This window comes from Musca vetustissima, unplaced genomic scaffold (genome assembly GCF_032173495.1).
Source record: "Musca vetustissima isolate MV318-11 ecotype Yass unplaced genomic scaffold, APGP_CSIRO_Mvet_v1 utg10190, whole genome shotgun sequence".
In the NCBI taxonomy this organism is placed as follows: domain Eukaryota; kingdom Metazoa; phylum Arthropoda; class Insecta; order Diptera; family Muscidae; genus Musca; species Musca vetustissima.
Window position 1 is genome coordinate 68969 of NW_026875858.1, and position 113617 is coordinate 182585.

The 113617-nt window shown below is 34.2% G+C and overlaps 12 protein-coding genes across 12 annotated transcripts; 10 read left to right on the plus strand and 2 right to left on the minus strand.

Moving 5' to 3' along the window:
* Window positions 1-16367: 16367 nt before the first annotated feature.
* Window positions 16368-19904, minus strand: LOC133338384 (ribonucleases P/MRP protein subunit POP1). The gene is made up of 3 exons (XM_061546558.1): window positions 18172-19904; window positions 16787-17316; window positions 16368-16709 (listed from the first exon to the last, which is right to left on the minus strand). The coding sequence occupies exons 1-3, from the start codon at window positions 19889-19891 to the stop codon at window positions 16368-16370; spliced, it is 2592 nt and encodes an 863-aa protein (XP_061402542.1). The 5' UTR covers window positions 19892-19904.
* A 5569-nt stretch (window positions 19905-25473) lies between these two features.
* Window positions 25474-31591, plus strand: LOC133338371 (zinc finger protein 892-like). Its single transcript, XM_061546545.1, has 4 exons — window positions 25474-25602; window positions 25688-27369; window positions 30778-31168; window positions 31229-31591. The coding sequence occupies exons 1-4, from the start codon at window positions 25477-25479 to the stop codon at window positions 31589-31591; spliced, it is 2562 nt and encodes an 853-aa protein (XP_061402529.1). The 5' UTR covers window positions 25474-25476.
* A 5865-nt stretch (window positions 31592-37456) lies between these two features.
* Window positions 37457-38329, plus strand: LOC133338372 (zinc finger protein 354C-like). The gene is made up of 2 exons (XM_061546546.1): window positions 37457-37804; window positions 37880-38329. The coding sequence occupies exons 1-2, from the start codon at window positions 37457-37459 to the stop codon at window positions 38327-38329; spliced, it is 798 nt and encodes a 265-aa protein (XP_061402530.1).
* Window positions 38330-45375: 7046 nt separating this feature from the next.
* LOC133338373 (zinc finger protein 624-like) lies at window positions 45376-51679 on the plus strand. Its single transcript, XM_061546547.1, has 6 exons — window positions 45376-45651; window positions 45734-46254; window positions 48087-48468; window positions 48540-48871; window positions 51048-51435; window positions 51514-51679. The coding sequence occupies exons 1-6, from the start codon at window positions 45376-45378 to the stop codon at window positions 51673-51675; spliced, it is 2061 nt and encodes a 686-aa protein (XP_061402531.1). The 3' UTR covers window positions 51676-51679.
* A 1696-nt stretch (window positions 51680-53375) lies between these two features.
* On the plus strand, window positions 53376-66365 carry LOC133338374 (zinc finger protein 850-like). Its single transcript, XM_061546548.1, has 12 exons — window positions 53376-53786; window positions 53879-54201; window positions 56413-56803; window positions 56872-56984; window positions 57280-57661; window positions 57735-57910; window positions 60465-60834; window positions 60902-61185; window positions 62724-63102; window positions 63162-63454; window positions 65716-66085; window positions 66153-66365. Exons 1-12 carry the CDS (start codon window positions 53376-53378, stop codon window positions 66363-66365), a joined length of 3705 nt encoding a protein of 1234 aa, XP_061402532.1.
* A 1303-nt stretch (window positions 66366-67668) lies between these two features.
* On the plus strand, window positions 67669-68370 carry LOC133338375 (zinc finger protein 724-like). The gene is made up of 2 exons (XM_061546549.1): window positions 67669-68055; window positions 68128-68370. The coding sequence occupies exons 1-2, from the start codon at window positions 67669-67671 to the stop codon at window positions 68368-68370; spliced, it is 630 nt and encodes a 209-aa protein (XP_061402533.1).
* A 1615-nt stretch (window positions 68371-69985) lies between these two features.
* On the plus strand, window positions 69986-71866 carry LOC133338376 (zinc finger protein OZF-like). Its single transcript, XM_061546550.1, has 4 exons — window positions 69986-70345; window positions 70420-70712; window positions 71160-71538; window positions 71600-71866. The coding sequence occupies exons 1-4, from the start codon at window positions 69986-69988 to the stop codon at window positions 71864-71866; spliced, it is 1299 nt and encodes a 432-aa protein (XP_061402534.1).
* A 371-nt stretch (window positions 71867-72237) lies between these two features.
* Window positions 72238-78194, plus strand: LOC133338378 (zinc finger protein 43-like). Its single transcript, XM_061546551.1, has 5 exons — window positions 72238-72245; window positions 72352-72733; window positions 72809-72921; window positions 73971-74352; window positions 77994-78194. Exons 1-5 carry the CDS (start codon window positions 72238-72240, stop codon window positions 78192-78194), a joined length of 1086 nt encoding a protein of 361 aa, XP_061402535.1.
* A 101-nt stretch (window positions 78195-78295) lies between these two features.
* Window positions 78296-84274, plus strand: LOC133338379 (zinc finger protein 737-like). Its single transcript, XM_061546552.1, has 5 exons — window positions 78296-78306; window positions 78485-78857; window positions 78920-79086; window positions 80074-80455; window positions 83987-84274. The coding sequence occupies exons 1-5, from the start codon at window positions 78296-78298 to the stop codon at window positions 84272-84274; spliced, it is 1221 nt and encodes a 406-aa protein (XP_061402536.1).
* A 2751-nt stretch (window positions 84275-87025) lies between these two features.
* On the minus strand, window positions 87026-87943 carry LOC133338380 (S-adenosylmethionine sensor upstream of mTORC1). The gene has a single exon (XM_061546553.1). The coding sequence runs from the start codon at window positions 87941-87943 to the stop codon at window positions 87026-87028; it is 918 nt and encodes a 305-aa protein (XP_061402537.1).
* A 2991-nt stretch (window positions 87944-90934) lies between these two features.
* Window positions 90935-95468, plus strand: LOC133338381 (2-acylglycerol O-acyltransferase 2-like). Its single transcript, XM_061546555.1, has 5 exons — window positions 90935-91123; window positions 91183-91280; window positions 92264-92395; window positions 94712-95053; window positions 95111-95468. The coding sequence occupies exons 1-5, from the start codon at window positions 90935-90937 to the stop codon at window positions 95466-95468; spliced, it is 1119 nt and encodes a 372-aa protein (XP_061402539.1).
* Window positions 95469-105389: 9921 nt separating this feature from the next.
* Window positions 105390-113613, plus strand: LOC133338382 (2-acylglycerol O-acyltransferase 2-A-like; the record flags this gene model as incomplete). The annotated part of the gene is made up of 5 exons (XM_061546556.1): window positions 105390-105585; window positions 109074-109171; window positions 109651-109782; window positions 113047-113388; window positions 113454-113613. Coding segments are annotated over exons 1-5 (861 nt in total), but the record flags the coding sequence as incomplete, so codon positions are not given.
* Window positions 113614-113617: the final 4 nt, after the last annotated feature.

The window sequence follows — 113617 nt, forward strand, 5'->3', positions numbered from 1 at the left end:
AGCTCTGTCTGCGTTCGGCATTCCTGTAAAATTAATATGGCTATATACAATAATTTTAGCAGAAGTTAAAATCGGAAAGGCCTCTCCGAGTCCTTCAATACCGAACGAGGATTCAGACAAGGTGACAGTTTGTTGTTGTTGTAGCAGCCCTATTGCTTTTACACAATGGGCTGAGGAGACAGGCGTTGGCCGAGTAAGACTCGGGTCGAATGTCGAATATATCGTAAACCCCTCTGTCGTGGAAACGCGACATTTGTAACCTTTTTAACATCCTTTTTAAAATACGAGAGGCAAAGGTGTACAGAAATTGCACTCTGCACACCAAACAACACAAGTTTCTCGCCCACGCCGATTACATCAATCTTTGAACAAATTGCGAAGAAGTCTGCCAAAATGAAGGGGGAAACACATAAGAGGACTTCAGGATTGGTATGTTAAGTTGGCTTCTTTTATTGTAAAAGAATAAAGGAGATCGAAGTTCAAATTCAACTTTGACTCTGATATTCCTTTATAAATTGACATTTTATACAAGGCCGACTTAACAGGCCAGGCCTGAATCCTCATATGTGTTTATTCCTTGAGTCTGACAATAAATGTCGAGAAAGCGAAGCTGATGGTATCAACGCGCAAGACGTCCAGTAGACTTGGACCAACTGTGGAACTTGAAAACTACAGCTTCGAAGTAGTGAACGGTTTTATATACCTCCGTACCGCCATAAACAAAACTAAAAACATAGGTTTTGAAATCCGGAAAAGAATAGTACTGGCCAACAGATGCTATTATGATTTGAGTAAGACATTTAAGAACAAGGCAACCTCTCACCCGACCAAACTCACACTTTTCAAGACGCTGATACTACCCGACTATTTTGTTGTATCGATCTGAAGCATGAAATACATGCGCAAGCAGATAAGGCAGCTTTTGGAGAAGAGAAAAATTCTTCGGAAGATATATGGACCGATCTGCTTCGACGGTGAATATCGCCGTAGATTGAGCCATGAGCTGGAACACCTATTCTTGGACATTGATATAGTTAGACGTATCGAGGTCATGTTGTTAGAATGGATGAAGATGCCCAAGCTCAAAAAGCGTGCCAGCTGATGGTTCACGCACAAGGGGAAGGTCATGAATTCAATGGAAAGATCAAGTGGAAGACAAAATTTCGGAACATGCAAGGGTCTGAACATGGAAGAGCTTTCGAAGATGGGACCCTTTGGTTCACTTCGGACTTCAATTCACTGTGAATTTGTTCAGTCTTCCCTTTAAAGTTATTCTGAAGTAGAACTCTCAGCGATTTTTTCGCTTTTTAACTTTCCCCTTATTCTGAATCAAGTTCGAAAGCGAAAAATTCGAAATTCCATAAAGTTTTATGTATGTCGATTGGCATATTATCAATAAATTAAACAAAATACATTTTCTAAAAGTGAACATTGCTCCCAAGATTTAACCATGGTTGTTACATCATATTTTTATAAGTTTTAGAGGCAGGGAATTTCAAAATATTTATAAACATAAATTATTTAGCAACTGTTGCCACTGAATACATGATATGCGTACATTACGAAGGAAGATATTTACATTTAAATTTTGAAAGCTGAATACTGTCAAGGGCAAATTTATAAAAAAAAACCAGTAAGTAGTAAAGTCGGACGTGGCCGACTATATGATACCCTTCACCACTATGGGTTTATTAAACAGGACTATTAACATGAAATTGGATGAAATAAAATATGTGATATTTATCTAAATAACTTTAGATTTAAGTTAATTTAGATGAATTCCGTTCATTTAAGAATTTGAATTGTAACGTAAATTTCTACTACGCAGTTTATTCGAATAACTGTATAGATTTTTCTACATCCTTCCATTTCCTCTTTCATTTTCCTTTTTTTATTGACGTACAATTCTTGTTAAAAGTCATCATTAATGATCGCTTAATTACTCTTTCTTTGTTATGGTGTTTTTACACGATATGTATTTTACATATGTGCTGTCACTTTTTTGCATATGGAAATCGAACTCGTCATGTGAAACATACGGAAATTTCAATGTGTCAAAACGATATGCAATTACATATGTATTTTTTTCCGAATAGGACGCGCTCTATTTTCGTATGTGAAACATAAGGAAATCAGCTGTTTGAATGAAACACATTGTTGGAAGAATATATTTCAATTGCAAGTCAAAGAAAAGGATGAAAAGGCAACAATTACAAATTGTTATTTCGTTTGTAGGTGTTTAATAAAAAAAATGATGTTGATTTAAGAAAAAATAAAATTGTTTTTTTTGTTTATAGGTTATGTCATATGTAAAATACATATGCCGATTTGAACACAAAAATAAATGTTTTGTGTACGCCGCTAATTTTGACACACATAAGGAATTACATATGGATGATAAAAGTGACAGCACATATGTAAAATACATATCGTGTAAAACACCATTACTCCCTCGCCTGTATATGTGTGTTGTTGTTATTGTTCACTCAATGTAAGTTTGTATGTGTGTGTTGCATTGGTAGATTGTTCGTAATCTATGTGTTACCAGATCGTCTAGAAACTTCTGTAGCGACAGGCAAGGCTCATATAAATAGGGGAAATGGAAAGGCAGTTAGTCAGTTGTGAATTAGATCGCGAATTGTATTGGGAAATAAAACAACGCCTACACGGGATTAAGTAAAATCCAAGAACGTAACAATATAATAAAAGGAAGCTATATCTAAATCGGGACCGATTTACACGAAACAAGCCAGACGTCACTCTAGGCTCAATTCAGTACGTTATGCCAAATTTCGTGCAAATCGAATGATATTTAGGGACTTTGGTGCACCATTTACATAAAATCGGACGAAACTATATATGGGAGCTATATAGAAAATTGGACCGATTTTCTCGAAACTTGGCAGACATCACTCTAGGCTCAATTCAGTACGTTATGCCAAATTTCGTGGAAATCGAAAGATATATAGGGACTTTGGGGCTCCATTTACATGAAATCGGACGAAACTATATATGGGAGCTATATCTAAATCTGGACCGATTTTCACGAAACTTGGCGGACATCATTCTAGGCTCAATTCAGTACGTTATGCCAAATTTGGTGCAAATCGAAAGATATATAGGGTGGGCATTCATGAAATCGGACGAAACTATATATGGGAGCTATATCTAAATCTGGACCGATTTTCACGAAACTTGGCGGACATCATTCTAGGCTCAATTCAGTACGTTATGCCAAATTTGGTGCAAATCGAAAGATATATAGGGACTTTGGGGCACCATTTGCATGAAATCGGACGAAACTATATATGGGAGCTATATCTAAATCTGGACCGATTTTCACGAAACTTGGCGGACATCATTCTAGACCTAAATGATTAGGCTGTACCAAATTTCGTGCAAATCGAAAGATATATAGGGACCGTTTACGTTAAATCGGTTAAATATATATATGGGAGTTATATATAGATCTGAACCGATTTTTCCCAATTTCAATAGGGTTCGTCCTTGGGCCGAATAAGTGACCTATGCCAAATTTCATCCAATTCGGATCATAAATGCGACCTCTACTTTGTTTACAATTTAACATGGACAGACGGACGGACGGACATGCATAAATCGACTTAGAAAGTGATTCTATGCATATTCTCAAAAGGAACCATGTGTCTATCTCGTTTCCTTTTGCCTGTTACAAACATATGCACAAAGACATAATACCCTGTACCACAGTGTGGTGAAGGGTATAAAAATTAGAAACATATGACTGCATGAGACTACCTTGTATAATTACGTCATGATACCTTATATAAAGCAAATAACACAACCAGTGTATAGTAATTCCGTAGACTGCCGCATACCATAGGCTGGGGGTATACATATGTCTGCAGCACGGTCTGACACCTTTTTACTTCTTAATCTATTACAATTCTATAAAATATCACTGTACACACACAAACAACCGCTTACCAACACTATTTTTATTTTGTTCCTGAACCGTTAAACAACATGTCTGTGCTATTTTAAACATCTGTTTATTTCAAAAAAAAAACTGCAGCAGAGCAATTTCTTTCTCTTCCCAATGCTCTCGTTAACACATGTGTGTACCACTCTCTTCCACCTCCCACAGCGTGACGACGACGACGTCGAACATAGAGAACATATTTATTTTTACATTCCATACGAAAAGTCGTCGGTTTCGTTGCTCGCGGATGAAACAAAAATTTCGAATGAGAATATTTTCTAAATTCTTTGCTTTGCGGTGAAAAAAACAAATATTTCGAATTGAAAATTGTTGCAAAAAAAGCGATTTAAAACTATCCACCATGGATATGTGTTTATTGTGTTTGGAATTGCGACACGAGTCCGTCGAATGCATTTATGTTGCATCGCCACAATGGCAGGATAATAATATTGCGGAATTAATTGAACAACATTTTTGGCCACTTGTAAGTTTTGAAAACAAAAAAATACAAAACAAAACATACTTAGGAAAATTTCGGAAAATTTTTGTGTGTGATTCACGTTACGGATTGTGTGGTGCATAATAAAAAAAACATACATAAATTGTATATCTGTTTGAGTGTTTATGTGTTTTGCCTCATATATTTCTTTTTCATATAAATACTAAGATGTTCAAATCGAATCGTATTGAAAATAAAAACGAGACAAACGATCAAAGATCAATGTGATTGTCGGGGTACCCAAAAATAAAATAAAAAAACTATTTCGAATTGTAAAAGAAAAACATTCAGATTCGAGAGATAACAGATGCCAGTGTAAAGTGTTTATGTTTCAAATATACAATTTGAAAAAAAATGTATTTAATGTAATAGAGTCGGCTATTTGATACCGTACATTGAAATAGAAATAGTCATAAAAGAGTAATGGAACTGATGAGGGGTAATATGATGAGTGATAAACTTCGTGATGATAACAGAGAGAGGACAACGCAATTTTGAATATAAATTACTATTGGAATGGATGTTATTGAATTTTCTGTGTTTTCCCAAACAAAACCAGTAAGGAAAGTAGTAAAGTCGGAGTGGGCCGACTATATGATACCGTTCACCACATTGGGTATATTCTACATATATATCCTAACAGACATCGCCTTTTTGAAGGAACATTGACAAAAAATTGAACTTAAAAATGTGATCTTTATTTATATGCAAACCGACTAACTTCAATCCCTACACTTGGCATTCTGCAATCTATGCTACATTTTGCTAAGATGAATAGATAGAAATTATATATGGAATCTATGCTATATCTAAATCTGAACCGATTTCAAGAAAACTTGCCTGAGATTAATTTATATTTATTTCAGTACGTTGTGTCAATCGACCTAGCTATGGGTCTTTAGTGCACGAAAATATATATAGGATCTATATGTTAATCTGAATCGATTTCAAGAAAACTTGACAGACGTAAGGTCATACTAACTTAAGTACGTTGAACAAAATTGTGTGTCAATCGGCCAAACTTTGGGTCTTTAGTGCACAATTTACCTAAAATCGGAAGAAAAGATATATATGGAAGCTATATCTAAATCTGAACCGATTGTCACGAAACTTTGCACACATCATTCTAGTATCAATTCAGTACTCTATGTCAAATTTCGTGCAAATCGAAGGATATATAGAGACTTTAGTTCACCATTTACATTAAATAGGACCAAAATATATATATATATATATATATATATATATGAGAGCTATATCTAAATCTGAACCGATTGTCACGAAACTTTACGTACGTCATTCTAGGCCTAATTTAGTACGGTATGCCAAATTTCGTGCAAATCGAAAGATGTATAGGGACATTGGTGCACCATATACCTTAAATCGGACAAAAATATATATGGGAGCTATATCTAAATCTGAGCTGATTTTCACAAAACTTGACACACATCAATGTAGACTTATTTCAGTACGCTATGCCAATTTTCATGCAAATCGAAATATATAAAGGGACTTTGGCGCACCATTTACTTAAAATCGGAAGAAAAGATATATGGGAGCTATATCTAAATCTGAACCGATTTTCACGAAACTTCATCATTCTAGACTTAATTCAGTAGTCTATACCAAATTTCGAAAGATATATAGGGACTTTGGTGCACCATCGATTATTGATCCTCGATTGTATACACTGTAAATTGTCTTTGGTGTCGCTGAAAACATTTCCGACAATTCGATCACACTTTTCCCCAACTAGCAATTTGAATATGTCAACTGAAGTACATCATAGGATAACCTTTTGCCTGGGATATGAATACCCTCCACCAAAAGGTGGAGCCTCTATTAAATTTGTCATTCCATTTGCAACACATCGAAATATTCATCGGAGACCCCATAAAGATATAAACTCTTGACCAGAATAAAATTCTATGTCGATCTATGCCTGATCATCTGTCTGTCTCTTGAAATCACAATAGAGATCGCAAATTGGCCCCCCTTTTAGCAAAGCCCCCATATGACGCTGCATCCCAAAGATTGGAATTTTGGGGAGCTTCAGTACGCGTTTCAACCGATTTGGTAGCAATTTGATATTTTGGATTCTCATTGGGTAGAAAATGTCTCTACCAAAAATCAACATTGGCACATGTCTCCGGACAGCCCCCATATAATCGTAACCCTCATTATTCGGTATATAGATCACGTTTTAACCGAATTGGCTTTGATTTGATTTTTCAGGTGTTCATGCGGTGTCAGCATAAATAGCTAAAATCATTCTTAAATATAAGTGCCTTAGGCATAATCCTTGAAACTATGCCCCGAAAATAGATTTATTAAAAAAGGGCAATGAAAGACTAAACCTATTTTAGAGATAACTTAAAACTATCATAAGACTATAAATATGTACAATTGTGTGGGTATGTTGGCTTAAACTAAAGCAACGTGGATAACAGGTGCAGGACCAATTTGGGCTGTTGAGGAGGTCTTCTGCGAAGAGCGTCCTCTAACGGCATCAACGTACGAAAGGCCTTATGGACTCCTCCTCCGATGGCCTTACGGATGGCCTTATTGGCGATTATTGTCATACTTTTTGAACAGGATAGCGAGCTGACAAAGTGGCCTTTAGTGCCACAGTTCACGCACTTCATAAAAGCGCGTTGCTTATCCGCAACCGGGGTTTCTTGGTAATTACGCGGGATGGCGCACATGTTGCTGACATATATCAATCCTCAGCGATCACAACGATGTGATCGCATGAACCGCAGCGTTCGAATAACCGCTACGCGTTATTTACTAACAGCCCTCTGTATTATTTTCATAGAAAATAATACCACCAATAAACCAAGACATTTATAAATATTATTAAACTAATACTTTCTTGTGTTTTATTTCCTCAGGACTTTCTTTTCCATTCCATACGCCATAAACTGATTGGGAGTCTCACGTTATCGCTTGCACCGCTCCTTTGAAATAATTACATGATTATACCCGCACACTCATCCCGCCATCAACTTCTTCATCCATGACGAGGAGTTGAGCAAGCCCTTCGCCTAAGCATATATTATTATTATTATTATTTCGAGCTTCTACATTTGAAAATGTTTAAAAATTATCCATGTTTAAAATCATCCTTGACATACTGTGGGTGGCAAATCCTTACAATTTCCTTATACTAAAAAGTATCAATATTGGTCCATGGTGAATGATTTGCATGTACATCTCACCGCGGATAGTTTAAAGGTTTATAAGTTCAGCCGAGTAAAACTAAAAAATGTTTTTCTTCTTAACATTACATATCATCAAACATTTTTCTTTAATCTCTTTCTTTCTATTCAGGACTCCATTAAGCCCAACTCTTGGATCTGTGCAGCCTGCTTTTATATTCTAAATGAATTTCATAAATTCTATATTCGAGTTGAAGAGGCTCATGTCGACTTTGCAATGAGTATGAAAACAATTACAACAAAAACAACACCATCACCACCACCTCAGCCTATGCCACCGGAGCAAAATGATTTTGAAGAACTTATAGATAAAAATATGCGTAGTGTTGATATAGTTATTAAATTGAATGAACAAAATATGGAACCACTGGTGATTCAATCAGCAGGGAATATAAGAATTGGAAAATGTTATCCTCTAATGCAGGACAATGGAAATGGAGGTGATTCAGTACCTGATTTAGGATGTCCTCAAACCTATGCGACCGATTATGAGCTGGCTACAAATCGTGACACTTCGGATATGCATGCGGAAGAAGTTCAATCGAATGACCTATTAGTCCAGGAGGAATTAAATCGTTTACTGGAAGAAAGTTTCCGAGAAGAAACCAGTAATCTAATGACTCACTTACGGTCCGAAGAATCGGAACAACAGCAAATGATTGAGTTTTTGGATAGCTTATCTAAGGGTTTTATAGAAAGCAATGGACACAATGAAACTCAGGAAGCAGCCAAAGAGGGGCCAAACCATACGGAACGTGATGAAAACATATCAAATGAAAATGATGAAACACCAAATAAAAATATGGAGGTGAACACTCAGTATGTAGCAAATTCTCGCCAAGAAGGGCAAATATTCAAAGATATGCCAAATATTTCAAATGACACGAAAGAGATATCCCAAATTGGTTCCAATGAAAATGAAAATAATTGCGATATTCCCATTGGAAAAATCCCCAATAATATAAAATCTTCTCCTCAGGCAGGTGATGAAAACAAAGAGCACGAAAATCCAATTTTAAATGATAATCCAGCCAATTCAAATGCAGAAAAAGAGAATGATGAAGAACCCCTTATTGATAAAGAATTACTGTTGGCTGAAAACGATGAAATATCAAGTGAGGAAGAAAATAATTGCAACGATGATACAATTGATGAAGAACCCATAACAGATGATGAATCTACGAAGCTCAGAAAACGAAAGGATCCATTGGAGAAAAATATATTTACAAAAATTCCTAAAATTGTTATAAAAGATGATCCAGTAATTTCGGAGCCAGAGCTAAAAAAGACTCGGCTAATATAACACTTAATAAAGTAGACTCAAATAGTGATGATCAAGATCATGAGAAAAAAGAATCTGAGGCAAGCTATAAACCGAACAATTCCCGGCAACTAAGACGTTCTCTACGTAAATCATCCAATAACTCGATTAGTAGCAACGACTTTAGCTATAACACCAACACCACATCCTACTCCCAAATCAGTGCCAGTGAAAATGAAAATAGCTGTGACCTACCCATGGATGATATAACCTCCAAAGATACTACAAATTCCGATTCACAAAATAATGACACAGAAGCATCCCAACTTTCAGGCGACAACCAAGCGAAATTAACACGAAGTGAATACGACAGTTTTTTGGCGAAAAATTTCCGCATGTATTGTGATATTTGTAAAGAAGAATCGAAAACTTTTTTGGAATTGCGACGCCACTTTAAGACCGTTCACAACGAACGGGCCTATGTTTGGTGTTGTGATAAGAAATTTGTACGACGTTATCCCCTCGTCGAACATATACGCAGTCATTCGGATACCTATAGTTATAAATGTAAATATTGCGAGAGGGTAATGTCGACACGACGCTGCCTGCAATTGCACGAAAAGCATGTCCACGAAAAGGAATACAAACGACATGTATGTGATATTTGTGGAAAAGCTTTTGTATCGGCATGCGTCCTCAAGAAACACAAGTTCATCCACTTATCGGATGAGGAGAAGAAATTTTGCTGCAACGAATGTGGAAAAAGGTGAGTACAGAAAAAATAGGAGTTTAAAGTGTTAATAGTTAATTTATATTAACACTCAAATTAACATTGTAATTAACTGTGAGGACACTTAATGTTTATGTAACAACACTGTACTATGCAAATGTCTACAACTTTGAAATTTATGTCATGTATGACACGCCATTATATGTACATACACATTTTTCTTTTCCTCATTACTTCTAATAAACTGATCTCAACAACAGGTTATGGGCCTACATTCGCGTAATTAAAATCGTTTTTTTTTTATTGGAAGTAAATTGATAAAATCATGGCTGCATCGTACACATTATTTCCCAAATTGTCAAATACTAATTACCATGTCTGGAAATTTAACATGGAGTTGCTGCTGCTGGAGAGGGAATTGTGGGATGTTGTTGTTGGTAATCTGCCTGAGGAGCCGGATGAAAAGTGGTTGATTCGTGATGGGAAGGCAAGGGCTGCTATTGGGTTGGCTGTGGAGGAATCACAGAAAATACTCATAAAGCAACTGAAGACGGCGAAAGCTTTCTGGGACGCCTTGAAGAAGCATCACGAGAAGTCAAACATAACCAACAAAGTTAGTCTACTTCGTCAAATGTCGTCGAAGAGGCTGGTTAGTGGTCAAAGTATGGAAGACCACATTCATGAATTTTTATCAATTGTGGACCGATTGCGTGATTTGGGTGAGAAGATGGAAGAACACAAAGCTGTTGCATTTTTGCTGGGCACATTGCCGGATGATTACAACCACCTAATTTCATCATTAGAAATGCGTTCGGAGGAAGATCTGACGCTCGATTTGGTGAAAGAAAAGTTGCTACAGGAGTTCAAGAGAAAGATGTCAGGTGAACATGAAACTGAGGCTGCTTTTAAAGTGCAGAAGAAAAAGTTTGTGCCAAAATGTTTTTCATGTGGAAAGCCGGGCCATATGAAAAAGGATTGTACAAACAAAAATATGCGAAAACAACAAAAGCCAAACGACAATCGGGCCAATATTGTTAAAGATGACGATAAAAATGTTTGTTTTGGTATCACAAATGTAAAAGCAAATGGCGATTGGTTTATTGATTCTGCTGCAACTTGTCATATGTGTAGTGAGGAGACATATTTTGACAAAATTAATAAGCAAGTGGATGAAATGGTGTATTTGGCAGATGGTACAATGTTGAAGGTGACTGGTTGTGGTGACTGCAAGATATTTTGTGAAGGCAAGGAAATTCGTGTTCGAAATGTACTATTCATACCAGAGCTGGACGGGAGTTTACTGTCAGTTCGGAAACTAACTGCTGAAGGTTTCAAGGTGTTTTTTGACAGAAATGGTTGTTCAATTTCTCTGGGCGGACATGTTCATGCGAAAGCTACTTTAAGGAACAATTTGTTTGTGCTGAATCAGTCTTACAAAGCAAATATGATATCGAAATGTAAGAGTGACTGTATTCATATTTGGCATCGTCGTTTTGGCCACAGAAGTCATCAAGCAATTAGCTCAACCGTTAATAAGGAGCTTATTCGAGGTGTGAGCATAAAGAAATGTGCTTGTTTGTTTGATTGTGAGGTTTGCTTGAGAGCAAAGCTTACACGAGCACCATTTCCAAAGGCATCGGAAACTAGATCGAATGAAATTTTAGATTTGGTACATTGCGACTTATGCGGCCCCATGCAAAATACAACCCCTGGTGGAAATCGTTATTTTTTAACTCTGATTGATGATCACAGCCGTTATTGTACAATATTTTTCATTGCATCAAAGGATTTGGCCTACGACAAAATTAAAGAATTTATTGAACAAAATGAGAACCAATTAGGAAAACGTCTAAAAATTCTTAGAACTGATCGTGGTGGAGAGTTTTTAAATAAAAAGATGCAGAAGTTTTTCAAAAATAAGGGTATAATTCACCAGCTCACTGCCCCCTATACTCCTGAGCAGAATGGAGTTGCAGAGAGGAAGAACCGGAGCTTAATGGAGATGGCCAGGTGCATGCTATACGACGCGAATATTCATATCAAATTCTGGGCTGAGGCTGTCAACAATGCGAACTATATTCAAAATCGACTTTCATCAGTTTCTGTAAATAAAACGCCTTTCGAGTTATGGTTTGGCAGGCCTCCAAATTTGAGCCATATTCGTATTTTTGGTGCCGCTGCTTACGTCCATGTTGAAAAACAAAAACGCAAAAAGTTGGACGATGTGGCTGTCAAGTGTATTCTGGTTGGATATTCTGAGGAGAGCAAAGCATTTCGTTTGTTAAATACTGATACCAATAACATCATAATAAGCCGTAACGTGAAGTTTTTGGAATCAAACGATTTTCTTGATGTTCCGAAGAAAGATAACAATTCTGACGAAAATATGGTAATATCTGTCTCTACAATCAATTCTACTAATGTTTCGCCTCTTGCTCATGAAGAAGAAGATAATAATTCGATAAGCACAGAAGAATTTTGTGGCTTTGAATCAGTTGGGGAATTTTCATCGTCTTCTGACGAGGAAATTTTAAATAATGACGTAACAATTAATCCTGATGATACTCCTCGAACTTCTTCAAGATCAAACAAGGGTATACCGCCTAAAAAGTATGGGTACAAAATTTGCGTTGAAGAAGATCCAACAAATTTTGGAGAGGCTATATCCAGATCGGACGGCAAGAGATGGTTGATGGCTATGGAAGAGGAGATGAGGGCATTGCATGAAAACAAAACGTGGGACTTGGTGGAGTTGCCACGTGATGGCAAATTAGTCGGCTGTAAATGGGTCTTCAAAGTTAAACATAAATTTAATGGTGAGAAGGAGTACAGAGCTAGACTGGTCGCAAAGGGATTTTCCCAAAAATACGGCGAAAACTACGACGAAGTTTTTGCTCCAGTTGTAAAGCAAGCAACATTTAGAAGCTTATTGGCCATCGCAAGCTATAGAAATATGAAAGTTCGTCACGTTGACGTGAAAACGGCGTTTCTTTATGGTGATTTGGACACCGATATATATTTGAAACAACCTGAAGGTTTTATTATACCTGGAAAAGAAAATTATGTTTGTAAATTAAACCGAAGCCTCTATGGACTGAAACAGTCGGCAAGATGTTGGAATCTTCGTATCAACAAAATCCTAATTGATTCTGGATTCAGAAGGGGAAAGGCTGAACCCTGTTTATATGTTAAAAGTGATACGAACTCAATCACATACGTTCTGATTTACGTCGATGACATTATTGTTGCATCTAAGACTGATGAGCAAATTGAAGATGTTTTACGTACTCTGAAATCCCACTTTGCAATAACGGAATTGGGTGATTTAAGACTCTATTTGGGGATAGAAGTGAGCTACAATAATGGTTTATATTATTTGTCACAAGAACGTTACATTGAAAAAAATTAAATTAGTTTGATCTTCAAGATGTTAAGACTTCTTCAATACCCATGGATCCTGGATATTTGAAGGAAACTACGAATAATTTGCTTGAAAACAATATCTTATACCGGAAGGCTATCGGATCGCTGCTGTATATCTCTAACAATACACGTCCAGATATTGCAGTTGCCGTTTCAATATTATCTCGGAAAATTACTTGCCCGAATGAAAGAGATTGGACTGAAGTCAAAAGGGTTCTAAAATATCTAAAAGGGACTAAAGACTTGAAATTGCTCGTTGGATCTAAGAGTGAATTGGAATTGAAAGGCTTTGCTGATGCTGATTGGGCAGGCGACATCAATGACCGAAAATCTACAAGTGGGTTCATTTTTAAGCTTGGTGATGCTGTCATCAGTTATGCTAGTCGAAAGCAAGCAAATGTAACTTTATCATCTACCGAGGCAGAATATGTGGCTCTTGCTGAAGCATCTCAGGAACTCTTATGGATTATGCAATTAATAAAGGAATTTGAAATCAACATATCCAGTCCGGTCATTTTTGAAGACAACCAGAGTTGCCTCAAGATACTTCAAGATGAGAAAATAAGCCCTAGAAGCAAGCATATAGATGTTAAGTTTTACTTTGTTCGCGACTTGTATAGATCGAATAGCGTATTATTTAATTATTGTCCAACAAAGTCTATGTTAGCAGACATTCTAACCAAGCCTTTACAGAAGGTTAACATATGTAAATTTCGAATACTGATTGGATTATGTAATTTAGATTAATTCGTTATTTTTATATACATACATATCTTTTGAGTTTATATAAATTAATTTTAAATAATATTTGTAATATTAAGAAGGGGTGTTAATAGTTAATTTATATTAACACTCAAATTAACATTGTAATTAACTGTGAGGACACTTAATGTTTATGTAACAACACTGTACTATGCAAATGTCTACAACTTTGAAATTTATGTCATGTATGACACGCCATTATATGTACATACACATTTTTCTTTTCCTCATTACTTCTAATAAACTGATCTCAACAACATAAAGTCCTGAAGGATAAAAACAAGGGATGTTTTTTAAATACATTGAAGGATTACCTGAAACATGAATTATTATTTTTAGATTAGATTAAAAAAATATTTGTTGGGACAAATGTGGGGTCTTTGAAATTTTTTTGTGAGTCTTCTTCCTATCTAAATAACTCTCATTAATTTTCAAAATTTTATTTTCACGTTCTACAGATTCGGATCCCAAACATTACTCGACGATCACGTACGCACCATACACCTGGAAAAATACGTTAAAATTTGTGATATTTGTGGCATGGTTTTACGTAGAAGCGACGCTTTCGAAAGGCATATGGTCAAGCATTCCGATAAACCGATCAATTATTTACGTTGTGATATATGTGGAACACGTTTCGTAAATGAACGTATCCTAAAAAGTCACATGGCACTGAAACATCCGGAGGGTGGTATTGTTGAGTACACTTGTGATATATGTGGAAAAGTATCGCTAAATCGTCGCAACCATCGTCGGCATGTCCAGTATAATCACGAGATGACAAGTAAATACGAGTGTACACTATGCCCGAAACGCTTTAAGCAGAGGACGGCATTGAAGGTAAGCTATCTCCCTCTCTATATACATATATTAAATCTATTTATTAATGTTTGTAAATGGTTTATTCTAGGAACATTTGGCCTATCACAGTCAAACGCCACTCTATACCTGCACCTATTGTCCCATGCAATTCATTTCCAGTGGTAACATGCATTCTCATCGTAAAAATGCCCATCCTTTGGAATGGTTGGAAGATCGTCGAGCAAAATATTCGGGAAAATTACCACCGAATCATATACCACCATCCACACTGCCAAGAGATGAAAGTGATTCGACTTGTGACAGCTGACATTCTGCTATTGTTAATTGATGTTATTCGATTAGATTTATTACTTAATTGTTTATAATAAATAATTGTATATACTAGATATAAAAAAAGTGTTTACTATTGCTTACAATGAAAGGTCAATAGCTTATATTAGGTTCGTTCGTTTACTTTCCCAGTAACATTTACTCAGTAAGAATTTGCAGAGAGTAAGTTGGAATTTTTCGTTCTCAAGAGAGAAAATTTCAAAAAGTAAACGAACAACATCCAGTAAAAAAATTGTATCGACACAGCAGATTAAAACAACAAACAATTTAGATCGAAAAAAACAGCAGATTCGGAAAATTGGTGTTGTTTATCAATACTTGATTTTTTCATCAACTTTAATGTTTAATGATACAAAATCAAAATAAAATAATCAATTTGCTTGAAAAAATGTTGTTGTTTGTTTACAAAATATAACGAAACAGCTGATGGTACAAGAATATTTTTTTTTTTGATACTGCAAGTTTGCACTTGCAACGAAAAACTTTCCAAAGAAGATGCAGGAATTTAAACATGGTCTTTAATGGTAAGTCTAATACCATATACTTGACTCTAAATATAGAATGTTAAAATTCCTGGGAAGAATCATTACAAATTCTCTAACAGCAAGGGATCATTATGGACACTTCAGTGAAGAGCTAAAGGGTAGAACGAATATACTCAAATGTTTGACGACGGTGAGAGGAGGCCTTCACCCATGAACACGTATAAATGTTTTATAAGAGCGAAGGTTGAGTCAAGAAAAAGATCGAGCGTTTGCAGAATGAAATGATCAGAAGATCGTTGAGTGTAACGACCACTACAACGATTCATGTAAGGTATGCTCCAGCTGGCCTAGCTACCCCCCAAATATCGAGCAAAGGTCCTAACAGCCAAGGAAATTAAAAGAAACATATTAAAAACCTTTTGAAACTTTGAATGTAGGGGGTCCCAGGTGGGTCCCTTTAAATGTACAAACATCTTAGAACCCAGAAGGGTGGTTTTTTAGAAGATTTGTAATAATCGTCGATTTTTTAAATATAATTTTAATTTTTTTCTATCATCTGTAGACCCATATGCTTGGACTTTTTTAAGAAAACATTTCCAAGCATGCATTCTCTTTATTTTTCAAAAAAATACGACCACTTATTTTGTCACAATAAATGATAGAAACAATCAAGAATTGAATTGATTGACGCCCAATTACTTTAATATAAAATGCAAATTACAAAATGTTATATTGAAAAGTGACAAAAAGCCAATATTATGCAAACACCTTAATAGGACATGTGGCCTATATACCACTTGTAAACCAGAAATGTGCCAAAATCCAATAAAATTTCTCGTTTTTTTCTTATAATTTATTCAACAACAAGAGGAGCTACACATTCACATTAACTTGTATTGCAGCAAAACGATAATTACGACTATTTGTTGAACGTATCAGACATTGTGGTTGTTTTATGTGACATTGTTGACATAATTTCAATAGTTCACGTAGTCCTTCTACCGTAACATAACCAATACCACCAACATTGCCTTCAGTTAAACAGAAATGGGCCGTTGTCATATAACCAAAACAATCACGCGTACCTTGTTTACGAACACTGTACAATGTCTCGGTGTTTTCGGGTAGCCATAATTTACACATTCGTTTCATGTGCTCCAAACACATGGCTGCTGTATTGGCTGGTCGTATAATAACCCTAGTTGTGCTGGTTTCCTAAAACAAGAAATTGAAAACATACATATGTTTGTTTATTATTAAACTAACAAATTTTATGGAGGACGCCTACAAACCTGCTTTTTGCGTTTCTCGCGAACACGTTGACCCCTCAAACGTTTCAATAGTTTCTTGTGTTGCATACGCAGCCTTTTTCTCTCCTTTTCATCGGTATCAGCCAGTAGAGGCTCAACATATATCGGCTCATTATTACGATGTTTTATTTGTTTACATTTCTTTTTGAAATCTTTACGATTCGGCAAACATATTAATGAAAAATCACCAGGATTTCCTCTTGATGTCAGGCTAATTTTGAGTTGTATTAAACACTGTGCCGTGGGCAAATCTTTGGGGAATTTATAAAGATTACATTTACGCACACACTCGGAAATTTCTTGAAGTTTACTACGATCACGAAGTATAAAGAAACCTGATTTCTTGTCATCACTGTCGGAGCCGCTTGTATTCCAATCTCTTAATAGCTGTGGGAATGGGGCTCGAAATGGTGATACAACGGCAAATTTACGATAATTGCAACGTTTTGCCGGTGGTAAACGGAAATATTTACTATACATTTCATTGTAACGATGACCAGATGTTTGTTGTCCTGTAAATGATAAAATTGAAATGAAAATGAATTCTGTGACTATTGAAGGTAGATATAATAATCAATTATTCTTAAGTAGTCAACTTTCTAAGAGGGTGTTTCGATTGGGAAATGAGATGATAGTGGTGACTAATGGCATTCCCCAAGGTAATGCTTGTCTCCTGTGCTCTTCAATATATATACTGCGGAATTTCATAAGTTAGAGGATGGAAGAACATTGATCTTCCAGTATGCGTACGATTTTTTGATAATGGTGTATGACAAGGATTTTTATACTGCACGTTTGCATTTGCAACGAAAAGCTCTGACTTTCCAAAGAAGATGCAGGGATTTAAACTTGGTCTTCAATCCGGAAAAGTCTAATACCATATAATTTGCCAAAAAATAGTATCAAACGCGTTACCCTAAATATAGAGGGTATAAAGATACAGCAGGTGAAAAAGTAAAAATTACAAATTCTTTAACAGCAAGGGATCATTATGAACATATCAGTGAAGAGTAAAACGGTAGAACGAATTTACTCAAATGTTTGACGACGGTAAGGGGAGGCTTTCACCCGAGACTGGCCATGAACACGTATAACAGTTTTTTAAGAGCGAAGGCTGAGTATGGCAGAACGACAACGGCCAATGCGCCGGCGTATATCAATAAAAAGATCGAGCGTTTGCAGAATTAAATGATCAGAAGATCGATGGGTGTAACGACCTCTACACCGATTCATGTAAGGTATGGTAAGAAGTACCAAGTTCGAAAGTGTCATAAAATTAAAATAAGATGCGCCACATCATCATATTTCTTTCATGCTGTACAGTGATTTTCAAGATTACATCCTATATATATATATATAATACTTACCCCCTATAGTATCTGGTAAATGCTCTTCGGTACCCATTTCTCGTGCTATCGATTCGAATTCTCTTAAACCACCTGGTCGTGCACCCCACATAATTAACGATAGCCACAGGGACATACCATAGCCAGCTGGAGCTATAATATCCCAACCACATGCATACGAGAGACGTTTATATTGTCCCTCCTGGCAACCGGGTCTTTGTATCAAGAGCAAGGGTATTGGTTGCATAGAATCTTCAAATTGACATGGTTTACCGGGAACTATGGCATGTTTCGCCCTCATCGAACAATAATCATGTGTAGACAACATTTCATCTGATACACGATTTCTAGTCTTTTCACACCATAAAGGCGAGGAGCTAAGTTCGGGTACAATGTCACAAAGAAGTTGTTGGCTCGACTCATGAAATGCCTGTACATCATAGCTGATTAAAGCTTTTGTACGTTTTTGTGGTCGATTTAAACGTGGATCTGCCACATTGAGGGCCAATATCATATTGGATAGTAGCTCTGCTGGAGAAGTGATCAGTTTATGGCATTTATTCCAGAAATCTTTTTGTCTTTGATGGAATGTGGCGAAATGTTTTCTCTGTACTTGTTCACATATCCAGGTACTTTGTTTGCTATCATCGACCTGATCAATATCAACAACTTTCAAAGCTTTTTGTAAAACACTTTGACTTAGGGGGCCGGTTAATCGAAACCGATTCATTGTGTCCCTAAGCTCTTTTAGTTGTATCTCTGAATCTTCACTTTTGTAAATAGGAACTTGGCGGCGAGTTTGAGTTTTGGTTAGAAATTGTAAACGTCTTTCGGTTTTGGCTGATTTGGGCTTTTCAGTGGATTTTTTGTCTTCTTCAGTCGCTTTTTCGGTAATATCTTCCTGGGATAAAGGCACTTTAACGGATTTTTGACGTTTCAAATCGAATACTTTAATGAGCTCCTCTAAAATCTGAGTATAACTGGCAGGATGTACCCAAAGCCAAAGGGTTCTTGGTGAACTCGGATCAACATCTTCATCATCTTGACAACGCCACAAAAAGTTGACTTTACCCAATGCTTTTTGTGGATATTGATTATCTCTGAAGAGATCCACAAAACCTTCTCTGCGACCAGTCACAAATGTTTTGGCAGTTATGGACAGACCACAGTCCCTACTTGTCAACCTATCAAATCCATCTTTTAACCGACTAATTGTTCCCCTCATTTCGATGCAGGCATGAAACGAAATATCCTGCAAGAGACAATGTTCAGCCGTGGCCCGATAACATGCACGATAAGTCTTGTCACAGCTGGCATATGGCAATTTATAGCCCCATTTTTCGATCATATGAAAGCGCTTGGCATGCCATATATGAGTCTCCAGCCACTGATGCCTCCTCTGACGCCGCAAATAATCCTTTAACAGGTTTTGAGGACGACGCCGATGTTTTCTAGATGGTCTCTTTGTTTGTTGGGGTTTTCCCGACTTCGACATCTGATGAATGTGACCAGCTCTATATTTTCGTGGCAGTCTCTTGGGATGATGAGACATTGCCCTGCGGCGCATGTGTTTGGGCAACGACTGGAATATCAATTTTGTTGATGTTGTCTGTTTTGTGGCATTCACCAACTCCTTTAGCTCCTGGAGGGCAGAAGCAGCATATTTATATGTTGGCATATGTGTACCCAGTACCACTGGACCACCCAATGTGGAATCATACTCCAGTTTACGTTCATCCATTCTTTTTTCTTTGAATAAACGAAAAAAAATCTAATTTGAAATCAAAACAAAAATATAACCACACGAAACACGTTAGATCAAGTTCAAAAATGAACGATTCCATGAAATGAACGTTGGGAACCAATTTTAAGTACGACGAATGGAGGGGCAGTAGGAGAAATAAAGAACGTGCAAAAGACAAAATAGTTGCTGGCTGATTTGTTTACGAATTTGTGTGAGGCATAAAGACTATAAACAAATGTATAGAAAGAGACATGACAAATGTGAAAATCAGCTGTCGATTTTGGGGGGTACGTAGTTCGACTTGATTTGTAGGCATGGTAATACTAGTGTCAATATGCATTTGACAAATTATGTTTTTAAAAATCACCCATCAGGAAAAATTGGGAACCTATTCAATTCGAAATTATTCTTTATTAATGTGCTCCCGTATTCAATTTACTCAATCTGCCTGCTGGGAAAGTTTGAGGAAGCAAATCTTTCTTCAAGGAATAGCTCGCTATTCCCAGCATTTTTATATGTGATGCACATATATATGGCAATGGCTCAATTATAGGAAATATGTGGAAGCGATAGAAATATAAATTTGATAGATTTTCATTCATGTTTTTCAATTTTTATTTTGAGGATTCGAAAATATTCCATTTTCAAAATAAAAATAATTTGATGATAATTTGTTTGTTTGTTTACATTTTTCTGTCAAATGAGTTGACACTAGTAGAACTTACAACAACAAATTTCCATCTGGTTGTTGTATCGTTTTTGTACAACAACACTTGCTGTTACCTTTTATTATTATACCATGATTTGTAGGATATAAAAATTAGGAGATTGCCTATGCTCATATATCATTTCCCAAATTGAACCATGAAAAACGACTGTACTCTTTACAGTGAGAAGTTCAAATTCGGTGCTCATGGACTTGACCTCAAGATTATTGTCCATTTTATCAGAATTAACAAAGCATAATTCCGATATAAATAATCAATTATATTACGGATGAGCCCTACAATATCATGAGCATAATGCACAGACTTTATTGCAAGCTTATCTAATTTCACACGGATTTCATATATCACCAGACGTTTCCATGGCGTAACTCCGTTGACTGTTCCCGATGGAAGTTCTCTCTGTGTGATGCGGCTGCTCTTGGTGTGGATGCCGTGGCACCTGTAGCTGTACAAGCGCACCGAACCGGCAATTTAATTGGTAAACGAGCATGTCAAGACTGATTGCAAATCATCCCACGATGGATAATGTATCGAGACCCCAGCAACGGACAGCGGCTCAAAGGTCGGAAATGCCCAAGAATTATCTGATGTGAAGTACTATAAACGTGCCCTTTCGTATCTTCGCAAATTCGAGGGACGAGACGCGAATTTGCTTTCGGAAAGGGAGGTTCAGCTCATTAAGGGCAAGATGAGATTCGTAAGGAAGTTCGAAAGAATTTACCCGCACGCTCTCCACCGTGAGCTCCAGATGGAGAGGATCTCTCTCCCGAATCTAACTGCTCGATCAAAAATCTCCAAGGAGTCCTCTGAATCGAGTAAAGTAGTGGAATCGGCGAAACCTACCTAAAGGTGCGAAGCCGACTTCTGATCCGAAGCCTAGCCCGAAGCCTTACCCAATTCAAAAGGAAAAGGCTACTGAAAACATTCCGACACAAACTGTCATCCATAAGGGTGATCAACGTGTGGAGGGCTCTGTCTCAAAGCCGGATACTACGCCTAGCGACAAAGATGAAGCGGTCGGTGCTAAAGCATTGAGTAAACCCACCAGTTGTCGGTATAGGAAAAAGGTAAGTCTGGCAAGGAACCATCGTCTCCTGGGAGAGCAAATCTGAACATTGTCTCCTCCACACATTCGTTCATCAGAAGGTCCATATCCTTTACCCAAGAAGACGATGACTTCGCGTCTGACTGACCCATCTACCTCATATGCGGCTGTCGCTGGGCAACAAAAACGCATCAACCTCCTCTGGAAAAGCTAACTCCAAGGTTCGTAGTCAGAGACAGAGGAAGCCATATGACAGACCGAACACGGTAGCTGCTGACGAAGACCTTCTAGTGGCAATCATTGACACATCTGATCTTTTCCCATAGAGTTTTAGCCGCACTGTCTCATTAAATTTACAGCAATTTGGGCATTCCGAGTTCTTGTAGGATGAAACAAATTTATGCAGTACATTTTCTACCTTTTTTTTAAAGCACAGCCAACATATCAAGGTTTCATCCATTTTGAGTACTTTTAGACTTTTAAAAGCATTTTCCCACCGAATGAGCTATATCTTTGACAAATATTTTCGAAATATGTCCAATTTTAACATAATCCCTCTATAAAAAGATACATGACCCATTTTCGGTACTCAGAAGTGGCTGTAATTTTCTATTCTAGGATTCCTGCTAAATAATAAAAAATATACATTCCAAGAAAGTTCTCAATATTGCTTGATTCGGTACTTTGAGGTTCCTAGTCCAGTTTTCCAACATAAGGGTCTGTAATTTGGTTTTTCAACGTCTTAAATCAACAACCTGCTAGCAGACAATATACAATGCGACACAGTCACCATATGATGATCATGGAGGGCCTGGAACCCAGTCATTGCCTGGACACATAATAATAAGCAACATTAAACGGCATATACATTAGAACTTTTTACCGGGTTAACCTACTTTATGAGGATTTATTTGACATATATGCAAAGGAATTGACAATTGAAACCCACTGGGTTAACGAAAACCCGTTAAATGTAAACGTACTGTTAATATGCTCCTTTTAAGGCTGAGACAATAAAGCTTGTTGTGTTTCCTCCTTAAAGGGCTAAGCAGACTGATCGCGTTGAGCCGTCCGTTGCGTTATGTTTTATCGAAAATACAACAACCACAAGGAAACGATAACACAAACGCTCAAAGTTGATGTGCGCTGCGATGCGAGCATTCTGTTTAGCCCTTTAAAAGTTATAAAATATTGTCTGACTATGCGGGGTTTTACATTTATCGGGATTGGTGTTGAGAGTTTCTCTATCATGGCACAATAAATTGGTAGTCCATTTAGCTCAACTGATGTCTCGATTAACTGTCAAAGTGCGTAATTTCTACTTGAATTCGATGTGTAGAGTTGCCAACCACGTGAAATATTATAATTAGAGTTGCGCTATTTTCAATTCTGTAACAAGCGTACTTTTTGTTCACAAAAGGTACGAATTGACATAAACGTACCAAAACAAAAAATAGATTTGTTTATTATTCGTGAATACATTTACTCTTAAATTACAACATATATTATTTATGCAAATAACTGGTATAGATATTGGCCAATCTTTCTTGATAATTATGATTTATTATCATTTGAAGCAGAATTTTAGGTACCTTTTCGTACTTTTTTGTTTTTGTTTTTAATGTTTTCCAACACGATTCATAATTTACCATTGAGAGAGAGAGAAAGAAACTCTCAACACCAATCCCGATAAATGTAAAACCCCGCTATCTTGTCAAAAATAATAAGAACGTTTAGGGGCTGCTTTATTTTGATGGAATGTTCACGCCTTTGAGTTAGGTTCCACTGACGATTCACAATAAATAGAATTTTTATTAAAAAACATGGATTGTCAACATATTCTAAATGCATTGTATGTCGTCATTTTGTTTAATATATTTTCTTAATAACTAATAGTTTCATTAACAATTACCGGTATTCATTCATGTTGCTGCCGCTACACGACGACAACTACATGGTTATTTTTGCAAAGCTAATAACGCCGTCACTTTCATTCACAGCCGACACAGTTTTTCAAGCGTCAGCGTGCATGACTGATATTTTATAAAAATGTTGTGTTTTGGAATGTGATTTTTTGGACAATTTTGCATTTTTAAATTCACGTTTTTTTATAACAAACCAAGTATTTATAAAACGGCATATACATTAGAACTTTTTACAGGGTTAACCTACTTAATGAGGATTTATTTAACCTATATGCAGAGGAATTGACAATTGAAACCCACTGGGTTAACGAAATCCTGTTAAATGTAAACGTACTATAAAGAAAATCCACTTTGAGATTTTCTCAATAATCAAAAGTCGGCTTTGAATTTTTGACTTTTCAATACAAAAAGTCGATTAGTCGAAAGTATAATGTCATGTTCTGACGGGCATTCGAACAACGTAGTTCGCTCTCAGAATTACGTACATGAATTAACCCGTTCATACAACACTATTTTTAATTCATGTCATCAGAGATTTTTATTTCAAACTTTTTGTTTCTTGTTTTACAGCAAAATTCTAACATATTTGCATGAATCACATATGGATCTTAATAGAAAAATTAATTCTCTTTCTTTGTTTTTATTAATTTCTCTTTCGAGATGAGCTACATGATCGGAGTTGCAATGAAAAGGAAAGCCAGAGAGATACTACATTCCCACCACTATGCGACGCGTTTCGCCGTTCATCAGGCAATGTGGCTTAGAAATTTCTTTACATGATAAGTTGTATTTATGTCGACTATTGTTGCGAAATTGCATCTACGAATTAAATTCAACCGTGTCAAGGTTCGGACATTTGGCATCACACCAGAAAATTCCTTTTTAGAGCAGATTCAAATTCATAACAAATTCTAATGAAAAAAATTATATATCATGGTTTAATGAAGGATTGGAATGGTACTGAAATGGTCTCGGGGGTACTACGGTAATTTTTTGGGTAAAAATGTACTGAAAAAAGTACTATTGTACTGAATTTTCCATCCCTGATTTGCAATGACATAGTCACCATAGATGATCATGGATGGCCTGAAACCGAGTTATTGCCTGGACACAATAATAAGCAACAATAAGAAGCTCACCTAAAATCCTCAGTTCTCCTTTTGTTGCCGCCGTTCACCGCCGATGAAAACATTTAATCAACTCTGACATTTAAACGTCAGTCGTTCCCTTGAAAAAAGGTCGTACAGAAAAGTAAATTTGTCAATAAATCTGTTCCGAGAATATGTCAGATACCCTTGGAACTGAAAAACGACGTAGACGAAACCAAATCAGTTTGAATTTACACAGAAAAAGGAAAATACATCTTAACAAAAACAGGGACGAAAAGCCGCACAACGCTTAAAAAGTTGCAAACCGATTTACAGAGCATCAAAAAGGTTGCAAATTGCGACTTTAGTCGCACAACGGTAACCCTGACTACATGGTTATTTTTGCAGAGCTAATAACGCCGTCACTCTCATTCACAGCCGACACAGTTTTCCAACTTGTATCGTCGGCGTGCTAATGTAGCGTCATAGCGTCAAAAAAAAATTTGTGGATCAGTGTGCGGAGAAAGAATAAAAAATTGGAAAAAGAAAATTGATTTTAATCTGTTATTTGTTTAAATAATCGTTTTTGTATTATATTCAACAAAATATACATATGCTATGTATAGAGACAATGTATCTGTTCGCGTTTAAACGTATAACATAAAATTTGTTATTTATTCGACTGACGAAAATCCGTATACATAGAATTTTAGAGTAGTGGTGGTGGTTGAATGAAAGAAAAATCTGTGTTTGCTTAAATCGAAGAAGAACACACAAACGAACGCCGCCGAACAACATGGTTAAGTGTATTCTGTGTCTGGAATACCCAACAATACCGGGCCCCAAATTCTTGGATATATTCTCCGAGGAGGGCACACGCCTGGGCATAAGTGCGATTATTAACAAACACTTTTGGATAAAGGTAAGTTTTCGTTCGCGAAAACGAACATATCGATTTTTCATCCATGAACATCAGCCTTGAATGCAATTATTTTGTGTGTATACAGACATATCGTAATAATGGCGACGAGAAGCAGCAAGTTTGCATGACATGTTGGGAAGTTGTGCGAGACTTTCACATACTGTACGAACGAGTCGAAGAGGCCCACAAGCATTTGGGCACCGTGAACACCATAGACATACTAGATGATCCGCTACCTCACCAAGATGTCGTTATGCTCAAATCTGAAGATACTCCCGTGCCTATGATGCTACAAGATCCCATAATGGGACATTCGTCGATGGGCAATAATTTATTTGATCCTGAAGTGAAGGTGGAGGTAAACGATTTGGATCTGCTGCCACAAATAGAGATTTTGGAAACTGAACATGATATGTCATCTATGGGTGGTGGGGCAGGAGGAGGAGGAGGCGGTGATGTCGATGATATTGATGACAATGAGGATGTTAAAGTTAGACGCACACGTACGGCAGCGGCGAGAGATCAAAGCCCCAAGACAACGACTGGGGCCAAACGCATTAAAAAAGAATCTTCTCCTGCCTTGGACAAGGAAGAGGACGACGACGATGCCGATGTTTTTGGTGATAATGCTCCTTTGACTTATCATGATTCCAGTGATGATGGAGATTCTGATAAACCGCTGTTGCCACCTTCTTTGGATGTTACCCTAGAGGAAGAGGAGGAGCACAATAAAGAAAAAGTTGAAGTTGCCCGTCCCCGAAGAGGTAGACCTCGCAAATCGGAAGCTGAAAAGGCTGCAGCCAAGGCAGCAGCATTAGCAGCGAAAAAGACCCCTGTCGCCCGCAAACGTAACTCCAAAAAATCTTTGGCGGCCACGATTAAAAATGAAGGTGACGAAAGTGAAGAACCTTCGTGTTCAACCTCCGCAGCAGCTTCAACGTCGGCGACCACACACATTAAAACCGAAGGAGAAGCCACAGAGGACCAACAGAATAAAGACAAACCAAGCTCCACTGATCCGAGTGGTTCTGCTGCGCCTTTCGAAATACCCGACTTTACAAATGACAGTGACGACAATGATGATGATCCCGAGTATGGGGACAATGATAACGATTTTGCAGCCAAAGATTCGGACGATTCCTCAAATTCCGACTCCGAAGATGAAAATGAATCGGATGCCTCCGATTGGGTGGCCGACAAGAGCAAATCGGAGAAATTCGCTGTGATTTTGAAAAAGGAACGCAACACGCCGAAAAAATACAAGAAACGTGAAAAAACTGCATCCGAACCAAAACGCATGTCGAAAGAAGATATTGCTGCCCGCCAAGCTCAACAAGCCGAATACGATAACATCATTACCAAGTTCTTTGAGAAGTTGCGTTGTCCCAAGTGTGAACTGCTGGTGCATACGTTCAGTGAAATGCGTGCTCATTTCCGACTCGATCACAACGATGATCACGGCTTCGTCGAGTGTTGTGGTCGCCGATTTGCTACACGTAAATTTCTGGCCGAGCACATTATGGTCCACTATAATCCTGAACACTTTAAGTGTAAAACATGTAATAAAATATGTCGTGATTCGACACAATTGGAGGCGCACGAACAGACACATTTACCCAATCCACCCGAATCGAAATACAAAAAGACCTTCCAGTGTGAGAAATGTTCGAAGACATTCTCATCGAAAGCATCATTTGAACATCATATGGTTGCTAAACATGTGCCACGTGAAGAATTTAAGTTCGAGTGTCCTGAATGTAAGAAAAAGTGAGTACCACGATTTTTTCTTATTCGTTTTTATTTTCTATCTCTTAGTCTTATTTCGCAAAAAAAGAAACAGTAACGAAAGTTGGAGTTGTTTGAGACAACGATGAAAAAAAGAAAACAAATGCTTCCCTACCTTAAGTGGCCTAGAATATTATGTGATATTAGTAATAAAAACAAAGAATATTTTTCTCTTGCTCTCTTTTTTTCTTGTTTCCTATTGGAAATTGGAAATTTTTTAAATGCTAAGAAAAAAACTAATATCCCATTATTTTTTTTTAAATCTAAACTTTAATTTGTTTTTGATATTAGGTAAAATCTAAAAAAATGTAATATAGATATAGATGATTTCATTTTTGCCTAGATCCTTTTTAAATCCTCAATAAGATTGATGTAATTCAATGTAAATATCCCAATTTGTATAGGGAAGTTGAGCTTGACGTTTCCCCCATTATTTTGTTAGCTTTAAATTAAACGTTTTTCTATAACACTTAAAATTCGTAAATGTTGTATATAGGATTTAAAGGCTTACAGAATTGTTATATGTTGTGATCCATAAACACAACGAAATTTGTAAAAAAAATGGACTTCCATGTGAGGGTCACATAATTAAAAACTATAACTATTTGTAGACAGCTTTTCTTAAACACAGATAATTGAGAGTTGTTGTAGCCCTACATTTTGAGTCATTGGTGATGAGGTGAGAGTCGTTGGTCTACTGAGACTCGGCTACGGATCCGATTAATAAAAAATGGATATCATTTAAAGGCTATGAAAATATCTTTACATTTTGAATGTTATCTCCAATCGTTTAGGAGATACATTCCAAAAATTGAGTTTTGGACTCGGATATTCCAATAAAATACTTAATATTTGAATTTAGATAAACGGGTTAGAAACCGGGTTATTTGATCCGAAAGTTCGGATATGGGTACCCGGTTCTACGGATACGATTAATACAAAATGGGTATCATTTTAAAGGCTGAAAATATCTAATAAAACAATATATTTTTTCGAGCTTGAGGTCTTTTTTATTTTTCACGATCAATATTTCGCAATTGTTTTAAATTGCATCTTCAGGATAATCTACAAACAATTTTGAAATTAATGACATTCATTACACAGAATGAAGTGACAAAATCGCTTACAAATAAACTAGTATCAAGTTTACTTAAAACTATGATAGACTTCACTATCGTCGTCGGATGTAAATATTGCACTGAGTTTATTTTAGTTTATTTGTAAGCGATTTTGTCACTTCATTCTGTGTAATTAATGTCATTAATTTCAAAATTGTTTGTAGATTATCCTGAAGATGCAATTTAAAACAATTGCGAAATATTGATCGTGAAAAATAAAAAAGACCTCAAGCTCGAAAAAATATATTGTTTTATTATATAAGAATCAAAAAGGTCGAACAAAACAACACAGAACAAAGCTGAAAATATCTTTTAATTTTGAATGTTGTCTCAAATAGATTAGGATATACATTTCAAGATATAGATTTTGGATCCCGAGTTTTTCTTTTTTTTTTTAACTTCCTAAAAGTCGAACATGGGTCCATTATAGTCCTTCGCCAATCTAAGGATTTTTTGATATTATAATTGGCCCATTCCAGGGGTGCAGGGAGTTAATAACCAAGTACCGGCGGCAATCGTTGGTGAGACCACAAGCCACGTGTCTTCGAGATCAAGCGATTGTGATACGATATGGATGCCTTGGCACCTGCTACAAGCGCATTATGTTTACCCGGCAATTCACACGGAAAACGAGCTAGTCAAGTCTGATGCGAATCAGTTTACGACTGACAGGGTTGTAGTTCGGGTACCCTTACTCTGCTATCCGCGATATTCTAGAGGAACAGAGCAGGGAACTCTTTGACCAAATAGACAGGCTTGTACCGCAAAGAGCAAAGTGTGGATACATTTCCGGAGGAACTGCTGCTAAATCTTGCCCTGACTGATGATGAGAGCTGGACACTACAGTGATTCTGGCCAAGTCTACACAATAGGATTGCTGAGGCATCAACGAAGGAATTGTAGACCCTGTTGACCGACCGAATTAAAAAAAAATCTGATCTGAGTCCGGACTATGGGGTTTCGCGTTTCGCGTTCCCTTCGATATAGGGAGGTCGCCCCCACGGTCGGTTGGGGCGGGTGTGAGTGGCGTGGGACCGAACGAGAAAAAAAAACTAGAGTTAGGCCGAATAAACGTACTTTTACCCCTATATATTTAGGGTATTTAAGGGTACTCCCCAATTCTATTGGCTTATGTGTATGTCCCCCCATTCACTATACCTCTGGTGGAGGGGTTCGGCCCGTCCGAACTTAACGCCTTTTTCACTTGTGTTATGTCCTATATACAGTTTCCTCAAGCAATCTCCTTGCTGACGGAATAACCTATAGGCGTTTGAATATTGATTGATTCCGCCCTCATCAGCTATTGACATATCGATTTGATTTCGTTATATACAGTTTTTCCCTTCAGATTCCATACACAATATATCACCTTCATATTGATTGTGTATTTTTATCTCTGTTTGATGATTTAGAACATTTAGAGGCTATCAAAATTTGTCAGTTGTTCATTAGCAGCAATTAATTATTTAACTTTAACTGGGAAATTATATGTTTTTATGGACCGATATGACTAGAATTCATGGGTTTCTTCAGACTGTCTCATCGTTTATCGTACATTATGGGGCGGCTTCAAATTGATAATTTATTTATTTTTTATATATATATATATATATATATATATATTGTATAATTTTGTTTTTGCCTTGGATTTGTAAGGACTTGAAATCTTTCCTAGAATAAATATTTACAGTTTTTGTTTAGATATATTTATTAATATATCCCTATATACGAAGAAAACAATTCTCGCTAAAAATTTAAAACACAAAAAAAAAAAAGGAAGGAAGGATGGAATTTTGGTTGTCATTCACAATACGCAAAAAATTGGTTATATTGCAATTTGAAATTATTAATTTATGTAATATGCATATGTATACAATTGAATCGAAATAACTCAGTTATAGGAAATTAAAAAAAAACGGTATAATTTCCTTTTGTACACATTAACTGGAAAACTGTGGATTTATATCATAAAAGTAGCCAATATTTATATCTTTACTGTGAAACGATCCTGTTCGAAAGATACGAATATTTTTACTACAACATAAACACCCGATAATCACGTGAATTATCATACCCCTCGTAATATTTTTTACGATTCAAGTCTGGTGAAATTGAAAACAAAACAAAAAAAAGAAAAGTGAATTAAAAAAAAAAAAAAAAAAAAAAAAAACCTTGTGTGGATACTACTCTCTCAATACAAAACTTTGTAAGTTACATTGCTATTTTGTAAAATTTCAATAAATCTCTATCTATCTATTTATCTCCATTACAGATGTCCAACAGATCGTAAACTTAAAGATCACATGAAATCAGTACATGATCCCCAACGATCGGTGATCTGTGATAAATGTGGTAAAACTCTTAAAAGTGGCTATAGCCTTAAGAAGCATCACGAATTAGAACATTCGGATAAACCAAAACCGATACCCATACCACAACAATGTGAAATTTGTGGTGCATGGCTAAGGCATGTGGCGGGTCTAAAACAGCACATGAAAAATATTCACGAATCGGTTGATGCCGAACATCGTTGTCACATTTGTAATAAGGTCTCGTCGACATCGAGGGCCTTGAAACGGCACATCTATCATAATCATGAATGTGCCAAGAAATTCCAGTGCACCATGTGTGAGAAGGCATTCAAAAGGGCTCAGGATTTGAGGGTAAGTGAAGTAGTTGTATTTTTAATTCATGTTTTTAATCTTTTTTATCTCTTTTTTTAGGAACACACTTCTGTACACACCGGCGAGGTATTATATACCTGTCCCAATTGTCCCATGACATTTTGCTCCAATGCCAATATGTATAAACATCGTCAACGTTTACATCGTACCGAATGGGAGGCGGATCGTAGTAAACCCATACCACCCAATATTATGAGACAGGCCAAACAAGGCAGTAAAATAATTAAGGCTCGCAAGGGTGACGATGTGGTGAACTTTGAATGTGATGAAGATAATAAATTATTGGTGCCATTGATGCAGCCAAAATCAAATGTCTCCGTCCCAACACCCGCCACAAGTCAACAGCCACCAACATTTCAAAATCCCTCGTTAAATATATCATATACAATGGCCATGCCTTAAAAGAATTCTTTTCACATTTGCAATATTCGAAATTTCAACTGAATTGCGGAATTGTTGATTGTATATATGTTTACATTATCTTTTCTTCAATTGTTGTTTTTAATATTTATATATTTACGATTATGGTATTTAGAGATTTTTGTCAAAACAACAAAAATCAATGGACTGTTTTTTACTATCTGCTTAAATTCTATTGCAATAAATTTTGAACATAATTTCTCCAAAAAAACACACACAAACATAGATTCTGTGTAAAGTTTTTGCCTCTGTCTGTCCACTTTACCTTTTTTCTGCAATTTTCTCCAAAAAATAAGTAATGATGCAAATTTGAAATTAAAAAATAAACTTAAGGTCACCTAAGGTATGGAGGAAACGTAAGCTAGGTAGTAGTTATTTTTTGTCTATATAAAATGTAGTTTGTAAGCTTAACATTGAATTACAACTCACACATCATAAATATGGCACATATTTATACATAACCGCAAAACAAATGCATAGTTGTTGTTTACATATATCATCATCATCCATATTTAAAAGAAGAGTAAACAAATCTCAATGCCATCAAAACGAAATATATTTAAATGGTTCCAGAGTGGTTTCAAATAAAAGGTAAGTACCAATTCCATATTTTTATATTTATTTGTATTATTAGTATTACTTTATATTTGAAATAATGGACAGTGTGCGCTAGGGGTGACTAGGGGAAATATTTAAACTGCCAAAATATATTTATATGTTATAAAACAACAACGAATTATATATCATGACGTTAGAACAATTTAATTGTTTTATATTGAGAAAACAAAATCGTGATGGATATCGCCAAAAATATTAAAGATATTTAAAAAAAGTATGATTATTTGATGAGAAGAAATATTAGCATTGTTAGAGATTTTATACAAAATCCTACAACCTAAATAATGATATATAAAAGGATACATACCAGTGTGTGTAAAATCCTGCTGAACTCGCGACCAATGGAAATATATATTTTTTTAATATTGGACCTATGTAAATTTCTTCGATAACACGAAAATCAAAGAAAGAAAAATATAGAAATTATGACATCAAAGAAAAAATATTTAAAAATATCATAATCAATATTACAAAGAGTCCATGGGATCCTGAGAAAGTGAAATTGTGATATTTCTTATATATCTTAATGGAAATGTTTTTTTTTTTTTTTAAACTGGGCCTATGTAAATGTTTTCGATGACATCAAAATCAGAGAAATATAGAAATTATGGCATCAAAGTAAATTTTGAAAAATATGGATAATCAATTTTATATTACAAAGAAGACACCAACATCAGAGAAATATAGAATTATGGCATATTTAAAATATAAATAATCAATTTTATATTACCAAGAAGAAGAGTCCATGGGGATACTGAAAAAGTGAAACCGTCATATGTCTACTATATCTTATTTTTTTTTTTTTTCAAATATATATCTTATATGCGCTTACGTTATTAACTGTAAAAATTTGTCTGGAAAACCCATATTTGTGTGGAAATTATATAAGACACATTCGAATTGCTTGCTACACACACCAATCGTATAATCTTCGCCCATAATCGTAAAGAAGTTCCTTTACTAAAACAACAAATTATATATTTTTATTAAAAAAAAAATAAAAAAATAATGATTATATTTATAATAGTGTGGTATAAGAAAATGATATTTGCATACAAAAAAAATTCTCCTAAAATTTTTATTTTATTTTTTTTTGGCCTTGGATTTGTAAGGTCTTAAAATCTTTCGTAGCATAAATAATTGGATTTACAGTTTTTGTTTAGATATATTTTTTAATATACGAAGAAAAAATTGCCCAAAAAAAGAAAGATGGAATTTTGGTTGTCATTCAGAATACGCAAGAAAAATTGGTTATATTGCAATTTGAAATCTTTAATTTATGAATTATGCATATGTATACAATTAAACGGAATATACATTAGAACTTTTTACCGGGTTAACCTACTTCATGAGGATTTATTTGACATATATGTAAAGGAATTGACCATTGAAACCCACTGGGTTAACGAAATCCGGTTAAATTTAAACGTACTATTATATCGAAATAACTCAGTTATAATAAATTATAAAACGGTATAATTTCCTTTTGTACACATTATCTGGAACACTGGATTTATTTCATATAGTAGCCAATATTTATATCTTTACTGTGAAACGAAAGATACGAATATTTTTTACTACAACATTAACACCCAATAATCACGCGATTTATCATCCCCTTCGTACCTTTCTTAAGTTTAAAGTCTGGTGAATGTAAAAAAAAAGAAAAGTGAATTAAAAAAAACTCTTGGTTAAAAAAAAAATACATAAATCGTTGTTATATGAATTGTATCCCAATGGTAGGATATATATGAGTTTATATTGATTGTGAAAATTAAAAAAAAAAAAAAAGAATTCTTGTTAAAAACCTCTGTTTAGTTTTCAAAAGACACATAGGATGAATTCCTCCGACATCCTCGCAGCAATTATACAAACGTAAAGGTAAGTTTCTAAGAAAATATATATAGTCCTATTATATCTAGCTCATTCAATTGAAAATTTTAAACTTTCGATAGTCCACAAAAGAAAATGTTTACCCCCACAAGATGGAGGAACAAACATAGTTTATTATCTAAAGAGATTTGTGAATGAAAAAAATGAAAATCAATGAATTATTAAATACAAATTTTTTTTGCGTACCACTGTGGATACGAAGCACAGTGATACGACCCGGCCAAAAATGATCAAAACCAGGTACCTCGGAGAACATTTTTTTTGATGAGAACTTATAGGAAACACTGCAACTAGAATAAATATAAAATTTTACATCGAAATGTCGAGTAGTTTTGTCTCTACAAAGGTTTAGAACTGATAATTGTTTGCAAACTGTTTTTTACCATATTTTTAAACATCTGTATTTAAAAATATCTGTATTTTCTGATGCTCGAATATTTGAATATTCACATTAACGGTTGCTATAAAAGTGTTTATTGTGGTTGCTGTAGATGTTCGGTGTTGTTTGTATATATGTAGAGATCAAATGTGTGTGAAACAAATTTTGAATTTAGTGGAGTAAAAAAAATTAGTTAGTTGCGGAGGCTTGCGGTTCTAAGAGTTATTTATTTTTTTTTGTGGATAATACTAAATCGTACAATTGAGAAGACCAAAAACAATAGGCTTCTTCATAGGCCAGAACCCATCCTACATGCAAAATATGGCAAAATAAATTACAATATGGCAACAAAAATCTTTTTTCAACCCCCATTTTCGAAAATTTGAATCGGCATCTTGCATTTTTTGCTTCTCGCTATTCATTCCGAATAAGGCGAGAATGTGAAAGCGAACATTTTTTTTCACAAGCGAAATATCTCCATAGCGTATATCCAGAATAAGGCTGAATATATTGGTCACATCGACATTAAATCCGACGACTTCTATGGCCCACCTCAAATCATCAACAAAATCAACTTCAATGGAGTGAAATTTTAACAACCCCTCAACTTTCAAAAAGTTAAAGATTCTTCGACTGATGCTGGTGTGGCTGCCTTGGCACCCTCAGTCTCGAACACTACAAGGTCAGATTTCAATCAACCCTCCCAAAAGTTGACGACCCACGATATCTCTTTGGACCATTCTTTTGCCTCACACCCCGTTACTCTCGACGACGTTAACGAAAGCTTGGAGAGACAGTCGGATCTTCTCCTCAACCTTTTAGAGCAAACCGGCTCCTTCCATCTTCGTCAGGATAGTATCCCTAATCAACCCTAGGACGACTCACCCTTGACTCTAGAACGACTCACCCTTGACATCATAGAAACTACTGTGATTAGCACTACGGTGACGAATACAGCAGCTTTCCTGGTGACACCTCCGAATCAAGGTGAGTCCTCTCAGTTAATGAGTAGGAGTAGAGGATCCTAACAGCTTTCCTGGTGACACCTACGAATCAAGGTGAGTCCTCTCAGTTAATGAGTTCGAGGTAGAGGATCCTAACTCCATCTCCATCAAGTAACGAGCGCGAAGCAGTTGCCTGCGTCAGCTTGGTCAACTTCTGCGGCAGTTTCCACTCCAGGAGCCAAATAGAGAAATGTAGAATAGTTCGACGAAGCCTTAAATTTATAAGGTAAATTAAATAATTGAAAAAAATGAAAAAATTCAGTTTTTTATTGACATAAAGAGGCTAAAGGATAATCAAAAAAAGTTCTTATTTTTGTCTTCATCAAATCTGTATGATTCTGTATACAGTGTGTTTGCTCTATATATTGAATTTTATTTGAGTTCAGTGAAGTGTTGAATTTATTTATTTACATCGAGTGAAAAATATATAGTTTAAATTAAAACAATTGATGACTACAAATTCGGAAAAAGAGTGAAAAGACATCATCCACCATGCTGCCAATAATGGAAATTCTTATGCTAAAAAGGTGGGTATTTTATGAATAGTATAATTTTTATTATTTATAGTTATTTCCATTGTCATTGGAATGATTTCAGTATCATTATTAAAACCATTATTAAGCTTCATATATTGAATAATTAAAAAATACAATTTGAAAATCAAAGGATTCTCATTTTGAATGTCGTAATATTCCATTTGAAATCAGTGACGAGAGGAGTGTTTCTGTGTAGTTTGAAGTCCATCCGGCAGATAGCGCAATATTTAGTTTTTTTTTTATGTTTTTGCACCGTAACTCAAGAACTACCGCACCGATTTAGAACAATTTTTTTTGTACATGTTCTATGGTGTGTGATGAGTGTTTCTGTGTAATTTGTCTGTTTCAAAAATCAGTATTTGATGAATTGAAGTATTAAGTGCACCTTTCGCTCTTCTTCTAAATATAAATCTGCCATGACTTTGAAAACGGAACCAGACTTGCAGTGAAAAATAAATTTGAAGGCAAAGCAATGTTTGCCCGGGTCAGCTAGTTTGCTATAAAATACAATTCTGAAACTCAATAGATAGATATCATAACATATATATTACAACTTAAATTTATAATCTATTTCTCGTTAAATTTACCGATTTTATACAAAAGAAATTTTAATTGCTTAAAAATTGGGGATATATATTAAAAAACATGATAATTTATTTAAAAAACATGATAATAATAAGCCGTTAAATCCTTATTTAGAAGTTGTAGCAGCCCTATTGTTTTTACACAATGAGGCTAAGGTGACAGACCTTGGCAGAGTAAGACTCTGGTCGTTTCGGATCGTATTCAGTTTTTCTATAGAAAAGTTCGTTTGAGATGACTTTCACACCATTGAAAATCCTTCTTTTTCTATGGAAATGAATTTGTTATTCGGAAATGACACTTTTCATTGAAAGTTCATCATCAAAATACGTTATAATGTCTTTTTACAAATTGCTATTCTGGCCAACATTTTTATGACTGCAGCTCTCATTCTTCAGTGTGCTTTTAAAGTGATAAGTGAATGTTAGATAATAATTATATGTGCAGATAAAAAACTGAAGTTAAAAATATACATTTGTTAAATGGTGGAGTCTGCAGAGTTGCATAAAGATTGGCCACAATATTATTTATAAATTTTATACAATTATGACATTTTTGTCAGTTTTCCATTATATTTTGCTGTTTAAAAAATCTGTGATAGATTTAACTGTGATATAAACAACCCAATCCCACAACAAAGCCACTTAGGGTAAGAGAGTATAATTTTGAAAACAACAACAACAAAATTACTATTCTCAACAATAAAATATATTAAATACAATTTCTTTTCTGTTTGCCCCTCTTCCCCCATTTTTTTAATTTTTCAACAAAACGTCATTCATCATCATCGCCCCGCGTCATTAGATGGCCATCAAATGCAAAATTACAAAAACACATGACCAGTCATGATATATCGAAACAAAAGATATGCGATCAATGCGGCAAAACGTTCCGTTGCAATACCAGTATGCGTAAACATGTCGAGGCCGAGCATTCGGAAATCAAGCCAGAACCCCAACAGTGTACCATCTGTAATACATGGTATCGAAATTTATCCGGTTTGAGAACGCATCAGAAATTCATGCACGAACATGTGGGTGGAGAGAATCGTTGTCACATTTGCAATAAAGTTTCGTCGAATTATCGAGCCTTGCGCCGGCACATCTATTTAAATCATGAATGTGAAAGGAAATACAAGTGTCATATGTGTGAGAAGGCCTTCAAACGGGAACAAGATTTGAGAGTGAGTTGCAATTCCAAAAAACAAAAAAATTAAAGAAAAGAAAAAATTTTATTGTAGTATTGATGTTTGTTACAGGAACACATATCGGTACATACCGGCGAAGCTTTATACACCTGTCCAAATTGTCCGATGACATTCTCCTCCAGTGCCAATATGTACAAACATCGCCAGCGTCTGCACAAGGCAGAATATGCCGCCCACAAGCAACAGCCATTGGCGGTTAATATTATAAAGCAAGCTAAATCTATGCCCAATACTATACGCACCAAACGGCGTATGCCGCCAACCACAACAACAACAGTGCCATCATCAGAAATTCAAAATTCCAATAATACAGACATGAGGACAGATTCTGTTAATGCGGCGGCAACTACTGCTTCTGCTGTATCAGCGGCAGCATCACCAATTGTTGTACCACCACCACCACCTACATCACTCAATTCTGCGGCGGCTTTTGTTAACAATCATCTAATAACTCCACATTTTTTGGTGGGAACACATTTTCCCACAAAAATGTCGGAATAATTATGTGGAAGGAAATTCTGTTTTTTTTTTCGATATATATTTCTTTATGAGAATTAATTTAACCGCTCTGTTGATGTCGGTTCCAGAGACTTAAATTTTTCCTTTATGCTATCGAAATAAATAGTAAAAAGTAGTAGGTAGATTCCTACAGTACGGAAACAGATAATTTATGTATGTCATTCATGCTTTTTGCTCTTAAAGAGTTTTTCAATAGTAAAGCGGTTTTCCACAGAAGAGATCGGAATCAGATATAAATTTTTTCATTTTACATTTTTTTCCAGATGATGATATTGATATTTTTAAGTTAGAATACAAATAGTTTTTAAGATGACTTATATTTTTTATTATCTATATATATAAAAGAGCTTAGTGTTAAGTGAGTGAGTGAGTGAGTGAGTGAGTGACTGACAGATCATCGCCCAGACGAAACGGCTAAAGCTAGAAGCTTGAAATTTTGAGTGTGGGTTGGTGTTGGTGTGTAGGCGTGAGATAAGGCTGGGTTTTTGGAAATTCGAACTAGAAGGGTACGAAAAGTACTAAAATGTACCAAAAATGGTACCCTTTGTATTAGGCGAACGGGAAGAGCTAGAATTCTGAAATTTGGCATGTGGGTCACTGATGGAAAGTTAGAAAGATGTACAAAAGGGTTTTTGGAAATTCGTACTAGAACGGTACGAAAAGTACTAAAAAGTACTAAATGTGATACCATTTGTATTTGGCGAACCGGTAGAGCTAGAATTCTGAAATTTGGATTGGTGGTCGCTGAGTGTAGGATAAATGTACCAACGGGTTTTTGGAAATTTGAACTAGAAGGGTACGACAAGTACTAAAATGTACTTAATTCTGTACAATTTCGTAGCATGTGAATTGATAGAGCTAAAAACTTGAAATTTGGAATGCGAATTAGGGATGAGATGTAGAGTCTATTTAGGAGATGGTTTTGAAAGCGTGTACTCATGTGTACGAAAAGTACTATATGTTACTATATTTGGTACAAATTTAATTTGGAGATACAAATCGAGCTGCAATCCTGAAATTTGAAATTAACATTACCGTCGGAGTGTAGGATTGGGAATGTACGTAGTTTTGGAATTTTTTTAACCAGTTTCAGTAATTTATATTCATGGGTACTAAATGGTACTAAATTTGGTACAATTTGAATTTTATGCGAACCAATAGAGCTAGAATCATGAAATTTGGAGTCAGGATAACTGTTGGGGTGTAAGATCGAGCTATGTAGGAAGTTTTAAAAATTTTTACTAATGTGTACTAAATTTGGTACAATTTGAATTGTGGGCGGGGTGGGTACTACTGTGTTCTAAATTTGGTACAATTTGAATTGTGAGTGAAACGATAGAGTTGGAATCCTGAAACTTTGAGTTAGGATCACTGTGGGGGTGTAGGATTGGGGTATGTAGGAAGTTTTGGAAATTGGTACTACTATGTACTAAATTTTGTACAATTTGAATTGAGAGTGAACCGACAGAGTTGGAATCCTGAAACTTGGATATAGGATCACTGTGGGTAGTTTTGGAATTTTTTTAACCAGTTTCAGTAATTTATATTCATGGGTACTAAATGGTACTAAATTTGGTACAATTTGAATTTTATGCGAATCAATAGAGCTAGAATCATGAAATTTGGAGTCAGGATAACTTTTGGGGTGTAAGATCGAGCTATGTAGGAAGTTTTAAAAATGTTTACTAATGTGTACTAAATTTGGTACAATTTGAATTGTGGGCGGGGTGGGTACTACTGTGTACTAAATTTGGTACAATTTGAATTGTGAGTGAACCGATAGAGTTGGAATCCTGAAACTTTGAGTTAGGATCACTGTGGGGGTGTAGGATTGGGGTATGTAGGAAGTTTTGGAAATTGGTACTACTATGTACTAAATTTTGTACAATTTGAATTGAGAGTGAACCGACAGAGTTGGAATCCTGAAACTTGGATTCAGGATTACTGTGAGGGTGATTGGGGTCTGTAGGAAGTTTTAGAAATTCGTACTACAGCGTACTAAATTTGGTACAAATTGAATTGTGAGTAAACCTATAGAGTTGTAATCCTGAAACTTGGATTTAGGGTCACTGTAGCGTTGTAGGGTCAGGGTAAGTTGGAGGTTTTGGAAATTCGTACTACTGTGTACTAAATCTGGTACAATTTGAATTGTGAGTGAACCGATAGAGTTGTAATCCTGAAACTTGGATTTAGGGTCACTGTGGGGTTGTAGGGTTAGGGTAAGTTGAAGGTTTTGGAAATTCATACTACTGTGTACTAAATTTGGTACAATTTGGATTGTGAGTGAACCTATAGCGTTGGAATTCTGAAACTTAGAATTAGGATCACTGTGGAGTGTAGGTTTGCGTTATGTAGGAAGTTTTGGAAATTCGTACTACAGTGTACTAAATTTAGAACAAATTGAATTGTGGATGAACAGATAGAGTTGGAATTCTGAAAGTTGGATTTAGGATAATTGTGGGGGTGTGGGTTTAGTAAGAAGTATTGGAAATTCGTACTACTGTGTACTAAATTTGGTACATTTAAATTTGAATTTGGAATCATTATGGGGGTGTAGGATCGGGGTATGCAGAAAGTTTTGTTGGAAGTAGAAGGGTACGAAAAGTCCAAAAAGGTGCTAAATATGGTACCCTTTTTATTAGCGAAAGAGAAGAGCTAGAATTCTGAAATTTGGAATGTTGGTCACTGATATTGAACATATATAGCTGGAATCTTGACATTTTAAATGAAATACAAGTTGGGAAGTGGTGTTGATGTACGGAAATGGTTTAAGACATTCGTACTTATGTGTATAAAAAGTGTAAAATGGTACTAAATTCCGTACTATTTACCTTCAGTTGAGTGTGTAGAGATGGAATCTTGATAATCGGAATTAGCTTTAAAAAATCGTACTTATTTGTACAAGTACTAAATGGTACTAAATTTGGTGGAAGTTTGATTTAGGTGAACATATAGAGCTGAAGTCTTCTAATTGGGAATTAAAATGACTGAGGTAGATTATGAAATTCGCACTTATTGGTACGAAAGATATATATTATACTAAATTTAGTTGCTTGAAAGGATAGAACTGAAAACCTGAAATTTGGAATTAAGATTTCTGTTGAAGATTGAGCTATAGAGACATCTCTGGAAACTCGTATTTATGTGTACGAAAAGTACTAAACGGCACTAGATGGATTTGGGTGAACGGAGAGAGCTGGAAACCCATAATTTGGACTAATGGTTGATGTTTGAATATAGAATTGAGATATGGAAGCATATTACCTATGTGTACTAAGTAGTACTATATTTGGTACAACTTGATTACGTGTGAACGGATAGAGCTGGACTCCCGAATTTTTTAATTAAAATTACTGTTGGAGTGTAGGATTGACATAGTTAAGGAAAGTTTTAATTATAGAAACAAAAAGTACTAAATGGTACCGAAAAGCTTACAAATATGTGAACGGATAGGGCTGTATTCTGAAATTTTGAATTAATATTACAGTTTGAGTGCAGAATTGAGATATGTCGGTAATTTTTTAAAATTCGTCATTATGTGTACTAAATGGTAAAAAAATTTGGTACAATTTTGATTCGATTTAACGGACAGAGATAGGAAACGTAAATTTGGAATTAAAATTACAAGATTAAGGAAGTATTGGAATTTCGTACTTATGGATACGAGAAGACCTAATTGGTACTAAATATGGTACAATTCGTTTTGTGTGGGCGGGAATCCTAATATTTGGACTTAAAAATAAGGTTGGAGTGTAGGATGAGGTAGTTTTAAAAATACGTAATTATCTGTACTAAATGGTGCTAAGTTTAGTACAATTTAGATTTGAGTGAAAGGATAGAGATGGATGGATTTAAAAATAAAATTACTTTTATAGCAAAGGATTGAGATAGTGTTGGAAATTCGAACTCCTGAGTACGAAAAGTACTAAATATGGTACAATTTGGATCTATGTATTTGGATCTATTGGATGTTGGTTGGACGAATAGAGCTGGAATCTTTAAATGTGGACCTAAGGTTATAATTGGAGTGCATGACTGAGGTATTTTTGGAAATTTGTACTTTGGGTGCGACAACCAAAAAATTTGGTTAATTTGGACTTTAGTGAACGGGTAGAACTCGAATCCTGAATGTTGCAACTTAGGTTACTCTGGGAGTGTAGGAAAAGTACAGAATGGTACCAAATATGGAACAGTTTAGTGAACAGATAGAGCTGAAATTCTTGAATTTGGACTTACGATTGAAAGCAGGTTTGTAATATTGAGATTGGTTTGGTATATGGGTACGAAAAGTGCGGAATGGTTTCACACAGAGCTGGAATTCTTAAATTTGGACTATTTGAAAGAAGGGTTGAGGTACATTTGGAAATTTGTACTTATGAGTACGAAATCAATAAATTTGGAACAGTTTGGACTTTGGTGGAAGTAAGATTACTTTTAGAGTGTAGGATTGATGTTATGTTGATGTGATGTTACTGTTGAAGTGTAATATTGAGCTATGGAGACAACTTTGGAAACTCGAATATACATAAATTCCAATAGTTAATAGAATAGACAATTCACTAAATTTGGAATAATTTGAATTTCGGTAACGGAGAGAGCTGGAAACCTAAAATTAAGAATGTTGGTCATTGACAGAGAGTTAGAAAGAAGGACCAAAGGGTTTTTGGTACTAAATTTAGTGGAGGTGACGGTATAGAGGTAGTCTTGAAAATATATAATTATGTGTTCGAAAAGTTCTAAATGGAATTACATGTGGAACCTGTACATTTTTTCTAAAGTGTGGATTTCGGAAAATAGTACTTATGTGTATGAAGAGTACTTAATGGTAATAAACTAGATATTAAATGTAGGAATAGAGGTGGAATTCAGAACTATAGTACAACTAATTATACGGTATTCACGATTTCCATATGAAATATTTTTTTCATTCCCTTTCCGCATACGAAGTAGCGGGTACTTTGCTAGTTAATTTATATTGACTTTCAAGTAAAATTTTGGTTTGATACCATCACAAATTATTTCCAACAAATCTACTGATTACAAATCTACTTATGTCCAAGGTACTTTAATTATAATAGCAATAAAACAAAATTGAATTAAAATTTAATTTGTTTCTAAAATATAAAAAGAGGTGGGATAGAGAGGGCAGTTCTAGGGAGATTCATTGAATATTATATTTTTCCCTATAGAGAAACATTAGCTGTTAGATGTAGAACAAAACATTATCGATACAATAACGAACATTCATACGAATTATTTCAAATCCTAGCCTTGGGGCTATTCTTTAAACTCAACACCTTTGGCTGGACCCAAAGCATTCTAAGATGCATTTGGCCGGACCTTTAGAACATATTTTTTAAAAATCCTGTCCAGGAGACGATGGTTCCTTGCCGGACTTTCCCTTCATCCTATTTTGACCACTAGTGGATCCACCCAAAACTTTAACTTCACCTTTGTCGCTAGGCGTAGAATCGGGCTTTAAGACAGAGTCCTCCACACGTTGATCACCCTTATGGGTGACATTTTGCTTCGGGATGTTCTTAGTAGCCTTTTCCTGTGTCTTTCCACTAGGGTTCGGCTTCGAGCTGGGCTTCAGACTAGGACTCGGCTTAGCACCTTTCTCAGAGACAGTGGGCTTCGGCGATTCTACCACTTTTGTGCGAGCAGTAGGATTCGGGAGGGAGATCCTGTCCATCGCTAGTTCACGATGGAGAGAGTGCGGATAGATTCTTTCGAACTTCCTTACGCATCTCCTCTTACCCTTGATTAGTTGTACCTCCCTCTCCGAAATCAAATTCGCGTCTCGCCCCACGAATTTGCGGACATACGAAACAGCACGTTTGTAATGTTTCGCATCAGCTACTTCTTGGGCCTTCCCAACCTTTGAGCCGCTGTCCGTTGCTGGGGTCTCGACAGATTCCTCATCGTCGGACATCGCCTCTGTCGCAGATTGCCTCTGAAGTTTATTGTCGGCAAGTGCCGACACAGGACCTGTTGTAGTCAGACTCGTTAATACTACAGCAATTTCCCTGTGTAGACTTGCCTGGGATCACCGTGGTGTCCAGCTCATCATCAGTTAGGGTAAGATTCAGTAGCAGTTCCTCCTATTATAGCGTATCCTCACATTGCAATTCCGCTATCAGTCTGTCTAACAGGTCGAAGAGTTCCTTACTTTGCTCCTGTAGGCTATCGCGGATAGCGTTTTTTTTTTAAATAGCTGGATTTTAAAATATTTACATTTTTTTATCGAAGTTTAAATTAAAAATAAATCAAAGATCCATGACTTTGAAAATTTGTTTATTTTTTAATCAAGTTCTATAAAATGATATTAAAAAATATATTTTTTAAAGAACACATTTACCAGAAATTATCCTTCATCTTGAAAAAAATATTTTTTTTAATAAACGCTTTCCTTGGCTGAATCTTTAATCCACACAAATAATAGGATTTAAAAGAAACCCACGGCTTTGGTTTGGAATTATAACAACTATGCTAAGTTTTTGAAAATATTTTCAAAACTTATATGTTTTTCGTTTGGTACTTAAATCTCTTTAAGAAGAAAATACGTTTTCAATTTTAAAAAAAAGCTACTGGATGAAATATCCATTAAATATTTTTCAATACGCAAAACCTAGTTGTGAACCCCATATATACGTTCTGTGACATTTTTTGATAGTGATTGAGATTGTTGATGTTTCCAAGAAAAAAATTAATCCACTTTATGCATTAAAACTTCATTAATTGGCAATGTCCTTGTGTAATTGTGTTTTCTTAAGAAAATATCCCAAAAGAGAGGAAGAGAAAGATAGAGCCACTTAGGGTAAGGCATTTTGTTTTTTTCTTAAATCCAATACAATATTAGTTAGATCAATTCCATTCATCAATCACCACCACCACCCACCTGTTTCTTCTTTATTTCTTTTAGATTCCCTTCGTTAGCCAAACAAAAAGAGCACATGAACACACATGATCCCGCAAAGTGTCATATCTGCCCTAAATGTGGCAAGTCCTTTAAGAGCATGTACAACATGAGAAAGCATGAAGATTCCGAACATGCTGACGTTAAGCCAGAACCACAACAATGTCTTATCTGCAATACATGGTATCGCAATATTGATGGCCTTAAGACCCATCAAAAGAATATGCACGTTGATGAGGGTGCCGAACATCGATGTCACATCTGTAACAAGACCTCAACAACAAATCGTGCTCTTAAACGTCACATATACTTAAATCACATATGTGAGAAGAAGTTCAAGTGTACCATGTGCGAAAAGGCATTTAAACGGAAACAGGATTTGAAAGTGAGTTGTTGTTGTTAAGCTTAGGAAATATTGTTTAGGAGTAGTTTGTCAATTTTAAAATTCACTATTAATTTTTATATAGGAACACATATCGGTGCACACTGGTGAAGCCCTCTACACTTGCCCCAGTTGTCCAATGACATTTTCGTCCAGTGCCAATATGTATAAACATCGTCAGCGTTTACACAAGGCTGAATATGCCGCTTGCAAGTCTCAGGCAATGCCTCCGAATATTATTAAAGCAGCTAAGTCTCTGCCCAATACATTGCGCACGAAACGGCGATTTATGCCCTCGGAATCGAAGCAACAGTTTCTATTAACACCGCCAGCGGTAGCCCCACCACCACCACTTCCATCAGCATTAAATTCACAATCTCAATCGCTGTCACAGCCAGGGGGCGGCGGCGGCAGCAGCGGTCCCCCGTTACAATTACAAATTCCACCACCCATTATTACATCTTCACATTCACAATCGCAATCACATTCACAACCCCATTCGCCAATGTCATCGGAATCATCAACAATGACCGCAAGAAATACATTTTTAAATCCTCCTTTATTGCCAATAAAATTTGAAGGTGGTTACAACCAGGGTTATCAGCAGTAGTCCTGAAAGGAAAACAAAAAAAAAAAAAGCGTTGCAAATGTATTCAGAGAGAGAGATAGAATTGTATTAAGGCATATACGATAATAAAGTAACAAATAAGCTTATACAAAAAAGGAAAGAAATGAATTTTGGTTTGATTTTGTTTGGCGGTTGGTTTTATGGAGTGGATCAATAAGTCCCATTAAACTGTGCTTAAATATACATATGTATATATATATATATTTATAAATGTACACCGTTGGCGGGTCCTTAAAAATTATTTTTAAAAAATCAACGCCTTTTGCTGGATATTGAACAATTTATTTTAAAAAAGAAAGCAGTTTTAAAAATCCACGCTTTTTTTCGAATCGCGGCAAATATTTCTTGTTTTAAATCTACGTCTTTGGCTGGATCTTGAAAAATATATTTTTTTCAATTCAATATTTTTAAATCCTCGCCTTTGGCTGAATTATGAAAAATATATTTTTTTAATTAAATATTTTTGATTGAAAAAATTGAAAATTGTCATTGAAAAAATATTTTTTGAACGCCACGCCATTGCCAGGGCTTGAAAAAAATTGAAAAAAATTTTTAATCCACGCCATTGCCAGGGCTTTTAAAAAACCACGCCTTAGGCTGGACATAAACAAAATATTTACTGTGCTTTAAAAAATATATATTTTTTAAATTAGCGCCTTCGTCTGGACCCTAAACAATTTCACTGAAGAAAATTTGGTTTGAATCGGATGCTCTGTTCGCATGATATTATAAAATGGATTTTCAGCATCATTTTGACAATTTTGTGTGGCTGGTACCAGAAGGTGTGGATCGATTTTCCCCATCTTCGAACTTGATTTGAGCTTCAATATTCAAATCGGACATATCATTTGCCTAATATTGTATTTATAACTATTGAAAATGTTGACCCTTTGTGTGGGAGGTAGGAGTAAATAGGTCCCATCTTCGGACATGATCTAGGGTTGATGGAGATAATAGGATTTGCAAAGGGTTTGGTTCAACTCAGATAATCCGTTCGCATGATATTCAAAGATTTATTTCAGCAAAATGTTGACCATTTTTAGGGGTTCCAGAAGGAGGGGACCCATAACTTGAACTAAATTTGGAAGAAATATTACGATGTGCAAAGTTCGGATGAAATCGGATACTCCCTCCGAGAGTTATCGTTTCGGTCAGGTAGACAGACGGCGGACGTCTCCACATTGTCTGAAACGGATTTGGTCCAAAAAAACATGGGGTCTCAAAGCAATATTACGATAAGCGAAATTTTTGTCGTATCAATGTGTATAAAAATATATTACAAGGGCAGTTCGGAAAGTTCTTAGCCTAGCACAGAAAGGGCGCTATAAAAAGAAAAAAGTTTGGTGTTTTGGAAACTTCTATCTCTGTTATGAATACACGTTATATTTTGTTTCGATTTGTAATTCCTTCATATAAAAACAGGTGTTCAAATAAGACGCATTCGCAATGGAAAAATTCGAGCTTTCATTGTAAGAAAAAATTGCCGATGCGTCTTTTTTGAACATCCATTTTTATGTAAAGGAGTTGCAAGATCGAAAAAAATTTAACGTGTGTTCATAGTTGATATAGGTGTTTCTAAAACACCTAACTTTTTTCTGTTTATACCGCGCTTTCTGTGCTAGACTAAGACTTTCTGAACAGATAAGACTTCCTTCGTTCGTATATAGACTTCTCGTAAAATTCCCCTCACATAATCTCCAGTGCCACTTAGGGTAAACACCACAGATAGGAGAAGCAAAATATTTGTTCTCCAAACAGATCAGATCCACTCACCATTTGGATTCTTCTCCCTCTTCTTATCTACTTTTAGATTTCCACTAAAGTCCAAATTACGACTTCATATGAAAATTCATGGTGGTGGCGTAACACGACAAGTTTGCGATAAATGTGGCAAAACATTTCAAAGTAAATACAATCTGAGTAAACACATTGAAAACGAACATATACGAGTTGCAGCAGAACCACTGCAATGTTTGATCTGTAATACATGGTATCGTAATCCCGATGGCCTAAAGGCCCATCAGAAAAATATGCATTCGAATACGGACACAGAACATCGTTGTCACATTTGTCATAAAGTTTCAACGACACATCGTGCCCTGCTGAGGCACATTAATTTCAATCATGTACGGGAGCGTAAATTTAAGTGTACGATGTGTGAGAAGGCATTTAAACGTAGTCAGGATTTGAAGGTGAGTTTTTTTCATTGAGAGGAAAGAAAAATTCATTAAAAGGATTTTCATTTTGTTAAATTTTGTATCAGGAACACATTTCGGTGCATACAGGCCAGCCATTATATACCTGTCCCAAATGTCCCATGACCTTTGCCTCCAGTGCCAATATGTATAAACATTTACAACGTTCGCACAAGGATGAATATGAGGCCCAAAGAAAACAAAAGAAACCGCCAAATTTCATAGAACAAGCTAAGGCAGGAACTGGCCTGTTAATGGGTGGTGAAAAATCCACGACAAAGAAGCAGCTGCAGCAGCATAGACGTTTAGATAAAGAAGAAGTGACTGCAACCTCAGCGGTATCATCAACTGTTTCAAATGATTTACCTCCCGCCGCCACTATTATTCAAACCGATGCTATGCAAATTAATTGGACTCAATAGTTTATTGTAATTTCTAAGATTTTTTTGGATTAAAGTTGTAGGATTATTTTTTGGATAAAAAAATAATCCGTGGTTGTTATTTATTTGTAAAAATAACACGGTATACAGTTTGTAATAAACTCTATTGTAAATATTGAAATGACTTTAAAAGTTTTGAATGTTTTGCAATTTATTCTGTAGAATTCACGACTTCATTGCTAAATTTGTAATATTTTATTCAATATTTGGAATAATTTTAGAAATTATGTATAGAGAATATTTTATTAATCAGCCCAATCATGAATACCAAATCCGTAAGGAATTTTTCTCTTTTTAATCCTCAACGAATAAATTAGGTATAATAAACTTTTTCAAACTTCGCCTTCTTACGGAAGTTGGTAAAAACTGTTTTTTTTTTTTCGAAGTGATTTTGATAAAAACTTTTTAAAATCAACTCTTTTTACTAGATTTTGTAGCAAAAATGCTATTAGAAATTGAAAAATAATAAAAATTGCTTAACATTAATTTCTCGTTGCAATTCATGCGCTCAATTTTTTTTTTGTCCGATCAAGGCCAGGATGAATAAAATATATAATATACGTAAACCGGTTTTTATACCCTTCACCACACTGTGGTACAGGGTATTATGTCTTTGTGCATATGTTTGTAACAGGCAAAAGGAAACGAGAAACGAGATTTAAGGTAAATGGTGCGCCAAACTTCCTAAATATCTTTTGAGTTGCACGAAATTTGACATAGCGCACTAAATTAGGTCTAAAATGATGTGTGCTAAGTTTCGTGAAAATCGGTTAAGATTTAAATATAGCTCCTATGTATATTTTCGTCCGATTTAAGGTAAATGGTGCCCCAAAGTCCTTATATAACTTTCGTTCAATTTCATGTCAATGTTCTTTCGAAAAGGCGACGTCTGTTGGGAGACTATATAGAATATACCCGAATAGGCGAAGGCCAGCATATAGTCGGTCCAGTCCGACTTTACTACTTTCTTTACTGGTTTATTTTGTAAAAAACTTTTAGAACATCATATATTTTTAAATAATTATATATTTTTAATTGTTCTCTTTTGTATTTTATTCTAACTCCTTTTGGATATTCATGATTGGACTGTGAATATAATTGGTGTTATTATCCATGTGTAAACTCATTCTTGACATACTGTAGGAATTTTTAATCTCTATACAGACGGATTGGTCCTTCAAAAGTCCAGTGGTCTCTATACAGATCAATTGCCATGTCTAAAGACCAGTGGTCTCTATACAAACCAATTGGTCTTCACTAAAGACTTGTGTTCTCTATAAGAACAATTGTCCTTTCTAAAGGCCTGTGGACTCCGTACACATCAATTGTCCTTTCTAAAGACCTGTGGACTCCGTACAGACCAATTGGCCTTTCTAAAGACTTATGGACTCTATACAGAGAAATGGTCATTCTAACAAACAAATGGTCTCTATACAGACCAATTGTCCTTTCTAAAGGCAAGTGGTCTCTGTAGAGACCAATTGGGTTTGCATTGGAAAAATATTCGTTATTTTCTTAATTGATGCTAAATGTAAGAACCGGTTTATTGGTTCATCGGTAGTAAGACACGTCGGAATCTCAGTGTCCAATGTGAAATCAAGAAAAATATGGTGTTTATTTTTAAAGTGTTGGTCCTTAGAGTTCATTGATTGATTTTTTTAATACTGTTTCCTCTGTTTCTGGTGACCAAAAAGTGGTAACATATATGTTTTGGATAACATTTTTGTATATTATTATTTGGAAAAATTTGTCTTATATATTGGGGAACTTTAGTTATAGAACAACATCTAAGCTATTTTTCTATTTTATTCTGCTAATGAAAGCCTTGCCGTGAATACCACTTGCGCATCAACCCAACTCTTGGCCACAAAGGAATTTGTCGTTAATTTTTTTAAGAAGATTTCCTTGAAATTGTTCACATAATATTAACTCCCACTTGATGGTAGGGAATGCCACATCTAAATGTCCGCAACTTTCAATATTGTACACTCAGTTGCTAATACCATATTTTTTTTATAGACCAACAACACAGGTCCGTTTCGGTCATTACATATGATGAATAATTGATTGCATTTCCAAAAAAAGAAAACTTCACATTTTTTTTTTGCTTTATATCTATATATCTGCATTTTTTAGATTCCCCATTAGCCGAAAACTTGAGTCACACATGCTAACGCACAGTGAAGTCTATAATTCAATATGTGATATTTGTGGCAATAAATTCAAAACAAAATACACTCTCAAAAAACACATACAATACTATCATACGGATGCGGTACGCACCGACAAAGAACCGCAACAGTGTAAAATATGTTTCAAATGGCTGCGCGGCATGAAAGGCGTCAAGGCGCACATGAAAAATATCCACGAAGATCCGGGCGGTGAACATCGTTGTAAAATATGCAATCATTTATCGACAACGGCCAAGGGTTTGCGGGTGCATGAGGTATTCCGGCATGAGCGGGAACGTAAACACAAGTGTTATTTGTGCGATAAGGCATTTAAGCGTCCGCTGGATTTGAGGGTAAGTTGTGGCGGCAGAGCTGCAATGTATCGATATAATTGAAATGGATTTTTCTATATTTTCTATTTATCATTTAAGGAACACATTGCCACCCATACTGGGGAATCTTTGTACAAATGTGCCGAATGTCATGCCACCTTTAAATCAAATTCAAATTATTATCATCACATACGACGTTTCCACAAAGAAAAACCGAAAAAAGATTTAATGATTAAAATCGAAGAAATTCAACAAAAATGAGTTAATCTTTGGGTTAATATTATTATTTTTTTTAATGTAATAATTTATTAACTATTAAGAATACTTGGGGATATGTTTTTTTTGTATAATGTCGTCATGTAGTAGTCCCGTAAATTGTAATGTCCATATAAGAAGTCTGCAACAATTAAAGTCTAAATGAAAAAAATATGCCATTTAAAAAACAAAAACTTTAACTTTGTTTTCTTTGTATTAATTATGAATATATTGTATCCTTGTTTATTTTATTTATTTCCAAAAAATTAAGGTTATATAAAATTTAATTATTCCATTTGTAAAACTTTGGAATATTCGTTTTGAGACCACATCTACATTTCGGGAGGTACGCCTCAGAATTGAGATCGTAATAACATAGTTATTTTGAAAATTGAATTGAATTGAAATTATGGCTATTGAGCCAACAAACGGATAGTTGAACAAAATTGTGAATGATGACAGGATACATTAGTGAGCAGCTTAGATTATTTGTCTTATCTGTGAAGTGTGCTTTCTTTACATACCAATTTGTCTTTCAAAGTGGTCTATATACAAACCAATTGACCTTTCCAAAGACGAGTGGTCTCTATACAGACCAATTGGTCTTTACAAAGATGAGTGGTCTCCATACAAACCAATTGCTTTTTATAAAGACCAGTGGTCTCCATGCAGACCAATTGGTCTCCATAAGGACTTGTGGTCTCCATACGGACCAATTGGTCTTTATAAAGACCTGTTGTCTCCATACAGACCAATTGGTCTTCAAAAAGACCTGTGGTCTCCATACAGAACAATTGGTATTTGTAAAGACCTGTGGCCTCCATACAGACCAATTGGTCTTTATAAAGACCTGTGGACTCCATACAGACCAATTGGTTTTTATAAAAACCTGTGGACTCCATACAGACCAATTGGACTTTATAAAGACCTGTGATCTCTGTACAGACCAATGGTCCTTTCTAAAGACCTGCTGTTCCTATTCAGAGCAATTGTTCTTTCTGAAGACTTGTGGTTTCTGTACATACCAATTGGCCTTTCTAAAGACCTGTGGACAGACCGATTGACCTTTCTAAATACAATTGGTCCTTTTTTAAGGTCCTGCTGTACCTATACAGATCAATTGCCCTTTACTAAAGACCTGATGTATGTTCCCAATTGGTAAGACCAATTGTCTTTATATTGCTTCCTATATAGACAAATTGATCTTTACGAAAAAAAACCAGCGTTCTCTATAAAGACCTTTGTTGATGGTGAAACCCTCTACGTGGTCTTCTCAAAGAAATTATGGGGAGATGACAGCATCCCTCCGTCTGGTGTATATCTCTTTGGGCAACGACCTTCCTGACCAAATTCTCTGGTATTTTTGTGTTTGCATTCTATTTATTTTTCATTTTATGAATATTTTGATTTGTTTGTATATCCAAACGATGCAGTTTCGAACATTGAACAGATTTTGATTCCATCAACAGAATTGATTTGAAGACCAATTCTACCTAGTCTAATTTTTCGTGTAAATATTGTGCAATTTTTTTAAATTTAATCCTTAGTAAATATTCAGGCCATTCCCAATTTGAAGAAAAAAAAATGAAAATATATCAAATTCATTGTTTCTCCTCAAACCCTAAACTTCAACTTTCTTCCTATTTCCAAAAATCTAAAATTGTAAAAAAAAAACTTCAACACAAATCTTCAATATTTGTATATGTATGTATAAACGATTTTCTTTTAGATTTCCAACATCCGAACGTCTTAATCGACATTCAAAATTACACAATCCGGAGAAACTTTTCGTCTGTGATCAATGCGGTAAAACATTCCCCGATTTAAGCCGTTTAAAATTGCACAATCGACACGAACATTTCAATGAGCCGCGTCCCGAGAGAGTACCACAGCAGTGTGTCTACTGTGGCAAATGGTATTCGTCGGCCTCGTCGATATACAAACATTTGCGGAATATTCACAGCAACAATGATGTTGAACATCGCTGTCACATTTGTGGCTTTGTTTCGACCACTGCGACCGCGCTGAAGAAACACATACAGTTCAATCATGAAATGATACGTAAATACAAGTGCAGTGTTTGTGAGAAGGCCTTTAAAAGGCCGCAGGATTTAAAGGTATGGATAGTAAACTTAGAGGAGGTTTTGTTAGTTGCTCACTTTTCATCTTTTTTGTTTTTTCTCTCTCCATATGTTCCAATTTATCATAGGAACATATGGCCACTCATACAGGTGAAGCATTATATTCCTGTGCCACCTGCGGTACCACATTCAAATCCAAGGCAAATATGTTTCATCATCGTAAACGTTTTCATAAATCTGAATGGGCCTTGGATTGTACAAAAACAACCTCTACCGCTAAGATAATAAAAATAAAAATTCCTGATTTAGAGACAGCGTCATCAGAGCCGCCGCCGCCAGTGCCACCACAATCACAATTATCAACAACAACACCAATACAACAATTGTCAACGCCATCATCATCATCAGAGTTATCTACACCATTAACACAAACACAAACCATACAGCAACCGCAATTTTAAAAAGGGAGGAATTAATATTGAACAGGTCGAGGAAATTATTAAGAAACATACAAATAATAAAGAAATAAATAAATAAAATATAAATGATAATTGTTTAATTATTGGGGAAAACTTACCTATAGCCATGGTCAATAAAAAGTAAATGTTAAATAATTTACCGCATATATATCTAAATCTGAACCGATTCCAACAAAGCTTGACATACATCATTCAGGACCTAATTTAGTACTCTGTGCAAAATTTTGTCTCAATCAGATCAATATTGGAAGATGGTGCACTATATCTAAATCTATTTTTATTAATTTCAATAGGGCCAAATAAATGATCTGTGCCAACGTTCATACAATTCGGATCGTAAATGCGACCTGTAATTTGCTCACAAAAATACAAGGACGGACATGCATAAATCGACTCAGAAAGTGATTCTATGTATATTCTTAAGAGGAACCATCCCCAAAGTCATAATTCCCTGAAGGGTATACAAATGTCAGACGGAATTACTATTCGCTTTATAGAATGTCTATGTTTTTTTTTCAAAGAGTTGAATATCTTTGGAGAGATTGCCCTATAGACCCCCATCTTAGAATTTAAAATAGGCTTGGAAACATATTGCGATTTACAAAATTGGATCAAACAGGTTTCATATTCAAGCTTAATCTAAATAAAAATATATATATATTACAAGTTCGAATGAATTTGGATATTTCGTTCGCTTCATAGAGAGATTTACAAGTTTTGAAAATTTTGACCCTTTGTGGGGAAGGTATTAGAGTAAGTGTATCGATATTCCCCATTTTCGAACTTAAACTAAGTTTGGAAGAAATGAGGGTATGCAAAAATATAAAATGATTTTGAGACCATAATTCCTTCCATTCGAATACGAAGCGATTAAAATAATTTGGCCTGTATACTCAAATAGGTACTGTACACATTTTACAATCAAATATAAATCAGTCTTATTCTGGACATCAATTCACCGTGAATTTGTTCAATCTTCCCTTTAAAGTTTTTCTCAACCTGAACTCGTTGCGAATTTTTTGTTTTCGCATTTTCACTTTCCCCGGAATCAAGTTCGAAAGGGGAAAAATCCGCTTTGGGGAAAAATGTGTTATTCTAGATTACAGGGAGAAGTGGGAGAATGTGATGAAATTTTGTGCGAAATTTTTCGCTAATAAATTTAACGAGGAGCTGACTACAAAAATTTAAGTATTAAATAGTTTCATTGAAAAATATCTACACAATTCTTATTCTATGACGATTTTGAATATAATAAATGATTGTATGCATATTTTAAACTCAAAAACAAACAAAATTTCATTAGAAATCCTATTGATATTGTCACGGAATGTATAAAGGCAATAAGGAATATTTATGCCAAGTTTGGTGCAATTTGAAGAAAAAGAATAAGGCGAGAACGTGAAAGCGAAACATTTTTCACAAGCGAGATCTCTCCCTAGCGAATATCCAGAATAAGGCTGCATAAATAGAAAAGCCCATATTCTGAAAAAATAGATTTTTTTTCGATTTTCTTTATTATATACGCCATCAGGTATTAGCATATGTAATTCAAAAAATAAACTAACTGAGTATTAAATATAAGATCTATAACATTTTGTTGCCTGTGGCCAAGGGTTAAAAAATTTATAGCCCTATACATTTTATAGAATATCTATAGAAAATAGTAATAGGCACCTAAGGCATTTATATTTAAATCTGAGTTCTATAGAATTTGCAGTAATTTTCATTATTTTTTCTAATAGATTTTATAGACATTTTTATAGTCCTCTAAGGTATTGATATAGTATAGTTTTTCTTTTATAGGTCTATTAGAATTGTTTCGGTGATCCAAGTACATTTTCATAAAATTGTCGAGACCTCAGAGTAGTTTTATAGACAATTTCTTCACAATTCTATAGGCCTCCATACCGCGACTTTATTCTATAATCCACTACAATGCGCCCTGGGCCAAAAAAAGCATTTCGTTAAGAACATCTCCATACAAAAACTTTCAAAACTTATTCGCCACATTTCCTTCTTCTTTCTTCAGACAAAATTAAAGAAAAATTCTCTATTTTTTTATTTTGTTGTATTTTAATTTTTTTTTCAATCTCTCTCTCCCTCTGACTACCACAATGAAATTATGTCTGTTATATACTTTTACTTTGTGTATTATTTCCAAAAAAAACACCATTTTCTTATAGATATCCCACATCGAAACGTTTGAGTTCCCACATGCATATACACAATCCGGAAAATCACGCCATCTGTGAACAGTGCGGCAAATCGTTTCCAAGCAAAAATCGTTTAAAATATCACATGCGTTTCGAACATTTAAATGAAATGCGACCGAAAAAAATTCCCGAACAATGTGGCTATTGTGACAAATGGTATGCCAGTAAATGTTCGCTGTACGAACATATCAAAAATATGCACACCGATACGGGAGCGGAACATCGTTGTCAGGTGTGTGGTTTTGTTTCGACCACCTCTAAAGCCCTCAAGAAGCACATACTGTTCAATCATGATGCATCGGTACGCAAACACAAATGCAATTTATGTGACAAAGCCTTTAAACGGCCGCTAGATATAAAGGTATGAAAGAATTTTTGTGGTATTTTTTTATATAGATCAGACATAATTTTGATTCAAATGTTTTGCAGGAACACATGGCCACGCATACAGGTGAACCACTGTACACTTGTGTCAATTGTGGCACCACATTTAAGTCCAAGGCAAATATGTTTCATCATCGTAGACGTTTCCACAGGGCTGAGTGGGCAGCCGATCGCACAAAACCACCAAAAGAGAAATATTCACGAAATTAGAGAGCGCTTTTGTGTTTTATTTTATTAACAGAAGAAATTTGTTTTAAGTAAATGAGAATTATTTGTTTAGGTTCAAAATCACACTGAAATAAAGCTCATCGATCGTGGTGGCAAACAATTTCAACTTTGTTTCGTTTTCTTGTTGCTGTGCTCTGTTAGGTTTTCTTTTCATTTTTCGATTTCTTCCTATTACTGGGTTTTGAGAATTTTTGTTTGTTTTGTTTTCTTTTCATAAATTTTCAGATATCCCTCCGAAAAAAGTCTAAATATACATCGGGAATTGCACAATCCCACAGATACAGCCGTTTGTGAGCAATGCGGTAAACTTTTACTTACCCGAAATGCCCTGGCCATGCACATGAAGGCGGTGCATATGCCCAAGGCGCCAAGAACTAAACAACAGTGTAAATACTGCCAAGCTTGGTTAGCCTCCAAGTCGGGACTGCGTACACATATCTTGAATATGCATGTCCATGCCGATGTGGAGCATCGCTGTGATATTTGTGGTTTTGTTTCGTCTTCTCGTGAGGCGAAAAAACGGCACATCCAATTCAAACATAATCCCGAAAAAAGGCACAAGTGTTCGGTGTGTGATAAATCGTTTAAGGTGGCCATACTTTTGAGAGTAAGTCTCACAAAATAAAAGTTTATTTTTTAATTTTTCATTTCTGATTTTCTTTCTTCTTTTTTTCCATAAGGAACACATGGCCACCCATACCGGTGTTGATCTGTACAAATGTTTGTATTGTGATGCCACATTTAAATCGAAGTCGAATCGTTCGACCCATTCGAAACGTGTACATCCCATAGAATATGAAAATGCCATAATAAGGCGTCCCAAACCGTGTAGTATAACTAATTTTGAAACAACATCGTAAAGGGAGAGGTTTTATGGTGTTGTATTCAGTTTTTTTTTGTTTGTTTTAGGATAAATTATTTGTCAAAAGTGTTAGATTTGTATTAAATGAAGACAAATATATTTTAAGTAATATTAATAAATAGAACATTTTTAATTATTTTCTAAAAAAGTAATATCCGCCTACTCCGTATTAATGTTAAATGTATGCCAAATATATATAATAAATATATTCTATTTACACCTGTACTATAGCTATAAAAAATATTGGAAATTCTATAGAACTGAGATTTAAATATAAAAGCCTTAGATGTCTATTATTATTATTTTCTATAGATATTCTATAAAATTTAAAGGGCTATCATTTTTGTTTAACTCTTTGTGGTTCAATGTTGCGCACAGACAACAAAATATTATAGAGCTTATATTTAATACTCAGCTAGTAAATATATATTTTTTTGTATTACATATGTTAATACTTGATGACATATATAAAAAGGAAATAGAAAAAATTCTATTTTTTCAGAATATGGGCTTTTCTGTATATTCAGCCGCTTTATTCTAGATATTCGCTAGGGAGAGATCTCGCTTGTGAAAAATGTTTCGCTTTCACATTCTCGCCCTATTCTTCTTCAAATTGCATGAAACATGGTTTAAATGTTCCTTATTACCTTTATATATTCCGTGGCAATATTTGGTTGAGCATGCATCGATATAAATAGGATTTCTAATGAAATTTTATTTGTTTATTTAGTAAAAAATATGCATACAACCATTTATAATATTCAAAATCGCCATAGAATAAGTATTTTGTAGATATTTTTCAATGAAAATATTTAATACCTATATTTTTGTAGTCAGCTCCCTTTAAATTTATTAGCGAAAAATTTCGCACAAAATTTCATTACGTTCTCTTACTCCCTGTAATCCAAAGCGGATTTTTTCCCTTTCGAACTTGATTAAGGGGAAAGTGAGAATGCGAAGCGAGTTCTGGTTGAGAATAACTTTAAAGGGAAGAGCGAACAAATTTACGGTGAATTGATGTCCAGAACAAGGCTGATGTATATTTGATTGTAAAATGTGTACAGTACCTATTTGAGTATACAGTCCATATTATGTTAATGGCTTTGTATTCGAATGGAATGAATTGTGGTCTCAAAATCATTTAATATTTGTATACCCTCATTTCTTCCAAACAGTTTAGTTTCAATTCGAAGAAAGGGTCAAAATTTTCAAAACTTGAAAACCTCATATGAAGTGAACCAAATATCCAATTTCATCTAAACTTGTAATATATTTGTTTTTATTTAGTTCAAGCTTGAATATGGAACCTGTTTGATTCAACTTTGTAAATCGCAATATTTTCCCAAACCTATATTAAATTCTGAGATGGGCAACCTCATCTGCAACCTCTCCAAAGATAATCAACTCTTTGAAAAAAAAAATAGACATACAGAGTAAAACCAGTGTCTAGTAATTCCGTATACATCTGTCGGCAACACCGACTAACATTTGTATATCCTTCAGGATATTATGTCTTTCTTCATATGTTTGTGACAGACAAAAGGAATCGAGATAGACCCATGGTTCCTTTTAAGAATATACCGACCGTCCATATATTTTTGTGAGCAAAGTACAGGTCACATTTATGATCCGATTTGGATGAAATTTGGCATAGGTCACTTATTTGACCCAAGGACGAACCCTATTGAAATCGCAGAAAATCGGTTCAGATTTAGATATAGCTCCCATATATAATTTCGTCCGATTTAAGGTAAATGGTGCACCAAAGTCCATATATATTTTTCGGTTTGTACAAAATTTGGCATAGCGCACTAAGCTAAGTCTAGAATGATGTGTGTTAAGTTTCGTGGGTATCGGTTCAGATATAGATATAGCTCCCATATATATTTTCATCCGATTTAATGTACATAGTGCGCCAAAGTCCCTAAATATCTTTCGATTTGCACGAAATTTGGTATAGCGTACTGAATTGAGTCTATAATCATGTGTGTTAAGTTTCGTGAAAATTGGTTCATATTTAGATATATCTCTCATACATATTTTCGTCCGATTTAATGTAAATGGTGTACCAAACCCACTATATATCTTACGATTTGCACGAAATTTGGCATAGCGTACAGAATTAAGTCTGGAATGATGTGTGTTAAGTTTTGTGAAAATCGGTTCAGATTTAGATATAGCTCCCGTATATATATTGAAGGGTATCATATAGTCGGCCCAGTTCGAATTTACTACTTTCCTTACAGGTTTTCATTTAAAAAATCTATTGGTTTCAAATAGGCTCTTCTAATCAAGTTCAAATAAAATATAAATATGCAATGCTTTCAATATATTTCTGCTCCACTTCACGGAAGAGATTTTCTCTCAAAAAAGAAGTTATTGAATATCGTTTTCGTCAAACACTCCAAATCAATAAAAACAAAAAAATATATATCAATGTCTTTTTGATTTTTTCTTCATCAACTTTTTCCATCTACTACAATTGTATTCTTGATGAGTTTTCTGAAATTACCATTACACCATATACGTATATATATATATATTTCAGATTCTCATGTGAAAAATTATTAGCTAAACATCAAAAAGATCATCCGGCCAAAGAGTTCATTTGTGAAACATGTGGCAAAGTTACACCCACACTGGCCGTACTCAAACGGCATGTACGGAAGGTACATGATCCGAAAGTACCAGCCCAATGCACCTATTGCGGTAAATGGTATGTAACGCGTTCGCTAATGTTACGGCATGTCCTGAACATGCATACGACAGCCGATAGTGAACATCGCTGTGATATTTGTGGTTTTGTATCATCGACACGTTCGGCCACAAGACAGCACAAACGTTTCAAACACAATCCCGAAAAGAGACATAAATGTACGATGTGTGAGAAGGCATTTAAAACGCCGACGCTACTGAAAGTAAGTCCCTACTTTTTAGATTTTTTTTAAATTTCCTAATAATATTTGAAATTTTGCCTTCTTGCAGGAGCATTTGGCCACACACACCGGCATCGATTTATACAAGTGTGCCTATTGTGAGGCTACATTTAAATCCAAGTCAAATCGTTCAACACATTATAGACGCCACCATCCGGTTGAATATAATGCCAATATGATACGTAGACCAAAGCCAACAGCTATACCAAAACATGACCTGCAAGCTCCAGCAACAAATACGGCAGATATGATGACATCCAGCTCCAATTATGATACAACATCTATGCAACCTCCACCCACAAATATGACCGATCAAACATCGTCTGGACTGGTGTAAAAAAATTTTTGAGTTAGTTTTATTTTGTAAAATGAAAATAGGCTTTCTTGCAGGAAAATTGAGAAAATTGTAAGAAAACACAAATTTTTAAAATTATATGGAAAAAATGTATTTAATAAAATTATGGATTTCAAACAAATACATACGTAAAGAAGTATATATTTTTAAGACAATTTTTTTTAATGAAATCTTTGAAATTTTTATTGCATAAATATATGTAATACATATGTATATGTAAATAAAACTACTATTGAATAGACAAATATAAAAAAATTGAAAAATGTGAATGAAATTTTTCAGATATATTAACATTTTTATAAAAATATATAGATACCGTATATTTGTTAATGACATATTTTTTTAATTATATCCTTAACCACACTGTGGTACAGGGTATTATGTCTTTTTGCATATGTTTGTAACAGTCAAAACGAAACGAGATAGGCCCATGGTTCATTTTGACAGTATGCCTAAAATCGCTTTCTATGTAATAGAGGATAATTGATAGAACAACTGGGATTTTAGACAATTTTTTTTAATGAAATCTGAATCGATTTATGCATGTCCGTGCGTCCGTCTATTGATGTTAAATTGTAAACAAAGTAGAGGTCGATTCGATTTGGATGAAATTTGACACAGCTCATCTATTTGGCCAAAGGACGAACCCTATTGATATTGGGAAAAATCGGTTCAGATTTAGATATAGCTCCCATATATAATTTCGTCCAATTGAAGGGAAATGGTGCATCAAAATCTCTACATATCTTTCGATATGTACGAAATTTGGTATAGGATACTAAATTAAGTCTAGAATGATGTTTCTTGAAAATCGGTTCAGATTTAGATATAGATCCCATATATATTTTCGTCCGATTTAAGGTGAATGGTGCGCCAAAGTCCATAAATATCTTTCGATTTGCACGAAATTTGGCATTGGGTACTGAATTAGGCCTAGAATAACGTACGTAAAGTTTCGTGAAAATCGGTAAATGGTGCGCCAAAGTCCCTAAATATCTTTCGATTTGCACGAAATTTGGCACAGCATATTGAATTGAGTCTAGAATTATGTGTGCCAAGTTTCGTGAAAACCGGTTCATATTAAGATATAGCTCCCATATATATTTTCGCCAGATTTAATATATCTCTCGTTAAATTTCATGTTAATGTTCTTTCGAAAAGGCGACTTCTGTTAGGAGACTATGTAGAATATACCCAAAGTGGTGAAGGGTATCATATCCGGCCCAGTCCGACTTTACAACTTTCCTTACTGGTTCTATTTTGCAAATGGGAATATTGATGCTGATGTCTATCTAAATAAATCGTTTTCTTCAAACACTCCATACTTTCAAATATAGATCCGAACTTCTCGGTAGTGATATTTCCAAGTACAATTGGGAATGCTCACATCTCTTTTTACAACGAATTTTCTATATACGTTATAGAAGTGTTCGTTCAGCAGTTCGTTTCCGCTATCGGTTTATTTTTGCTTTCACCTGCCAGTCTAATTTGCGTTAATTCTCTACGAAAATTTCAGATTCTCATGTGAAAATGAATTCGCTGAACATCAAAAAGAACATTCTGACGTTGCGAAAAAAGAATTCATTTGTGAAATATGCGGTCGTATTTTGCCAAAACGTAAAGCCCTGTCGATGCACCTGTACAAAGTGCACCGTGAGAAAGTACCAGAACAATGCAAATATTGTGGCAAATGGTATGTGACACGTCAGAATTTGTCGACTCACATCTACAATATGCACACAGCGGCAGATGCTGAACATCGTTGTGATATTTGTGGCGCCAGTGCATCATCGCCATCGGCCCTCTATCAGCATAAACGTTTCAAACACGATCCACAAAGAAAACACAAATGTGCTGCATGTGGCAGGGCATATAAAACCAGAAATCAATTGGAAGTAAGTTGTCGATTTGAGTTTGACAGAGAGAGAGATAATAATTATCGTCTTGCTTGCAGGAACATTTATCAACACATACCGGCATCGATTTATACAAGTGTGCATATTGTGAATCGACATTTAAATTTCAAGCGAATCGTAGTATGCATTATAGGCGTATGCATCCCGAAGAATATGCCAAAATGAAACAAAGATCAAAGCCCACACCGATAACAGACTATGAGCGAATTGCAGATATTACCGAAATGCTCGATGAGTCTGCTAATGATTTAGATGGCTCTGCTAGTGATTTGAACAATTTAGAAGTAATAATACTATCCCCGGAAGATTTTCAACAAACAATAGATCTGACGTAGGGGGGATATATTTAACAAAAAAGGAATATTTTAAATCCTGCTTTAAATATACTTAACTGTTTTGAAAAATGTTAAAGAGGATTTGTTTTTTTTTTTCAAAGAATTATAAGGGTTAGGATATTTTTTTCATACGAAATACCATTTTCGCATATTTTAAAGCTTCTAAGGCATTGATGCTTCTAAGGTAGCAGCTATTGCTCGCAATGTTTCAATGTCATTAGCCTGTACTGTTACTTGCCTAGCCATTATCTTTGCATCCCGTATAATGTTAAGCCTCCCTGATAGATTGCCACCTTGTCTGAATCCTTGTTTGATATTGAAGAACCTTTACGACTTAAACTTCCTTATCAATTATTGTCGATGTGCTTTTCGGGTATCTTTTCCAGAACTCGGCGTATTTGGGATATTTGGTCTATGGTGGATTTGCCAATCGGATTTCGCATCTGTATGGTTCAATGATATCATTGGCCATTGGCTTCAGTCATTGGCCCATAATAATTGCGAAATGTCAGCAGGTTACCATATGCCAAATTTCGTGTAAATAGTTAGAAATATAGGCGCTTTAGTGCGCCATTTACATAAAATCGGACGAAAAAATTAATATAAGAGCTATATTCAAATCTGAACCGATTTTCACGAAACATAGCACACATCATTCTAAACTCAATTCAGTATGCAGTGCCAAATTTAGTGCAAGTCGAATGGTATGTAGGGACTTTGGTGCACCATTTACATCAAATAGGACGAAAATACAAATGGGGACTATATCTAAATCTGAACCGATTTTCACGATACTTAACACATAATTCTAGACTTAATTCAGATGCTATGCCAAATTTCGTCTAAATCAAAAGATATATAGGGGCTTTAGTGCACCATTTACATTAAATAGATCTAATTTAATACGATATATCAAATTCAATTCAAATCGAAACATATATGGTGACTTTGGTGCACCATTTACATAAAATCGAACGAAAATATATATGGGAGCTATATCTGAATCTAAGCCGATTTTCACCAATTTCAATAGGGTTCGTCCTTGGGCCAAATAAATGAGCTGTACCAAATTTCTTCCAAATCGGATGATAAATGCGACCTGTACTTTGTTCACAATTTAACATCAACAGACGGACGAGCATGCATAAATCGACTCAGAAAGTGATTCTATGTGGACGGACATGCATAAATCGACTCAGCAAGTGATTCTATGCATATTCTCAAAAGGAACCATGTTTCTATCTCGTTCCCTTTTGCCTCTTACAAACATATGCACAAAGTCATAATACCCTGTACCACAGTGTGGTGAAAGTAATAACAAATGTATCACATTCGTAAATTGTATATCAAAAAGGGCCCACAAGGTGCTAGAAGGCTCATTGGTGATTCCATATTTACATATGAATATATTTTTAATTTTATCATGATCTGAGTATTCATTCCGCGAGAAAATTATTTTTTCCCTGAGTATCCAATTCCTTTCGGATATTCATGATTGGGCTGTGAATATAATTGGTATTATTATCTATTCTTGACAGACTGTAGAAATTGGTGTTCAATGTAAGAACGCGGCTCACTTCGCCGGTAGTAAGACACTTCGGAATCAGTGGCCAATGTGAAATCAATAAAAATATGGACTTATACTTACCGGGCTTTTCAAATGTTCGCAGCTGTTCAACTAATCAGCTGTTCAACTAATCAGCTGTTCAACTAATCAGCTGTTCAACCAATCAGCTGTTCAACTAATCAGCTGTTCAACCAATCAGCTTTCCTTACACGAGAGAGCAAACTAAAAAAATTACTGAGTATTTCATTTGAAACATCTTATAAAATATCAGCTGATATTATTGGATAGTCTTTATTGGATAAAATTTCCAAATAAGAATTTGAAAATACTCAGTAATACAACTGTCAAATTTTCTCTCTCAAATCGCTCTCTTTTGCTAAACTTTTGCAAACAAAAAAATAATATTCCAAATTTTCAAATGTTCGCAGCTTTTAAACTAATCAGCTGTTTACTTGATAATTAAGCATGGATTTTTAGAATTTGCAAATATGTTAGGGATTTTCTTGGGATGCATTATAGAGTCTTTGAATTTTAGAATGGCATGTACCTGTGAAGATATTTAATACTTTTTTCATTGTCAAAAAAACACTCCAAACTTCTATTTCTAATATCACACTGTCATCATTATCGTTCTTCACAAAATTGATTTCCCCCTCTCTTCTCCACATTGTCCTAATTAACACATTTCAGATTCACAAATGAAGAACTACTAATAAAACATCAAAGATCACTACATACCAAGGAGTACATTTGTGAAACATGTGGCAAAGTATTTTCGGCCCAGGCCATACTTCGACGGCATGTACGTAAGGTACATGAACCGAAAATACCGGCCCAGTGTATGTATTGCCAGAAATGGTATGTTTCACGGCCGCACATGCTAATGCATGTCATAAATATGCATACAACAGCGGGTGCTGAACATCGTTGTGATATTTGTGGCCATAAATCCTCAACACGTTCCGCCCTAGATCAGCATAAACGTTTCAAACACGACCCTGAAAAGCGACATGTATGTGCGATGTGTGATAAGGCATTTAAAACACCGACTCAATTGAAAGTAAGTGAGACAAAAAAGTAGTAGCTTCAAATTTCCGCAATAAAAATTAATAATTTCAATATTACAGCAACACACTGCAACCCATACCGGTATTGATTTGTATCAGTGTGCCTTTTGTCCGACTACTTTTAAATACAATTCAAATCGTTTTACACACTATAAGCGAATGCATCCTTTGGAATATTCTAAAATGGAAAAGCGGCCAAAACCTACTGCTATTGAAGAATATCATATAGAAGTGCTTGAAGATTTTGATGAAGATGACATTTCTCAGCTGTGATTTTATGATATTAACTATTCCTAATATACTTATTCTAAAAAAAAGAAAAAAAATTAGGTATGTTCGTTTACATTTTCCGTTTAATCAGTAAGAATTTTTTGAGATTAAAACAAGGGAAAGAGAGAAAGAAAAGAGAAAATGGCAAAAAGTAAACGAACAACATCAGCTGTTCACGTGATCAGCTGTTTACCTGATCAGCTGTTAAACTTATCAGCTTTTTAACATAAGAGAGGAAACTAAAAAAATTACTGATTATTTCATTTGATACAACTTATAAAAATTCAGCTGATGTTATTGGAAAAATGTCCCAGAAAGATTTTGCAAATACTCACTAATACAACTGTCAAATTTTCTCTCTCAATTCGCTTTTTTTACTAAACTTTTGCAAAAAAAGTTTATTCAGAGTTTTAAACTTTTCGCATCTGTTCAAATAATCAGCTGGTCACCTAATCAGCTGTTAAACATATCAGCTGTTCACCTGATAATTAAGCATCTATTTTTTAGAATTTGCAATTTTTCTCTCTCAATTCGCTCTTTTTTACTGGGATTTTGCCAACGAACGAACGAAAAATATTAAGTAATAATATTGTGTAAACGAACATACCTATTGTTAAAGTGATGTGAAATTATAAAATAGAAGATAACTTTTTGAAATATGTACATTCTTGGAGTAATATTAAATTAAAATTAAAGTTGTAAGCTGTTTTGTTTTGTGTTTTAGTAGAAAGTGGAAATTTGCCTTGATTTAAATTACACATTTTTTTTGATTGTGTGTGAGAGAGTTGACGGGCTGTCTCAGCTCTCTCAAAACATTTTTTTTAATATACTCTCTTTTTTCGGGAGTTTTAGGGAAATTAAAAAAAATTGAAACTAATATACCTATTAATAATCCATTTTTATTAAGAATTCGTGAACTCTACGTAACACAACTCTAAAGAAAAAATTTACCTCTTAACACGTTCTTCTCCAATGGACTTTTGTAAATTTAAATTTAGCTAATCAACTGTTCACTTGATCAGCTGTTTACCTGATCGGCTGTTAACCAGATCAGCTGTTCACCTGATCAGCTATTTACCTGATCAGCTGTTCACCTGATAATCGTACATGACAGAGCAAAGTATTTTGGGTTCCAAGGCGAAGCAATTATTTAATTTGTACTCATTCGTAATCGGAACATTTCCAATTTTCGTCTCTAAATATATTTTAAGTTGCACACACTCTTTCTATACCTTCCATTTTTTTACTTAAGCATATTCTGAAATTCGTTCGTTCTATTTGTTGGTATTTTCACAAATTCACACACATGTACAATTTCAGATATGCCTGTGAAGCGTATTTGGCTAGGCATCTTAAATATCATTATCCCGATAAAGAATTTATATGTGAAATATGTGGTGCGGTCAAACCGACATTAGATACCCTGAAGAAGCATGAGAAAAAGGTACACGCCCCCAAGGTGGCGGCACAGTGTAAATATTGTCAAAAATGGTATGCGACCAGGGCCCATATGCTAAGGCATGTCCTCAATATGCACACAACCGCTGATAATGAACATCGTTGTGAAATTTGTGGTTTTGTATCGACAACTCGAACGGCATTGAGGCAGCATAAACGCTTTAAACACAATCCCGAAAAGAAACACAAATGTACGATGTGTGAGAAGGCATTTAAGACGCCGACTCTTTTGAAAGTAAGTCGAAAGGAAGTTTTAAAAGAAATTTTCATAATTGTTTAAACGATTTTTTCCAATGACATCTTTCAGGAGCATTTGGCCACACACACCGGCATCGATTTATATAGCTGTGCCTATTGTGAGGCCTCGTTCAAATCGAAATCGAATCGTTATACCCATTATAGGCGTCACCATCCGGCTGAATATAATCCCACTATTGTAAGACGTGATTTACCAAAAGCCATATCAAGTTATCAAACCACGACTACCGATTTAAATACGCCTCAGCAAATTGTTTCATGCCAGTCGTTGAATCAAGAAGGAAATGTTTGAAAATATGTTTCCAAAGTATATAATAATATAGTATTATGATTATTTTTTAATTTAATAGTAATAAAAAATTAGTTATTTTATTTTAAATAAAATATAAATTAAGAAGTTTTTTTAAAAAACAACTTATGTACCATTCAGAAAATTTTATTTAAAATACATCTTATTTTGTTTATGAAAATATAACTTCTATTCCCCAAACCTTACAATTGTTTTGGACGATCATATGATATTTGATTACTAAGTAATTTTTGATTATTTGTACAATTTGTCAACTCAGAATGTAAAATATATAATAATGAATATATAAAAAAATGTATTATCTTAAGGTTTAAAATTAAATAACTATTTTACAAACAAAAAAATATATATTTGAGTTTTCGACTGTACGACGCAGCTGTACAACTGATCAGCTGTTAAACTAATCAGCTGTTTAACAGAACATCTGTTCAGCTAATCAGCTTTTAAACTAATCAGCTGTTCTTACATAAGAGAGCAAACTCAGGAAAAGTTATTAATATAATCTGAGAATAGCTCTGTCTGTTAACTCGATATTTGGTAACAATTGTTACCAAATGTTACTAAATGTTGTCTGTTTACACAAAAATCCAGTAAAAGACAGTCAGTGAGAGGGCAAGTTTGACAGTTGAACAACAACAAAGTTGCTGGAGTTTACAGAAAGAATTTTATTCAGTAAGATTTTGCAACTCAGCCATTTTCTGATCAGCTGTTTTCTGACCAAACACAAAAATTATTTAAAACATTTTTTTTTAATTTGCAAAGTTCAATTTGCAGTTAATTACAGAAAAATGGAAGAAAATTCGTAAGTAATGCAAAGTTTCATTAAATTAGAAACTAATTCCTTACATATTTTTATGCAAGTTCCAGATAGAGGGCAATGTATTGATGCAGGGAACTTAAATGTTCCCGGGGAACATACCAGATCAATTTTTCTTTTATCATTCATTTTATTTTTAATATTAAATGTAATACAAATAATTGTGTTCGTCCTTTGTTTGTTGTTTATTTTGGCGCAAACAAATGTTTTCTTGAATCAGCAGTTTATTTGCTAAATCTTATTAATGTTGTCTGTTTACTTTTTCAGTATTATCGCAAAAGAGAGTAAGAAAGGCTTACTCTCTGAACTAGAACTTAATGAATAAATGTTACTGGAAAAGTAACCAGACACACCTATTTTTAAAGTATTTTGAAAAGATAATCAGGGTAATAATCTTGAATTTTAAAAGTATATTTTTTAAAAGATAATCAAGCCAATAATAGTAGATTCTTAATATATAAGACCGTGAAAGATTTTATGGCGAGGATTTTTAAGGAATATTTTTGAAAATCACTCAATAAGAATGAATTTTTAAATAAAATTGTTGTGGCAAAATTAGTAGATTTTAATTAAAATTTTCGAAGGGACCATCATCAGGCCAGTAAAAGTGGATTTTAACGAAAAATTTTCCATTCTTTAAATGATATTCCTCATTTTTACAAAAAGCATCCAACATTGTGATTTCTAAAAAAAACAATCCTTTAATTCTTACCAAAATGCAACAACAACCAAATCCGCTTCAACTCTCTTATTCATTGCCATTGCAGATTTTCATGTAAAATGTCTCTAACGAATCATATTAAAATTCACATACCCTCAAAGGGTATTATCTGTGATATCTGCGGAACGGTAACGGCATCCATCAATTCGCTGCAGCATCACAAGAAAAAAGTTCACGAACCGAAAATTCCACGACAATGTGAACATTGTGGCAAATGGTATTCCAGCCGTTGGTCAATGCAACGTCATGTCGTCAATATGCATGTACATGCCGATGAAGATCATACCTGTGAAATATGTGGTTTTGTATCCTCAACGCGTGAGGCCAAAAAGAAACACATACAATATCGCCATAATCCGGAAAAGCGACATAAATGTGCCATGTGCGGAAAAGCCTTTAAAACGCCAACTCTATTGAAAGTAAGTGAGAGTATTTCAGATTTTGAGAATTATCATTTAATAATGTATTGATATCTATCTGGCTTCTCTTGCAGGAGCACATGGCAACACATACCGGTATTGATTTGTATCAGTGTTTATTTTGTGCGGCAACATTTAAATCACAATCGAATCGTTCGACCCATTATAAACGACATCACCCTACAGAATATATACCGAATATGACAAGACGTACCCGACCAACGGCTATTGTTAAAGATAATAATCCTGGCAGTTATATACAAAATTTTGATTTAAATCAAATATCCTCCGTGAATGAGAGCAAAAATACAAATTTAATGGAACATTTTGAAGGGAATCCATCGGAAATCACTCATACAGAAATTATGTAGAAATGAATGAGGTTATAATGAAATCTATGCAAATTTTTTTGCCACTAGTCTTGCAATTTTATGTAATTACTTTAGTTTTAGATATTGTTTGTTTAATAAAAAAACAATTAATTTTAAAGTTGGCTCTTTAAATTTTAAATATTAATAGGCTATTCTTAAAAAGTATGTCTTTGAAAAATTATGTTAAAAACCCAATGGCGGTCCTTTAAAATATAACTTGAGGCTTATGGCTCTGATAATCTTTAAAAATCCAAGTCTATTGGCCTGATGGTCTTTAAAAAATTATTCTTTAAAAATTCACGCCTATTGTCCTGATGGCCTAATGATCTTTTAAAAAAATATTCTTTAAAAAATATTTCTTCTTAGGAGAATTTTTAGATTTTTTTATTATTTTTTTTGTTTAGTTTTGGTATTCTTTATTTCAATATGCATTACATTTTCAGATATGCAACGAAAATTCTATTGCACAGCCATATACGCTATCACAGCCCCTCGAATTTGGTTGTCTGTGATATTTGTGGCAAAACTATGCGTAGCCGTGATACACTGAAAAAACATAAAAATTCAGTGCACAATAAAAAACCAAAAGTTCCCGAACAATGTAGCTATTGTGGCAAATGGTATTCGACACGATCAACATTACAATTACATGTTCTCAATATGCATATACATACGGATAAAGAACATCGTTGTGAGATATGTGGATTTGTGTCGACGACACGTGAGGCCAAAAAGAAACATATTCGTTTTAAGCATAGAGCGGAAAAGCGCCACAAATGCGGTCTGTGTGATAAGGCTTTTAAGGTTCCAACACTGTTGAGAGTAAGTAGAGATTTTTTTATTTTCTATTCGACTATTAATTTCATGTCCGTCAATTTTCCAGGAACATATGGCGACTCATACTGGTGTGGATTTGTATAAATGTGATTATTGCACTGCCACTTTTAAATCCAAATCAAATCGTATAAATCATTGTAAACGTCATCATCCCTTGGAGTATAACAGTTCGGCGAAATCACAACGTCGCTCAGGACCACACGAAAAACTTAACTCAAACCTTAAACTACTTGAAGAAAATCTCCATGATGATGAGGAGGATTTGGAGGGTGTTATTGTTTATGAATTGGAAGAAAACGACAATGTTGAATAAAAAAACAACAAATGTGTTTTAAAAATGAAATTTATTAAAATGAATTAGCATGTAAAAGAAACTTATTTTGATTATTTTAAGACTTCCAAATGAAATTCTGTAATTATAGATAAATGTGATGCCATTTGAAAAAATAAAATGAATAATTTAATATGAAATGTGGGTTGATATCATTAATTAATAGTTATATTAAATTATGCGTCAATTTTATGGATTTAAAAAAATTAGTGGCTTATTGCATAAAAGAACTTATAAGAACATCCTCCAATTTAAGAATTGGCTTATTGTATATAAATCAAAACTTTATTTAGTAGAGAACGTATTCTCTTACTCAATCTCTTTGTAAACTTGACAAGAATTAAAGACAATTTATGGCCAGGTATATCCCTCTAAATATTCTGTGTATAACTTGACTATTTGTGTTTCTTTTTTTTTGTTTCTTTCTGTTCATTATTTTGTATTTCACACTTCGTTACAATTTTTAGATATCCTAGTAAAAAACGTTTGGCCCGTCATATGAATTATCATAATCCGGCCAAAGAAGTCATCTGTGATATTTGTGGCAAAATATTGCGTACGCTCGGCACCTTACACAAACATAAACAAGTTGTACACGAAAAGAAAGTGAAAAAAGATCCCGAACAGTGTACATATTGTGGCAAATGGTATGCGACACATTCGACTCTACAATTTCATGTCCTCAATATGCACATACATACGGATAAGGAACATCGTTGTGAGATATGCGGTTTTGTATCAACGACACGTGAGGCCAAAAAGAAACATATTCGTTTCAAGCATACGGCGGAAAAACGTCACAAATGCGGTCTGTGTGATAAGGCATTTAAGGTTCCCACCCTGTTGAGGGTAAGTGAAGAACAACTCTTCATTGAATTTTGTTGCAATTTTAATTGTTGTTTTTTATTCGTTTTTTTTTTTTAGGAACATATGGCCACCCATACTGGTGTGGATTTATATAAATGTAATTATTGTACGGCTACGTTTAAATCGAAATCGAATCGTTCAAATCATTGTAAACGTAATCATCCTTTGGAGTATAATAGTTCGCTGAAACGACGCTCGGTACCTCAACCCATAAATATTGAAAAACCTAACCATAATAATGCTGATGATGATGATTATGAAATTGTAGAGATTTTTAAAATTGAAACAATTGATGTTTAAATTTATTTCAAAACTATGTTTGTATAGTAATGCTGTTAAATTCCACTCTGACTCACTCTCTAAAAATATAGTAATAATATTTGATTGGATATTTTATTAATGAAATATTTTTTTGAAAATAAAAATTGAATTATATTGTGAATTGGAATGTTGAAAATAAAAGTAGTAAGGAAAGTAGTAAAGTCGGACTGGGCCGACTATATGATATCCTTCACCACTTTGGGTATATTCTACATAGTTTCCTAACAGACGTCTCCTTTTCAAAAGAACATTTTCAAAATGAAATTGAACGAAAGATATATAAAAACTTTGGTGCACCATTTACCTTAAATCGTAGGAAAATATATATGGGATATATATCTAAATCTGAACCGATTTTCACGAAACTTATCACACATCATAGACTCAATTCAATACGCTATACCAAATTTCTTGCATATCGAAAGATATTTAGGGACTTTGGCACACCATTTACTTTAAATCGGACGAAAATTTATATGGGAGCCAAATTTCGTGCATATCGAAAGATATATGGGGCTTTGGTGCACCTATTTGATGATCATAGTCGGAAGTTTTCAACCAGAATAACGTAATTTTTCAAACAGAGTATCATAAAAGTTTTGGGACGATTATAGGTATTCTGAATGCCCACTACTCCTTGCTGGAGAATAAAACAAGTTTGGCCAGGTTGTAACGATGTTTTTTTAGTTTATGATTATGAACGTCGACTTTCGGAAGGATAGAAAACACTTTTATATTTCGAAATATTCAATACATCCCTTTATTTACGTTTAAAAAAAAAAAAAAAAAAAAATATATTGAATAAATATAAACCAATAATAAAAATAAAAGAAATGAGCTGTTTTTGTATATCTGGGTGCCAATCTCACACCTTTCAAAAAATTCCTTACACTTACAGATATCCGAGTAAGAAACGCTTGACCCGACATTTGGAATATCACAATCCCGCCAAAGAGGTTATCTGTGATATTTGTGGCAAAGTATTGCGTACGCGCAACACACTACAAAAACATAAAGCCGTTGTACACACAAAGAAAGTGAAAAAAGAACCCGAACAATGCAGCTATTGTGGCAAATGGTATTCGACACGATCGACTCTACAATTTCATGTTCTCAATATGCATATACATACGGATAGAGAACATCGTTGTGAAATATGTGGTTTTGTATCGACGACACGTGAGGCTAAAAAGAAACATATTCGTTTCAAGCATAGAGCGCAAAAGCGACACAAATGCGGTCTGTGTGATAAGGCTTTTAAGGTGCCCACTTTGTTGAAGGTAAGGTGTGGAACTGTAATTGATTTTTTTTTTTTTTGATTTTAATTATTTACTTTTTTTTTCAGGAACATATGGCCACTCACACTGGTGTGGATTTATATAAATGTGACTATTGTACGGCCACATTTAAATCGAAATCGAATCGTATAAATCATTGCAAACGTCATCATCCTTTGGAATACAATGGTTCGGCAAGCCAATGGCGCTTGGCGGCTCCCCAGCCCATAAACATTGAACTAATTGAAGATAACAATGATAATAATGATGATGAAATTAATGTTATTTATTTATATGAAGAGCTTGATGAATGATTTTTATTAATAAAATGTATATTGTTGGAAATAAAAAAAGGAATTGAATTGAAACTATTAAAATAAATAGAAGAAATATGTTTTTATTAATGCCAAAAGGCTTATTTGAGATAAATGTGATATATTATTTTAAAATATTCCCACTATTTGTTATTAATATTATTTTACTTTTCAACTTAAGACACTATATATATATATATATATGAAATAATGGAATTAAAAAAAAACAAACCTTGTAAATCTAAATGAATCGCAGAACACTCACTATTTACTAAGTACAACCAGCTTTTAAACTAAAACACATCTCTATACAATTCTATTTGGAAGTTGTGCAAAATTGTAGACGAAAAAAATGTAGCAACTTTTTTTCTTAAGATTCGTACATAAGATATCTTCAAATCGTGACAAGTTTAACTTTAAAATGGTGTACTCTCGGCCTTCTTGTAGTTTCTTCATATTAATTCTACGTATACTACCCACCCACTCGATGTGGCGTAATTCTGATTTACATCTATATACATTTTTCCAAATTCCTTGCACTTACAGATATCCAAGTAAAAAACGTTTGGCCCGGCATTTGGAATATCACAATCCCTCCTATGAGATTATGTGTGATATATGTGGCAAAGTGTTGCGTACCCGTGACTCTTATCGTAAACACAAAAGAGCTGTACACGCACCAAAACCCCAAAAAATTCCCGAACAATGTAGCCATTGTGGCAAATGGTATTCGACCCACAGTTCATTGCTAACGCATGTCCTCAATATGCATACTCATGCCGGCGAAGAACATCGTTGTGAGATATGTGGTTTTGTGTCGACAACACGTGATGCAAAAAGGAGACACATTCGTTTCAAACATAATGCCGAAAAGCGTCACAAATGTGGCCTGTGTGATAAGGCTTTCAAAGTTCCTATTCTATTGAGGGTAAGTCGTAGAATTGCATTTGTAAATTGAGTAGATTACATTAATCCCGCCGCAAATTGTAAATTTTCAGGAACACATGGCTACCCATACTGGTGTGGATTTATATAAATGTGACTATTGTAGTGCTTCGTTTAAATCAAAATCGAATCGTATAAATCATTGGAAACGCATTCATCCTATGGAATATAATAGAAGTTCAACAAAAGCTCGATCACCCACACCCCAAAGTGTTCAGATTGAATTACTTGAGGAGGATACCAATGAGGATTGTGATGATGAAATTTCTGTTATTTATGAATATGAATTAATCAATGAATAATTTTTATTTTAAATGAAATAATTACACTGCAATTAATTAAATTTTAACAATGTTACCAAATATGTGAATTTCGAACTTTTCAGGGACACTTCTTATATGAGGGGTTGTTTTTATATTATGGATTTAAGTCCTAATTTTTCTAAAGAATACATTATTAAAAGAATTTAATGAAATAATTAAATTGAAATGAATTAAATTTTAAAAATGTTACCAAATACGGAAATTGGAAAATGTGTGATTATGAATGTAATAATGATAAAGTATTGTTTCGAACTTTTCAGGGACACTTCTTATATGAAAGGTTGTTTTTTCTATTATGGATTTAAGAACTGATTTTTCTAAATAATATGTTTTTTAAAGAATTGTTGCAACTATATAAGCTTGTATTTTTTTTAATACGTAAGACGAATTATAGCTTTCACATTGGATTTAATCAGTGGCAATGTGAACTACAAATTAATACATTTTATAAAATATTTGATCGAAGACAGTGACCAGTGTATTTTTATAAATAAATCTGCCTTATTCTGGGCATTCGCCAGGGAGAGATGTCGCTTGTGAAAAATTTTTCGCTTTCACAATCTTGACTTATTCTAAACGAATAGGGAGAAGCAAAAAATGCGAGATGCGGATTCGATTTTTCGGATTTTCGAAAATGGTGGTTGAAAAAAGATTTTGGTGTTGCCATATTGTAATTTTAGTTGTAATATGTGTTGCCCCATTGTTTTATTTATTAATTTTTAATTTTTTTACTTTTTATTGTTATTTAAACTTTATAACGAACTTGATTCAGAATAAGGGAAAACAAGAATGCGAAGAAATTCGCTGCCAGTTTTTAAAGGGAAGAACGAGGAAAAATTCACGTTGAATTGATGTCCACAATAAGGCTGCATATATTGAAACTAATTTACTTTTTTAAAACATAAATTAAAAAAAGCATACATGTCATCTGTTTTATCAAATATTTCAAGTTTCAATGCTAAGGTAAGTTAATTTGAAATAATAGTGTGATCTTACTTTTTTAAATATTTCATTTGGATTTTTCAGGTTATTCACACAAGATATTGAAACGTATAAATCATCAACGTCACCATAATTACATATAACATCTCCACTAAAAGTTATTACAAATGTTCGATCGTTTCCACGACAGAGGGGTCTACGATCCGAAACGACCCGAGTTTTACTCGGCCAACGTCTGTCACCTCAGACCATTGTGTAAAAGCAATAGGGCTGTTACAACAACAACAAATGTTACATATAATGAATATTAAAACAAAATATTTTTAACTTAAAAAATAAATATTACAAAAAAATATAAATTTGTATTAATTCTTTTACTATATACATTTGTAAATATTGAATTTCTATGTACATTGAAATCATAGCTTGTCCTCAAGTATCAGTTTTACAAAAAAAAAAAAAAATAGTTTTTTTTAATTATTAAAAATATTTAAATAAAAAAGCAATATTAATACAAATATTTAGGCCAACTAAATCTCCAAAAGTTATCTCAAAACTACACTTAAAATTCCAATTTTTGTTTGTCTTTTGTTCATCGTTAATTGGTCAGGTCAGCTTGGAATATTGTTTACGTTGAAAAAATCGTTGTATTATTTTTTTCTTTTATTTTCTTTCAGATTCCCATGTGAAATGTATTTGACGCGTCATTTGGAACGTCACTATCCGACCAAACAAGTCATTTGCGAATCCTGTGGCAAGGTGATACATTCACTCGATGCTCTAAAACATCATATGCGACGGGTGCACGACAAAGTATCCGAACAATGTACCTATTGTGGTCAATGGTATTCTAGTCGGGCGACAATGCGTCGCCATTTACTAAATATGCATGTACATGCCGATGAGGAACATCGTTGTGAAATTTGTGGTTTTGTATCATCGTCGAAAACGGCCAAGAAACGACACATAGAATTCAAACACAATCCGGAGAAGAAACACAAGTGTACCATGTGTGATAAGGCCTTTAAGACGCCGACTCTGTTGAAGGTGAGTTGTGTGAGTCTCTTGAAATTTTAAATTGTGGATTTTTATGATTTTTTTGTTTTCATTTATTTTCTAGGAACACACAGCAACTCATACCGGTGTGGATCTATATAATTGTGCCTATTGTGATGCTTCATTCAAATCGAAATCTAATCGTTCCACCCACTACAAACGTCATCATCCCGCAGAATATATGGCCAATATGAGAAGACGTCCCTGTCCCAGTAGCATTAATAATTATATACAAAATCCAGCGGTTAATACCGAAATGCAATAGGGGTTTTTTGTAGCATGAGAATTTAATTATTCTATTTAATAAAGTCTTTTCTTCAATGACTTGCAAAAACGGGAGTTTTAATTTTCCACAGGGGAGAAATAATGTTATTTGTGTTGGTGTTCAGAAAACCATATTAATGATCCCAAACTTTAGGTTGTGTTATGAAAAAATAAGCAAAAGACTTTCACAAAAACCTCCTCCAACTCTCATAACTGCGTGTAGGTACAAATACAAATACTTGTGTTAATTTAATCATATTTTTTCTCTCTCTATTCTATAACATCTTGCAGATTCCCCTGTGAAATGTATTTAATACGTCATGTCAAACATCACAATCCACCCAAGGAGTTTGTGTGTGATACCTGTGGCAAGGTATCGCACACCTTGCATGCCTTACTTATACACCAGCAAAGGGTACATGCACCCAAAGTTCCCGAACAGTGTACCTATTGTGGTAAATGGTATTCGACACGATGGACTCTGAAAAGTCATGTCCTCAATATGCATGTTCGTGCCGATCAGGAACATCGTTGTGAAATATGTGGTTTTGTGTCTAGTTCACGTACGGCCAAAAGGCGACACAAACAATTCAAACACAATCCGGAGAAACGTCATAAGTGCACCATGTGTGAGAAGGCTTTTAAGACACCAACTCTATTGAAGGTGAGAGTATGAAAGAATAACTTTTAGATTTAATTTTAATTTGAAATAAAATCTCCTTTTAGGAACACACCGCTATACACACGGGCATTGATTTATATAATTGTGCCTATTGTGATGCCTCATTCAAATCAAAATCGAATCGTTCTACCCATTATCGTCGTCGTCATCCAGTCGAATATAATGCCAATATGATAAGAAGAGCTCGCCCCACAGCCATACCAAATACTGAGTCCATATAGAAAAAAATATGTTTTAATTTTTGGAATTATTGTTTCAATAATTTTTTTATTATAAGAAAATAAATTTAAATATCTAATAAATATATTTAAATTTATATGTTATTATACAAAACAACATACATTTTTTCCAATGCGATTTTTGTCATTATCAAAAAATGTTCTTTTATTTGTAATCTGTTGTAGTTTTTGCGCCAAATTGCATCAAAACAGCTGTTTCACATGCCCTTGTATGTTGCTATATTTTCCAACTGTTATATATTTTTCCAATAATAACAAGTTTCCCAGGGGATTCTTGATATTTCAGATTTACATTGTTATAAAGTTTAAATAACAATAAAAACACTTTTACAGCTGTGTTTGTCGCAAAAAAGAAATCTGTTCGTATTGCTAATAATCCTTTTAATAAATATATACAGTATAGTATAGTTTTAACAGATCTTTGAAAACATATTCTATAAACAATCAACGCCTTTAACTCTGATAGTCTTTTATAAAATATTATTTAAATATTCTTGAAGAAGTATTATTTTGAGAATCGGCACTTATTGTTGTTCTGATAGTATTTGAAATAATATTCTCTGCTTTTCTCTTTTCATTCAGAATAAGGCGAGATTGTGAAAGAGAAAGCAAATAGTTTAAATATTTATATAAACCCTCTATCAGGTCTTCAATCCATGGAGTTGTAGAATATAAAACTTAAAAATCTAGGTTAATTTTATAATTTTTATGAATTGTGGGAAAGAATTATATAGCAGAGAGGATTTCTGTGGTATAAATGATTGAAAAGAATTTGCTTTAATTCGATTAGTACCTCCAACAAATATATTGTCTAAACTACTTCAACTTTCGTGATAATAGTTACAGTTTGTAAAAGAAAATATATTTTAAGGCACTCTGTCAATAAAGAAGTATGTAAATATATATTTTGAAATATAAAATATAGAATTTACATTACTTCCATTGTATTTATTTTATAGATTTCCTTGTGATCGATATATGAAAAGTCATCTGCAGAAACGACATAAACAGCAAAAGCCACAACCACACCGTTGTGATGAATGCGGCGAAGCCAAAAGTACAGCCAATGCCCTACAACGACATATACGTGAACATCATATGCCACGAGATCCGGTCCAGTGTAGCTATTGTGGTAACTTATATGCGACACGGGCCACCCTACAACGTCATATGTTAAATATGCACGTACTCATCGATACGGAACATCGTTGTGAAATTTGTGGTTTTGTTTCGTCGACGCGTGAGGCTAAACGAAAACATATTCAATTTCGTCATAATCCCGTTAAGAAACATAAATGTCAAATGTGTGAGAAGGCCTTTAAGACACCGACTTTATTGAAGGTATTATTTTGAGTTATTTCTAATAACCAATTTTGTAATATAATCATAATTGCTCGTTTTAGGAACATGTTGCAACTCACACGGGCATTGCCTTGTATAAATGTTCCTATTGTGATTTTACATTTAAATCCAAATCGAATCGTGCCACCCATTGTAGACGTCATCATCCTGTGGAATATAAACACAATATGTTAAGACGACCAAAACCAGATGGTGTTCCAACAGATACTGGCAACATTATTCGGGATAGCATTCCTGCTATCGATTTTTGTCTAAATAACATTTCAGAGTGAATTTTTTCGCATTCTCACTTTTGTCTTTTGTCTAAACGAAGGTTAAAAGTGAGAAAATTGGCTATATAGGAAAATGTATTATACTAAGTAAAATGAATGTGATGGCAATTAATAAGAATTTTTTCCGCCAATAAATGAAAAGGATGCTGACTATAAAAATTTAAGCATTAAATATTCAGCCTTATTCTGGATGTCAATTCCACGTGAATTTACTCGATCACAGTGATTTTTTCGCATTCTCGCTTTTGGTTTATTCTGTAAATATGCTTTAGAGAAAATAAGTTATTCTGGATTACAGGGAATTGGGAGAATGAGATGACATTTTGTGCGAAAATTTTTGCAAATAATTTTTTTTTCAATTTCAATTTCTTTATTTTTCATGAATGGGAACCTAGCCACAAGGCCATGATCGGTTCCAAAAACCACTATACATCTACTACTCCAAAAAAGGGAGCTGACTACAAAAACATAAGTAATAAATATTTTTAGGAAAAATATCTACACAATACTTATTCTATGACAATTTAGAATATTATAAATGATTGTATACACATTTTTAACTCGAAAACAACAAATAAAATGCCATTGGAAATCCTATTGTTAACCATGCATGCTCCAGCAAATATTGCTACGGAATGTAAAAAAATTAAGTAGCATATCATAAAATAATTTCCCACTTTAAGAATTTGAAGAGATAAAATATGGAAATTAAATAAATCTATTCATTCAGAATAAGGCGAGAATGTGAAAGCGAAAAATTTCGTACATGGGAGAAATCTCCCTAGTAAATATACAGAATAAGTCTGATTATTTTAGAAGATAAAATCTTCCTAATAGTTCTACTATCATTATTTTAAAAATATTATTAATGGTTTTTATTCGACATTTTAACTTAAAAAAATTAAAAAGAAGAAGTAAAAAATTATATTATAAAATAAAAAAAAATTACTAGTGAAACGTTTCCCTACTGAATAAATACTAATACATTTTCGATGAAAAGAGAAATATGCAGTTTTAATGTATATATATACAATATAATTTTTTAAATAAGCTTGTAATAAATAATAAATATAAATAAATATATATAAATGTAATAAATATACCTTAAAAATACACACTTATGATTTTAACAGATCTTTGACAACATTTTTTTAAATCAACGCTTATAACTCTGATTGTCTTTATAAAATATTATTTAGATATTCTTGAAGAAGTATTATATTAGAATCGACACTTATTGTTGTTCTGACACTATCCATTGAAAATATTCTTTAAAATCCTAATTATTGCTCTAATAATTCTTATAAAAATATTCTTTAAAAATTTATAATTATTGTCCTGATAATTCTTATAAAATATTCTTTAAAAATCCATACTTTTTGCCTAAAATTCTTATAAAATATTCTTTAAAAACTCACGATTCTTTTAGTCCTTAGAAAAAAATATTCTTTAAAACTTCACGATTCTTTTAGTCCTTAGAAAAAATATTATTTAAAAATCCAGGCTTGAGATAGACTTTGAATAAAATATTCTTTAAAAATTCACGCTTGTGACAATATTCTTTAGAAATGCACGCTTGTGATATTTTTTGAAAATAATATTCTTCAAAAATCCACGCTTGTGATAATATTCTTTAGAAATGCACGCTTGTGATATTTTATGAAAATAATATTCTTTAAAAATCCACGCTTAAAGATCCTAAAAAAGTAAAAATATCCTTAAAAATCCACTCTATGTTTTTTAAATCCAATCTGGCAATGGTAGTTTCTTAAAATTTCACGATTCTATTGAATGTGAAGATAATGGTTGGTCTTATTGACAAATCGAAATTTGTAAAAAGGATGTTTATTGAAAAAATCCAGATTTACGTTACCTCAATCCACATAACATCAATCACAGCTAGATGTTTACATTTAAATATTTTTTTATAAATAACTAATTTCCCTTATTAACATATTTCAGATTTTCCTGTGAAGCCCATTTAAATCGACACCTAAAATATCATAATCCCACCAAGACATTAATCTGTGATATCTGTGGCAAAGCTGAGACAACAATAACCACACTGCGTAAGCATAAAGAAAATGTTCATGAACCCAAGGTGCCGGAACAATGTAAATATTGTGGTCAATGGTATTCAAGCCGGAGAACAGCACTGCGGCATATACGCAACATGCATGTCCACGCCAATGAGGAACATCGCTGTGAAATATGTGGTTTTGTATCATCATCGAAACCGGCCAAAAAACGGCATATTGAATTTAAGCATAATCCCGAGAAGAAACACAAGTGCACAATGTGTGAGAAGGCATTCAAGACGCCCACTCTATTGAAGGTTAGTGGAAAATGCTTTATTTTTGGGATTTTTTAAAATAATTAATGGATAATTTTTTTTTCTAGGAACATATGGCTACCCATACCGGTATAGATTTGTATAAATGTGACTATTGCGATGCAACTTTTAAATCGAAATCGAATCGCTCGACCCATTATAGGCGTCATCATCCTGTGGAATATAATGCCAATATGATAAGACGTTCCCGGCCAACGGCAATTCACAATTATATCAATAACTAGTCATAAAAAAATGATTGTTAGTAAATTGTTTTGAAATAAACGATATTTTTGAAATATATCCATTTTCCTTAGTGATTTATTTATGTTAGAGAAATTATTTCCACTTTTAACTGAAAAAAATATAAAATAAGGAGATTTTGAATATTAAATATGAAACTAATTTGGAAATTAATGTGAAGATATATGTCTTAAAAAATGTAATTAACTATCGTATCTCTCTTTTATAGATTCTCCTGTGAAGCCTATTTGTTACGGCACATGGAATATCACAATCCGAATAAGGAATTTATATGCGATATTTGTGGTAAGGCTCTGCCCACCCATGATACCCTAAAGAAACACAACAATAAAGTGCATACACCAAAAATACCCGAACAATGCCAGTATTGTGGTAAATGGTATTCTAGTCGTTGGACAGCACAGCGTCATATGTTAAATATGCATGTTCGAGCCGATGAAGATCACACCTGTGAAATATGCGGATTTGTTTCGTCCACGCGAGAAGCGAGAAAAAAACATATGGAATTTAAACATAATCCCGAAAAGAAACACAAATGTACAATGTGCGATAAGGCATTTAAGACACCCACTTTACTGAAGGTAATTATCCGCATCAGTAGAATTATTGTTATTAATTGCAAAAACATTTTGATGATTGCAGGAACATACGGCAACCCATACCGGTATTGATTTATATAAATGTGCCTATTGTGATGCCACATTTAAATCGAAATCAAATCGTTCCACCCACTATCGTCGTCATCATCCGGTCGAATATAGTATTAATATGATACGTCGTCCTCGTCCCAGTGGTATTAATAACTATGAGAATATAAACCAAAATATAAATAGCAACAACACTACTAATAATAACTGCACCGATAATAGCAACACAAATAATACCACCAACAACAACAATAATACTAACACAACTAGTACTAATGTTTAACTAGCATAATTACATAGAGACTTATTGTAATTCTATAATAAAAATTATTCGCTTTTTCCAACAAAATACATTCTAAAATAGATATAATTATAATTTTATATATATATATTTTTTTTAAATTACTAAATAATTTATAGATATACAAAACAAATTTAAATTCTTTTGCTAATATTTTTCTAATAATTTTTCTTTTACTAAAATATTTAAAAGGTATTCAGAGTTTGAAACTGACAAAATGGTTTCTGTGTTACATTTTAAATTTAATTGATCTAATTGATTCCTATTTTATAATTCCAATAACTTCATCCATGTGGTACTTTTTCATGATTCATTCATTAATGCGACTTGTACATGATCAGGATTGCAAGATTTCTTATATTCCATTGAAAATGAATACTTCTTTATTTGCTATATCAATAACACTGTACACATGTTATTCAAAACAGTTGTAATTCGAAAACTCAATTTGCAATTTATATGTAAATGGTAATTTAAAATTTGATGGTGATTTAAAAATTGACGTACTGTCGAAATCGCTTATAACAACGGTCTAGGGACCGGCAAATATGGTCGTTATAAATTATGTCAATAGTTTCTCGGGACTTTGTTTACAATCGTTAGTTGTTTCCAATTTATTTGGGAAAAATGCAAACTTTAATATATGTAAAAATGTAAATGTGTTCGTAAAAATTTATTTTCTTTTCTAACTAACCAATAGTGAAATTCGATGCAGCATAATTTTGTCTTTGGCGAAATACTCCTATGCTGCAGCCTTATTAAAGATTTTGGCATACATTTACTGGTGGCCAAAACTAAATCAACTGAATAAATGACCTGTAATTTTTTATACCCTTCATCACACTGTGGTACAGGGTATTATGTCTTTGTTCATATGCTTATAACAGGCAAAAGGAAACGAGATAGACACATGGTTTTTTTTGAGAATATGCATAGAATCACTTTCTGAGTCAATTTATGCATGTCCGTCCGTTGATGTTAAATTGTAAACAAGGTACAGGTCGCATTTATCATCCGATTTGGATGAAATTTGGCACAGCTCATTTATTTTTAGATTTAGCTCCCATATATATTTTCGTCCGATTTAATGTAAATGGTGCGCCAAAGTCCCTAAATATCTTTCGATTTACACGAAATTTAGCACAGCGTATTAAATTAAGTTTGGAATGATGTGTGCTAAGTTTCGTGAAAATCGGTTCAGACTTAGATATAGCTTCCATATATATATATATATTAGTCCGATTTGAAATAAATATAAATGGTCGTCCGATTTGATAGAAATAGTGCCCAAAGTTCTTATATGTCTTTCGTTCAATTTCTTGTAAATTTTCTTTCGAAAAGGCGACCTCTGTTAGGAGACTATGAAGAATATACCCAAAGTGGTGAATGGTATCATATAGTCGGCCCAGTCCGACTTTACTACTATCCTTACTGGTTTCTTATAAATATGCAAATTTTGTTAGTATGCGACAGCATAACCATTATTTTTTATTACGTCACCACACCTACGAGGCATTCAATCTAAAATGCTCAATTTGGTCCATGGGTAAACTATTCCATGCATCCTGAACCTTTGGAAAGGAGGTTAGGTCTATTTGTTGTAAAACTCTATGGATTTTGCTATCTATGATACTCCAAAGATTTTTCTATAGGGTAAAGATCTGTTGATTGTGTTGGCCATTATAAAACACTGATTTTTGACTCCCAAAAAGAATCCTTGATAAGTTTTGGTGCTTATTGTCAAGCTGAAACACCCAAAACAGCGGTATATTTTCTTCTTCCAAAACATTTGTATAGACAATCCGATCCATTACTTTATAAATTTAGTAAATATATCGAACTCCATGCTTCCCAGTGGCCTCGCAATACTGTGGCATGAGCCTTTCATTTTTGGCCTTTTCCACGGTATTTTTTCCGCTCTGTTATTGAGATTATATCCAGCGATAACCGTCCCACAAATTCCGTTGAACTCTTAAATGTGCATTTTTACTGCTATGAAAATTTGTGGATCAGTACGAAGTGATGTCCTTTTGCAGACTTCCTACGTGCTGAGCTGTCACTACTGCAAATCGAAAGATATATAGGGACTTTGAAGCCCCATTTACCTTTAATCGAACAAAAATATTTATGGGAGCTATATATAAATCTGACCCAATTTTCTCGAAACTTAACACACGTCAATCTGAACCTAATTTGGCACACGTCATTCTAGACTCAATTCAGTATACTATGCAAAATTTCGCGCAAATCGAAAGATATATAGGATTTTGGTGCACCATTTACATAAAATCGGACAAAACAATATATGGGAGCTATATCTAAATCTGAACCGATTTTCCTCATTTCAATAGGGTTCGTTCTTGGGTCAAATAAGTAACTTGTGCCAAATTTCATCCAAATCGGATCATAAATGCGACCTGTACTTTGTTTACAAACATATGCACAAAGACCTAATACCCTGTAACACAGAGTGGTGAGGGGTATTAAAATAGAATTTTGGTTTCGAACCTACACTGATTCAAGAATGACCCTTTAAAATTGCTAGTGAACATCTCAACAATTCTTGAAGATATAGTCGATTTCTCGTGTTATCATCAAGCGACGGCAAGTCGCGTTTAAACGCGTTTTTCTGAACGTTTTTTTGCTTGACTCAAAACTAACCTAACCGTCATCCCCTTTTTGTATAAAACGAGCACCATAAGTAACATAGTAAAGAAATATAATTATTTTTTATCATTCATCGAATGTTTTATTGTCTTGTGGTATATCTATTGTCATTTCCATATACGGTTCTCGATGTAACTCGGACCACCGCTGTGCCACACGAGGATCACTGGCCTTGCGAAATACCATACAGGTGATGTGAGGTAACTTTTCAAAACGTATTCGGCTAAAACCCAACATACCCAATGTGTATCGCCAATTTTTCATAATAGAAGCATTCTTGCCAACGTGTTGGGAATCCGGTGTTATAATAATTAAGATTCCTTCATATTTTAATAGGTCATAGGCTTTCTGACAACACTGTAGACGTAATTCGGAACTAGGTATGTATTCCAGTAGTAAACTAAATACTACACATTCATAATACGCGGCAGGTAATGTACAAACTTCTTCCTCACCATCATCAAAAAAAATTTTTGGTTCTAGCATATCGGCAACTTGAATTTTTAAGAAATCGCCCTTCAACACATCTTCCGTTGCTGGACACAAATCAATTGCTGTTACAGCAAGTTGTGGTTGAGATTTTCCAAATGGATTAAAACAGCTACCAACATCCAGAACATAGATTTTCTCGGGTAATGTTTCAAGGTACTGACATTGACTGCAGTCAAATCCATCCCATGATTCCAATAGCCTTTGTTCCCTCAGACGTTTCTCCAAGTAGATACGTTCCGAAAAGAAATATGCCATACAATATTCAATGGTCCATTTTACACGGCTACGTGCCATTAAATCCTGATTTGTGGTATTATTTTCCCAAATATTTGCCAATTGATGCATTGCCTCAGCATATTCTCGCAGACGTTCTTTGTCTTTGATATGTTCCTGCCACGCTTTCTCGGCGCCATACTGTTTGGTTAGGATGCGCAAAGAATCGTGACAGGATTTTATAATGTTAGCCAAACGTTTGTGTTCCTCAGTGGCCATTGTCCTTTTTTGGAGAGTAATTTTTTGGTTTTCGATAGTAATGGGTTAACACTTTTACGACGATTGTAAACAAAACAATAAAATGTGCGCGGTGGATCAGCTGTTTTAGGTCACACAAGATGCGGATTGTTACGAAAAGAACAGCTGGTTTCATGTTGGAATTACAGTAGAGTCGCAATAATTGCTTTTCGACTAATATTTTTTGATTTCATTGTTGGAATGTTTCCGTACTGCAATAATCTGCTACTTTTTACTACGATAACAAATTTCGATGTAAAACGGCATGTACATTAGAACTTTTTACCGGGTTAACCTGCAAGGTAATGACAATTGAAACCCACTGGGTTAACGAAATCCGGTTAAATGTAAACGTACTATAACCTTTATGATATCGAAGAATGTCTCGATTAACTGTCAAAGTGCGTAATGTAGGATGATTTCTGGCCAATGAAGACCCCTATTGTTTTTGGTAAAGATCAGCTAATGTTTAGGGGATGAAATGGACCAAAAAACGTTATTTTTGTCTGTTTTCTGGTAGTCCTAGAGGCCACAATTATGACCCTAATATCGTAAAATTTTATATGGAAAAGGGAACAGGGCCAAAGAATAAGCGGTTCAGATGGACCCTTACTTTTGTGTGGAAAATAACTAAACTTGTATTCTATGGCGTATATATTTCCTGAAGGACATAGACCCAAGAAGTTGATAGTATATCCAAAAGGAATTGTTGACCTTTAAATTGATATCAATTATATTTTCGAATGTGGAAGTTACACTTAAATTTACAGTTGCTTACGCATTCAGATATTATTTAGTAACCCATAACCACACTAGAGGGCGGAAATATAGTGCTGATCGCTTTGGAAATTTTCGGTGATGATCAGATAATAATTTTGGAGTGCAGTAGACCGAAAAGTTAATTTTTTGTGTTTTTTAGGGTCGATCTATAGGTTACAATTATAAGCAAAAAATCACAACACAACCCACGACGAAGGGAATCTGGACAAGTAATTCGAAGAGCTGTACTGAATATTAGTAATATTCGGAAAATAAGCCAGTGTAAGGAAGAGGTACTGTTGACCTCTAATCTAGAAAGAGGGAACATGTATCACAAAATATTTCCCAGGCTCTGAATAATTATCCGTAGAAAGTTAGAGTTTAGTGGTAATTATGTAGGGTATCGTATGATCGGCCCCGTCCGACTATACTGTTGCGCTCACTGGTTTAATATACATCAATGCCTTATAGTAAATTTACATTGTACAGGATATAGTTAACTCAGTGAGGATTTAACGGCATTTACATTAAACGGCATTTACATTATGTATTTTTACGGGGTTAACCTACTTTATGAGGATTTATTTGACATACCTACAATGGAACTGACAATTTAAACCCACTGGGTTAACCAAATCCGGTACAATGTAAACGCACTTTTAGAACTTTTTACCGGGTTAACCTACTCAATGAGGTGTGTTAACGAAATCCGGTACAACTTAAACGTAGTATTAATTGTCAATTCCATCGCTTATTTGTCAAATAAATTTTCATAAAGTAGCTTAACCTCCCTAATGTATATGACCCTTTAGACGAATGAATACTTCGAAGAGAAAAATTCCCACAGTATCCCTAGTCTTATTCATAAAAGTCTCAAACGTAATGTTTCCCCTATTTCTCTCAGCGTATAGGTAAGGTCACCCTGGGAGACCAGCAAGATATCATCAGCCACTCAAGTTTGCTGTCAAAATTAATTATTGTGAATTGACTTCCATTATGAAAATGTAAACAATAGATCTTACCTGTAATATACCTGCTTTAGTTGGAATCAGCAGTTCAAGTAATCATATGTGACTGCTGTCAGCTGTTCGTAGATAGTGAACTTTAAAACATATTTGCATTAAACGAAGACATGTTATTTAAAGTACATTCCTAATTTTATGCGCATGTTGTCATTATTAATAAGTACAACCATATAAAACGTATTTTTTTTCTCCTATTTGTTGAAAAAATCCCTAATTTGTGCAAAATACCCGATACTGGAATGACTGACATAATTTTATATAGTTGTGGATCATACCTTCGCTATTAGAGTGTTGAATAAAGAACTTCTTCCTAGAAATTTTTAAATATAGGTCTATGTTATACAAAGGTTCCGCATACTTTTCGGATTGTTGAGATTGCAACCATGTTTTCCAACCCGAGATTCTGCCATTTGGTAGTTAATTTACTCAGTGAATAAACAACCTACACGCGTAGAATTTACGATGACATAGTTCTAATAAAAACGGAATAGTTTCGAAATGTTATATATTGATAATTTTTATGTATAGTAAGAAAAAAAGTGCAGTTTATATATTTTAATTTTTCATTATTGTATATAAAACTTGACAATACCTTCTTTAATAGATGTTAAATATTAATCAGTACTATCGATTTAAATAGTTATTTTTGTTCATAGATATGATAGGAAGAAAATCATGTTCCCAAACGCAATTGAAAATTAACAAACTCTCTTTCGATTAGCTTTAAATTTTACTTCATACTCGTAATCAATTTCAGCTACTGTGCGCAACGAACGACCCGCATAATGAAAGATAAAATTGTTCTTCCTAAAGTAAATAGCAAATAGACCCCCAAAAATATGAATGCACTTTAATCGACGTTCAAGTGTACCAGCGTGATAATAGTTTATGAGTTACACTCATAATTGATGGACAACAAATGTTAAAACGATGGAGGGAGGGAGAGAGGACGGTCGGGTAGCCGGCGTAGATAAGGTGTTAATGTATTGTATTTATATCGACTATGTTAAATTATAAAAATATTAAATTTCAGATATGAAACGATCGAAAAAACGAAGGCAGAAAATTCGAAAACTTCTATTATAGTTTAGTTGAAGGGAGAACGTAAAGAAGTGCGGTAGAAGTTCTCAACGAAAGACGATTTTTATAGAAGAAATTACAAGTTTTTATAATTTTTTAAGTAATTACAATGACGGAACCACCAAGCAATGGGAAGCATGATCAATCAACCACACAGGAAGAAATTCCGTGCGCAAAGAATCGGAAACAATTTGAAGAACCGTTAAAAGGTTTTGTAGAAACCTTAGTGGCTGGTTTATATATAAATTTATTTATGTATATGCCATTTATATGCTGGTTCCTAAATGGTGTATTTTTGGTAAGTATCGAATTGAGTGCAATTGGAATTGAACATGATTTTAATGTTTTTTTTTGTAGATTTGTTCCGGTTATTTAGGCAAAGCTTTATATTTATTATATTTTGCCTATATTTATATGGACCATAAAAGGAATTCATCGTTAACCCGTGGTTTGGGGTATGTAAGAGATTTATATAAAATGTGGCAATAGTATATGTGTAAACTGTCAGTTGATCAGCTGTAAAGCACCAGCTTTAGTTGGAATCAGCTGTTCATGTAATCATATGTGACTGCTGTCAGCTGTTCGTATAGAGTGAACTTTTAAGTATATTTTCAGTTCGTCCTCGGACGGCTCACAAGAAAGACGTAAAAAAAATTAACGCCCACGGGCTTAAAAATAAACAAAATGGCGGTTGTTAAGCGTTCATAACACGTGTGTTTTTAAATACGGATAACCTATAAATTACGAGTCGTTCAACAAAATCCAAACAGCTGCGCATGAAATTTTTAATTTTCGTAAATTTAATAGTAAAAGAAGATGCTTTTCGCTACTATGTGACTCCTTCACAGTAGAAGAGTTCACTGATACACAAGGCTTAGAAAGTCTGAACATTGTGGTCAAATTCTTAAAGAAGATCGAAGAGCAAAACACAAACCACCATCGGGTTACGGATACATGGCACTAAACCTTCTATCCCTATAGAAAGTGGGCCAACCAAAATAATATATAAAAAAAAAAAAAAAAAAAGTATATTTGCATTAAACGAAAACATGTCATTTGAATTCCATTCCTAAGAGCGGGTTTAGACTCCTAAGAGCGGGTTTAGACTGCTCAATCCACTCAATTTCAAACGTAAACAAATAACAGCTGCTAAATCAAAATTATATAATTTTTATACTAGTCTAAATATCTAGGATTTTTGCACCTTGATTTACAAATCGAGTCAATTTAGAAGGCATAGATACGCGCGACATTAAAGTGAACATATTAGCGAATAGATATAACATAGAACATCTTCGATGTAGATATGACATAAAACGTTTTTTCTTAACAAACAAAAATAAATCAGCTGCAACGTTGATCAGCTGACTCGTTTCTAATTTTAAATCTTTATTTTATTATATTTTAACAATTTATTTTTTGTATTCTTAAATTACAGCTACTTGCCGATGCGCACCAGTCGGATAGCAGAATATTTACGTTCCTATTTCCCAGTAGAATTGGTAAAAACTGCAGAATTGCCACCGAATAGAAATTATGTTATTGCCACATTTCCTCATGGTATAATTGGGTAAGTAAACGAAAAAAGGAAAGGAATATAGCTTCAAAATACAAGAATATTAAACGACAGGTTATGAAAGACTTCTAAAAGGTTATGAAAAAAGGGTCTTATATGAAACGAACTCTTTAAATTGAACCATTCATATTCTCAGATGCCAAATACTGAACATATTTTAACTGATCGTCATTTTATTTACACAACATACATTCGATATTGGTGGAACGGGAAAGGTATAAAAGTCGTTCCTCAACAATCTCGGAGCTTATGCAAAAGAGCCTTATCGACGCTGTCACGCTTGGCCAAGGCTAACGGTCTTGGAGTAATCCAACTAAGATTGAACAGGGCGTCTTTGCTCCTCCAACACTGGATGGAGTGCAGCTTCGTTGGATATTGGTGGAACTGGACGGGAAAGGTATAAAAGTCGTAGCCCATGTGGACGACGTGGTGATACTGATTTCCGCAAAATTTCCGTCAACAATCTCGGAGCTTATGCAAAAGAGCCTTATCGACGCGGTCACCCTTGGCCAATACAAAGATAGAACAGGTAATGTTCATTATGCACCGTAAGCTGGATGGGGTGCAGCTTCATCTGACCCCCGAACCAAAATTCTTTGGCACAATCCTGGACTGTCAATTACGATGGAACAGGAACGCTGAGGAACGGGCGAAGAGAGGGCAGATTTGCACTTGGGGGATAAAACCATCGACTATACACTGGATGTATAACACTGTGGTAAGGCCCATCTTTTTTAAGGTTCTCTTGTCTGGTGGCACTGCCCGCGTCACAAATCAACATTTTGCAAACTAGACAAGGTTCAAAGAGCTGCCTCACCACACAATCACGTCTGAACGAGATGATGAACTTAAGGCCTCTGGGTCTCAGCATTAAGTGTCAGGCAGCGCGTAGTGCCCTGCATGAACAAAATCTTTGGCGAAATTATACCTACGAGAATGGATGTATCCAGAACGAATTATGTATGACATTGGACCAACGTATAAAACTAAGCGACTATATATCACCAGTCCTGAGATTTGACGATGTAGAGGTCGTTATCCCTAGTAAAGATGACTGGAACCGTAGTAACCCTTCTTTGGACGGTCTGGCTTTCTATACAGACGTATACAGGGGAGGCGTCTACTGTGAAAGGCTAGACCTTGAGCTTACCTACAAGCTGGATAGCAAGTGTAGTGTTTTCCAAGCTGAAATCTTCGTGATCTGGAAAACAGCGGAATTGATAAAAAGTTTGGATGTAGAGAACGCTGACTATCTTTGTGGATAGTCAGGCGGCTCTTAAAGCCATCTAATCCTGCAACATCAAATCTGAGGTCGTCCTCGAATGTAGAGCATCTTTGGAAACACTTATTTACAGCTATCGGCTGTGTTGGGTACCAGGACACTGTGACTTCACGGGTAATGAAAAATCAGACGAATTAGCAAGACGAGAATCTCAATCAACAGATCTAACAATCGATGGCTCAATCAAACCACCCATCTCTCACTTTTTTCGGAACTTTGATGGGTTCTTCGACGAATGAACCAATGAAGTCTGGCGTCTACTGTGAAAGGCTAGACCTTGAGCTTATCTACAGGCTGGATTGCAACTTTAGTGTTTTCCAAGCTGAAATCTTCGCGATCTTTGTGTATAGACAGCGGGTCTTAAAGCCATCAAATCCTGCAACATCAAATCAGAGGTCGTCCTCAAGTGAAGAGCAGTTTTGGGTACCAGGACACTGTGACATCACGGGCAATGAAAAAGCAAACGAATTAGCTAGACGAGGATCTCTATCTACAGATATAGCAATCGATGGCTCAAACAAACCAACCATCTGTCACCTTTTTCGAAACTTTGATGCAATCTTCGACGAACGAGCCTGACACAACGAACCTAGGTGCAATGTGTCAAGATCTATCTGGCTGACTCTGTCAAACAAGAATAAACTCACTGTTGAGCCTGAGTAAAGCTGGAATCAGAGTAATGACATGTCATTGCAATATCAGGGCTTTTACCAGTAAGTGGGACCATGATGTTACTAATTACTGCAGATTCAGTGTTGACGAGGAGTAGACGGAGACAATTGAGCATCTCCTGAGTCGCCGGCCTACAGACAGCACAGACTTCTGTTCAATTATGGAACCTACTTTAATTTACAGCATCTTTAGAAACCTTGAGTGATTGGGAAAGTGCAACCTTAGCACCTAATATGTTTTCTGTCCGAATTTCTATAGCCATCGAAACTATTTCTTACCTATCTCCTCATACTTCATTGTTTAGCTTCTTATCTTTTCTATTTTTTTAATTTAAAAATGTTCTTCCTATTTTTCAGTACCGGTATCTCCGTCAATATGGGCCTGAGTATTGGAAAATGGTTGGAGCTATTTCCCGGTGTTCGTCCTAAGGCTGCCACATTGGATATGTATTTCTTGACACCAATAATGCGTGAATTGATACGCGGTTGGAGTTTGGTAACCTGTTCCAAGGAAGGACTGTTGCAACAACTCAACAGGTCTTGCAATCCTCATCATCCACACAATATTGATGGTTATACCTCAAATGCTGTGGCAATACTGGTGGGTGGTGCTCATGAGGCATTGGATTGTCATCCTGGCCAATATATTTTGACCCTGAAGAATCGTAAGGGATTTGTGAAAATTGCCATTAAGTCGGGGTACGTTAAAAAATGCATTTTTATGAATTCGTATTTTATTATTCTTTGTTTTGGTAGTTCCCCCATTGTGCCTAGCTTTTCATTTGGCGAAGTAGACATTTTGGATCAAAAGGATAATCCACCCGGTTCTAAGTTGAGAAATTTCCAAATTGCTGTTAAAAATAAATTGGGTATTGCACCGCTGATTGTAACCGGTCGTGGCCTTTTGAAAAATGGTTTTGGTCTATTGCCACATCGTAAACGTATTGTACAAGTTATCGGTTCACCCATTGATGTTGAGAAAATGGACAACCCAGATCCCAAATATGTCGATGAAATCCATCAAAAGGTAATGACAAGTCTACAAGAAATGTTTGAAAAATACAAATATGAATATTTGGAAAATCCCAAAGATGCTAAATTAATTATTAACTAATTGTGTTGTGATGTGATATTATTGTTAAATAATTTTATTAAAAATAAATGTTGGTTGTTTTATTACATTTGTTGATATTTTGAAATGTTGCAGTTGAAGGTGTGAAGCTAAAATCAAACTTCTTCTACATGGAAAACCGCTTTAAAATCCACGCCTGATTGTCTTTTGGTCCCTTGGTTGCTATTGTCCATTGTGATCATCCTTGATACCTGTAAAGAAAAAGTAAAAGAACAGAGAGTGGAAGAGAGGAAAAATAGGAGTAGGAGAGCCTAGAATATGGTTATTTTAGCAATACCAGATTTTTGACAAATCTTACGATCTGATTGGGGTCCATTTTGGAGAAGAAAGCTAAATTACCAATTTCATATCATTCAAATTGTTTGTGTCTTCTGCCACTTAGCGATGGACACCTACAGATGATATGTTCAATTGTTTCTAGCTCCTCTTCGTTCTCACACATAGACGACAGTAATCCTCTCCGCTGGAGTCCCATTTAGAAGTGAGAGATCTAATCTTGCAGTGACCTGTTATGATCCCCACAATGATTTTGATCTTGCTCTTATTATGTGACAACAGCGAAGAAGTTCTTCTACGAGAGAATTCAGGCCAGATAGCTTTTGATATTCTGCAACCGGGTTCTCTCGACCATCCATTGCCGACTACACCGCCGTAGAACAAACGGATTTTGCCAATAAAATAGCAAGTGGGTGGCGACGACTGTGAAGCTATCTCATTCTATTCTATGCTGCTATGACCTGGAACCCAAAATAAAAGTTGAAAGGGCGCCATCCATAATATCGGAAATTGTCATTAGAAATTTCCCACCAACCAGCAAGACTACATCATCGGCATAGGCTATAACATTTATTTTAAGATGGTCGAATTTCAGCAGTATCTCATTTATTACAAGAAGCCATAGAAGAGGAGATAATACTCCCCACTGTTGTGTGCCTCTGTTGACAGATTTCCTCACGGAACTCTCTCCTAAGTATGAGTTGGTAATTCTGCTTTCCACCATTCTATCATTCCACTCCGTTAGAAGTGAGGGGATATCTGAGCTTACGAGAGCGGAATGGATGGCATCTAGATCCACATTGTTTAAAGCTCCCTTAATATCGAGGACTCCATATTCTTCTCAATGAAGCCAACCACCTCATGTAAGGCTGTATCCACAGATTTGCCTTTGTTGTAGGCATGCTGGGAGTTGCTAATTTTGTTTTGATCAATACTATTTCTAATTTCTGAGTCTAGTAACCTTTCTAAAGTCTTGAGTAGAAAGGAAGATAGGCTAATCGGTCTGTAGTCCTTTGGTAGCGTATGACTCGGCTTCCCGGTTTTCGGGTTGACCCCTTTCCATAGACTAGGTAAGTAGACAAGCCCTAAAAATGTCTTGCAACCTCTCTGCATGACCGGTATTATACCATCTGGGCCTGGAGATTTATAGGGTTGAAAACTATTTATGGTTTTGGCAGCTTATAGTGTTCCTTTGGTAGCTTATAGTTTTCCTCCTCTCTCCTTCGAACCATATGCTGATACGCACACTGCACATCCTCATTATGATCCTTACAACCAGGAATGTGGGTTGACGATAGAAGATCAAGAGGCTCACTACCAGAGTTTGTCCACGCCCCGTCACTTCGCTTAATACTACCTATAGATTTTGGATCTTTAGATAGTACTCTCCGAAATCTGGCCGCTTCGTTAACTCTTTCGATTGACTCACGTTTAGCCTTCTTGATTTCACTCTTGTACCTGTTGAACTATTCTCTATAAACGTCCCAATCTGTACTGAGTTTTGTCTTACTAGCTCTATTATATGCATTCCTTGCAGCCTTCCTCAAGGATGCAACGTTTTGTGACCACCATACTGGCTGAGAACTCTTCCCAGGATATGTTAAAGAATATGAAGCCTTATAGCTCTTCCAAAGAGTATCCGTGATATTGTTATAGCTTCCTCAACATATTCAACCATTATGAGATCTTTATAACCTAGGATTGAGGATGCTGTTTTGGTTTTGAATTTGTCCGAGCTTGTTTTCCGAGGATTCCTATAAGGCTTCTGTTTACCTCTGGAGGTTGGAATCTGGAAAAATATCAGTCTATGGTCCGAAAAGGAACATTTCGCAGATACTTCCCAGTTCATAACCCCAGAGTCGTCCAAAAAAATATTCTGTAAAAACCCACGCCTGATATTCTTTTGGTCCCTGAAACAATATTCTTTAAAAAGTCACTGTTGATTGTCTATTGGTCCCCGACATTCTTCTTTAAAAATCCATACTCTATGGTCTTAAAAATATAGTGTTTCAAATCTTTGCTGGATTGATCTCTCATATGATCACGTCATTTGTAACTGCTAATTTTGTATACAGGGTTTTTGTTTGTATATTATATTAACAACAAATATTAAAAAGCATAATAACAACATTACAACAATAACCTAAACTTGAAAAATCAAATTTAACAAAAATTGTTTTTGCACTCTCATTATCAAGAAATTGACAAGGTCCTATATAGTTCGTAATAAAATGGAAGGGTATGCGTTTCTATCAACTTAAAGTATTAATCATCCGTTCAGTAATTTCCCGGTTCCGCACAGAAATGCCAAATCATTTACATTGTGTGCACATACACAATTACAGACATACATATATACGAGTGAACAATGTACAATAGATACAGTTAAATGATATACGAACCATGACGTTTTATTGATAGATCACGAACAAAAAAACTCACCTAGCAATTTAGCAAATTTTTAGTGCGTTTATTTTAGTTAATCACTTTTTTTTTGATTAGTTGAACTGATTAGAATGTTTAAAATTTATGATAGTGTGGTACACACTACAATAGGTATGGGAGGCAATTATATAAAAAAAATATTATTTATTTTTTATTATTTAAAAATCCAGCCCTATGAAAGTCCTTGAAAAAATGTTGGTTAAAAATCCAAGCATTGAAAGTCCTTGAAAAATATTATTTAAAAATCCACACATTGAAAGTCCTTGAAAAATTTTATTAAATACTCACGCATATGAAAGTCCTTAAAAAAAATTTGCTTAAAAATCCACGCCTATGAAAGTCCTTGAATAATATTATTTAAAAATCCACACCTATGAAATGTCTTAAAAACATTACTTAAAAATCCACGCATATGAAAGTCCTTGAAAAAACAATTATTTAAAAATCCACGCCTATAAAAGTCCTTGAAAAAAATATTATTAAAAAATCCTCACCTATTAAAGTCCTTTAAAAAATATTGCTTAAAGCCTTGAAAGTCCTTGAAAAATATTATTTAAAAATCCACGCCTATGAAATGTTTTAAAAACATTATTTAAAAATCAACGCCTATGGAAGTCCTAGAAAAAACAATTATTTAAAAATCCACGCCTATGAAATGTCTTAAAAACATTATTTAAAAATCAACGCCTATGGAAGTCCTAGAAAAAACAATTATTTAAAAATCCACGCCTATGAAAGTCCTAGAAAAAACAATTATTTAAAAATCCACGCCTATGAAAGTCCTTGAAAAAACAGTTATTTAAAAATCCACGTCTATGAAAGTGCTTAAAAAATATTATTTAAAAAATTCACAATTATTTAAAAATCCACGCCTATGAAAGTCCTTGAAAAAGAATTATTTAAAAATCCACGCCTATGAAAGTCCTTGAAAAATATTATTTAAAAAATTCACGCCTATGAAAGTCCTTGAAAAAATATTATTAAAAAATCCTCACCTATTAAAATCCTTGAATCCTTACATAGGTCCCCGGAAAAATATTACTTAAAAATCCACGCCTTACATAGGTCCTTGAACAAATATTATTTAAAAATCCACGCCTATGAAAGTCCTTGAAAAAAATATTATTAAAAAAACCTCACCTATTAAAGTCCTTTAAAAAATATTGCTTAAAGCCTTGAAAGTCCTTGAAAGTCCTTGAAAAACATTATTTAAAAATCCACGCCTATGAAATGTCTTAAAAACATTATTTAAAAATCAACGCCTATGGAAGTCCTAGAAAAAACAATTATTTAAAAATCCACGCCTATGAAAGTCATAGAAAAAACAATTATTTAAAAATCCACGCCTATGAAAGTCCTTGAAAAAACAGTTATTTAAAAATCCACGTCTATGAAAGTGCTTAAAAAATATTATTTAAAAAATTCACGCCTATGAAAGTCCGTGAAAAATATTATTAAAAAATCCTCACCTATTAAAATCCTTGAATCCTTACATAGGTCCCCGGAAAAATATTACTTAAAAATCCACGCCTTACATAGGTCCTTGAACAAATATTATTTAAAAATCCGCGCCTTACATAGGTCCTTGAACAAATATTATTTAAAAATCCACGCCTTACATAGGTCCTTGAACAAATATTATTTAAAAATCCACGCCTTACATAGGTCCTTGAAAAAAATATTATTTAAAAATAGGTCCTTGCCACGCCTTACATAGGTCCTTGAACAAATATTATTTAAAAATCCACGCCTTACATAGGTCCTTGAACAAATATTATTTAAAAATCCACGCCTTACATAGGTCCTTGAACAAATATTATTTAAAAATCCACGCCTTACATAGGTCCTTGAACAAATTTTATTTAAAAATCCACGCCTTACATAGGTCCTTGAACAAATATTATTTAAAAATCCACGCCTTAAAAATCCACGCCTTACATAGGTCCTTGAACAAATATTATTTAAAAATCCACGCCTTACATAGGTCCTTGAACAAATATTATTTAAAAATCCACGCCTTACATAGGTCCTTGAACAAATATTATTTAAAAATCCACGCCTTACATAGGGTATAATAATCCACGCCTAGGGTATAAAAATCCACGCCTTACATAGGTCCTTGAACAAATATTATTTAAAAATCCACGCCTTACATAGGTCCTTGAACAAATATTATTTAAAAAATCCACGTCTGTTTGAGTCCTTGAACAAATATTATTTAAAAATCCACTCCTTACATAGGTCCTTGAACAAATATTATTTAAAAATCCACGCCTTACATAGGTCCTTGAACAAATATTATTTAAAAAAAAAGGTCCTTGAACAAATATTATTTAAACACGCCTTACATAGGTCCTTGAACAAATATTATTTAAAAATCCACGCCTTACATAGGTCCTTGAACAAATATTATTTAAAAATCCACGCCTTACATAGGTCCTTGAACAAATATTATTTAAAAATCCACGCCTTACATAGGTCCTTGAACAAATATTATTTAAAAATCCACGCCTTACATAGGTCCTTGAACAAATATTATTTAAAAATCCACGCCTTACTATGAATGTCCTTGAAAGAATTACTATTTAAAATCACCACTGCTATCAAAGTCCTTAAAAATATATTTTTTAAAAATTACAACAATATTACATATTAAGATTTTTTTCTTTTTTTATTGAACCACCCTATTATAGGAAAATCACCAATATAATGGATTTGCACCGAAATTTCAATATTGTACTTTGACCCCACTTTCCTGAGGTATTGTTGTTAGTTTTAGTTTCTATTTTGTCACGGCCGAATCTTTAATCTCCAAGAAGAAAAAAAAACTATTTTTCTTGTTGTTGTCTGTAATTATTATTGTCTCTGTTGCTAGACGTGCCAACCCACTTAAACCTCTATTTACTTGCTGTACATTAGAATAAACTAGACATCCAGAAAATAAATATCAAGTGGACTGATAAGGCGAACATGGGTTAACAGAAAAAATTCACTTTTCATATTTTTTTTGGAAATTGTGATTAATAATCTGTGAAGTGTTTTGACGGTTAGTGGTAGGAATATTACGGCATAGATAGGTAGGTGGTGGTAATATTTACTGCAGTCAATGCTAACTTCGCAATACATATGTTCGAGACGGTGGTTTTAGCGATAACAATAAGTCGTTAGTTGCACTTAACTTTAAGAAAACACATTTCTATAAATAGAAAAATAAAAAAAAATAGCGAAATATGAACAACACGTTGCCAAAATGTGATTGTGAAATGCATATCTGAAATATTAGAAATAATAATGAAATTTATTTCGGGTAGTATGTAGTTCTAGGGGGTAAATATATAACAATTATTTCTAGAAACATGTGGCCCACTTGAAATTTAGTTTGGAAGGTAATAAAAATATATTTTTGGCTGCATTCCAAAAAATGATTTATTTCCGGCAATAAGTGTAGATTTTTAAATAATATTTTTCAAGAACTTTCGTGGCTGTGGATATTTAAATAATATTTTTTCAAGGACCTATCTATATAAGGCGTGGATTTTTTAAATAATATTTTTTCAAGGACCTATCTATATAAGGCGTGGATTTTTTAAATAATATTTTTTCAAGGACCTATCTATATAAGGCGTGGATTTTTTAAATAATATTTTTTCAAGGACCTATCTATATAAGGCGTGGATTTTTTAAATAATATTTTTTCAAGGACCTATCTATATAAGGCGTGGATTTTTTAAATAATATTTTTTCAAGGACCTATCTATATAAGGCGTGGATTTTTTAAATAATATTTTTTCAAGGACCTATCTATACAAGGCGTGGATTTTTTAAATAATATTTTTTCAAGGACCATTTTTTAAATAATATTTTTTCAAGGATCTATCTATATAAGGCGTGGATTTTTTAAATAATATTTTTTCAAGGACCTATCTATATAAGGCGTGGATTTTTTAAATAATATTTTTTCAAGGACCTATCTATATAAGGCGTGGATTTTTTAAATAATATTTTTTCAAGGACCTATCTATATAAGGCGTGGATTTTTTAAATAATATTTTTTCAAGGACCTATCTATATAAGGCGTGGATTTTTTAAATAATATTTTTTCAAGGACCTATCTATATAAGGCGTGGATTTTTTAAATAATATTTTTTCAAGGACCTATCTATATAAGGCGTGGATTTTTTAAATAATATTTTTTCAAGGACCTATCTATATAAGGCGTGGATTTTTTAAATAATATTTTTTCAAGGACCTATCTATATAAGGCGTGGATTTTTTAAATAATATTTTTTCAAGGACCTATCTATATAAGGCGTGGATTTTTTAAATAATATTTTTTCAAGGACCTATCTATATAAGGCGTGGATTTTTTAAATAATATTTTTTCAAGGACCTATCTATATAAGGCGTGGATTTTTTAAATAATATTTTTTCAAGGACCTATCTATATAAGGCGTGGATTTTTTAAATAATATTTTTTCAAGGACCTATCTATATAAGGCGTGGATTTTTTAAATAATATTTTTTCAAGGACCTATCTATATAAGGCGTGGATTTTTTAAATAATATTTTTTCAAGGACCTATCTATATAAGGCGTGGATTTTTTAAATAATATTTTTTCAAGGACCTATCTATATAAGGCGTGGATTTTTTAAATAATATTTTTTCAAGGACCTATCTATATAAGGCGTGGATTTTTTAAATAATATTTTTTCAAGGACCTATCTATATAAGGCGTGGATTTTTTAAATAATATTTTTTCAAGGACCTATCTATATAAGGCGTGGATTTTTTAAATAATATTTTTTCAAGGACCTATCTATATAAGGCGTGGATTTTTTAAATAATATTTTTATTTTTTTCAAGGACCTATCTATATAAGGCGTGGATTTTTTAAATAATATTTTTTCAAGGACCTATCTATATAAGGCGTGGATTTTTTAAATAATATTTTTTCAAGGACCTATCTATATAAGGCGTGGATTTTTTAAATAATATTTTTTCAAGGACCTATCTATATAAGGCGTGGATTTTTTAAATAATATTTTTTCAAGGACCTATCTATATAAGGCGTGGATTTTTTAAATAATATTTTTTCAAGGACCTATCTATATAAGGCGTGGATTTTTTAAAGAATATGTATTCCAAGGCCTATCTATATAAGGCGTGGATTTTTTAAAGAATATGTATTCCAAGGCCTATCTATATAAGGCGTGGATTTTTTAAAGAATATTTTTTCAGTGACCACACCATAGGCGTGGATTTTTTAAATAATATTTTTTCAAGGACCTATCTATATAAGGCGTGGATTTTTTAAATAATATTTTTTCAAGGACCTATCTATATAAGGCGTGGATTTTTTAAATAATATTTTTTTCAAGGACCTATCTATATAAGGCGTGGATTTTTTAAATAATATTTTTTCAAGGACCTATCTATATAAGGCGTGGATTGTTTAAATAATATTTTTTCAAGGACCTATCTATATAAGGCGTGGATTTTTTAAATAATATTTTTTCAAGGACCTATCTATATAAGGCGTGGATTTTTTAAATAATATTTTTTCAAGGACCTATCTATATAAGGCGTGGATTTTTTAAATAATATTTTTTCAAGGACCTATTTATATAAGGCGTGGATTTTTTAAATAATATTTTTTCAAGGACCTATCTATATAAGGCGTGGATTTTTTAAATAATATTTTTTCAAGGACCTATCTATATAAGGCGTGGATTTTTTAAATAATATTTTTTCAAGGACCTATCTATATAAGGCGTGGATTTTTTAAATAATATTTTTTCAAGGACCTATCTATATAAGGCGTGGATTTTTTAAATAATATTTTTTCAAGGACCTATCTATATAAGGCGTGGATTTTTTAAATAATATTTTTTCAAGGACCTATCTAGGACTTTCATAGAAGGACAATGGGCGTAGATTTTTAAATAATATTTTTTCAAGGACCTATCTAGGACTTTCATAGAAGGACAATGGGCGTAGATTTTTAAATAATATTTTCTTCAAGGACTTTCATAGAAGGACAATGGGCGTGGATTTTTAAATAATATTTTCTTCAAGGACTTTCATAGAAGGACAACAGCCGTGGATTTCCACATTTTTTCAAGGACTTTGGCGTGGATTTCCACATTTTTTCAAGGACCTTGGCGTGGATTTCTACATTTTTTAAGAACCATCGGCGTGGATTTCTATTTTTTTAAGCTATATAGGCGTGGAATTTTAAATTATATTTTTTTTAGGAATATAGGCGTGGAATTTTAAATTATATTTTTTCAAGGACTATCACAGCTGCAGGCATCGAATTATTAAATTTCTTTTTTTTAGGAACACGTGGATTAATTAATGTATTAATCAAGGACTTTCACATGGATTTTTTTCATATGTTTATTTTAGGACTTGGTGTGCATTTTTCGATTTATTTTTTTCAAGAACTTTTAAAGACACAGAAATGAAATTTGAATGTATTTTCTTCAAGAGGCTTTAGGGGCGGATTTTTAAAGTGTATTTTTTAAAGGATTAACACAGCAGTGGACGTGTATTTTTTAAAGAATTTTTTGTGCACCAACCTAATACATATATTCATACTTATTTATGAAAAAAGTTGTAAATTATACAACATCGAAAAAAAGTTGTAAATTTTTTTTAACATCGACAGGTCGACAGCGATTGCAATTTAATTAATAACAACACCACAAAAAATCTAAGCACAACAAAGATATTCAGAAGCCTGAATCGGTTATATTCTGATAACTGAATTGACAGACATACAGACAGACTTGTTGGTCGAATACCAGATAAGATTTCAACTGAACCATGTCTGACTGACAAAGGTCCGTCTGAGTAAGGCGTTCCCCCCTTAGCATAGTTTTTTGCGTGTTTGAGTGAGATATCAAAGTGTGAATGTTCGACATTTCATTTTCGTTTCAGTTCAATTTAGAATTTTAACAAGAATAGTCGGAAGTGCTATTCGGCGGACAAAAATAAAAAATCTAAAGAATACACTTCCATACGCATTTTTAATTGTGTGTAGAGTGTGTGATTTAAGCATAAAATACACTTTTGTGTAATAAACAAAATATTTGAATTTTAAATTAAGTGAAAGAAACAAAAAACTGCCACACCATGACTGTGCTGGAAGAAAAATTCCAAAAATCAAACAAAAAACTAAAAAACTTCTTTGAAGCGACAAAAATTAAGGAAATTTCTAAAGAAATCAAAGAAATCTCCAGTCATATGAAAATCGAATGGGCTCCGATAAATATTCCACCACGTCGCCGTATCCAAACATTGGCTGCTGGAATTTATATTTATGTGTTTATGTTTTTGCCCTTCGTCTCGATGCTGTTGGCCGCCTTCTTTGTGGTGAGTTTGAATTAAAAAAAAACTACAGGAAATAAAAAATGACATTAAGGCCAAGGTCGATAGAGACTGAATATTTGCTATGAGAGAAACTAGACTTTATTTTGAAAATGCCACGAGATAAAAAATCTGACCTATACGATCTTCAAGATCCATCAAATATTTAAAAATTAAATATATATATATATATATATATTATAAAATTGTTATTTTTTAGTAATATATTGTTTAATAGGTTATGAAAACTGACAATTTTCAGGTCAAAGATCCATGGAATGATGATAATGTTGCTGCAATTACCATACAATTGTGCAAATTGTGAAATCGCTTTATCAGGGTTTTAGTTAACTGATAATAATTCGAATTTAAGAAATAAAAATTTTTAACCTGTACGTGTAAATTTTTAAAACATATTTGAAGGTTTATAGTAGTTGTAGAATTGAATAAGATTTTTTTCAATTTCAGTTTTAAGGATTTAAAAAATTTAAGCCTCTAAAGTTTAAAAGTATGCACTTTTATTTCCATAGGTTTTTCGGGTTATAAGAGCGGAAGAATAGGGATTCAAAGTCTATGAGAGTTATAAGTGCAGGCTATAAGCATGGATTTAAGGCTATCAAGGAATATCAGGATTATAATCGTGTTATGTAGATATTTCAAATTATTATTTTGTTTATGGATTATAACTTTCATCGGCATAATATTTTTCCTAGAACTTCCATAGGCGTATATTTTTATACCCTACACCCTTATACCCTATACCCTTTGTACAGCCCCAAGGATTTGTAACGCCGTGAAATATATCCGTCCGTCTGTCCATCATAATTTGTAAACACGGTAAAGACCACAGTTATGGACCAATCTTCCCGAAATTTTGCATGTAGGATAGGCTCTGGCCAATGAAGACCCCTATTGTTTTTAGTAACGATCGGTTTATATTTAGGGGATGAAATGACAAAAAACATTATTTTTGTTTATTTTTCTGATCGCTCCAGAGGCCGCAATTATGGCCCAAACATCGAATTTTTATATGTAGAAGGAGATTGGGCCAACGAATGAGCTTGCATGTTTTGATAAAGATCTTTCAAACGTACTCTGACTTTTTTGTAAAAAATGAAAAAAATGTATTCTACAGCGTATATATTTATTCCTGAGTTTATAGTATATCCAAGAGGAGTGGTTGACCTTTAAATTGATACCGACTCGTATGTACTCGGATGTGGGAGTTATACTTAAACATTTACAGGTGCTTACGTATTCAAATATTATTAAGTAACCCATTACCACACTAGAGGGCGGAAATATAGCGTTGATTGTTTTGAAATTTTCCATGAGGATCCTGCTATGGTAAAGGACAACGCCTATAATTTTCGGTGATAATCAGATCAGATAATATTTTTGGGATGAAGTGGGCCGAAAACTTAATTTTTTGTGTTTTTTTTTTTGAGTCGATCTATGGACCACAATTGAAAGCCGAACATCAAAACACAACTCACGGTGAAGGGAATCTGGACAAGTTAGCAGAAGGGCCGTACTGAATATTAGTTGACCTCTAATCGGGCGTGACCGTGCAAATTTCATGAAATATTGCCCAGGCTCGGAATAAACATTCGTAAAAATAAGATTTCCATGGTAGTTGGGTAGGGTAACCTTGTGTAGGTAAACATTTTTGTTTTGAGGATTATCTGCGTTATAAGCGTTGATTTTTTAAAAAATGTGTTTTTTCCATTGACTATCGGCCCTATTAGCGTAGATTTGTATACCCTTCACCACACTGTGTTACAGGGTATTGTTTCATTTGTGCATATGTTTGTAACAGGCAAATAGAATCACTTTTGAGTCATGTCCGTTCGTCTGTCTATGTTAAATTTTAAACACCTGTAGGAATTTATGATCCGAATTTGATGAAATTTGGCACAGCTCATGTATGTGGCCCAAGGACGTACCGCATTGAAAAATCGGTTCAGATTTAGATATAGTTCCCATATATACTTTAGTCCGATGTAATGTAAATGGTTCACCAAAGTCCCTATATATCTTTCGATTTGCACGAAATTCGGCATAGCGTACTTAATTGAGTCTAGAATGATGTGTGTTAAGTTTCCTGAAAATCGGTTCAGGTTTAGATATAGCTCCCATATATATTTTCGTCCGATTTAATGTTAATGGTGTACCAAAGTCCCTATATATATTTCGATTTGCACGAAATTCGGTATAGCGTACAGAATTGAGTCTATAATGAACTGTGTTAAGTTTCCTGAAAATCGGCTTAGATTTAGATATAGTTTTATATATATTTTCCTCCGATTTAATGTAAATGGTGCTCCAAAGTGAATATATATCTTTCGATTGGCACGAAATGTGTCATAGCGTAATGAATTATTTCTAGAATGATATATATATATATATATACATATATATATGTCCGATTTTTGGTAAATGGTGCACCAAACTCCTAATGTTTGTGATATTACCGAATAGTGTGTATCAAATTTACTATAAATCGATTTACAAAAATTTGTCCCATTGAAATTTTGCATAGGTTGCAGAAAGGCATGTGTATGGATTGATGTTAGTCGGTTCATTTATTGATCAAGTTCAAATCGAATTAAATTTATTTAATGGAATCTAAAATTGAGAATTCCCATATGTAGAATATACACAAAGTGGTGAAGGGTATCATATAGTCAGCCCAGCCTGACTTTACTACTTTCCTTACTGGTTTTTAAAATATTTTTTATGACTACTTTTTATGTCTTGATTTTTAAAAATGTTTTTTAAGGACTATCGGTGTAAATTTTTGTATAAAAAGGACCATCGGCGATATAAGGGTAGATTTTTAAAAATTATTTTCCCAAAGACTATCGGATTTACAAGCGTAGATTTTTTTAATTATTTTTCCACGGGCTATTGGATGTATAAGCGTAGATTTTTTAAACATATTTTTTCAAGGAATATCGGCGTTATATGCGTATTTTTTATTTTTTGAATATTTTTTCAAGGATTATCTTGGTAATTTTTTGTTTAATATTTTTTTCAAGGATTATCGTGATATTTTTTAAGATAATTTTTATTAAGGTTTAAAACCATTTTTTGAAGACTCGCAGTGTCAATTTGTGGTCCCAGATCCACCGTTTAGTAAATCAACAATATGAATCAACCGTCGCGAAATGTAGATTCGGTTCTGACCAAATACAGAACCTATTGATCGTTAAATATTTTGGGTATCAAATTGAACCAATTTTTGTCTATTTTGTCTGGCGCTCTAGAGGTCACAATTGGGATCCGAGCATCAGGAATTTTTTTTAGTTTGAATGTTTTGATGATAATCGGCCAAAAATTAGTGGATAGGTAGGCCAATGTTTCGACATGACACTTATATAAAGAAAAAAATTTCTCTCATAGTGAAAAAGTTGTCTCGATTGAATGTTGTATCGTTTTTTTTACTAACTTGTGTACTTATTTAATTATATATTTTTTCTATTTAATTACAGCTCTATTTGAATTATATTGGACGTGTTTTAATGTTGATCTACTTGACATATATTTATTTCGATCATAAATTTAGAGCATCAGCTTTGGATGGTATTGGGTAAGTAGTGTTTAATCTATTAATAACAGATATTATATACAAATATATTAGAGCGTGTGAACAAAGTAGAGAGTGTGATATTTCGAATTCGTTCAAAACTAATTTAATGTGTAAAATGTTTCTAAAATGATAACTGCATTATATGTATATGGACATTTCCGCGGTTAGTTACACGATTTTCGGAATGAAAATAAAACTTTAAATGTTAAATAAATCAAACACAATTGCATTTTTTTTTACAATTCACCAATAATACTTTTTTATAGGACTTTAGAAGTACTATCAGTGGTATAAAATTAAGTGCCTGCGGTATGTATCTTTTGAGTTCTTTTCTTTGCCTTTTGCCGGAAATGCCTATTTATTATATATGCCAACCCACACTAATGTTCCGAACTAATTAATTAAATTTCATTTAATAAAAATTGTCTTAAACAATTTAAACATTATCTCATTTTTTATATTTATTCTTCTATCAACAGCTGGGGATCGCTGCGTAACAATGCCATGACCGATCATCAGCGTGATTATTTCCCAGTTGAATTAATAAAGACCGCAGACTTGACACCAGATCGTAACTATTTGATTGCCTGTTTTCCACATGGCATTTTTGGGTAAGTTATTTTCCATTTTATATTGTAAGTGTGATTGTAATTGTGTGTAAGACAGACCTTGATCGATGTCCAGTATGAGTATGGGGGGAGACATAAAACCAGTTTGTCGACATGGAAATTATTTCAAATATTGTTATTGTGCGATCTTTAACAAATAAGATACAAAGTTTTTCTTTTTGTGAAATAAAAATTGTTTATGTTATATCAATATGTATATTATTAGTATGCACATGAAATGTGAGTTTTTCAGTAGAATATATATATGGAAATTTCAATTTTGTACGTGCCATGCTAAGTACTTTTTGCTTATAACTTTGGTTTGGATTGGCCGATGATTCCCAAAATTTCAGTGAATTTATTTTATTTACCAAACTTTCCTAAGTAGCTATCAATTTAAATACAAAATCATGCATTTGTCTAGATCAAGGTATTCTTATAGAACTAAAACTATACAACTATGTGGTAAGGTTATTATAAGTTTGTGTAGCCCCAAAGACTTTGTAACGTCACAGAATATTGTTCCTAGACCTACCATTTAGTATACCGAGTGTCATATATCGATCTGGACATATGTGTATGTCCGTCCGTCTGTTCTTTATAATTTGTAAAGAAAGTACAGGCCACATTCTTCGCGAAATTATGCACGTAAGTCCGTTTTTGAATAAAGAAGATTTTTTTGAGTTTTCTGGTCGTTCTAGAGTACCCAACCCGATCATCACGAAATTTTATATTGATCACATTCAAAATGTGATCTCTACATACATTTTTATGATTTGGGTACATTGTGGCGTATAAGTATTATTATACCCCACACAACTATGTTGTCAGAGTATTATAGCTTTATGCAACTCCAAAAGTTTGTAACGCCGCGAAATATTGGTCCTAGACCTACCTTCAAGTATACCGATCGTCATATCTTCAAGTATACCGTCCGTCTGTCCATTATAATTTGTAAACACGATACAGGCCACAGTTGTGGACGAATCTTCACGAAATTTTGCATGTAGGATGGGTTCTGGCCAATGAATGTTTGTAAAGATCGGCTAATATTTAGGGGATGAAATTGACCAAATACTTATTTTTTCGGTTCGGTGGAGAACGGGATCGGGCTAAAGAATAAGCCTGCTTGTTTTGATAAAGATTGGTCAATATTAAGCGGGTCAAATGGACCCCGACTTTTGTGTGAAAAATTAGAAATAGTGTATTCTATGGCGTATATATTTGCCCCTGAAGGACATAGATCCGAGAAGTTGATAGTATATCCAAGAGGAGTAGTTGACCTTTAAATCGTTACAAATTTTATTGTCGTATGTACTCGGATGTGGGAGTTACACTTAAATATTTACAGGTGCTTACGTATTCATATAGTATTTAGTAACACATTACCACACTAGAGGACGGAAATATAGAGCTGCTCGCTTTGAAATTTTCAATGAGGATCCAGGTAAGGACATCGCCTATAATTTTCGGTGATGCCGTATATATTTTTCATTTATGCAGATTACATGAAATTACATCGGATTTATATTCAAGACATTTAGAGCTATCTTTTCTTCTTTGACGAATAACAAGAGTGACTGTTTTAGTAAAGAATCGTTTCAAATGGACCAAGACTTTTGTGTAAAAAGGATAAAATTTGCATTTTATGGCAGCACTGGTGGCCAAAACTAAAGCAACTAAAATTGCAAGGTTAATATATGCCGCATAACTTTTTCAACAAAAACATAGAAGAGGAAGGCTGCAAAAGTAAATCAGTTCGTACTGATCAACAAATTTGCATAGCAGTAAAGAAATACCCATTTAAGATTTCAACGGAATTTATGAGACGGTTATCGTTAGATATAACCTCAAGAACATATCGTAAACGAGATATGGTAGCAGGTCTATATGTCCGGAAACTATCAAGAAAGTTCTTTTATTTCTGACTGGCCTTCGCATATTTATTGGAATCCGACTTAGTGAAGAAACTATATCCTCTCGGACGAATTAATATTAAAAATTAGGTTGGGGGAAAAGAAATCCAATAGGCCGGTCGTTGAAAATTCTGAAATTGACCTGCATGTTAGCAGTCTTAACATCGCCCAGGAGCTAAAATCGAACATGAAACTGTTTTAAACTATTTACACGAACCTGGATTCCAAAAGGAGCTCGATGTTTGGATGCCACACCAATTAACAGAAAAAATGGGATGGATCGAATTTCCATCTGCGAAGCCTTGACCAAGCGGAATGAGATAGACCCATTTCTTGAACGTATGGTGGCTGGAGATGAGAAATGGATCACATACGATAATAAGAACGGTGAAACACCTCAAACGGTTGCCAAACCAGGACTAACGGCCAGGAAGGTTCTGCTATGTATTTTGTGGGACTGGAAGGGGATTATTTATTATGAGTTGCTTCCATATGGCCAAACATCAAATTCTGATCTCTCCTATCAACACCTGGACCGTTTGAAGATAGCAATTGACCAGAAACGCCCAGAATTGGCCAACAGGAGAGGTGTCGTGTTCCACCAGGACAACGCTAGGCCACACACATCTACAATGACTCGCCAAAAACTTCGGGAGCTTGGTTGGGAAGTTTTAATGCATCCGCCATAGAGTCTGGACTTGGCACCAAGCGATTATCATATTTTTCTTGCATTGCAAAATTTCTTATATGATAAAAAATTTGTATCTTTGGTGGATTGTGAAAATCGCCTACTAGAGTTTTTTGCAAATAGAGAACATGACTTCTATGAGAGAGGAAGTTACCTTTAAAATGGCAACGAATCATACAAAAAAGGTGCATATTTGACCCAAATCGGACATTCCGAAGCATAAAGTCTTATAGTTCTTATAAAAATAATGGATTTCTTTTTCCCCAACCTAATATATATACTTTATGGGGTCTCTGGCGAATCATTTGAGGAATGACCAATTTAATATACACTCCTCCTTATGGTGGAGAGTATAATGAAAAAAGGGACATATCATTTATGTTAAAATGCTTATAAACGCATTAATCGTGCAATTTTTTTGATAAACACTGTTGTGCATAATTTAACAAAAAATGCAATAAAGTGGAATATTTATTTTTTTCAATAATATCTTATCTATGTTTCGATGTCATAAATTTCATAATTATACTTTAGTGATAAAAAAATTCAATCGATCACCTATAACTGATTCTGAGGGAATGGACAATTGCCATTCTCTTTGAAAAGAGAGAGTATCAAATATGATTTTAATAAACAAACATTTTATTTCCTATCTTCTCTTAGAATTGGTATTGCCAGCAATATGGGCAACAACATTGGCAAATGGATGAAAATGTTCCCCGGTATTCGACCAAAAATTGCCACCTTGGATATGCATTTCCGTATACCATTTATGCGTGAAATTATTCGCCTTTGGGGTTTGGTATCGTGCTCCAAACAATCTCTGATGTATTATCTGAAGAAATCCAATGATCCCAAGCATCCAGATAATCGTGATGGATTTACTTCATATGCTGTGGCCTTGTTGGTGGGTGGTGCTGAAGAGTCATTGGAATCACGTCCCGGACGTTATGTGTTTGTACTGAAAAATCGTAAGGGTTTTGTTAAGATTGCCATACGTTCAGGGTAAGTTTTTCGGAGAAAATTAAATTAGACAATTACAAAAATATTTATTGTTTCCTTTTTTTCAGAGCCCCCATTGTTCCCTCTCTGTCCTTCGGTGAAGTTGACATTTACGATCAGGTGGATAATCCTCCCAACTCCATGTTGCGTAAATTCCAGACATTTGTCAAACATTGGACCGGTGTTTCTCCCCTAATCGTGTTGGGTCGTGGTTTCTTCCAATACACCTTTG

Excerpts from the sequence above, each read along its gene's own strand:
- LOC133338384 (XM_061546558.1), bottom strand. The coding sequence starts at position 19,891 with ATGGATGAACGTAAACTGGAGTATGATTCCACATTGGGTGGTCCAGTG. Across the intron at positions 17,317-18,171 it reads TTTACCAGATACTATAGGGG|GACAACAAACATCTGGTCAT; the intron begins GTAAGTATTATA and ends TATCATTTACAG. Across the intron at positions 16,710-16,786 it reads GCGAGAAACGCAAAAAGCAG|GAAACCAGCACAACTAGGGT; the intron begins GTTTGTAGGCGT and ends TTCTTGTTTTAG.
- LOC133338371 (XM_061546545.1), top strand. The coding sequence starts at position 25,477 with ATGGTTAAGTGTATTCTGTGTCTGGAATACCCAACAATACCGGGCCCC. Across the intron at positions 27,370-30,777 it reads TGTCCTGAATGTAAGAAAAA|ATGTCCAACAGATCGTAAAC; the intron begins GTGAGTACCACG and ends TCTCCATTACAG. Across the intron at positions 31,169-31,228 it reads AAAGGGCTCAGGATTTGAGG|GAACACACTTCTGTACACAC; the intron begins GTAAGTGAAGTA and ends CTCTTTTTTTAG.
- LOC133338372 (XM_061546546.1), top strand. The coding sequence starts at position 37,457 with ATGACCAGTCATGATATATCGAAACAAAAGATATGCGATCAATGCGGC. Across the intron at positions 37,805-37,879 it reads AACGGGAACAAGATTTGAGA|GAACACATATCGGTACATAC; the intron begins GTGAGTTGCAAT and ends TGTTTGTTACAG.
- LOC133338373 (XM_061546547.1), top strand. The coding sequence starts at position 45,376 with ATGAGAAAGCATGAAGATTCCGAACATGCTGACGTTAAGCCAGAACCA. Across the intron at positions 45,652-45,733 it reads AACGGAAACAGGATTTGAAA|GAACACATATCGGTGCACAC; the intron begins GTGAGTTGTTGT and ends ATTTTTATATAG. Across the intron at positions 46,255-48,086 it reads TACAACCAGGGTTATCAGCA|ATTTCCACTAAAGTCCAAAT; the intron begins GTAGTCCTGAAA and ends ATCTACTTTTAG.
- LOC133338374 (XM_061546548.1), top strand. The coding sequence starts at position 53,376 with ATGTATAAACGATTTTCTTTTAGATTTCCAACATCCGAACGTCTTAAT. Across the intron at positions 57,911-60,464 it reads ACTAATTTTGAAACAACATC|ATTCTCATGTGAAAAATTAT; the intron begins GTAAAGGGAGAG and ends TATATATTTCAG. Across the intron at positions 63,103-63,161 it reads AAACCAGAAATCAATTGGAA|GAACATTTATCAACACATAC; the intron begins GTAAGTTGTCGA and ends TCTTGCTTGCAG.
- LOC133338375 (XM_061546549.1), top strand. The coding sequence starts at position 67,669 with ATGTACAATTTCAGATATGCCTGTGAAGCGTATTTGGCTAGGCATCTT. Across the intron at positions 68,056-68,127 it reads AGACGCCGACTCTTTTGAAA|GAGCATTTGGCCACACACAC; the intron begins GTAAGTCGAAAG and ends GACATCTTTCAG.
- LOC133338376 (XM_061546550.1), top strand. The coding sequence starts at position 69,986 with ATGTCTCTAACGAATCATATTAAAATTCACATACCCTCAAAGGGTATT. Across the intron at positions 70,346-70,419 it reads AAACGCCAACTCTATTGAAA|GAGCACATGGCAACACATAC; the intron begins GTAAGTGAGAGT and ends CTTCTCTTGCAG. Across the intron at positions 70,713-71,159 it reads ATCACTCATACAGAAATTAT|ATATGCAACGAAAATTCTAT; the intron begins GTAGAAATGAAT and ends TTACATTTTCAG.
- LOC133338378 (XM_061546551.1), top strand. Across the intron at positions 72,922-73,970 it reads AAACGTAATCATCCTTTGGA|ATATCCGAGTAAGAAACGCT; the intron begins GTATAATAGTTC and ends TTACACTTACAG. Across the intron at positions 74,353-77,993 it reads AGGTGCCCACTTTGTTGAAG|GAACACACAGCAACTCATAC; the intron begins GTAAGGTGTGGA and ends TTTATTTTCTAG.
- LOC133338379 (XM_061546552.1), top strand. Across the intron at positions 78,858-78,919 it reads AGACACCAACTCTATTGAAG|GAACACACCGCTATACACAC; the intron begins GTGAGAGTATGA and ends ATCTCCTTTTAG. Across the intron at positions 79,087-80,073 it reads ACAGCCATACCAAATACTGA|ATTTCCTTGTGATCGATATA; the intron begins GTCCATATAGAA and ends TTTATTTTATAG.
- LOC133338380 (XM_061546553.1), bottom strand. The coding sequence starts at position 87,943 with ATGGCCACTGAGGAACACAAACGTTTGGCTAACATTATAAAATCCTGT.
- LOC133338381 (XM_061546555.1), top strand. The coding sequence starts at position 90,935 with ATGACGGAACCACCAAGCAATGGGAAGCATGATCAATCAACCACACAG. Across the intron at positions 91,281-92,263 it reads TCGTTAACCCGTGGTTTGGG|CTACTTGCCGATGCGCACCA; the intron begins GTATGTAAGAGA and ends CTTAAATTACAG. Across the intron at positions 95,054-95,110 it reads AAAATTGCCATTAAGTCGGG|TTCCCCCATTGTGCCTAGCT; the intron begins GTACGTTAAAAA and ends TTGTTTTGGTAG.